Raw genomic sequence first — 144,179 nt, 5'->3', positions numbered from 1 at the left:
TTCTTCTATCATTTCAATCAAATTAGGTATTGTTGTTATAGGATTTTCAGTTATAAAAGTCAAATCATCGGCAAAAGCTTGTACTTTATATGTTTCTTTCCCTATAGTTAATCCCTGAATTTTATTATTTGTTCTTATCTTTATCAACAAAGATAAAATAAACAGTAAGGGTGAGATCGGGCAGCCCTGTCTCACACCTTTAAAAATTTCAAATTTTTCCAATTGTTTGTTATTTAGTATGATTCTTGCCGTTTGCTTCGAGTATATGGCGTCAATTACATTAACAAATTTTGTTCCGAATCTCATTTTATTTAATTGCATTTTAGTAAATGTCCAATCTACGTTGTTGAAAGCTTTTTTGCATCTAGAAACATTAATGACATTTGTCTTCCTGGGTGTTATTCATAATATTCTAATGTGTTGATAATTGTTCTGAGATTATTTTTTATTTGTCTGCCTGGTAGAAAATCATTCTGGTCTTCGTGTATCTTCTCGCCTAAAATCTTTTTAAGTCTTGCTGCATAAATAGAAGTAAATATTTTATAGTCAACATTTAATAAGGATATAGGTCTATAATTTTGTATCTTATCTTTGTCTGAACCGGATTTGTATATTAATGTTATTAGAGACTCTGACCAGGATTTAGGAATTTTACCATCCATTATAATCTCGTTTACAGTTTCTTAACATATTGTTCATTGTAACATTGCTTTCTATTTTATACCATTCTGCCGGTATGGCATCAGGCCCAGTAGCTTTATTTTATTTTTTTAAGAGTTGTTTGTAATTCCATTATTGTGATTGGACTGTCTAACCTTGTCTGTTGTTCTTCTGATAATTGAGGTAGATCTAAAGGATCTAAATATTTAAAAAATCTCATCTTCTTTTATTTCCTCTTTTTTATATAATTCTTTATAAAATTCCTGTACTATTTTTGCTTTTTCGTCAGTCTTAAATTTTATCATACTTTTGTTATCTACTAGTTTTTTAATTATTTTTGATTGTCTATGTTTTCTTAATTTATATGTAAGCCATCTTCCTGGTTTATTGGCGTGTTCAAAATATTGCTGTTTGGCTCTTTTAATTTTCTCAGCTATTTAATTTTGCTCTATAAGCTTTATTTTATGCTTAACTAGTTTTTCTTTTAATCTTGCTGTCTTTCGAATTGTGTTGTAATACTAACTCTAGTTGATTTAATTCTCTCACTAGTTGTTCATATTGTATCTTTTTTTCTTTATTTTTCTTAGCAGTATAGGAGATTGTTAAACCTCTAATGTACGCCTTAGCAGTGTCCCATAAATTTTGAAGAGAAGTTTCTGAATTTTTGTTAATTTTTTAAAAAACCTTCTAATTCTTTTTCTATCCATTCCTTATATTGTTGGTCTCTTATAATATTTCTATTCATCTGCCAGTTTAATTGTTTCTTGTAATTTTTCCAATATATCACTAAAGGGTTGTGGTCAACCCACGTATTGGTATCAATCTCAATTTCTTTAACTTGTTCTATAGTTGTTTTTGGGGCCCAAGCCATATCTATTCTTGTCCAAATTTTGTGGGGAATAGAATAGAAAGTATACTGTCTGGTTAAAGGATGTCTTTCCCTCCAAATATCATTTAATAATAACTCTGACCTCATTTTTTGAAAGGTAGTTGGCAAAATATTCTTCTTTTTCTTTTACCAGAGTGGTCTAATAATCTGTTTGAAATTGTATTAAAGTTGCCAACTATAATCATATTTTCAATATTTAATTCATTTATCTTTTGATGTAATTGTTTGTAAAATACCATTTGGTTATCATTTGGTGCATAAATAGAGACAATGACAAGAGGTTTCGGGTCTATATTTACTTGTACTATTAATATTCTACCATCCTGGTCAGCATATAATTGTTTGGAGTTTATTGAATTTTCAATATACATTGCAATGCCTCTTTTTTTTTGGTTCGCCAAACTGGTATACATGTTTCCAATTTTGGGGTTAAATAATAATTTTCTATTGGTCTTTTTAATATGAACTTCTTGTAATATCACTATCTGTGCTTTTTTGTTTTCTGAGTTTAGAAAATATTTTATTTCTTTTTCTTGGTTCATTTACATTTACAGAAAATATTTTCATATCTTCTGTTCTGTCTGGGTTCCCCCAGACCTCAACACCAACTGGAAAAAACAGCCAGACACTCTGGTAAAAGCCAAAAGTATTTTATAGCTGGAAAAAATAAACACAGAGGAAAACCTGTTCTTCCCAACAGACAGGCTATAATACTTTACATCAGAGTCCTGATGTCCAGACAATACAGCAAGCTTCTTGCTGGCACACCCACCCCAAGGTTTCAGTAGTCAAAGGCACAAACCAGGATTCCAAGACGCCAAAGTTCACAGCCAGGTCCCAAGACTCTCAAAGATAAAACTCCACAAGCCAGGAAGGGTGGGTCTGCCTTTTAGCCTTTCCCAAGAGCACCACACCCAAACCCAGCTGTTGCCTCTTTAATGCTGAAAGTACTTAGCCAATTGATCCCTTCTCTGAGTAGCTCTTCTCTGTCGCAGATCAATTGTGGCTTGTGCATTTTCCTCTAAGGAATCCAGGCTGCTTGCTGGGGAGAGCTCCCTCTGGGGGGACTCTGGCTGTCCTCCCTCTTCTTCAGCCTGGGATTCCTCCTCCTCGTCTGCCTGCACCTCCTGTTCCTCAGCCTCTCCCTCTGAGCTGGAAACCGACAGAAGATCAGCCGTTCCCTGAGGGGCCTCAGACGGAACCACAACACCTTCTAACATTTATTTGTAGTATTTCTTGGTATCTTTAGATTCGCGCTGAGGTTGTTTTCTTCTTGCACCTGAGTCTTCCCCTTTCCCCTGGCTGGTGTCGCCCGACTCATCTTCTTTCCTTGCGGATACTTCCTTTATTGGTTGCTCAAATTTGTGTATACTACTTGTTTCGTAGAATTCTCTAGCATCTTCAATGTTTTCTATTTTTACTCTTTGTGATTGCCAATATAGGGAGAGTCTTTCTGGTATAAGCCAGCGGAAGGTTATATTTAATTTTAATTAAAATCTTAGTCAGGAAATAATAATCCCTCCTGCTTTCTCGTACTCTTCTTGGAACTTGTTTCAGTATTGTAATTTCTTTTCCTTTATCTTGTAGTTTTTCATTTCTTGTCCACTTCAGAATATTGTCTCTTATAGTTTTCCTCACAAATTTAATGTGAACTTCTCTCGGTAGATTGTGTCTTCGTACATAGCTTGTTTGCACTCTGTAAAGTTGATCAATTTCTTTTATTAGTTCCAGGGGATCTACCTGGAACTGCCTATTATTTCTGCCATTTTTGCTTGGAGATCTTTGTCCTTTTCTTCTGTTATATTCTGGAATCTCAGGCCATAAGATGCACATTGTAATTCTAGGTGTGTAATTGATTCGTTGTATCCTTTGTTTGGGAAATCAAATCTATCTTCAAAGTCATTCATTCTTTTTTCAACTTTATCTATTTTGCCTTAATTCTTTATTCATTCTCTTTCAACGTCTGTTGTATTTCCGCAACTTTTTCATCAACTTCCTTCATTTTCACCTTCATTTCTCCAGTATCTACTTTCAATTCCCCTATTTCCGCTTTTAACCCTTCACCTAGTTGCTTTGCTTCGTTTTGAGATTTTAACATAAAATCTTGCATTAAATTCAATGTTTCCTGAATTGTTTGGAGTGTAGGCTGTGGTTGTGCTTTCTCTTTCTCTTTGTCCTTAGCTAACATACTTGTAGCTATACTTTGATGCACAGGCAAAGACAAAGGTGACACTTGTGAAGATGTAGAAGAGGTTAAAGTTTGTTTTTTAATTGTCTTTGTGAAAGTGGATGTACTCGACATCCTGTGTATGTCTTGAAATAATACTATATTTAAAATGGTTCTAATTCTCTCTCTTCTGCAGTATCTAATATTGCTGTTAATATAATTGATGTATTATTATGAAAAAAGTAGAAGTCCTTCCACTTCTTCTAGATTTCCCTTACGTTCTATTATAATGTCAATTAATCCAAATAAACTCCAAACCAGTTAAAAATTACAGTTTTAAGCCTAGTTTAAAAATCTAATTTAAAATGAGAAAAAACTTCTTATATAATTGTATATCAATATTTTTAAAGGAAACTTATTTCTTTATATATTACTCTTAAAAAAATCAATTATGTCACTTTAACAGAAATATAAACTTAATTATAATTATATTGTCTATAATAATAAACACATAAAATTAGTAAGAAAAAAGAAAAAAGGAAAAGAAGAAAAGGGAAAGGAAGAGAAAGGCTTTAAATTAATACTGTTGAACAAAGAAAGCTTAATTAAATTATCAATAAATGAATAAATTTTAATTCTGACTTTTCCAATAACAGCCACTTTCTTAAAAGTTAGAAATTAAAAGACACCACTTCTAGGGAAGGGGGAAGTTTAAAATTAGTAATTCATTATGTCAATTGATCTTAGTACAAAAATATCTTAGAAAAAACAACCAATATAAGAAGGAAGAAAAAGAAAAAAAAACAATAGAAGACACCAATATAATACTTATAGTTTTCAAACCAAATATATGATACAGTTTTTAAGGATAGAAGAAAAGGAAAAGGAAAATAAAAAACCCTCCTTTTAATAAACCCAATAAATTTCACAAATACTTAATTTACAGTTCTTCTTTTCTTCTCTTCTTGGTCTGTTTAAAAAGTCTTTTTTGTTGGTTGAAGATTTCGGATTTTAAAGTTCCCTTCCAAAGTCCATTTGATCTTGCTTAAGTATGATCTCAAGTATAGCCAGTTATAATCCAAATTTAATTATAATCCAATGGTAATTCCAAGGCAAATCACGAAACCAAAATATTATTATATTCCAAAGGGATTCCAAAACCAATGATGCCAAACCGAATTTCAAGTTTTATTATTCTATAATAATAAAGTCCAATAATTAAAAAAATGATTATAATCCAATTCCAAATTTAATTCCTTGTGACAGTTATAGTTCTTAATGGTTCCTTCCAGACAATGTAGAACAAATTTTTTCCTGTACTTTTGCAGAAGAAAAAGGTATATCCCAATTTCCAATACTAGCGAAAATAATCAATCAATAAGTCTCCTCTATTTTGCATTCATCTCTTTCATTCCAGAGTTTTTATTCTGTCTTTCCTTATTTTTATTTTCCAAAAAAGGCACAAAAAGACACAAAAAGTAGTCCTTCCGCGGGTAGCGTAAGAGAGAAGAACCCAAAGTCTGCAGTCAATTTAAATTTCCTTCTTTCAACATTTTTTTTAGAATTTTTAGTCTTAATTAGCTCTCATCTCCTAGAATCTTCTTCAGGGATGTGAGTTTTATATCAAATCGTTGTATTTTTGTCTTTAATTCGGTTCTTGTAAATTTAAATGTTTATTTAATAAGAAAAAAAGTTCCGGCGCAAGTTCACTATGGCCCAAGGATATGATTTTTTCTCTTACTGCTTTCTTTTTCGCCTTTTATTTTGAACAGTTTATGCTTCTAATTGTTTTCAAAATTATCAAAATAGAGCTTATACCTTAATTTCTTCTTTTCTTCTTTTCTTCTTTTTCTGCTTTGTTAAATAAGATTCAGAGTTCTGCTTCTTCTTCTGATTTTTTTCCGCTTCCCACTTGTGTGGTCGGACTGCAATGGCCGGGTCCTCGATGAGACGAGGCTCGGTTCTCCCGTCTCTAAAGCTGCGGGGTATACCCTTCCCTTCGGAGCTTCGGCATTAGCTCCTCAGGATTGGGGAAACTCCCTGTTCTAGGATCGGACCATCCGAGTCCGATCCAATCGCAAATAGTGACCTTTAGAGGGGTTAAAGGAGTCTCGGGGACAGAGCCCTGCCCCGGAGCCTCCGCTGCAGCCCCGATCCAAATGAAGTCTCAAATGTTTTTTAAAGGGTATTTTATTAATAGGTGTTAACTATTTGTAAAGGGTATTGATTTTATATGAAAATTGATATGGAAGTGATTATGAGAGATTTGAAACATTTCAGCCTATTCAATGTGAGATACTAGAATTCGGAACAGCTTAAATGGGGTCTTAGCTAAGAGTATATTTTTATAGCATTGAAAAATTGGGCAGCTATTTTTATTCAGATGTCAAAAGTGAAGTTGGTAGCATTGTATTCTATAACTTCCTGAAATTGATTTATTGTAAAACAATTTGATGTTGTTGTTATAATTTTTATTGTACTGTGATTGGAGAGAAAAAAATTAAAAAAATCTTTGCCTGAAAAAAAGTTGTAGAACAGCTGAAGAATGGTTTGAAGTAGGTTAAAAAAAAGCTTTTAGAAAGGATAGGAAGACTCAAAAAGGCTGGATTCTTTTCTGTGGAGGCAATGAATGTGAGAATCAATTCTATGCTGCTTGGGAAAACATCCTTTTTTGCTCAGTATTCGTTAAATTCTTAGAATATTGAAGTTTATACAGAATGGAAGCGGCTATGTACAGTGAAGAAGAATCAACAGCCTGTGATAACTGCCTGCATTTGCTGCAGAACTATTAAGTGGGATGTGTGGAATCTTCCAGGATGAATGAAAAAAAGATATTGCGAAGGAAAAGGGATAAAGATTTGGGTGGGGAGGAAGCCCAGTGATTTAATGCCAGTTTATTTAATTTCTTTGTCCATCTAACATCTGCATACAGCATTGAATTTCCTTTAACTAGGCTCTGGCCTGAGAGAGCTTTGAAAAATCTGGCCACACCCCAGTTGAACTGTGTTTTAGTGTAGAAATTTTATAGACATTACATTCCTGTGACTGCGCTCTTATAAATGGAGAAAAACTAAATAATCTTGATTAATTGGCATATTCCCATCTGAAAATAGATTTGCTGAATCAGTGAAGAGATGTACACAATTATGGTAACTTTTTTTTAAAAAAAATGTTTTTATTAAAGGGTTTTTTGCAAAGTAAAAGCAATACAAATTTAAAAGAAAGAAAGAAATTAGTAAAGAAATTTTTAAAAGACAAAAGAAAAAGAAAGATATAAGGAAGTGGCTTCCAATCGTTACATTTATAAATGCATTTATATTTTGTCCAATTTCTCTAAGATTACTCTCTAAGCTGTAATGGGCTGCTGCCCCCAAAGGGGGAGGGGAAGCAGTGAAGGTAGTAAGTTTATGCACTATTTATTAAACACTTAATAGTTTTTTTTATTGTCCTTCCTTCTCTAGTATCTTAGCATGGTCCTTAATTACTTTTAAAATAGGAAATAATTAAATAGTATGTTTTTAGCCATAAAATTTTAATCATTTTAATCATTACCTAGAACTAAACTTTTATGGCAATTAAACAAAATTGAGCTACTTGCCTAATCTGTTATCATACTGAATCTTGTGGGTTCAGTAAAAAACCTTAAAATGTTACTGTGCTCCTCAACAAATAATGCTGTTTATCATTTGTCCTTTTTCTGGCTATTCAAATAATGTGACTTAATCAACTGAAAAAGAGTCCAAGCACCTATTTGAAAATTTATCTTGGTCAGTAAGCCACTTCCACCCAGTCGCATGACCTTTAAGCCACCCCCTGGTCACATGATTGATACTCCCACCTGGTCACATGGCCGGCAAGCCAGTGCTACCCAGTCACATGACCATCAAGCCACACCCATAAAAAAGCCACTCCCACAGTCATTGACAGACATAGTTATTGTCCTTTTCCTAATCAAGAGTTGCCCAGTTTTTTTCCATGAGAAGATGAAAATTGTGGATTTTATTCTAGGGTTCCCTTAATTATTAGAATTTATGTGACTTAAGAATGGATCGCTTAAAAGTCCCATTTGGGAAAGGGTGTTAGTATGTCTCGGTGGAGCCCTGTGTGAAACCTTCGACATACACTCAGCAGAGTTGTTGCAGTAGTGTAGATAATGTGGGCTAGCCAGTTAAAGATTCAGACTTAGTGCTGTGGTTGGCTCTGGCCCAGCTCCTGACCCAAGGAATGTGGAGGTGGAAGCAGGGGAAACATCAACATGTCATAGGCCTGTTTTATTGCCAACAGAGTCAGAGTTTCCTCAGAAAAAGAAGGTGGGGGAGACTTGGAAGAGGGGAGCTTGGCACACAGCCCAGGAAGCCAATCTCCATTATCTTCGGTCGATTCGGATGAGGAAGTGTTAGACCCACGCATGTGCAGAATTATGCATCGAAGAGACCAATTGAAGAAATATTACAGGAGATAAGAGAGGCCACCTGTGTTTGGGTGGGGCTCCAGTAATTAGAGCTGCTGATATAAATAGCAGCGTGCTGGCTTGGCCATTGTGGAAGATTATCTGATCGTTGTTCTTCAGGACCGTGCCTTCCTGTTTCCGGACTTTGTTGATTTTTCACGACTTTGAAACCAAAGCATACATGGTATGCTTGTGTGTGTGTATGTTAGTATAGGGTTTTTTAAAAACTTTTAATATTTTAATTAATTGGATTATGTATTGGATTGTTTTTCACTTGTTGTGAGCCGCCCTGAGTCTTCGGAGAGGGGCGGCATACAAATCCAAATAATAAATAAATAATAAAGGTAAAAGGAAGAAGAAACCGCTATGGTTTAGCAATGATGTAAGGGCTATAGTCAATGAAAAAAAGGCTGCCTATAGGAGGTATAAAGAGTCTGGAAGAGAGGTGTATAAAATGAGACAGAAGGAGGCGAAACAGATAATATATGCTGCTAAAGCCTCAAAAGAGGAAGAAATAGCAAAATCTGTAAAGAAGGGGGATAAAACCTTCTTCAGATATATTAGTGATAGGAAGAAGAAAAACTGCAGCATCACAAAGCTTAGTACCGGGAATAATACATACATTGATGGGAATAAGGAGATCGCTGACCATTTCAATAGCTACTTCTGTTCAGTTTTCTCAAAAGACACCTTACAAAATAATAATAATACTATAGAGGGATGTAGCATTGCTTCCAGCTGTACGGATTCAGCTCCAGTGATCTTAGAAGCCGATGTCTTAGAAGAACTTGAAAGATTAAAGATAAATAAGGCAATGGGTCCAGATGGCATCCACCCCAGAGTTCTTAAAGAACTCAGACCTATCATTGCTACCCCCCCTGACTGATTTGTTTAACAAATCCCTGTTAACAGGAGATGTTCCTGAGGATTGGAGAATGGCCAGTGTTGTGCCTATCCACAAGAAGGGCAGTAGAGAAGAAGCTGGTAACTACAGGCCAGTTAGCTTGACATCAGTTGTAGTTAAAATGATGGAGACTCTACTCAAAAAGAGGATAAATCAGCATCTAAAAAACAATAACTTATTGGACCCAAATCAGCATGGCTTTACTGAAGGCAAATCGTGTCAGACTAATCTCATTGAGTTCTTTGACTATGTCACAAAGGTGTTGGATCAAGGTGGTGCCGTGGATATTGCCTATCTGGACTTCAGCAAAGCCTTTGATACGGTTCCACATAAAGAGCTGATAGATAAATTAGTGAAGATTGGACTTAATCCCTGGATAGTTCAGTGGATTTCAAGCTGGCTGAAGCATAGACATCAGAGAGTTATTGTTAATGGCGAGTATTCTGAGCAGAGTCAGGTTACAAGCGGTGTGCCACAAGGGTCTGTTCTGGGTCCTATTCTTTTTAATATGTTTGTGAGTGACATAGGGGAAGGTTTGGTAGGGAAGGTTTGCCTATTTGCCGATGACTCTAAAGTGTGCAATAGGGTTGATATTCCTGGAGGGGTCTGTAATATGGTAAATGATTTAGCGTTACTAGATAAATGGTCAAAGCAATGGAAACTGCAGTTTAATGTTTCCAAATGTAAAATAATGCACTTGGGGAAAAGGAATCCTAAATCTGAGTATTGCATTGGCAGTTCTGTATTAGCAAAAACTTCAGAAGAGAAGGATTTAGGGGTAGTGATTTCTGACAGTCTCAAAATGGGTGAACAGTGTGGTCGGGCGGTAGGAAAGGCAAGTAGGATGCTTGGCTGCATAGCTAGGGGTATAACAAGCAGGAAGAGGGAGATTGTGATCCCCTTATATAGAGCGCTGGTGAGACCACATTTGGAGTACTGTGTTCAGTTCTGGAGACCTCACCTACAAAAAGATATTGACAAAATTGAACGGGTCCAAAGACGGGCTACAAGAATGGTGGAAGGTCTTAAGTATAAAACGTATCAGGAAAGACTGAATGAACTCAATCTGTATAGTCTGGAGGACAGAAGGAAAAGGGGGGACATGATCGAAACATTTAAATATGTTAAAGGGTTAAATAGGGTTCAGGAGGGAAGTGTTTTTAACAGGAAAGTGAACACAAGAACAAGGGGACACAATCTGAAGTTAGTTGGGGGAAAGATCAAAGGCAACATGAGAAAATATTATTTTACTGAAAGAGTAGTAGATCCTTGGAACAAACTTCCAGCAGACGTGGTTGGGAAATCCACAGTAACTGAATTTAAACATGCCTGGGATAAACATATATCCATCCTAAGATAAAATACAGGAAATAGTAAAAGGGCAGACTAGATGGACCAAGAGGTCTTTTTCTACCGTCAGTTTTCTATGTTTCTATGTTTCTAAATAAAAATCAGAGCAAAGTGTGTGTGTTTCACTTCGTGGAAGAAGGAGGGCTGTGACGTTCCTTCACAGCTGCTAGCTAAGTACTTAATGACTGATTAAGGGGATTGTACAGACTACCAGGTTGTTTTTGGACGAGTGCTCTTTGCAATACAAAAAGGGTGTTTTGTTTCTTTTGAATTTTTGTGATAAAGAACATTGTTTTTGAACTTTCAAGTGTGTGTGTGTGTGTGAAATTTGTAGAGCCCGGCAGAACATTTAATATTAACAATATTATTTACACATATACAACAATATTAACAATAGATTACAAACCGCACACAGCTAGAATAATATAGACTCACAATCAAAGGTATCTCAAAGTAACTTCCCCCACAGGGAACAGTGCTGGCGCCCTCTTATGGCCAAACCAGTCAAAGTTCTTAAAGACACAGCCTTTACATTCATAGACTAACATTGTTAATTTACTATATGGCAACCCCAAAGTAGGTAAGTATCATGTACTAACAAATAGGTTCTCCATTAAACAAATGTTGGATAGCTCAACTGACTAGTGAATTGGTCAACTATTGTCAAAACTCTTTCCTTCCTTCTCTGCATTCCTTTCACCTTGTTGTATTTGTGTTATTTTTATATTGTGAGCTGCCCAGAGTCATTCCAGAACTGGGTAACCCTGAAGTAATAATATTTCTAAAAGCCGTGTGTGGAATTTATTTCTTCGTCTCTTATGTTTTTTTCTTTTTAGTGTTTTTCCTACAAGTGAACTTTTAAAAAGTCAAGTGTTGATTCATTGGTTGCAATTGATCAAACAACTTGTACACTAAGCTTGATATCATAAACTGAAGAGTACTTTCATGCAGGATTAGAACTCAAAAATATCCTAGTTTTTATTTTTTATTATTTTTACAAATAACTACAGGTGGCAAACATATCCAAGGCTTATTTCTCTCTTATTACAATTGCGCTGAATCAAGTATTTGAAAGAGTGAAGAGAATTGGAAATATTCCAGTGTTTGGGAACTTGGTGGTGCGGTGGGATTTTTGGGGATGTCTATGAATTTAAAATTCATTTTAAATTTAAATTAAAATTACTTTGCTAGGAAATTTCAGGCATAATTTTTACACTTTTTTTTGTTTAAGTTTAATGTTTAAGTTTAATGGACCAAAATGGACCTTATCAGGAAAGACTTAATGAACTCAATCTGTATAGCCTGGAGGACAGAAGGGAAAGGGGGGACATGATCAAAACATTTAAATATGTTAAAGGGTTAAATAAAGTTCAGGAGGGAAGGGTTTTTAATAGGAAAGTGAACACAAGAACAAGGGGGCACAATCTGAGGTTAGTTGGGGAAAAGATCAGAAGCAACGTGAGAAAATATTATTTTACTGAAAGGGTAGTAGATGCTTAGAATAAACTTCCGGCAGAAGTGGTTGTTAAATCCACAGTAATTGAATTTAAATATGCCTGGGATATTTTTCTGCCATTAATCTTCTGTTTCTATGTTTCTAAAATTCTCAGCTTCATCAGTCCATGATGATTTATTTTTCTTTCTGTAAAATCATGGAGGAGGGTCAGCTTTGAAATATAAGTTGCAGGGCAATAAAATACTAACTAGCACATCTATCCATTCAAATTCCATTAAATCTTATTTATTCCAGTGCAGGTGTTTCCTACTAGTTAGGATACTCTTTTGTAAATAGATCAAGAAAACGGAGTCGTGAATCAAGTTGTGATTCTGTTGGCGACTTTTCTCTGAAAAGTCCGTAAAACAGAATCTCCTTTTTTAAGTGCCAAGAACCAAAAGGAAAGCAGCTGTGGTAAGCAGCTAAAGGCAATACTTCTATTTTCCTTGCATACTTCTTCATCCCTTGGTTAGTGTTAGAGTTATGGTCACCGTTCCCTGTAGGCTGCGCACGTGAGCGCGCGCGCAGCCCAAAATACCGCGTCGCACCCCCTTTTCCAAGGGCGCGCAGTCCCCATTTTCCATGGGCGCGCAGTCCCGCGGGGGGGCGGGGGCGGGGAGGCGCCGGCAGCAGAAGGGAAGGGAGCCGCAGTCGCCCCTGCCTCCCCATGTTGCCTCCGGCCCCCTCGGCCTTTTGTCACTGCCCCCTGCCCGATCCGCCCCCTCTGCTCCTCCGCCGCCTCCTACCTTTGGGCGCGGCTCCTCCGCACCCGGAACGCACGCCCTGCCCATCTCAGTCCCTTTGCTGAGAGCACTTTCATCCCGGGCTCTCAGCAAGGGGGTTGCAGGAGAGGCGGGGCAGATTGCGCACGCTCCCTATCTCCATACCAGGCCACTCGGAACATTCAAAATAAGAAAAACTTTCGCCAGCGAAGGCTTTTCTTATTTTGAATGTTCCGAGTGGCCTGGTATGGAGATAGGGAGCGCGCGCAACCGCGCCCCCCCGACATTGAATATCACCAGCCTCCGCTGAGAAGAACGGAGAGAGAACGAGTGAGTGAGAGCAACAGACAGCAAGATAGAGAGAAAGTGAGAAAGAGAGAGAGAGAGAAAGGGGGAAAGAGATAGCAAGAGAGAGAACAAGAGAAAGAGTGTGAGAAAGAAAACAACAAAGAGTGAGAGAGAGAGAGAAAGCAAGAGAGGGAGAAAGTGAGAAAAAGAAAGAGACCAAGAGGGGGAAAGAGAGAGACAGAGAAAGCAAGAGAGAGAGAGAAGAGTGGAAGGAAGAGATAGAGAGAAATGATAGAAAAAAGGGGAGAAAAGAGAAATGAGAAAATGATTGAGGCAGAGAATGACAGGAGAGAGAAACAGAGAGAGAAGTGCCTTGATTTAAAGCATATGGTAAAAGCACTTAAATAATAACAGAGAAAAAAACCCCAGCCCTCACCTGTTTTTATTAATAGTTATGTTTTTGGTTTTGCTGGTTGATTTAGTTTTAATAGTAATGGATTTTGGTTTTCTTAAATTATTAATTTCTTTTAATAAAAGGGATTTTTTTCTTATTTATTTATTTATTTGTTTATTTGTTTATTTGTTTGTTTATTTATTCCGCCCAGTCCCAAAGGGATTGTCGCTCAGACACTATACTTTTCCGCCCACACCGAAAAAAAATTAGAGGGTACAGTGATCCCCCGATCATTGCGACGGTTCCGTTCCAGGACCCCTAGCAATGAGCAGGTTTTCGCGAAGTAGCGCTGCGGAAGTAAAAACACCATCTGCGCATGCGCACCCTTTTTTTCATGGCCGCGCATGTGCAGATAGTGTTTTTTACTTCCGCACCTGGGAAGACCCCTGCCCAACAGCTGAGGAGCCGCCTGCCCGCCCGCCTGCCCACCGCTTGTCCGGCCGCCACTGGTGCCGCCGCCGCTTGTCCAGCCACCGCTGGTGCCGCCGCCGCTGGTGCCGCCGCCGCTGGTGCCGCCGCCGCTGGTGCCGCCGCCGCCGCTCGTGCCGCCGCCGCTCGTGCCGCCGCTGCTGGTGCGGCCGCCACTTGTGCGGCCGCCGCTCGTGCTGCCGCCGCTTGTGCGGCCGCTGCTGGTGCGGCCGCCGCTCGTCCGGCCGCCGCTCGTGCCGCCGCTGCTGGTGCGGCCGCCGCTCGTGCCGCCGCTGCTGGTGCGGCCGCCGCTCGTGCCGCCGCTGCTGGTGCGGCCGCCGCTCGTGCCGCCGCTGCTGGTGCGGCCGCCGCTCGTGCCGCCGCTGCTGGTGCGGCCGCCGCTCGTGCCGCCGCTGCTGGTGCGGCCGCCGCTCGTCCGGCCGCCGCTCGTGCCGCCGCTGCTGGTGCGGCCGCCGCTCGTGCCGCCGCTGCTGGTGCGGCCGCCGCTCGTGCCGCCGCTGCTGGTGCGGCCGCCGCTGGTGCCACCGCCGCTCGTGCCGCCGCTGCTGGTGCGGCCGCCGCTCGTCCCGCCGCCGCTCGTCCCGCCGCCGCTTGTCCGGCTGCCGCTGGTGCCACCGCCGCTTGTGCTGCCGCTGCTGGTGCGGCTGCCGCTCGTCCGGCCGCCGCTCGTGCCGCCACTGCTGGTGCGGCTGCCGCTCATCCGGCCGCCGCTCGTGCTTTCGGAGCTCCTCCGACGTCACCCGGCTTCTGGTAGAAGCCTTCTCTCTTTTTTTTTCTTGCGGCGAGCCCGAGCCGTTCCTCTCTCGACCGCAGCCGAGCTTCCCTCGGCCCCCTTTGGCCCCGTCGCCTCCTCCCCGCCTGCTTTTCCTCGCCAAGCGCACGAAAAAAAAGAGAGAAGGCTTCTGCCAGAAGCCGGGTGACGCCGGAGGAGCTCCGAAAGCCGGAGAAGAAGAGTCTCGCAGGCAGGGAGGAGGCGACGGGGCCAAAGGGGGCCGAGGGAAGCTCGGCTGCGGTCGAGAGAGGAACGGCTCGGGCTCGCCGCAAGAAAAAAGAGAGAGAAGGCTTCTACCAGAAGCCGGGTGACGCCGGAGGAGCTCCGAAAGCCGGCTAGCGGCTTTTCCCCCGCTAGAACTCTTGAGAGGAACAGCAAAAAGGCCACTCAGGCGCGTCTCCTGAGGGGAAGCCAGCATGGCGAGCGACGGAGCAGCATGAATGGGCGGCCACAAGAGCCTGATGTTGGCGGAATTGGGGACCAGCGAGGAGCCGAAGAAACCCGCTGCCCACGGAAAGGGGAAACACGGATGTTCGGCTCCTCGCTGCTGCTGGTGCGGCCGCCGTTTGTCCGCGCGCCCGCCGCCCGCCCTTCGCCCGCCCACGCTGTTGCTCGCGCCACTCAGCTGGGAAGCGGGGCTGGGGTTTCCCCGCCGCCCACGCAAAGGGGAAACCCCGGCAAGAGGGGGAAGACCCAGGGAAGCCGCCCAGCAGCTGATCTGCCCGGCAAACTCCACCATCTACGCATGCGTGGCCATAGAAAAAAAAAGGGCGCGCATGCGCAGATGGTGTTGTTTACTTCCGGGTTGAAAAATCGCAAATTAGCCTGTTCGCAATGGTCGGGAACGCAATAACCGGGGGATCACTGTACATTGGTTATGGTTATACCTCTTTCTGCAGTGAAGCCATGCTGGGCTAACTATCTTAGGAAGCCAGAAGGTGGTATTATATAAACCATCACAATTTATGTTTAAAGACATCAAAAAATAATAATTATTATTATTATCATTATTATTATTGTTGTTGTTGTTGTTTTGTTGTTGTAGTAACTATTATTATTACTATTTTTATTACTATTATTATTATTCCCTTGATCTAGATGAGTTGTCCATATAATTTTGCAGTGGAGGAGCTGCAGGTTGCAGGATAGTTTTTTTTCTGAATCCAAATTGTTTGTTAGAGAGCAAATTATTAGTTTCTAGATGGAGACTAATTGATTTGTTTATAATTGATTCCATGACTTTGCATGGGATGCAGCATAGTGATATTGGTCTGTAGTTATCGACAAGAGAGGGGTCTACATTTTTGAAGATGGGGATGACCATTGCTTTCGACCATAGCTTATGAAGTGTGCTAGTTCTGAAGGATTTTTCAAAAATTATGCTTAGTGGTTCAGCTATGGCAGAAGAGAGCATTTTTAAGAAGTAAGCACATAGACTGTCTGGTCCGACTGATAGAGAAGGTTTAAGGTCACGTAATGCTTTTTCAACTCGGTCTTCAGTGAAGCCTACTTGGGTTAGGTCGTTGAGGGAGTTTGAGCTGCGATTGATGAAATTGGGGGATGAGCCATTGCTGTTAACAAAGACAGAGCCAAAGAAAGAGTTCAGGTTAGCTTTGGATGAATCGTTGTGGTATTCTTTGTTGTTGGGTCCTTTGAGAGGTGGGATAGGTCTAGAGCAGCGGTCCCCAAACTACGGCCCACGGGCTGGATGCGGCCCACTGAGGCAATTTATCAGGCCCGCGGGGAGCGCACAAGATTTTATCAATAGATATAAGCTCCCGAATCTCCTGTCCATTCACCGCAGTCTGCTGCTGAGCAAGGAGGCGGTACAGAGGCAAGGTACAGGCCCGCTTTCTTCCCCGCCCTTTGCCTCTGCACCGTCTCCTCCTCACCTCATCCTCCGCGGTGAATGGACGGGACATTCAGTAACCCCCCTGAATTTGCCCGAACGGAGGCAGCGGCGGCTACAAAGGACCAACAGCTGATCCTTCTCGGCGCTGCGTTGCTGCAGCTTCCGAGCTCCGCTGTTGTCCCCGGGCACTGTTACCTCTAAGCTGCGCTGAGAGAGAAAGAGAGAGAGCGCGGAGGGCGGCTTGCCAGTCCATGGCCCCCTGGATGAGCGGCCCCGCATGGCCCCAGCAGTGGAATTCACCGTCGCCTCTGCCCACGTCCGGCTCTCCAGCAAAGGGGCAGCAGCCACGTCCACCCTTTTGCCCTCCACGGCGCCCAGCGCCCGGCCCCAGGCCACCGCCACCTCCTCCTCCCAGTAGCACGCCCGACCTCTTCCTGTAGGAACGGGTGGTGGGGTGGAAGTGGTTGGACTTATCTACACGCGCGCCTGCTGACTTGGAAGAGGGCAAAGAAAAAAAATCTGTGTCTCCAAAGAGGGGGGGGAAAGAAAGAAAAAAAAGAGCTCCAACTTGGCGGAAGGCAGGAGGGGAGAACCGAGCGTGCTGCAGCAAGTTTGCTTGGCGAAAAGGCGGCTACTCCTTTCTGGGGCTTTTTTTTCTCCCCCGAGCGTGCTGCAGCAAGTTTGCTTAGCTTTCTGGGGCTTTTTTTTCTCCCCCTCCACCACCCCTTTCCGAATGTTGTTTGCCGCTTAGGAGTGACCCTCTCTCGGGCTTGTTGTGGACGCGGTGCGGATGAGGGGGAAAGCCATAAGCGCGAATTAGCAAAACCAGTTCAACCTCTTCTTCGCCACCTTACTGTTCTGTCTGGGTTCCCCCAGACCTCAACACCAACTGGAAAAAACAGCCAGACACTCTGGTAAAAGCCAAAAGTATTTTATAACTGGAAAAAATAAGCACAGAGGAAAACCTGTTCTTCCCAACAGACAGGATATAATACGGTACAGCAGGGTCCTGATGTCCAGACAATACAGCAAGCTTCTTGCTGGCACCCCCCCCCCCAAGGTTTCAATAGTCAAAGGCACAAACCAGGATTCCAAGACGCCAAAGTTCACAGTCAGGTCCCACGACTCTCAAAGATAAAACTCCACAAGCCAGGAAGGTTGGGTCTGCCTTTTAGCCTTTCCCAAGAGCACCACACCCAAACCCAGCTGTTGCCACTTTAATGCTGAAAGTATTTAGCCAATTGATTCCGTCTCTGAGTAGCTCTTCGTTGTCGCAGATCAATTATGGCTTGTGCACTTTCCTCTAAGGAATCCAGGCTGCTTGCTGGGGAGAGCTCCCCCTGGTGGGACTCTGGCTGTCCTCCCTCTTCTTCAGCCTGGGATTCCTCCTCCTCGTCTGTCTGCACCTCCTGTTCCTCAGCCTCTCCCTCTGAGCTGGAAACCGACAGAAGGTCAGCCGTTCCCGGAGGGGCCTCAGACGGAACCACAACACTTACCAACTACTGAAAAAAAAAGAAGCTTCGTTGGGATTTTGGCTCTCCGCAGAGACTTTCCAAATGTGCTTTCCTGGGCAGCTGGGCTTTTCCCCTCATCCACACCGCATCCACAACAAGCCCGAGAGAGGGTCACTCCTAAGCGGCAAACAACATTCAGACAGGGGTGGTGGAGGGGGAGAAAAAAAGCCCCAGAAAGCCAAGCAAACTTGCTGCAGCACGCTCGGTTCTTCCCTCCTGCCTTCCGCCAAGTTGGAGCTCTTTTTTTCTTTCTTTTTTCCCCCCTCCCCTCTTTGGAGGCGCAGATTTTTTTCTTTCCCCTCTTCCCAGTCAGCAGGCGCGCGTGTAGATAAGTCCAACCACTTCCACCCCACCACCCGTTCCTGCAGGAAGAGGTCGGGCGCGCTACCAGGAGGCGCAGGCGGCATGGGGCTGGGTGCTGGGCACTGTGGAGGGCGAAGGGGTGGACGTGACTGTGCCTCTTAGCTGGAGAGCCGGATGGGGGCGGAGGTGATGGCGAAGTCTGGTACTCTCCGCTCTCTCTCTCTCTCTCTCTCTCTCAGCGCAGCTTAGAAGTAACAGTGCCCGAGGACAGCAGCAGAGCTTGGAGGCTGCAGCAATGCAGCACCAAGAAGGACCGTGTGTTGGTCCTTTGAAACCGCCGCCACCTCCGTTTGGGCGAATTCAGGGGGTTAGCTGGAGAGCTGGGCGGAGGCGACGGCGAAGTCCAGTGCTGGGACCATGCAGAGCTGCTCATCCAGGGGGCCGTGGACCGGCAAGCCACCCTCCACTCTCTCTTTCTCTCTCTGTTGCCAGCGTGGTGTATGAGAGAGAGAGAGAAAAAGGAGGGGAGAGAGAAAGAAAGCAAGATAGAAAGTGAAAGAAAGCAAGAGAGAGAAAGAGGGAGAGATAGAAATAGAGGGAGAGAGAAAGAGGGAGAGGGAGGGGGAGAGAGAGGGAGAGAGGGAGAGATAGAAATAGAGGGAGAGAGAAAGAAAGCAAGAGAGAGAAAGAGGGAGAGGGAGGGAGAGGGAGGGAGAGAGAGGGAGAGATAGAAATAGAGTGAGAGAGAGAAAGAAAGCAAGAGAGAGAGGGTGAAAGGGAGAGAGAAAGAGGGAGATACAAAGAGGGAGAGAGAAAGAGGGAGTGAAAGAAAAAGAGAAGAGAGAGAAAGAAAGAGAGAGGGACAGAGAAAGAGGGAGGGATAGAGAGGAAGAGAGAAAGGGGGAGAGATGGAGAGTGAGAGAGAGAAAAGAGAAAGAGAAAAATGAGAAAATTATGGAGAGAAAATGAGGGAGAGGAAAATGAAACAAATGAGAGAAGGAAGAAAAGAGAGGGAAGAGAGGTGGAGAGGAAGGAGGGAGGGAAGGAAGGAAGGAAGGAAGGAGAAATGGAGGGAGTTTCTTGATTTAAGTTTAAATTTACTTGTTAATAAAAATGTATAAATTACTTTATTACTTAATTACTTATTTTAAATATTGTATTTGTTCCCATTTTGTTTTTTACTTTAAATAAGATGTGCAGTGTGCATAGGGATTTGTTCATAGGGGTTTTTTTATAGTCCGGCCCTCCAACAGTCTGAGGACAGTAAACTGGCCCCCTGTGTAAAAAGTTTGGGGACCCCTGGTCTAGAGTCTTTGAATCAATTGTTGACAAAGTTGTAGAAGGCTCTATTAGATTTGGTGCATTGGAGGTTTTCCTCTTGTTTGCTGTAGTAATTAAGGCACTCAGCTTTTATTCGATTGCAAATGCTTTTATATCGGTTTTTGAAGTTGGAAACTTGTCCTTTTTTGTTTTTCCTCCAGAGAGATTTTTTTCTTGTTTGTAATTTTCTTATTGATGGGGAAGTTATTTTTTTTGTTTGTGGTACATTAGAGGTACATGAAGTTTGATAATAATTTTCATTTTGAGTAGGAATGTGTTGTAGAGGTCATCAGTAGTGTAGCATTCAGAGAATAGAGTTTTCCAGTTTAATGTTGAGAGGTGGGCTTCAATGTGTTCGTAGTTCGCTTTTTTGAAATTGAATTTTGGTATTATATTATTTTGGTGGATCATAGTGTGGCTTAGGTTGAGACTGAAGTTTATCATGCTGTGGTTGCTGTTGGAAAATGGTTCTGTTATTTGTAAGCCATATATTACATTTTGCTGTTGCAGAAGATGAGATCCAGACAGTTACCAAGTCTGGTATTGTTAGTTACTAGTTGGTCGAGTCCCAGATAGGTGACGGTATTATATATAGTAGAATGGATGGTTTCCGTCAGTGTTCCCTCTAATTTTTTTTTGGGGTGGGCAGAAAAGTATAGTGTCTGAGCGGCAGTCCCTTCGGGACTGGGTGGCACAGAAATAATAAATAAATAAACAAACAAACAAACAAACAAAAACCCACCGTGTTTTGCCTCAAAGAATTTCAAAATAAAATACTGTACTGTGTGTCTATAACAGTGAGCTCATAATAGGGCAACTCTATCAATATCTGGATAGGAAGCATTTATCCATGTTTCACATATAAAAATTATATCAAACTTGGAGGGGTCAAGTAGAAGGAGGAATTCAGACATCTTGTTGATTAAACTTCTAGCATTTAATAGTTTACATTTGAGATTGGTCTTGTGTTGGGGATTGGTTTTGGGGTAGTTAGAGGAAGTAAGGGGCATGCTTTCCTATTTTTTGTTTGAGGTGGTAGGGATGTCCATTTGTTGTTGTGGGATGCAGGTGTCAGTTTGATGTTGTGAGATGGGAAGTGATTAAGATCATGGGAAGTGATAATACTGCTTTATATTTCACTGGAGAGACTACACTTGGAATACTGAATCTAATTCTAGTCACAATACGAAAAAAATATGCTGAGGCCCTAGAAAGAGTACAGAGAAGAGCAATAAAGATGATAAAGGGCTAGGAGGCTAAATCATACAATGAACGGCTAAGGCAGGGGTCGACAACTTTAAACACTCAAAGAACCCCAAAGGCCCTAACCAGAAGTCCCCCATTCAATTCTGAAGCTGCCTGGAAATCCCTTTCTCCCACCATAGTCTCCTCCTAGCATGGTGTCCCTTTTCCTCTGCTGACTGGAAGTCCAATTCCCCAACTACAGAGTTTCCTCTTAGTGTAGCTTTCTTTTTTCCTCTGCCTGTCCTAACCGAAAGCCATATCAATTGTGGAGACGACCAGCAACAGGGAGCTGCAGCAGAGGGGTGAAAGAGCTACATGCAGCTCTGACCCTGGGCTAAGGGAACTAGATATGTTTAGCCTAATGAAGAGAGGTTCAGGAAGATATGACAACAAACGTATGACTGGTCCTTGTACTTATGAGCAGTATAGCATTGCCATGGTCATATGATCAAAATTCAGGCACTGTATTCACAATGGTTAGTGTCCCAGGATCATGTAATTGTCATTTGCAACCTTCTCAGTTGGCTTCCAAAAAAGCAAAATCAATTAGGATTTGCTTTATAAATGCATGATTCACTGAGTAACTGCAGTGATTTGCTTAACAACCATGGCAAAAAAAGATCATGGAATAGGCCATGAATCACTTAACAAACTTCTTGGCAAGCAATAGACATTCTGGCCTCATTTTGGTTATAATATAATAACAGAGTTGGAGGTTTTCTAGTCCAACCCCCTTCTTAGGCAGGAAACCCTACACCATGCAAATGGTTATCCAACATCTTAAAAAGCCCAATGTTGGAGCATTCACAACTCCTAGAGGCAAACTGTTCATAGAAACATAGAAACATAGAAGATTGACGGCAGAAAAAGACCTCATGGTCCACCTATACTATTTCCTGTATTTTATGTTAGGATGAATATAGGTTTTATCCCAGGCATGTTTACATTCAGTTAATGTGGATTTACCAACCATGTCTGCTGGGAGTTTTTTCCAAGCATCTACTACTCTTTCAGTAAAATCATATTTTCTCACCTTGCTTCTGATCTTTCCCCCAACTGATCTCAGATTGTGCCCCCTTGTACTTCCTATTAAAAATGTTTCCCTCCTGAACCTTATTTAACCCTTTGACATATTGAAATGTTTTGATCCTGTGCCCCCTTTCCCTTCTGTCCTCCAAACTATACAGGTTGAGTTCATTAAGTCTTTCCTGATAAGTTTTATGCTTAAGACCTTCCACCCTTTTTGTAGCCCGTCTTTGGACTCGTTCAATTTTGTCAATAACTTTTTGTAGGTGGTCTCCAGAACTGAACACAGCATTCCAAATGTGGTCTCACCAGCGTTCTATACAGCGGGATCACAATCTCCCTCTTCCTGCTTATTACACCTCTAGCTATGCAGCCAAGCATTCTACTTGCTTTCCCCACCACCTGACCACACTGTTCACCCATTTTGAGACTGTCAGAAATCACTACCCCTAAATCCTTCTCTTCGCTAACACAGAACTGCCAATGCACTACTCAGATTGAGGATTCCTTTTGCCCAAGTGCATTATTTTACATTTGGAAACATTAAACTGCAGTTTCCATTGCTTTGACCACTTATCTAGTAAAGCTAAATCATTTGCCATATTACAGATGCCTCCAGGAATATCAACCCTATTGCACACTTTAGAGTCATCGGCAAATAGGCAAACTTCCCTACCAAACCTTCACCGATGTCACACACAATCATATTAAAAAGAATAGGACCCAGAACAGACCCTTGTGGCACACTGCTTATAACCAGTCTCTGCTCAGAATACTCTCCATTAACAGCAACCTGACATAGATCTATATTAGTCTCCCTTTCTTTTCATTATCAGCAAAAAATTTGTTACACATAAATATAAAGACACATAAAGACACATTCCTCCTCCCATAACAGAGTACTGTACGAAACTAGACTTACAATCCTGGGCCTAGAAAGCTTAGAACTAAGACACCTTAAACTTGATCTAAGCATTGCCCACAAGATTATATGCTGCAATGTCCTGCCTGTCAATGACTACTTCAATTTCAACCACAACAACACAAGAGCACAGATCCAAGCTCAATATTAACCGCTCCAAACTTGACTGTAAAAAATACGACTTTAGTAATGTCCCACTGATAAATTGTTGTCAGGAAATTTCTCCTTAGTTCTAAGTTACTTCTCTCCCTAATTAGTTTCCATCCATTGCTTCTTGTCCTACCCCCAAGTTGTCTTAAGAATAGCTTGACCCCCTCGTTTGTGGCAGCCCTTGAGATATTGAAACACTGCTATCATGTCTCCCCTAGTCCTTTTTTTCATTAGACTAGACATACCCAGTTGCTGCAGTCATTCTTCATGTTTTAGCCTCCAGTCCCCTAATCATCTTTGTTGCTCTTCTTTACACTCCAATTTCTAGTCTCCACATATTTGTGGAGACCAAAACTGTGGCTACCAAAACTGGATGCAGTATTCCATGTGTGGCCTTACCAAGACATTATTAAAGTGGTATTGATTCTATCCCTCTATTTATGCAACCTAGAACTGTGTTGGCTTTTTTGGCAGTTGCTGCACATGCTGACTCATATTTAAATGGTTGTCCATTAGGACTCCCAAGATCCCTCTCACAGTTCTATTGTTGAGCAGGTACCACATATATTGTACCTGTGCAGTTTTTCTTGCCTAAATGTAGGACCTTACTTTTTTGACCATTGAATTTCATTTTGTTAGATAGCGCCCAATGTTCAAGTATATCAATATCCTTCTGTATCTTAAGCTATAAGATCAGGACTACCCGTAGATTATTTTGGAAATGTCTTGACAACATTAAATCTAGACTAGAGCATGCTTATTTTTATCTAGGGTTGTATCCAGGAATGGGCTCCTGGGCGGACCGTGTGTGTGTGTGTGCCAGGGGGGTAGCGAAAATGGAGGAAAGGAACAGAAAGGGGAGACGTGAAGGAAGGAAATGGAAGGAGAAGAAAGGAATGGAAGAAATAAAAGGAAATAAATGGAAGAAATAAAAGAAGAAAGAACTTATGACCATAATTGAGTTCAAAATTTGGTTGCTAAGCATTCTTGCTCTTGCTTAGCAAGAGTGAGATTCACTACATTTTACTCAATCCATGACATTTCCTAGCTCTTAACAGTGATGTGCAAGTTAGGGAAGTACATCTGAAGGTATGTGTAATGTTCTAATGTACAAAGGTTACATTTTGGCAGAAAGTGGACTCTGGGTATGTTTTTCCTATCACAGAAAATGAAGTTGAATGTGCATAATTTTAGAAGAGCTGCATGTATAGTGGATAATCTATATTTTTGAGTGCCTTTGTGTAATATGTATGTATACATATGGCATATGTACATATATGATTGCAGTATATTTTGGATGTTCAGCAATACTCTTCGGAGAGGGGCGGCATACAAATCTAATTAATAAATTATTATTATTATTATTATTATTATTAGTAGTAGTAGTAATAGTAGTAAATATCTTATATCTCTTTAAGGTGAGGAGAGGCAAGGCAACCTAACGCAAACTCTTGACGTGAGTGACGTCAAGTTGGCCAACTTTAAGCCAGTCACATGACCTTTAAGCTAATTTGAAAAAAAAATGAGCGCTTGCTTGAAACACATGGAAATATAAGCCTCAGGAGGAACTGTGTAAGTATTTGATTCAGTGACATTTTTGTACATAATTTGGATTGCAAAGGTGGGAAAACTCACTTTCATGGCTAAAATCCATATCATGTATTGCCTTCACAGACATCTGCAGGAGGAGGTAAAAAAAATGTCAAGATAGCAACCATGCCATCTTGACTTTTTTTTTAACAGCCTCTTTTCAATATCTCTGCTGCTTTTACCTGATCTGGCTTTTTTTTTCAAGTATGAAAATGCAGCAGCATTAATGGATACAAGAATTCATTTTTCCTTAACTTACTTCAAAACCAAATAGTTTTACTAAAAAATGCAGCCTGTAGCAATTTGGGAAACAAGACTGTCCTGTTACAGAGCCAAGACGTTGATTTACTGCTCTCTGAGAAATCTTGGATTAAGCTGGGATGCTTCATAATAATAATAATAATTATTATTATTATTATTGTTGTTGTTGTTTATTAGAGCGGCTTATGTGACGCAAGAGGTTGTTTTCAGTGATCTAGCACAACAGTTCCTTCTGCTTAGAAATACTGAATTTAACAACTAATGAATATAAATGTATGTGAAGTTATTAATCATACCTCTTTACTGAACTGTAACTCTTAGGAAAGATTAAGAGAGCTAAAAACTCTTTGTGGAGGGAAGTACAAAAATTTAAACAAAGCCTGAAATGGAAAAATAGAGAAGCTTGTTGTATTGGTATAAAAAGACATAGATGGTGCAGTAGTTAGAAAGCACAATTGCCTTGCCAGAAGTTAGATCCTAACAGGCTCAGACTTCCATCCTGCTGAGGTCAGTAAAATGGGACCCAGATTGTTGGGGGCAATATGCTGACTGTGGAAACCCTTTAAGAGAAGGCTGTAAAGCACTATCGAGTTGTATATTAGTGCTATTGCTATATGTAAGTTTTTCAGAATTATTTGTACTTAGTATCTCAGACACCGTCCGGCATGAACATAGACTTCGTTTAAAGGTTTCTATCAGAGACAACGTGCATCTGAGGCTCACAACATAAATCATTCTCCAGGCCACAAAGAACTTTCAAGAAGATTTTGTATTATAAATATACTGTATTTTTCACAAAGCCCCTTCATTGGAAAATAAAGTTTGGTGTTGTTGGTAAGGGAAGTATGCATTTTCATATACATATGCTTTCATACAAATTCAGACTTAGTAGATAAGGCACAGTGCTTTATGTTTAAGTCACAACTGAACTTGTCTCCATGTCTTCACGGGGTAAAACTGTTCTTCCTTACAGAATAAAAGTAGCAGTACATTTAAAATTACAATCTTGAATCACAGTGAAATTTAAAAAGACAAGCCATACTTAAGACACACACAAAAAAGTCATTTTATACAACCTGCCTTCAGTGTTCTCCAGCATATGCAGACAAAGCACAACTGCAGTTCTATTCAATCCTTTTATATGTGGAGAGTTATTGGCTCATTTCTTGGAATTAGCTCAATTTATTTGTGAGGCATGAGGGGGGGAAAACACACTATACTGGGAGGAAGAATTTGTTTCTGAAGTTTTTTGGCACTTGGTAAAACCAGGCAATTTGGAGTGAATGCACAGAAAGCACAACTGTGTTTCGAAATTTTGAAGTCAATCAAATTTGGTTTATGGCCCTTAGCTCAGACATGTTTAGCCATTCAAAACCAAAGAAACAAGTAGAAGTGATATACAGGTGAAACTCAAAATAAGTATAGGTAGTCCTTGACTTACAACCATTCATTAATGTGCTTGGGTACAGCACTTTAGAAACATCCAACTTTGTTTGCAATTACCTTTTGAGGCTTTCCCTCCTTATGGAGGGTGTCAATTATGGTTGTCTGCACAACTGTCAGATCAGCAGTCTTTCCTATGTTTCTGATTGCTACTGAACCAGACTGAGACCATTTAAAGGCTCAGGGAACCTTTTTCAGGTGTTATGGCTTAATTAGCTGATTAGAGTGGGACACTTTTGAGCCTGGAATATTGCACCTTTTCATAATATTCTAATTTTCTGAGCTGATGGATTTGGGGTTTTCATGAGCTGTGTCCCATAATCATCACAATTATGACAAATCATAATTGAAACATTTTGCTTTGCATGTAATGTGTCTCTCTCACATATTAGTTTCACCTTTTAAGTTGTATTACTGAAATAAATGAACTTTTGCATGATATTCTAATTTTTTGAGTTTCACCTGTGCAATGCCTTACCACCCAAGCAAAGCACTTGTCATATGATGAAAAGTTCATATATCCATTCTGCTTCCTTCACAAGCTTGGTGTCTCTAGAGAAGACCATGGCATCTTACAGTTGTTAGAAATGAAATGTATCACTCAATAAAAATGTTTAAATGGGTATATCTGCAAAATATATTTTGTCCTTAGATAAAATATTTGTCCATAGATGAGAGTGCTTGGCACTGGAGACAGAAGTTAGAGTGAGGATATTAGTGTAAACTATCAGTGTTAATCAAGGCAATGAGAAAGGGAGAAATAATTTGGACTAAAAAAATAAAAAAGGGGATTGGTATCATTCAACCTCTGATAAGGCACACCGTCTTCGAAATTCTTGCCCACGTTCGTGGATCCATTTATTGGAGACTGTAAAAGAAAAAGAAAAGCAAGTCTTCATTAGCTCATAAAGTTTCCATCCTGCCTTCCCTTCAGAAGCTCAAGACTATTTGCACAACATTTGTTTCTCCAATTTGTCCCTACAGCAGGACTGTCAAACCTTTGGCCCGTGGGCAGAATGTGTCACGCGCTGGCCACGCTCGTGCCCAGTTTATCGAAGGGTAAAAGAAATCCTGATATGAAATGTGACATTGCTGTGACGACATGAGTTTGACGCCCCTGCTTTTCAGCAACCATCAAAAGGGTAAGTTGGGCTGAAAGACAATGACAGGCACTGAATTAGCTAATGAGATTTCATGGACAAGGGTGAAGATGAACCCATTTCTCCCCAGTTCTCAACCAAAACCATAACTGTCTCACCACACTGGCAATTCACACCTTGTTATATTTAATGATCAACCTATCTATAGAAGTGTCACATAAACTGTATCATGTAGGTACTCCTTGACTTATGACTAGTGTTGGGTGAACCGAACTTGCATAGTTCAGGTCCATGCAGAACTTTGCGGTGTTCGGCATACCAAACCCGAATCCGGACTTTTTAAAAAGTCCGTGTTCAAGTTCGGCATTGGAACGAACTCCAAGATACTCCAATCAACAGCCTTGTTGTAAGCCAAAACCATGCTGTATCCGGGCAGGAAACGCAAGGATCGGCTGTTATTGGCCATGCATCCTGCTGACCAGTGATTGGCCAGCCGGATGCATGGCTGTGATTGGTCTGGAGGGACACCTGACCCTACCTGTATAAAAGGCAGGACCATGCGGTCCATCGCCATTAAAAGAGCTCCGCGTTAGTTAGGGACAGTGCTGTTGCTGCTGCTGACAGGGAGAGATAGGTTGGGGAGATTTCTAAGGGTAGATCACCTAGGCTGCATCTAGTGGCTGTTGCCACCGAAAGGAGGCATATCTCAACTGTGCCATTGTCTTCAAAAGGTCAATCACCTAGGCATCCAAGAAAAAAAGGGGAGATTTTTTTTTAGGGCAGTTTGCCTGAATCTTGGGGTTTCTGACCCTGAAAGGGACATTTCCCAACTGTTTTATTTTGTTGCCGAGGGCAGATACCCATCCAATAGAAAAAAATGAAAATACTTTTTTCTTGCAGTTTCCCTGAATCTTGGGGTTTCTGCCACTGAAAGGGGCATATCTCATCTATGCCATTTTCTTGCTGAGGGCAGATCCACCTACCCATCCAAGAGAAAAAAAGTGAAAGACTTTTTGGGGTGCCACTTTCCCTGCATCTTAGGCTGCCACTGAAAGGGGAACCCAACTTGCATAGTACTGGTACGTGCCGAATTTTGTTGGGGAAAAAAAAGATTTTGTGGGAAAAGTTCACGTAGCAGTGATAGATCTAGGCATTCCAGAGATTAAAACGGGGTGGTGGTGGTGGTGTCAGTCATACATTGCCACTACTGATCTCTGCCCATTTAATTTTGGGTCAAACACGAGGCCACTTCCTTTCTCTGCATTTCCTTTTTCTGTCTAATCTAAAGTCATTAATGCTCTCTGTCAATTTAATTTTGGGTCAAACATGGGGCCACTTCCTTTCTCTGCATTTCCTTTTTCTGTCTAATCTAAAGCCGCTACTGATCTCCGCCAATTTAATTTTGGGTCAAACACGGGGCCACTTCCTTTCTCTGCATTTTCTTTTTCTGTCTAATGCAAGGAGTCTACTGCTATCTGGGCAGTTAATTTTGGGTCAAACACAGGGCCACTTCCTGTATCTGTGAATTTACTGTTTTTCTGTCTAATACAAGGGCTCTACTGCTGTCTGGGCATTTAATTTTTCTAGGGCCACCTGAACACCGCACCTTCTTTGTTCCCAATTTTCTTGGGCCAGTGTCACTGCAGGACTTCAACCATGAAGAAAGCCGCAAAAAAGGGCCATGGCCGTGGTGCTGGTGATGGAGCTGGTGCTGCAGGGGCAGGAAGAGGGCGTGTACCATCTGCGCCTCATACCCCTTTCTGTGGTGCAAGCAGGCGCCTGGGTTTGGGGCCTATATTGGTAGCCCCCAAAACTGCTTCCAGAGTGGTGAGGCAAGAAGAAGTCAAGGCACTTGGAGATAATATTGCACGCAGTGCTACCAATTCCATGGTATTGCCTTCTACCCACTCTTCAGAGCCCTCCTTATCATCCCTCTTCAATGCAGCAAGGCCGTCTCAGACAGAATCAGTGGAGTCTTTAATGCTCTTCGATGACACTTCTAACTGGGATGCCATGGGCCGTTCACCTGCCCCATCCCCAGTTGCAGATCTTGGGCTTCCGGATGGCCAAGAGCTTCTGCTGGAGAACGAGGAGGTGTCCAGGGCATCATCGGAGAAGACCACTATGGAGGATGATGAGACCCAAATCCTCACTCCTGCAGCTTACTGCAATGTTGAGGCTGAGAAAGAGGCTAGTGGGTGGAAGAAGATGCCGGGGTGATGACAAGGTGCTAGATCCCACGTGGACTGAAGGCTGGCACAGTTCAGAGGATGAAGAGGCTGTGGTGGTCCCACAGCCCCAGGCAGCCAGCAGAAGAGGGAGAAGGGTGCAAACCCTCAGCACTCAGTCTGCTGGTACTACTGCCCACCGTGGCCAGGGTCTGAGCACGCCACATGTGCCACAAAGAATCACACCAGCATTTTTTCAAGCAGTTTACAGATGACAAGACAAAGGTCATTTGCACGTTCTGCCACCAGTCCCTGAAGCAAGGGAGAAGTGTTAATAATCTGCATGACCAGGCACCTGAATACAAAACATGAGCTTCATTGGCAGCAATACTATTCAAATGCCTGGATCTTCCTCTTCTGCTATGGCTGCCTTTGCCCCTGCCACCGCCTCCCCAACAACAAGGCCACCTGTCTCTCCCCAAAGGGACAATGTAGGATCACCACCAACACACCTCCATCACCAGCAGCACCACCGCCACCAAGCCTATCTATACCATCCCAGGGAAGCTTTCAGCTGTCCATCCCTCAAACTTTGGAGAGAAAGCGGCCGTTCGGTCCATCTCACCATGAGCCCAGGCCCTTAATGCCAGCATTTCAAAGCTGCTGGCATTTGAAATGCTCCCCTACCACCTGGTGGAGACAGAAAGTTTCAAAAATTTTATGGAAGTGGCTGTCCCACAATACGTCGTTCCCAGCCACTACTACTTTTTATGCCAGGCCATCCCTGCCCTGCACCAACATGTAGTGGAGAAAGTTAGGGGTGCACTGCACAATGCTGTCAGTTCCTGCGTCCACATCACCCCTGACACGTGGATCAGTAAACATGACCAGGGCTAGTACATCTCTCTCACTGCCCACTGGGTGAATGTAGTGGCGGCTGGGAATGAGGTGGGAAGCAATTTAGCGCATATTCTTCCACCACCCAGGATTGCTGGACATCAGTCGGTGCCTCCTGTTGCCTCCTCCTCCTCCGCTTCCTCCTCTTCACCCTCCACATGCAGTAAGCACAGCGCAGCAACCGGTGCTAAAACTCATCTGCTTGAGCGAGAGACCACACACCGCCCAGGAGCTGTGGACCGGCATCCAGGGGCAGACAGACGACTGGTTGCTGCCGCTGCACCTGAAGGCTGGGAAGGCGGTGTGCGACAACGGGCGGAACCTTGTGGCAGCCTTGGGGTTGATGCACATCCCTTGCGTGGAGCATGTGCTCAACTTGGTGGTGCAGAAGTTCCTGGCCCATTATCCAGACATGTCGGTGCTGCTGAATAAAGTGCGCCTATCTTCCCTGCGGAGGAACTTTTGCCTTCCCACCCACCGCCTCATATGCAATTTGCCAACCAGGTGGAATTCCACGCTGCATATGCTGGAAAAGGTGTGTGAGCAACAGCAGGCAATAGAGGAGTTCCAACTTCAAAACGCCCAGGTGAGTAGAAGTGCAGACCAACAGCACTTTACCACCAATGACTGGGGCTCCATGAGGGACATTTGTGCCGTGCTGCAGTGCTTTCAGTATGCCACTGATATGGTCAGCACTGATAATGCCATCGTCAATGCTACTATCCACATCCTTTGCCTACTGGAAAAAAAACCCATTGAACTTACCTGAACGGTCTTCTCGATGCACTGCAAGGAGAGTCCAACATGGGTAGTACTTCAGCCTTATTGGAAGGGACTGAGTTAAAAATTTGCATAAATAACAGGTCCCGCCCCCATGCTGCTCTTAATGGGTCAGTCTATAATAAAAACGAAGTCATAGTATAAGTAAACCAAGAACTTTTATTGAACATTAATAAGCTCAAATAACTAAAGCATGGAACTGTGCCTCTGGACCAAAAGGCCGGGAGGGTTTGGACTCTCCTTGCAGTGCATCGAGAAGACCGTTCAGGTAAGTTCAACGGTTTTTCTCCACTGCACTGCTACAGAGAGTCCAACATGGGATATACCCAAGCTTACTCCACTAGGGCGGGAACAGGCTGGACCAGGGGCGCAGGATCTTGGCACACCCTCTGCAACACTCTGTGGCTGAATGCTGCCTCGGCCGAGGCATACGCATCCAGGTGGTAATGCTTGATGAAAGTATTGGTAGCGGCGCGACAAATGTCTTCAATCGGTGCTTGCTTCACCCATGCTTACGATGTGGCTGCACTCCTCATGGAATGGGCCGTGATGCCCTTTGGAGAAGATATAGATCCTGACTTGTACGCTGTAATGATACAAGCATTGATCCAGCGGCTAACGGTTCTAGGCGAGACTCTAGATCCCATGGATGGTGGGAAATAGGAAACAAATAGAGATTCTGTCTTTCAAAATGAACTCATATGTCTGATGTAGATCTTAAAGGCATGTCAGACATCGAGTTTGTGCCATTTCAGTTCCAATGGGTGCATCCAATGGGTGCAAAAGTCCAGTAAGGTAATTTCCTGTGCTCGATGAAATACTGTGTTGATTTTTGGCAGAAAAGTTGGGTCTAATGTTAAAACCACTCTGGCTAGGTGAAAGATGCACAAGTCCGGTCTGATTGACAGCGCTGATAGCTCTGACACTCTCTTTGCCGATGTTATGGCTACCAGAAAAGCCGTCTTGAGAGATAGTATGCGCAATGGCACCACGAATAAAGGTTCGAGAGAGGGTCTCGTGAGGGCCTGCAGTACCAGAGGTAAGCCCCATGTCGGAAAACGTACTGTCGGGGGTCGTATGTTGGCTGCTCCTTTGATGAAGTCCTTCACCCATGGGTAATGTGAGATGGACTGAGAGGAGTCCGTTTTGAGAATTGTGGCTATGGCCGCCACTTGTCTGCGCAGGGTGTTGGGTGCTAAGCCCTTATCTAAGCCTGCCTGTAGGAATGACAATAATTGGACCACCTCGGCACTGTGGGTCGAAGTTCTGTGTTCTGCAGAAGGTGCAGTATGCAGCCCACGTAGCTTGGTAAATTCTAGTTGTCGATGGTCTCCTTGCTGCCTGCATGGTGTTAATGACCCTTTCTGGCACTTGCCCCCTCCTTAATCTGTCCCCCTCAAGTGCCACACGGCAAGTTTCCACCAATGGGGGTCTGGGTGTGATATTGACCCCTGTGTTAACGATATCCGGTGGCGAGGTATGCGCCAAGGGGGAGAGATTGACAAGTCCTTCAGGTCGGCAAACCAGGGTCGCCTGGGCCAGTATGGGGCTACTAGGAGGACCTCTCCTTGTTCCAGTAGTAGTTTGCTTAACACTCTCGGTATCAGACATGCCGGTGGGAAGGCGTAGAGTAACTCTTTTGGCCATGGGCAGAGTAGTGTATTCACCTGTTCCACTTCTGGAATTGGAAAGCGGACAAAGAACCTTGGTAGTTTGTTGTTTTGGTATGTGGCAAACAAATCCACCTTCGGTTTCCCGTATCTGCGGATGATGTCTTGCAACAGATCTGTGTTTAGACTCCATTCTGCCGGGTCTATAGTTGTCCGGCTCAGCCAATCTGCCTGAATGTTCGAGATGCCTGAGATGTGCTCGGCTCTCAGAGAGGCCACATGTCCTTCTGCCCACTTGAAAAAGTTGTGGGTCACCAGCATGAGGCGGCCCGACCTCGTACCCCCCCTGGTGGTTGATATGAGCCCTTGTGGCTACGTTGTCCATTAGGATCCGGACGTGTTGTCCCTCCACTAGCGAAGCGAAGATTTGTAATGCTAGGCGGACTGCTCGGAGCTCCAGAAGGTTTATGTTGGGGGTCACTAGTTCCTCTGGGGTCCACAACCCCTGGGCTAACCCTATGGTGGAATGGGCACCCCACCCCAAGAGACTCGCATCTGTTGTTATAGTCACCTCTTGTAGTAACAGGAACGGTGATCCCTGTTGGAATGCCGAGGACCTCCACCACGTGAGTGATTGGCGCACTTGTGTCGAAAGTGGTACTGGTCTGTGGGAGTGGCTGGTTTGTCCCTTCTGGAAGGGGATCAGGAACCACTGAAGGGGTCTGGCCCAGGGAACAATGTCTATGCAAGATATAAACATGGTATCTATATTGGTACCTAGATGTGGTAAGTACTGGGTTGGTGTCTGGTGACTTTTCTGGTAATTGACCGTGAAGCCATGGAATTCCAGTGTCCTGATGGTTTCTGCCAAATCCTGCCATGCTCGGTGGGGGGTGCTGGACAGTATAATAATGTTGTCCAAATACGCCATTAGGTGCAATTGACAGGTCCTGAGGTCTGCCGTCAGAACATCCAGGAGTTTTGTGAATGTTCTTGGGGCAGAGGATAGGCCAAAGGGCATGGCCTTGTACTGGAAGTGGAATCGTAGAAATTTCCTGTGTTCCCGATGAATAGGTATGTGTAGGTATGCCTCTTTTAAATCTATAGATGTTAGCCAGTCTTTTTGACAAATCAATGCGAGGATTGTTTTGAACGAGTGCATCTTGAAGCGGCAGTACCGCACATAGATGTTTAGCTGATTGAGTATGAGGCGGCAGCAGCCTGAGGCCTTGGGGACTATGAATACTATGGAGTAGTACCCTTTGTCACGCTGTATATTGACAGCCCTTCAGAGACATTCAGTATTGAAACAGTTAAATAGTGTGTTTTATTGGATCCTCCTCTCGCATCACTTCCTTTTCCTCCTCCTTCTTCCTTCTTCTACCTCCATGAATCTCCATGATGTAACAAGCATATGTTCTCCTGTCCCTCGAGACAGTCTTTTATTTGTTTTCTCTCTGTTTTTAAATAAATATCTTGTTTAAAAAATGATTGGGGCTTCTATCCATTGACCTCCGGAGTTAAGGTCCTAACAGACTTTGATTTTCTGAGACATGGTAGCAGAGGATGGTTCAATTATTTAAGCCTAAAAATAATAATTTCTAAAGGCTTGATATGCCTGGGAAAAAGAAAAATTCTGTCTCTCAGATTTATCAATTTTTACCATGTCTGATAAAGAGCTAAGTTCTACACTTTCAAGGCTAGCAAAAGAGCAAGAGATATGCAACGCTGAAATGCAAAGAGAATCTCCTGTTCGGAGAGAAATCTCAATGGAATCAGTATTGCCTTCTACAGAGGGAGAAACTCAAGCTGGACGGCAAGAAACTGTGAGTAAAACTCCCCCTCTTTCAAGCCTTAATTTAGAAGAGGTGATTAATGTGCCAGAGGCTATTAAAATGTCAGAAATAATTCATTCTGAGCCAATTTATGCTTCGAGCCAGATAGAAGACACTTCCCTGTTCTCTTCGGAGCCCCGTAGCGAAGCAATTTCTAAGTACGACATAGAAAAAGATGGCGAGGCCATTTTGGGTGCAAAAACGAAAGTCAGACATTCCAGTAAACAGGAATCTTTAAAAGGCTCTAAAATGCTTTTAAGAAGTAATCAATCCTCTCCACCACCAAGCAGTGTGAATTCCGATGACGATATACAAACTTTAAATAATTTTGTTGCTAATCTAGAAGGAAGTTTAAAGGACAGTAAAAATTTCCTTGTTGATTTTTATAAAACAAAGGGATCAAAAGCCCTTACTGCATGTGAACAAGATTTAATAGAATTATGCTGTACTGAAATTACTGAAAAGATGAAAACGCTTAGCAGAGCTAGAAATTTACAAATGTGTTATTATGAAAAAGAATTTAAAACAGAAAAGGAAGAAATGCCCAAAAGTAATGTTGCAGTGCCATTTTAGAAGGTATTCATGACGAGGAATATATTACTGAATGTCAAGATTTTATTTCACATGCTTTGATGGGGCAAAGGGCCTTTGCAGAACACTCCTACACGGCAGACAAATCGCCCATATCAACAAGCCAGCCAAGGTTTCTAATTCAACAAACACCTTTGGAGCAAATACCACAGAGAAGCCAAAATACGCAGATACAGCAGGAGAACCAAACGTGGGTTCCAGCTCCTGAAATACAACAGCCAGTAGCAATACAAGCTGCAATCCAAAGGCAAATTCCTGTTTCATCAGCATTGAAAGGTGAGGCAAAATTAAAGAATACTGGACAAAATTATAAGGCTTGGTTACATGAATTTAAAATAAGACTACACAGTGAAGGTGTTCATCACATGGCTTTCAATCCACCAAATAAACCGTGGAATGAAGAGCAAAAAGCCTTAGACACAAGAGCAAGCACATTAATGTTAATGTCAATGGAAACAGATTTATCAGTTAGATTTTCAGATGATATCAGTGCTAATGACTTGATCACATCTTTAGATGAACTTTATAGACCAATTTCAGCAGAAGGAACATGCTTATTATTTTCTGAATTTTTCACTACCAAATTAAAGCCTGGAAACAAAATTGCTGCACATTTGTCTAAACTTTTAGCAATGCAAAAGGAATTGATTGAAAGAGGTTACAATATTGATGATATCCAAATGAACAGTGTTATTATTAGCTCTTTAAATGATGATTGGAAAGATGCCATTTCAAAGTATAACAACATACCTTTAGCTCAACGCACCACATCAAGGGTGTGCAAACTTTTAACAGAAGAAGTTAATATGCAAGGAAGACTTAAATCCAGAGCAACTGCTTCCAGAATCCCAATGAGGCGCAGTTACCAACCAAGGGTCTACGTTCCTAGATTGCCTAGATGTTATAATTGTGATCGTATCGGACAGGTGACTCCACAATGTCCTCGACGTTATCCAGTGTATGACCAGCCCAGAGGAACAGATTTTCAACGTTCTCAATATTCTGACAGGCCAGAGGAACAGATCCCAGAGGCGGCAGACGTAGAGGCTTCAGCAGCTACAGGCCAGCTCGACGAGGTTCCATAGGAGATCCACATCCTTCGATTGGTTCTTTGATCCTGAACAACGTTCCACATTCAGATCCTGAGTACAACACTTGACGTTTATGGACTTTAGACAGTGGAGCGGCTTTTCACATTACTTATCAAAGAGAACTTTTTAAAGAATTACATAAGACTGATGTAAAAGAATTATATTCAGTGTCAAATCACGTATGCAAAGTTGAAGGAGAAGGAACTGTTTACATAAAAGAATTGGACCAGATGATTCCCCATGTTCTATACATTCCAAAGGCTACAAGTAACTTACTCAGTCTGTATCATCTAAACAAAGAACTAGGCTATCAAGTTATGCATTTACAAAATGAAAGTCACATTATCAAGAATGGGATAATTGTTGCTCAAGCTATTCCAATTGGGGGTGTTTACTACTTAACGCCAAAACCCCAGGTGCAAGTTGAAGTAAGTATAGAAGTTCCAAAGAATGAAAGCACAGGCCCAGAGAGAAAACCTGTTGCTACTCCAAAAACAAAGGCTCCTAAAGCCAATGAAATTCAAAACAAATTCAAAACAAATCTGAGGTTCCGCATAATGTCACAAATGTTAAACCTGTACTAACAAACAAACTTTTTCATTCTAAGTGTGTCCACCATTGGCACATCATTTGGGCCACGCCTCCTATGGAGTTTTATCCAAGATGGCAAATTTTATTAATGGGTTTGATAGTAATAGTAATTGCAAAATTTATTTAGATTGTTCTGTCTGTAACAAATCCAAATCCAAATCAGCACCTACTGCTAAACATGCCACACGCTTGTTTACACGCATTTTTTATTTGCTCCATACCGACATTGTCGCCCCATTTCAGCCTACTAAAGGTAATTGTAAGTACTTTTTATGTACGGTTTTGTATACCTAATGAAACAAAATTCAGAGACCTTTCAGATCTTTAAAGACTTTGCAGCATACGTCTACAATCAACATGGTGTCCGCATCAGAAGAATACAAAGTGATCGTGGTGGAGAATTCATGTCCCAGCAGTTCCAAAGTTGGATGAGACGAAATGGAATCCACCACCTAACTTCAGCTCCCTACACACCAGCTCACAACGGAGTTGTAGAAAGACGACAAGGTGTTTTACAGACTATGTTTCGTTGTCTTTTAGAAGATGCTAATCTCAACAATTTCTATTGGGGTGAAGCACTAAGGTATGCCAATTACATTGTTAATCATATTTGGAGCAGTGTTATAAATCAAACTCCTTTTTACATGATGCACAGATACAAGCCTGATATCCGAAACCTCCACATTTTTGGCTCATATGCCATGGTCAACATTCCAGTGGTCCAGAGAAAGAAAGGAGGTCCAGTAGCAGAAAGACTGAGATTTATAGGTTTTGAAAGTTTACTTTCCCAGAGATGATATCAAGGGTACAGCGCAACCTGATGACCCAAATTCTCAGGCAGTTGCTCCAGATGTTGTTTCTCCAAAAGATAATATAGTCTTCACGAGTCGCAGATGATGTTCCTAGCGATGGAGTTGGAGACAGAGATGACCAAGATGAAGGTTGGACTACAGTTCTAAGACGTTCCAAGAGAACCACATAAGGAGTTCCTCCAAACAGATATCAACAGCAAGTATCACAAAAATGTTTTCCTCTTCTTTGCAACAGTTACAATTCCTCCTGAAATTTTTTCTCAAATAAGACATTTACCTGAGTCTGAGCAAGAAAAATGGTATGAGGCAATGGAAATTGAACTGGACTGTTTAAAGAAACTTAAGGTGTTTACACATGTTGAGCCTCCAACGAACAAGAATATTATTGGTACACGATGGGTCTACAGAATTAAACAAAAACCAAATGGTGAGAAAATATACAAAGCGAGATTAGTAGCACAAGGTTACTCCCAAGTTTATCCTGAAAATTACACAGATGCATTTTCACCTAGTTAAAAATGAAAGTTAAAATTGCTTTAACCACAGCTATTGCTTTGAATTTAGAAGTATCCCAATTTGATGTTAAGACTGCTTATCTGAACGCTGATTTAAATGAAGAGATCTACGTCAAAGGTGCACCGGGTTTCCAGGATCGAGAAGGAGATGTCTGGTTCCTGCAGAAGTCTTTATGGTTTGAAACAATCAGCTCTAATGTGGCATAGATGTCTTATTGACAAGCTAAATTCAATGGGCTTTATTAAGTCCGATTCTGATGAATGCGTGTTTACAAAAGGGCAAGGTAATATTTATGAAATCATACTAGTGTACGTTGATGACGTAGTGTACATTGGTCCAAACAAACACGAGTGAAGTTTTTGCAAAAGGTTTAGAGAGACACTTTACATTGAAAAGCTTAGGACACATTCATGATTACCTAGGTGTTCGGATTGAAAAAACTCAGAAGGGGTTTAGCCTCTCACAAGAAAACAAAATTGATCAACTCTTGCAAAATTGCAACATGATTGACGCACACCCATGTCACTCTCCAATGCAGATTTTTACAATTTGACACAACAGATTAGTCCTGATTTTGAAGATCAAACACTTTATCGTTCAGTCATTGGGTCACTGTTATACATTAACAGTTGGACAAGACCCGACATTTCACTTAGTGTTAATCTTTTGTCACGGTACGTTGGCAAAGCAACTAAATTTCATTGGACATGCATAAAGAGATTGCTGAGATACATGAAGCACACAAAAGACATGAAACTGTTCTTAGAACTAGAACACAACAAGTTTCCTGAGTTAGTTTGCTACGCAGACTCTGATTGGGCAGTTGACAAAGAAACACGAAAAAGTACTTCAGGTTACATAATGTTTTTAAATGGCTGTCCAATTTATTGGAAAGTTAGAAAGCGGAACTTTATCTCTTGTTCTTCTACTGAGTCAGAATATACCTGCGTTTCTGACTGTTGCAATGCTCTAACCTGTGTTCCTGCTCTTGTTGATAGTATTTGGAGTGATCCTATGAAACCAATTGTCATAATGGAGGACAATCTCTCAGTTACCTTCATATCTGAAATTGAATATGTGGGAGCGTGTTCATGGCACATCGACATAAGATATAAGAATGCCAGAGAATATGTGAAACAAGGATTCGTGAAACTACATTATGTGCCTACAACTGAATAAATTGCTGACGTGCTGAACAAATCACTACCAGCTGACCAACACGAATACCTCTGCAAAAGAATGTGCCTCATGTGAACAATGCCACTGAAGACTGTCAAAGAAGGGGTGTCACGCTGTATATTGACAGCCCTCCAGAGACATTCAGTAATGAAACAGTTAACTAGTGTGTTTTATTGGATCCTCCTCTTGCGTCACTTCCTTTTCCTCCTTCTTCTTCCTTCTTCTACCTCCATGAATCTCCATGATGTAATAAGCATATGTTCTCCTACCCCTCCAGACAGTCTTTTATTTGTTTTATCTCTGTTTTTAAATAAATATCTTGTTTAAAAAATGATTGGGGCTTCTATCCATCAACCTCCGGAGTTAAGGTCCTAACAGACTTTAATTTTCCGCGACACCCTTGGCCCTCTTGTTGAGTACGGACCTTCTCGATTGCGCCAATTTCCAGTAGATGGTAAATCTCCTGATGCAAAAGTTCTTGTTTGTGTGGATTGAAGGTCACTGGGCACTGCAGGAATCTGTCCGGAGGTAACTGGATAAAATCTATTCTGAGGCCCTAGGATAAGGTTTCCAGAGCCCAAGTGTCTGCAGAGATAGCTTCCCAAGAGGCTGTAGCCTGCCTCCGATGGGGAAGGGGTCTTTGGAGTCATTATCTTTTGCAGTATCCTCCCCTGGTGTTCCCTCTGAAGGGCTTTCTGGACTGGTTAAATTGTCGATTCCTGTCGCCAAAGTTATTCCTCTCCGAACTGTAGGAGGACTGGTGATAGGACCCCTGAGTATATGACCTGCCGGCTGGGGATGCAGTCACGGAGGTTTCCGCCCGAAAGGGCTGTCGTCTGAAATATGGGGTCGTGCGCCTGTCTTGCCGCCTATATGTTCTAGGTAAAATCTTTTTGTCTTTGTCCTCAATGAGGAACTTATCCAAAGACTTGCCGAATAACTCAGACCCTTCGAAGGGGGCTGAGGCTAGGCGCCATTTCGACTTAGCATCCACCTGCCAAGTGCGTAGCCAAAGGAGACGGTGGGAGGACAGGTTTGTAGCCAATGCGCACGAAGAAAATCTGGCTGCCGATAGTGTGGCGTCCACCAAGAATTCAGCTGCCGCTAAGAGTTTGCTAATATCTTGCCTCAAGCGGCCATCCTCTGGTCCCAATTTTGTGAGCATGTCTTGAAGCCAGAGGATTGATGCTCTGTTGAAAAATGCTGCGGCTGAAGCCACTTTTGGGGCCCATGCCGCCATATGGCAGGATTTTTTGATTAATCCCTCTGCTCTGGGGTCATCTGGTTTCAAGCCCTCTGCCATTTCCAAGGGAACCAGCGCATTGGATACCAGGCTTGCGACTGGCGCATCAATGGTAGAGAATTGCAGCAGATTTTCCATCTCTGGATCAAACGTGTAGAACTTGCGTTCCGAAGCTGTTGGTCCTAGAGCTCCCGCTGGGCGTTCTCATGGTTTCTTGACATTATCGAGGAACAACTATGGGGAGGGTATAAAGTCGGAGTCTTTTTGGGGCTCGGAGAAGATCCTTGAGGTGGGTTGAGCACCCGTTACCGGATTTGTCGGTTTGTCTGCCATGTCTGAAGCAACTACCTGTTTTGCCTTATTAAGAAGAATGCAAAACAGGGAAGGCCTGAAGAGGCCTGTAAAGGCTGGTGGTTCAGGAAGTGTTCTCTGATAAAGCATCGTCCGGCTCTGAACCCGGCTCTCTCATTCCTGAACCCTCATGAAAGGAATCATGCCCAGGAGATGGGGGTGCTGGAGCTGCCCATATATTCCTATGTGTGGAGGGTGAAGGTTGAGGCAGAGGAGGAGGAGGAGGAGGAAGAGGGGCAGCAGATGCTGCATACTGCTGAACCCCTGCAGCAATGCCATGCGAATAGGCCAAAGTAATCATGTCCTGAATGGCCGGGGACATGCGGTGCCATGTGTCTGGTGAGGATCTTAGTCCTGCTGCCATTGGTGTGAATGTAGCCAAAGGTGGCATTGGCTGGGTGGGGTAATGCCACGCTGAGGTGGGTGACACATCTACTTTTTTTTTCAATATATTTTTATTAAATTTTACTACAACAAACAAAAAAAATACTTGAAGAAAAAGTGACACATCTACTTCAGGCCTAAATGAGGCCTCTGCTGACAGGACTGGGGCCACTGATCTATCTGGAGACCAGTCTCTGTCTGTAGCTGATCCCATTCCCTCTGGGAGCCTGGGAGGGGTAGAGGTGGCCGTGGAACCCAGATTCTGACCTGTTGTAATGTTTGTCAGGCTTGGTATAACTGGTGTCTGTCTCTGGGCTGTTTCAAGTTGTCCCTCTAAGGCTTTAATGCGTTTTTCTACCTCTTTCAAAGAAGCAGATACCTGGGAGGTTTTAGATTTTGGCTTTGAGGAGTGTGTTTTCTCCTTGGCCTTAGAATTATGAGTCCCAGACGAGGGTGGGTCTGCCATCACCGAATGGGATAAATCCGCCATTAATCAAAGAGCGAGGCAAGGCTAGTATAATGAGCTGTTCGATAGCTGTGTTCCTCCGAGAATAAGGCCCAACAAAACAGCGACCGTTAGTCAAGGATTACCATTTCCTGTAACTTACAGGATATCCTGTTCTCTGACTGGGGCAGACAGCTATCAATCACACCCAATAAAATGGCGGGCAGGTGTTGCAATGATGGGGCACGCCCCCAAAATGGCTGCTCTCTGACTAAGCTTTTCTGCGTTGGCAAGCCGAGTCTGCCATTAGGGATCTCTTCCCTGTGTTGGCAATGCTTTGCTCAGGCCTGTTAATTTTCCCTTGCCTTCCTGGATTGCGGAGGTCAGAAAACAAAAGCCTCTCAGGCCGCAGCATTTTCAAGTCTCCCCTGCATCACTGATCGCAGTTTGGGCGGGAGTTTTGAATCCCGGCTTCTTCAATTGCCCAGAGCAGAGCTTCGTCCTGAGAGCCGTCCGGTATAAACCGATCACCGCATTGGTCGCAGGGTCTGGGGGTATGGCCACGCAGGCCGGGGACCCCCCTTCACGACTCCCAGTCCTTGGAGCAGTACCCACGCAGGGAAGAAGCTCCGACCAAGAATAAAGTTGCAGGCAATACTCCTCGGAGCAGGGGCCTGATTCCAACGATGGTAAGTTGTTTCGTTGCACCTGTAATGAAAAGAGAAAGAGGTATTATTAATATTATTAATGCTCTAACAAAGAAAGGGTAATTTTAATTCAGACTGAAGAAGTCCTAGGAGAGAAAACTCGTATGTCCCTTCACTGTGACTGAGTTTTTAAGACTGACCCATTAAGGGCAGCATGGGGGCGGGACCTGTTATTTATGCAAATTTTTAACTCAGTCCCTTCCAATAAGGCTACCCATGTTGGACTCTCCATAGCAGTGCAGTGGAGAACCCTTCAGGCCATGACGGAGGATGTGGCACAGCAGGAAGCAGAGGAGGAGGAAGGCCCATTTTCCCAGGTAGCAGGGAAGTGCATATGTGGCTCGCAGGGTGGGTGGCTGGGCCGACAGCAACCAGGTACTCCGCTGTCCAGCCAGCATAGAGTTTTGGGGGAGGAGGAGGAGGAGGAGGAAGACTTGCAGCAGGGCGGTCCTCCACATCAGTGGAGCGTGGGTGGATGGAGGAGCAGGAGGAAGAGGAGGAGGAGAGACCTGTTACTGACAACCACTCCTTGACTCAGGGCAGCCTGACTCACATGAGCCACTACATGCTCCAGTGCCTGCGCAATGACCCCAGGGTAGCCCGCATTGTCACCTCTGCCAGTTACTGGGTGGCCACCCTGCTGGATCCCCGTTATAAGGACAACATCACCTCCTTGATCCCAGCACTCGAGTGGGAGCGCAAAATGAGAGAGTACAAGCACGCACTGGTGGACACACTAGTGGCAGAGTTCCCACAGGAATTGGAGGGCTCAGTGGTGGCACACGGAGTAGGAAGAGGACGCAGTCGCCAACACAGCAGGGGCACTGGCAGCACCTCACAGGGGAGGGTGAACATGGCCACAATGTGGGAAAACCTATTTCATCGTCCCACACATCCCCCACTGTTCTGGTTTCTGGTAGAAGTTTAGTAATTACAAATAACTCTCGTTAAATGCATCATTTCATGAATAAAGCAATTCCGTTTATTTCTCTGCTCTCTTGTACTTCAACACATTCCAGACATCAATCGGTCCGTTATATCTCTTCTAGCCGCATTCCTCACATTCCTTTTCCTGCTTCACTTAGACAAGATTTATTTCCTAACTACATAGCTATAAAAAACAGCAGCACTGACTAAATACAATACAAAATACTTTGACTTACTTTAGCGTGGCGAAAACCCCCTCCATGTTTCTGTTCAGCAATGTTGAAACTCCACCCTTCTTCTCCACTAGCCCCCTGACGTGCCAAATACCTCACTACAATATTTAACCCATTCCTCTCCTTAATATCTTCTTCCAGACCTTTGCTCTCTACGTTTCTGAATCCTTATGAATTTAGGGTTAACCCAGCGCACGTCTGATTCTCCCTCGCTAGATCCTGAACTCATAGCCCCATCCTGTGGCTGGCCTCCCACCTGTTCTACTACCTGTAACCCCGGGCCCCCCACTACTTCATAAACACTATCTGAATCCGAGTCCTCAATATCTTCTTTTTAGAAAACTTTTATTACATATATACACATTTACAAAAATAAAATAAATGGTCAAATCATGAGTTGAAACAATGCCAAACTAACACATACTAACAAACAGACAAACAAACAAAAAATAGAATAATTCTAGTAATATAGTTAATTACTTATTTGAATACACTAAACAATAATAACAGTGACAATAAACATATAACATAATATGTAATATTTATACTTAAATTCCCTTGAGGGGGTAAGTTATAAATCATCATATGATTTTAAATTATCTTCTGGTGAAGTATATCATATCATCGGTATCTACCATCTTCTCCTTTTGGTTGTCCATATTTTTTTAAATTATTTTTATTTTCTTAACCACCTTCATTCATTCATATTTAATTTATTTAGATTCATACAAATTTTCCCTGAAAAGTTACTGTAAATAGATCTTTTGTGATTTGTCATATCAAATAAAAAGGATATAAAGTATTATTGTTGTTGTATTTCAATTTAAGTTTCTATTTCTTCTCTTAAACCAATCATAGAAGTATTTCCAAGTTTTATAATGGTCGGATTCTTCTTTATTTTTTAATTTGAGTGTTAATGCATCTGATTCTGCACAGTCTAAGATTTTTTTTAATATCAAATCATCATCGGGGGGTTTGGGTTGTTTCCATTGTTGGGCAATTGCCATCCTAGTTGCAGTCAATATATGTATTAATAAATAATATTTATTTTTGTCTATTTTTTTGGTCTATAATCCCAAGGAGGAACGCTTTGGGTCTTCTATTTATCTTAATTTGTAATATTTCTTTTATCCATTTTTGTATTTTGATCCAAAAAATTTTAATTATTGGGCAAGTCCACCAAATGTGGTAATAGGTCCCTTTTCTTTACATCTCCAACATTGTGGGTTTATTCCTTTATACATTTTTGATAGTCTTGCCGGGGGAAGGTGCCATCGGTAGTACATTTTGTATAGGTTTTCTCTAAAAGCTGTTGATCTCGTCAGCTTGTAGTTTTTGGTCCAAATTGTTTCCCATTTATCCAAACTTATACTATACCCAAAGTTTCTACCCCAGCTGTATATATTATTTTTAACAATATAATCCTCCATTTTATAATTTAACATGTATTTATAAATTTTTGAAATCATTTTCTTATCTTGACTTAAAATTATTTTATCCAATTCTGTTTCCTTTATTTGTATCTCATTTCTTTTCCCTTCTTGGTATTTTGATTTTATTAAATTATACGTCCACCAATCCATTTTTATTCCAGTTTCTTCTAATTGTTCTCTTGTTTTTAATTCCCCATTTCTTTCCAATATTTGGTAGTAATTAAGCATTTTATTTAACTCTCTCGAGTTAGGATATATTATCGCCTCCATGCTGGAGTACCATTTCGGGATTTGAGGATAGTACATTTTTTTAATTTTGGTCCAGACTGTATATAGTGAGTTCTTGATTATATGTTGCCTAAAGTAACTGTGTATTTTTTCTTTGTTATCCCAAAGGAAGGCATGCCACCCGATCCTCAAGTCATGCCCTTCTAATATCAATAATCTTTTGTTTTCTAATTTGAACCATTCCCTCAGCCAATCTATAATCGATGCATTATAATATATTTCGAAGTCAGGTAACCCAAAACCTCCCTGTCTTGCATGTATTGAATTTTAATCCTAGGTTTTTTCCCGGCCCAGACAAATTTTGTTATTATTCTCTTCAATTTTTGGAAAAAGGTTTTTTTTAACATAATTGGAATTGTTCTGAATAAGTACAGTGTTCTAGGTAAGATGGACATTTTAATTGTTGATATCCTACCAATAAGTGAAATAGGTAATTTATTCCATTTTTCCAATATCGTTTGTATTTCTTTTATTAGGACTGTATAATTGTCTTTTATTGTAGTTGCCTTTGATGATAGTTTTATTCCCAGATATTTAACTCTTTTTACGATTTGTAATTCTAATTTATCTTCTAATGTTTTCTTCTCTATATTTGTTAAGTTTTTTGTCAATATTTTAGTTTTTTGTTTATTGATTTTTAGTAATCTCTTTTAGTAAATTTTCACCTGATTCGATGGGGTCTTCTATATTAAATACTAAGTCGTCGGCAAATGCTTGGATCTTATATTCCTGCCCCTTTAAATTCAGCACTTTGATGTTTTTATTTGCTCGTATCTGTCTTAGTAAAATTTCCATAGCCAAAATGAATATTAATGGGGAAAGTGGGCACCTCTGTCTTACTCCTTTTTCAATTTTTATATTCTCTGTTAATTGTCCATTTATTATAACTCTTGCTGATTGTTTAGAATATATTGTCCTAATAGCTCTTACAAATTTTTCTTTAAATTTCATCTTAATCAATTGGTTAATAAAAAAGTTCCACTTTAAATTATCAAACGCTTTCTCCGCATCTAAAAATATTAAGGCCAAATTTTTCCCTGGGTTTGCCTCGTAATATTCTAGAATATTTATTATATTTCTCAAATTATTTTTAATATTTCTATTTGGCAGGAAACCATTTTGATCCGAATGTATTATTTCGTTAATTATCATTTTGAATCCTTCCACTAATATTGTTGTAAAAATTTTATAATCGGAATTCAGCAGTGCTATAGGTCTATATTGTTTTATTGAGTGTCTTTGTTTTGGGTCTTTTGATATTAATGTTATTAATCCCTCTTTCCATGATTCGGGCATTTCTCCTTTATTTAGTACCTCATTTAGCATTTGCAACATTAGTTTTTTAGCTGGGTCGGACATTTGTTTATAGAATTCGGCTGGTATTCCATCTAACCCCGGTGTTTTATTATTATTTTGTTTTTTGATTGCTAATTCTAGTTCTATCATCGTTATATCTTTGTCCATCCTATGTTACTCTCAGATATTTGTGGTATCTCGGTCTCGTTTAAATACAAATCTATATCTTCTTTTTTAATGTCATCTTTCCTATATAGCTGTTGAAAGTAATTTTGAATTATCTTTTTTTTCTCTTCTATGTCAATTTGTTTTTTTTCTCTTTCATCTTCTAATTGTTGGATATATTTCTTCTCGGTTTGTTTTTTAATTTTATAAGCTAGCCACCTTCCCGGCTTGTTCGCCTGTTCGAAATAGTTCTGTTTTACAGATCTTATTTTTGGGGCTATTTCCTCCTGTACCGTCAAATTTATCTTATGTTTAATTAGTTCTCTTTTTTCTTTTAATTCCACTTTTTTGGGTCTTTTATCCACTCAACTTCTATTTGTTCTAGTTCTTTTTGGTTTTCTCTCATCACTTTGTTTTTGTTTTTGGGGTTTTTTTGCTTGTATATGCTATTGCTTGTATATGCTATTGCTGTATCCCATATATTTTGTGTGGTTGTACCATTGTTCCAATTTTTTTCTAGAAATATGTCTAATTCTTTATTTATGTATTCTTTATATTTATTTTCTTGTATAATTTTTGTGTTCATTGTCCATCTATTCTTCTTAATTTGGTTCCCTTTGATTATAATACTTACTGGGTTGTGGTCTGCCCAAAAATTAGGTTCTATTTCTGCTGATGTTATCTCTTTTTGTAGCTCTATATTTACCCATATCATATCCAATCTGGACCATGAATTGTGGGGGTTTGAATAATAAGTATATTTATATTCATCTCTATGTCTTTCCCTCCATACATCTTTTAGTTTGAATTCTTCTATAATATCCTTAAATTCATCTGGTAATACTTTTTTCATCTTATTCTTTTCTTTACCCCTATAATCTTTATCATGATCTATTATTATATTAAAGTCTCCGACCACACAGATATTTCCTTTTTCAATTTTTATTATTTTTTGATACAACTTTTTGTAAAAGGTTTTTTGATCTTTGTTAGGAGCATATATCACAATTAGATTTGGGGGTTTTTTTTGTTTGATTTCGATTTCTATAGTGAGTATTCTACCCTCTTCATCGCTATCAATTTCTTTGGGATTTAACCAGCTTTTAACATATACCGCAATTCCTCTTTTTTTTTTCCTTAGCGAGGGATGTAAATAATTTCCCCAATTTTGGGTTTTCCAATACTTTTTTATCCTTTTTTTAATATGGACTTCTGAAAGGCACACAACATCTAAATTTTGCTTTATTAATTTTGCATATACTTGTCCTCTTTTTTGAGAATTCAACCCATTGATGTTCACTGAAAATAATTTAATTTCTTTGTCCATTCTATATTAACTACTTCGCTCTTTTACTACTTCTTAATTCTCTGTGATTTTCTGTCCTTTCCTCTTTCCCTTTTCTGAGTTTTTCTGTCCTCTCTTCCTCTATCTCTCCCTCCTCCTGGCTTGTTGTTTCTAATTCAGTACTGCTTTCCCCTTCTTTTTTCAAGTGTTCTGAGATAAATTTATCTGCTTGATCCAAAGTTTCTATGTTTATCTTCTTCCCCTTCCAAGTTATCATTACTCCTTCTGGGACTAACCACCTAAACTGTATTTCATTCTTTATTAATTTATTTGTAAAATAGTGGAAGTCCCTCCTTTTTCCCCTGATTCGTTTGGGTATCTGTTTCAATACAATAATGTCCTTTCCTTTATAGGATAATACTCCTCTAGTATTTCTATATATCTCGTCCCTCAGGGTTTTTTTGGTAAATCTAATGTGAACCTCTCTGGGGAGCTGGTGCCGTCATGCGTAGTTGGTTTGCACCCGGTATACCTCATCTACATGATTAATTAATTCGTTTTCATCTATTTTTAATTCCTCTGCAAAGATCTCTACTGCTGTTGCAAACAGATTTTCCCCTTTTTCTTCCGGAATATTTTGTAATCTAAGGTAGAAGGAAGCCTTTTCAAACTCTAACTGGGCAATGGCTGCTTCCAGATCTTTATTTACCCTTTTAAGTTCTTCCTCATTTTTAGTTAATCTTAGCTTATTTGCCTCCGTCGTCTCTTCAACCTGTTGTATTTTAATTTCCTGCTTAACTATTGTTTTTTTAACACCCTCTATTATGGTATTGATTTTAGCAAAGTTCTCATTTACTTCTTCAAATCTTTTTTGTGTCTCCAAATGGTTTTTTAATATGGTTTCTTGGGTTTGACTTGAAGCTTCTTGCTGTTTTATCATATATTCTTGTATTTTATCTAAAGAATTTTGCAAACTTTGTAGTGAGGGGGCCTGATCTTTATTCTCTGTTGCGGTGATATCAGAGGCTGAGGAAGATTTTTGCACTGCCGGGGATAGTAGAGTTAAATTACCTCTCTTCATTGATTTGGTAATAGTTTGATAGGTAGCCATTAGTAATTTAATAATTTAATCTTTTAACTATTGTCTACTAATCCTAATTCACCTATAACTATGTATGTTGATGAAATACCAAGTTCAAATTTATATAAATGTCCAACAATTGATTCAATATCTATACAACTTATTCAAATAGTTTGTTAGTTAATGATATATATATCCAACACAATGTCAAAAAAAGGGGGGGGGGATAATGTCTATATATTTAAAGTATACTTAATGGATAATAAACGTTAAAAAGAAAGAAGGAAGAAAAGAGAGAAAGAGAGAGAAAACACGTGAAGCAGAGAAAATAGAAAACCGGGCAACAGAAAATGTTTCAAACCAATATCAGTTTCAATACTTATATTTCTCTCAATACTTAATCTAACTTAATCTAGGTTAAATTTAATACTTAATTAATATATAATATTTAATTAATTATTTAGATAAATAAATAAATCCTTAGTCTCTTATTTTGAACAATATTACATACAATCTATTTTCCCAAAGGTAAATATCTAGATAATATGAATCAAATATAAATCAAGTAAATATCACATCAATTAATTAATTAATTATATATTGGTCCTGATTAATTCATTAAGTAATAATAATATCAATAATAATAACTTTTAAGTTCCTCTATTTATGTCCCAGTCCAATCCCTAGTACTTATATTCCAATCCAATCTTCTATATTGTTTCCCAAACACAGTCAAAATGTTGAAATTTCCAGTTGTTATTTCTTGTCTCCAATTAGTATCTCAGTTCAAATTAGTTCGAAGTAGATCCGATGATTCCACGCTATTTATTCAAAATTTAAAGTTCGAGGTACCAATGTATGTTCCTATGGGAAAGTTTACTGTATTAATCTCTGAAAAGCCTGGAACGAGTCAATGATTTTGTCTCTGCAGCACCATATATTTTCTTCTTATATCCTTTGGAGGGGATCAGGCAAGCTGGTAAACGAAAGGCAAATCCAAACAGAGGAGAATAGCGTAGGTTTAGCTAGCATCGTTTTGTAGCAACCGTTCCTGCCGTCGCTCTCTCCGCGTTTCCAGGAAGAAAGGGCTTAGTCATCCACACGTAACATCCACACGTAACACCCGCTTTAAAAAACCACCCGAAGAAATTTTAAGTCTCGCAGATTCGTTTCCTTTTACCAATGACTTTATAGTTATTATTTACTTCTCCACCACTGCACAATAAATTATATCTTTAACTGCATTCATTTGATATGTATCTTTTACTGATACGCCTTCCTTCGATCTCACACTTTCACGTTGGTCTCCGTTTCTCCGATCTCCGACCTCAATCTCAATCTCGATCTCCTGTCACCATATGCCCGATCTCTTGTCACCACACGCCCGATCTTAATCCTCCCATCATTCCTGTCGCTCGAACCTCTTAAACGCCGCTTTATTAAATTTTGAGCTTCTCTCTCTTTCAAGATCTTACTATTATTCAAAATGTACAAGAAGCCTCCGAAGTAAAAGAAAATATTCTGGTGTAGATACCGATGCTCACCGATCTCTTTCCACTTCCCTCCTCGCTGTTTACGGGGCGGCCATGTCTTCGGGCCAGCAAACGCTGGCTTCTTTTCTGTCTGGTCTTGGCGGTTTAAAAGCTTTTTCCGATGTGGGTTTGCAGCCCTCACATCGGGCAAAGCATAACCACCCCTTACGATACCCTTCTCTCCAGGATGGGCATCTGATTTTACACAAAAAGACAGAAAAAGTCGTGCTGGGAGAGCAGTGGCTCACCCTCCAGCTCCGCACCGACCAAGCCCCGCCCCGGAAGTCCTCAATATCTTCCTCATCCTCCAACTGATCAAGAGTATGTACAACACTCACCATCGTATGTGATGGCCCATAATACCAGAAGGCAGAATGGTGGACGACTCATGGTACTTAGTGATGCCTCCATTCCCTTCAATTTTGGGGTAGGTAAATTGGAAATGTGGCCAGAGCTTTCCTTCTATGTCCTGGAGGTTCTGTCCTGTCCTGCGGCAAGTGTCCTGTCCGAGCATGTGTTCAGCACTGCAGGAGGGGTCATCACTGACAAAAGGATCCACCTATCCATAGACAACGTGGACATACAGTACTTACATTCCTTAAAATGAACCAGGCGTGGATCCCACGGGACTTGGCTGTGCCACTACTCGAGTAAGTGGTTAAGAGTGTTTGCTACCACCACCTCCTCCTCCGCCGCCGCCGCCACTTCCACCTACATCACCTCCCCCCCCCCCCCGACAGCTGTAAAATTCATGCATGTATATATTTAGGTTTATTTTTATGCAAATATTTGTGTGTAGTTTGGGTTCAAATTCTGACAATGGTATAACTGCAGCTGCCCATCAATAAAATTATTTTTGGCACAGATGGTTTCTGAGAGCCTAAATGCATGTTCCTTCCTTTGAAAAAAGCTGAAATACTTTGCACCAGGCCATGGCAATGGGCGGGCGCTATGATTGAATTTGTCAGAAGCTGTAAAATTCATGTATGTATGTATATATTCAGGTTTATTTTTATGCAAATATTTGTGTGTAGTTTGGGTTCAAATTCTGACAATTGTATAACTGCAGCTGCCCATCAATAAATAAATAAAATTATTTTTGGCACAGATGGTTTCTGAGAGTCTAAATGCAAGTTCCTTCCCAGGGGGATCCCCTTGAAAAAAGCTGAAATACTTTGCACCAGGCAAATCGTGTTCAGGTTCAGGTTCAGGTTCGGGTTCGGCAAACGTACCCTAACTCCGCCGCCAAGTTCGGCCGAACCCATCGAACCCGAATTTCGATGGGTTCACCCAACACTACTTATCACCACAACTGAGCACAAAATTTCTATTCCTAACCAAGATAGTCATTAAGTTTCCCCCCATTTTATGACCTTTCTTGCCACAGCAGTTAAGTGAATTGTTGCATCTGTTAATTCAGGAATATGGTTTAAAGTGAATCTGGCTTCCCCCATTGACTCTGTTTGTCAGAAGGTTGTAAAAGATGGTGCACATGACCCTGGGATACCTCAACTATCATAAATATGAATCAGTTGCCACGTATGACCATAAGGATGCTGCAACAGTTGTAAATGTGGAAAACGGTCATGTCATAAGTCGCTTTTATTCAATGCCAGTGTAATTTCAAACATTCAGTAAATGAATAGTTGTAAGTCAAGAATTACCTGTACTTATTACTAGGAAGAGGAAAATTCAGTCAAATCCAACCCTTTATTTGCTTACCACTAATAGACAGAATCTTGCCAAACAAAAGCGCTATCCTTTTACTGTCCTAAGAGATTCTAGAACGGTGTTGGTGAACCTTTTCGGCACTGAGTGCCAAAACGGGAGTGCGCATGTGCAGATGCGCCAGAAACTAGAAGAGCAGCCGCTGTGCATGTCCCATGCATACGCCGTGAAGATGATCTCCTAGTTTCTGGCAAACAAATATACACTGACCACCTGGTGTTCCGGTTTCTGGCATGCTTGCGTACTCGAAGACCAGCTGGCTGGTATGCATGCCATGAAGATGTTCTTCCTGTTTCCGGTGCAGGCATGCACACCGTCCAGCTGGTCTTCGCACCTATATGCAGGCCAGAAACTGGAAGACCAGATGGGCAGTGCACATGTGTGTGCTAAAAACCTGAAGATCATTTTCTGTATGCACATATGCGGAGTGGGCAGCTGATCTTCCGGCTTCCAGCATTCCCGCATGCGTGAAGACTACCTGCCCAGCGTGCTGAAACCCAGAAGAGCAACAAGCAACAGCTCGTGTTGCTTGGAGAGATGGCTCTGCATGCCACTTCCAGCACGTGTGGGATAGGTTTGCCATCAGGGTTTTAGGCTCTGGCTATTCTGAACCTCTTCCTCACTCTCCCATCAACTCAGGTCTGCACTATCTCTTAATTAAGGCCTTCCTCTTGGAAAGCTCTATGATGCCAAAATTCTTCTCACTGTAGTTACAGATGCACACTGCATCACAATACTGAACTGTCAAACCATTTTTAAAGTTAGAAACAGGTTCTGGTTTTGGACAAGGGATTCCCAAGCTTCACATAGATCACTGCTAGGGCTAAGAGGGTCTTTAAGTCATTTCCCAATCCATTTCTACATAACCTGTGTCGTAAGGTGTGGATTAAACAACTTCTCTTCACTATTTGCAGTGAGAGAAAGTAAAAATAAAAACCAAAAAAATGCAAGTGTGTTTCCATATTCTTCCTACCAAAAGTTTAATAAGTCCTCCCACTTGTGACATTTCAAGAATGTTTATTTCATTTATTTATCTAGTTGGTCAAACATGTACGAGATAACAGGTATAGGAAAAACATGAAGTGGGTACAAATAAATGTGGACAGTAGGACAGCAATGGTAGGCATGCTGGTGTGCCTATGCAGATCTCTTAGGAATATGGTGAGGTCCACTACAGACAGTGTAAGGTTGAAGGTATGGGGGTTTGATGAAGTTACAATGGAGTCAGGTAGAGCATTCCAGGTACTGACCACTCTATTTCTGAAGTTGTATTTTCTGCAATCGAGTTTGGAGCGATTTATTTATTTATTAGATTCCTATGCCGCCCTTCTTGAGGGATTAAGGGCAGCATTACCTTGAGTTTGTATCTATTATGTGCTTGTGAATTATTGTGGTTGATGTTGAAGTTATAATGGACAACTAGGACATTGCAGCACATAATTTTGTGTACTATGCTTAGGTCAAACCATAGGTGGCATGGTTGTAGGTTGTTCAAGCCCAAAATTTCAAGCCTGGTGGCATAAGGTATTCTGTTGTGAGCAGAGGAGTGGCGTACTCTTCTTGTGAAATACCTCTGGACTCATTCAATTGTATTCATACATTTAAATCCATACAGGATTTAAAAGAAGACTATTAAAATCTTATCTTTCAAATTTTATACATACCCCATTTGTTACCAACTAATACCGGACATGCAGCATGCCGGGTGCTGTAGTCTCCTTCACCGCTTGGGAAAAGATTGTACCAAAATACTGCTGTCCCCTGGTAAAACACAAAGTAACAGCAACAAATTTGGGGGTTAACTTTTGAAAAATGTAATACTAAAGAGGCAGGGGTGGGCTCCTAAAGTGGAAGAGTGATGTGGGCTCGCCCCGTGACTCTGAGTGCTAGCGGAGTCCAGCACAATTACGCTACTGCAGCTGTGCAGGTAGCAGAATCGCACACAGAGATGCAGGTGCGCCCGTGTTTCGGTGCGGAAGGAAAAAACCACACTGAAACACGGGCACACCTGCATATCTGTGTGTGATTCTGCTACCTGCACAGCTGCACTCAGAGCCACGGGGGCAAGCACACATCACCGTTCCACCTTAGCAGCCCACCTCTGTAAAGAGGGAATATAGAAAGTAAATATTCTCCAAATGCCTAGCAGAATGTCCTATTTTCCTCTAAAAGTGTTACTTCCAAAGCCCTACTCTTATTTTTCTGCAAGCAAAAATGAAAAGACACTAGAACTTTTATGAGGTACATGGAGAAAATGGTCAGAGATGGTCACCTGACATGCACATCTTCAGCTTACCTTTTTTGGCCAAACACTGGCTCCAACTTCTGGGAATACAGTAGCTCCTCCTGCTGCCACATCACTCATCTGAAAAGGAGAAAAGGAGAAAAAGTGTTATCCAGTCACAATTCTCTTTGAATTCTGAAAAGAAATCCCACAGATTCCTTTAATGAATGGATGAAAAAGGTAAAATTTTGATGGCACCCAAATTATTTATGCCAATTGAAAGAAAGCAACAATTGAAGATGGCAAAAAGGCTGCAAGAACTCTTCATTTAGGAAAATAGTAAATATAGCTCAGTAACACAGAGGTACAATGGTACCTCAAGATACGAACCCCTCGTCTTATGAACAACTCGAGATACGAACCCGGGGTTCAGAAAAAATTTGCCTCTTCTTACGAACTTTTTTCGTGTTACGAACGCCAAACCCGAACTTCCGGGTTTGGCGTTCGTCTTCGGGAGATGGCTGGGAAGCCGCCCGGCTGTTTTAAAAGGTCACAGCCGGGCTGGGGGGCTTCCCAGCAAGCTCCCGAACCCCGAACTTTTGCCGAACTTCCGGGTTCGGGGTTCGGGAGGTTGCTGGGAAGCCCCCCAACCCGGCTGTCACCTTTTAAAACAGCCGCGCGGCTTCCCAGCAGTCTCCGAACGCCGAACACGGTTTGCTCTCCATGTGTCCTCAACCTTTCACGGAGGATTTTTTACCTCTCCTATTCCCAGTTTGCTCTCCATGTGTCCTCAACCTTTCACGGAGGTTTTTTAACCTCTCCTCTTCCCAGTTTGCTCTCCATGTGTCCTCAACCTTTCACGGAGGTTTTTTAACCTCTCCTCTTCCCAGTTTGCTCTCCATGTGTCCTCAACCTTTCACGGAGGATTTTAAACCTCTCCTCTTCCCAGTTTGCTCTCCATGTGTCCTCAACCTTTCACGGAGGATTTTTAACCTCTCCTCTTCCCAGTTTGCTCTCCATGTGTCCTCAACCTTTCACGGAGGGTTTTTAAACTCTCCTCTTCCCAGTTTACTCTCCATGTGTCCTCAACCTTTCACGGAGGGTTTATAAATGTTTGCTCTCCATGTGTCCTCAACTTTTCAAGGAGGCTCTTCTCTTCACCGTTTCTTCTCTATTTCTCCTCCAGCTTTCACGGAGAATGGGGAAGAGGAAAGCTAAGAAACCCTCCACGAAAGTTGGATGACACATAGAGAGCAAATAGGCAGGAGGACACCTTAAAAACCCGCTGTGAAAACTGAAGGACATATAAAGAGCAAATGGGGAAGAGGAAAGCTTCCTTCACTTCCTTCGCTGCTCTGGCTTGATGGTGGGCTGGGGTTAAAGCAGCCTTAGCCCCGTTAAAGCAGGATTGGGGCTAAAGCCGTCTCAGCAGCATGCTTTGGCTCTTAAGCCCCAGCAGAGGTTTGCGATGCTGCGATTTTGCTGAGGCTTCCCTCCTGGAAAACCCCACCTCCGGACTTCTGTTGCCAGCCAAAGCGTCTTTTTTCGCGCTTGTGGGATTCCCCTGCTGAGAGTTCCCCTGCAGCATTGCAAAATCCAGAGGTGGGGTTTCCCATGGAAGGGAACCTCAGGAGAATCCCACCAGTGTGAAAACGGGCGCTTTGGCTGGCAAAAGGGGTGAATTTTGGGCTTGCACACATTAATCGCTTTTCCACTGATTCCTATGGGAAACATTGTTTCGTCTTACGAACTTTTCACCTTACGAACCTCATCCTGGAACCAATTAAGTTCGTAAGATGAGGTATCACTGTACGTATATCCCTATCATATGAATGCTGATGGAACTATATTGTTAGGTTATGGAGAAAGGAAACATTTTTAGGATTGTGGCAGAAAACTGAAACAAACAAAAATTGCCCTGTGGATATTTACTCTGAAAAAAGAAAAACTCCATGTTGGGAAAATCAGAAGGGGAAAAAATGAGAAAATATAACCAGCAAGATCACCATGGCTTCTCAAAACTTACAGTATAACCTAATTAACATTTTGTGCTTTTGGTGATTGCCATAAAAATATTGCAGCCCTAGAAAAGGGGGAGAAAAGAATACAAAAATAATTAATCATCTGAATCAACACCATAACAAGGAAAAACTCCATCCAAAGTTACACTGGAATAAGACAAGTGGCCAATAAATTTAATAAAAAATAAAATAAAAAGTGAACACAGGTGAACTTAAGAGATATGAGAGATATAAAGAAAACCTATCAAGAGATATTTCCTCTTTTCTCAAAACTAGAACTGAGATCTTTCAGTGAAGGTGAACAAGTCTACGGAGAGGGGCGGCATACAAATCCAATAAATATAATATAAATATATAATATAATGGGAAATTTAAGATAGGATTTTAAAAATGTGCATGACTCCTTCTTATGAATATCTGCATTATCAGTGCCTGCCCTTCATGGCATCGGGCCAGAATACCTCCGGGACCGTCTTCTGCCGAACGAATCCCAGTGACCGGTTAGGTCCCACAGATTGGCCTTCTCCGGGTCCCGTCGACTAAACAATGTCGTTTGGCGGGACCCAGGGGAAGAGCCTTCTCTGTGGCAGCCCCGACTCTCTGGAACCAGCTCCCCCCAGAGATTAGAATTGCCCCCACCCTCCTTGCCTTTCGCAAGCTCCTTAAAACCCACCTCTGTCGTCAGGCATGGGGGAATTGAGATATTCCTTTCCCCCCAGGTCTATACAAGTTATGCATGGTATGTTTGTGTGTATGTTTTGTTTTTTAATAAGGGTTTTTTAATGATATTTTAATTATTGGATTTGTAATATATTGTTTCTATTGTTGCTGTGAGCCGCCCCGAGTCTGTGGAGAGGGGCGGCATACAAATCTAATAAATAATAATAATACAGTGATCCCTCGATTATCGCGAGGGTTCCGTTCCAAGACCCCCTCGCGATAATCGTTTTTTCGCGATATAGCGGTGCGGAAGTAAAAACCACCATCTGTGCATGCGCGCCCTTTTTCCCATGACCGCGCATGCGCAGATGGTGGAGCGACGACAGTTCGGAGGCTGGCAATGGTTGTTTTTCATGCCGGCCACCCCCCCCCCAGCACCTCCGGGCTCCTCGCCGCTACCCCCCGCCCGCCCGATTCGCCCCTCTCACCGGCTTTCTTGGGGCACGAGTCCTCCTTCAGCAGCGCTTGTGGCAACGGCTTCTCGGCTTTTACAATGCCCGCCTCCTTTCTTCCATCCCTCCCCTCCTTCCCTCCCTCCTTCCCTCCTTCCCTCCCTCCCTCCTTCCTTCCCTCCTTCCTTCCATCCCTCCCTCCTTCCATCCCTCCCTCCTTCCCTCCCTCCTTCCATCCCTCCTTCCTTCCCTCCCTCCCTCCTTCCCTCCCTCCTTCCCTCCTTCCTTCCATCCCTCCTTCCCTCCCTCCTTCCCTCCTTCCTTCCCTCCTTCCTTCCATCCCTCCCTCCTTCCCTCCCTCCTTCCTTCCCTCCTTCCTTCCCTCCCTCCCTCCTTCCATCCCTCCTTCCTTCCTTCCCTCCCTCCTTCCCTCCCTCATTCCTTCCTTCCTTCCCTCCTTCCTTCCCTTCTCTCCTTCCCTCCCTCCTTCCCTTCTCTCCTACCCTCCCTCCCTCCTTCCTTCCCTTCTCTCCTTCCTTTCGTAAAAAGCACTTAAAACAATGACAGAATAAAAAACCCCAGCCCTCACCTGTGTTTGAATTTCATTCACTCAGTCATTCATTCATTCTTCTGTATGCCACTCAGTCCCAACACTTTCAACCCACAAATTACCATTTCCCATCCCCTTAATGTACTGTACTGTACCTCTACTTGTACCTGTACTGTACACATTGAATAACACACTTAGTCATCCTGATAGAAATAATAACAATATTTATTTACATTTTTAAATTTTTGGGGGGGGGTTAGCATAACTAGGATAAATCGGGATCTTCTTCTATCACCATGTCTACAATGGACGCTGCAGGTGATGGTGTGACAGACCTCGTGGTTTTTGTGACAAACATAGTTATGGGCAGTTGTTGACGCATTTTCTTTTTCTTGGCTAACATGGCTCTGTATGGTGCAAAGGTGTTGTCAAGGGAGGCCTTAAATTGTATAGAGCGAGTCATGTTGGGATCCCAAAGTTCCACCATGCGTTGTACATTTGCAGCAGCTCTGTTCAGTTCTGCAAGCCGCTCAAGCGTTAGGCCAACATCTTCTTCTTCCTCAGCTTCTTCAGCTTCCTCTTCCTCATCTTCTTCACTCGCTGACCTGGTCAGCTCCTCCAGATCTCTGTCTGTCAGCGGTAGGCCATGCTCATCAAGCAAACCATTGACTTCCTCTGGTGTCATGTCAACGAAGCCTTCTCCACCCCAGTGCCTGTGCCAGCTTCACAGAGTTCTGGACTGCAGCATCTTGAATTTCTTCGGGAGCAAATTTCCTGTAATCATGCACCACTTCTGGCCACAATTTCCTCCAGCAGGCATTCATTGTCTGTGACTTCATATCCATTAAGGCATTCTGAATGTTCTTCAGACAAGATGCAATTGTGTACTGACGCCAGTAGGCCTTCAATGTGAAGTTTTCATCAGCATCCATTGCTTCCACGATGCTTCCAAGAGAATTGCGCGTGTACAGTGCCTTAAATGCGCGGATAACACCTTGATCCATCGGCTGGATAAGCGATGTGGTGTTTGGTGGCAAGAATTCGACTTGCACCCCATCATGTTCATGTGCCAGGTCATCATGGCCTCCAGCATTGTCCATTAGGAGAAGCACTTTGAAATTGAGTCCTTTGGCAGCCAAATAATCCTTTCACCTGTGGGATGAAGCACTGATGAAACCAGTCCCCGCGTGAGGGGTTTTGTAATCCATGCTTTAGGATTATGCATCCAGTACACTGGCAATGCATTCTTATTTCTGTTCTTGAGGGAAATTGGATTTCGTGACTTATAAATTAGCCCTGGCTTCATCAAAAAGCCTGCTGCATTCCCACACATGATCAAAGTCACCCGATCTTTCATGGCCTTAAAGCCAGGGGCTTTGGCTTCATCTTGCATCAAGAAAGTCCGTGAAGGCATCCTCTTCCAGAACAGGCCCTGTTTCGTCCATGTTGAACACCTGTTCTGGAAGGTAGCCCCCTTCTGCAATTAGGTCTTTAAACGTGCGCTGGACGAAGTTTTCGGCTGCACCTGTATCTGCTGAGGCAGCTTCTCCATGCAATGACACACTCTTCAGGCCATAGCGCCGTTGAAATTTCTCAAACCACCCTCTGCTTGCTGTGAATGTGGCTGGGGCTGAAGAAGCAGAAGATGTTGATGGCTGGGGGTCTTCAGAGTCATCAGCACCTTCATCTACAGAGAATGACAGGAAAGGGAGAGAGAAGTGACTTGAATGAAAGCATACAGTCCTTCCTTCCTTCCCTCCTTCCCCTCCCTCCTTCCTTCCTTCCCCCCCTTCCTTCCCTCCTTCCTTCCATACCTCCTTCCCTCCCTCCTTCCCTCCTTCCCTCCCTCCTTCCCTCCCTCCCTCCTTCCATCCCTCCTTCCCTCCCTCCTTCCTTCCTTCCCTCCTTCCTTCCCTTCTCTCCTTCCCTCCCTCCTTCCTTCCCTCCTTCCTTCCTTCCCTCCTTCCTTCCATCCCTCCCTCCCTCCTTCCCTCCCTCCTTCCTTCCCTTCTCTCCTTCCCTCCCTCCTTCCCTCCCTCCTTCCTTCCCTCCTTCCTTCCATCCTCCTTCCCTCCCTCCTTCCTTCCCTCCCTCCTTCCTTCCTCCTTCCTCTTCCTCCTTCCTTCTCCTCCTTCCTTCTCTCCTTCCTTCCCTCCTTCCTTCCCTCCTTCCTTCCTTCCCTCCTTCCCTCCTTCCTTCCCTCCTTCCTTCCCTCCCTCCCTCCTTCCCTCCCTCCTTCCCTCCCTCCTTCCTTCCCTCCCTCCCTCCTTCCTCCTTCCCTCCTTCCTTCCCTCCTTCCTTAAAAAGCACTTAAATAATAACAGAATAAAAAACCCCAGCCCTCACCTGGGTTTCCCTCATCTGCATTGCCTCCTTCTGTGTCTGCAAGACGGTTGTACAGTTGCTGCGCCTTTGTTCGTATAGTGTTCGTATCCAAAGCAATGCTCTTTTTGCGGCACTCTTGTACCCCACACGGACAAAGCAGCTTCCATCTTCATAAGGCGTTTGTTTCTAGGCGTCACCATTCTTTTTGCAGCCTTGTTGAATGTTATCAGAGAAGTTTGCCTTATCTTCTTTTCGTCTTTCCGAATGTATCGCACAGTCGATTTGTTGATCCCATAATGCCGACCAACATCTACATTAGAACGTCCCGCTTTCAGCATGTCCAAAAGTTCAATCTTCTCCTTAATTGTCAGCATCTTCCTGCTCTTTTTAGCGTCGCCGCCTCCACTCCGCATGCAACGTTTAGGAGCCATCTTCCAAGAAGTCTTCACAAGTTCCAACAGCTCCAAGAAACAGCTCCAACAAACAGCTCCAACAAACAGCTCCAAAAGTTCCAAAAGTTTCAAAGCAAAGCACGCTGAGCAAACAACACTGATTGGCCGAGATTTCTGTCCATCAGCATTGTTGGGCGAAATGTTTGCAATGACAACGCTGATTGGCTGAAATTTTGCTGTATCACCGTTGCCGGGCAAACTTTATTGCAATGGCAAAGCTGATTGGCCGACATTTCGGCCAACCAGCAATGGTAGACGTCAGTTTGGTGATGACGCGTGACGTCATCGGGCGGGAAAAACCGTGCACGCGCACGTATTTTTAATTTATTGTTTTTTTGAAAAATCGCGATATAGCGTTTCGCGAAGATCGAGATCGCGAAACTCGAGGGATCACTGTAATAATAACAACAACAACAACAACATCTTGTCCCCCAAGTTGAGATCTGCTCCCACCCTTCTGACCTTCCATAAGGATCTGAAAATCTGGCTCTGCCAATTAGTTTGGGGAGCCCAATGGGAACGTATCATGCTGGTAGTGGTTGGTGGATTAAGAGCAAACTGCCCCACTTCCCACCCCCAACTCCACGGATCTTCCTTCCTTCCCATTTTAATTTAACCTTTACTGTTGTGAAAAATATTTATTCTTTTTGGTTTTACTGGCTTTCATTGTTCTAAGTCACCCAGAGTTGCCCTCGAACTGAGCTGGGCGGTGAACAAATCTTATGATCGTCAATATTTACTAAAGGAAGAGGAAAGCTTTTGATCCTAGCTCCTTGATAGTTTTCTAGAAGCATTTTGACTTCACACCATAACAGAATAATGGCTTAATTGGCAGGACAATGGTAAAGAAAAATGTTTCCATGTAGAAAGTTCTAATCTTCAATTAAAAGCCAGAACTGAAGTACTACATTCTGGAAACTGATTTATCTGCTTGACAGACTGCAGAGAAGCACTCTCATTTAGAGGTGACCTAATTTAATGTGTGAATTATCTAACTTAGGAGATATCCATCGGCATCAGTTGATACACAGAACACTGGATGGGACAACCTATGATTTGATCAAGTACATCTATTATGTTCTTACTGGATATTTATGATGAGGGATATTTAGCTAAGGCATTGTTTTATGAGAAATTAGTTCATTCCATCCACTTAGAAAAACATAACTCATGATGTAATATAATACAGAATGTTTCTCCCAAACTGACCTTCTATGGTGCCATAACATAAATCTGAACAACACACACACACACACACACACACACACACACACACACCCCTCTGTGTTCTTCAACAATATTTCCTCTCCCACTGAGACAAATTCCTTGATTGTATTATAAGCATGGACATTCTAACATTTTATCTTATCTTACTTACGTAGAATAGCCACGTAGCAATTCTATTCCCTGTACCCAGTTCTTTAAAGGCATCAGGTTCATCTTTCTGTGTTGAAAGACATAGATGGTATTAGGAGTAAACAACAATAGCACACAGAGGAAACATTTTTAAATATAACCCTTTTTGGAATGTCTGAAAAGCAAGAAAAACTGCAGCAGGGTTTTCTTCTTGAAATTAACATTGTTTTATTCAGGTTTATCTGAATAGCCGGGTTACATAGCCAGCCCACAAAATTCTTAAGATGCAAAGCATGCTTGTGTCATTCCTCTATCTTATATACAAGGAGAAATCTGCAACACTTACTTGTTGAAAACTTCTTTTTGGAATGGGTAAGAGAGCCTATGCTCATGAAATTGATCAGCAACTTTTTTGGAAACCTACCCCAACAATGCCGAGATACGTAGTAACATCCATTACAGGTCACTGCAATGCAATGGTTCATTTTTTCTCATCCTAAAATTCCAGCCCTTTTGAGCCAGCATTTTATGAATGCCTGCAACACATCAGGGATAATCTTCTACCAGATGTTGTATCCTATTTTTTCCTATTTTACACAGATTTTGGCAAATTCATTGTGCAATTGCCTTTAATCTTATGTTGACATTTTAAAAGCCAATTCCATTGCTTTTGTGCAACTTTTTGCAACTAGTCTTTGGAGAGGGGTGTCATACAAATCCAATAAATAAATAATAAATAAACTTGCCAAATTTGTCTGCATGTACAGTGGAATTTGAAATATTACTGGTGACATAAAGTCTACTTTAAGGTACTACGATTCCAATACCACAGGCATTTATTACTGAACAAATTCTTCTCTAAAGCACATGGGATTTTCAGAAAGTCCATAAATAAACAATCATCAGTTAAACAGAGTATACGCAAATCTCTTTATGTCCAGCTTCCAATGTGCTACAGTTCCTACAAAACAAACTCTCCTACATCTAAAAATATATTTTTTTAAAATCCAAACAAGAAGGGATTGTATGCTGTCCACTAGCTGCAATTCAAGTCAACCAAACAGCTAAATTATACTTGTCAGCTTAACCATGTTCTGCCAATGCGAACAGAATGTCTTTCATCCTAGATTACAAGATAAACCTTTTCCTTGCTGGTAAGCTTAATTACTTTCAAATGCAGATGTTTAAAATAGTTTTTAAATTGCAGTGCTTCTTCCATATCATTAAGTACTGCAAATGTTTCTTCCCTATGAGCAATTTAAATCGGGAGACTTTATCTTTAAATGACTAGGAAAAACTTCACCAACAGGGACACTCTTTTCTGTGAATAAAAAAGATCTGTCTTTTCCAGGAAAGAGCTTCTTTAGAATCCCTTCTCCAGAGAAACACTTGAATGGTGGCTTTTCACAGGTAGTCCTTGACTTACGAACATTCGTTGAGTGACCATTCAAAGTTACAGCGGCAGGCACTGCACAAATTGACATAAGACTATTTTTCACCCTAGTATATAGTATTCTCACGGTCACATGATCAACATTCAGACGCTTCTATTATTGTTTTTTAACTTCTTTCATTGCATTATTATATCTCTATATCTTGGGATATTATTCCAATCTATTCTATTGGGGTGTGTCAAAGCCTCTATTGTTGAGACCCATATGATACTTTTCATATTTGTTTTTAATTTTTTTCCCAAATTTCAAATAACAAATTTATTATACTATGTCTCTGAAACTACCTATGCATTTTTTGTTTTCCATAACACGTATGAGTGCCACACCCTATCTGTAAATCATGCCCTTCCAGAGTCATGAGTCTTTTATTTCTGAGCATAATCCATTATTTAATCCATGTCATTGCTGCCGCCAAATAGTACATCTTGAATTTTAAGACCTGTAATCTCTTTATCTGCTCTTATAATTCCAGTTAATACTTCTAAAGTCAAGATAAATAACAATGGTTATAATGGACATCCTTATCTTGTTCTTTTAATAACATTAATCTTCTCCATCATTTCTCGCTGTTTTGTTTGTTGTAAATTGCTTCTATAACATGAAGAAATCTCACCCCAAAGTTCATATATTGTAGCTGTTGATTTAAAAATTGACAATTTAAATTGTCAAAGGACTTTTTTGCATCCAAGAACATCAGTGCCATTTGTTTTTCAGGATGTTGTTCATAATACTCCTTAGTATTTAAGATTATATGCATATTGTCCTTTATTTGTCTTTTCGGAAGGAATCCATTCTGATCTATATGAATAAATTCATTCAAATATCTTTTACCGTATATACTCGAGTATAAGCTGAGTTTTTCAGCCCAAAAAATGTACTGAAAAATCCAACCTTGGCTTATACTCGAGTCACTGATGGCGCTCAGGCCCCAAGTGCCGGCAGGGACACTTCAGATGTTCCCTTCGGGCATCCAGCAAGGGCGCAAATCGTTTCTCGCTGAAGGGACCTTTTTTTCCCTCACCCTGCCAGAGGAAGTGTGGGAAAAGGCAGGCAAATGGGAGAGGGAGTCCTCTTTGCCGCACATGCCGGAGCGAGTGAGCGAGATGCAGCGGCTGCATCTCCCATGGGGAGCTCGCTTGGCAGGACAAACTCACTGCTCCCCGCTCGACTCTTCGCCCTCCTCCCTGGCCCCATAGCCTTGGCTGACTTGCTCGGTTCCAGGCGCCCCGACCAGAAGCCGCCTCCTGCCTCGCTTGCTTCCCCGAGGCGGCCGCATCGTCTATTGCTGCTCTGCCCGGCCAGCTTCTGCCATGCAGCGTCTGGCTGCTTTACCTCGATGAGGAGTAACTCCGCGAAGGGCTGCTGCAGAGCTCACTACCCACCCAGCGAGCCCTCCGCCTGGAGCTTTGTATGAATAGTGCCCTTCTGATTAGAGAGACAGAGAGGGCCGGCCTCCGGGAACAGAGCGTCCTGGAGAGGCGGCTTATCTTGGCCTGAGAGGAGAGAAGAAGAAACTCCGTGGAAAGTTTGTGCGCTCTCGGCAGCCCTCTTGGGGAGCTGCCGCTTGCCTGCCTCTCTTGTCTGGAGGAGCCTCTCCGCCTCTCTTAGGTTCTAATCCCAGAATGGCTCAGTAGAGGGGTGTGTGTGAGAGGGGGGGTAGAGCTCAGGGGAATGCTAAGCGGCAGAATTGGCAACAGCAGCCGGGCTTCTCTATTTCTCTCTTCCTTAGCCCAGTCCCCGGCGAGGGATTGCGGCAGCTTGCTTTTTGGTGGGGAAAAAGGGGTCTGGCCGGTTTATTTTATTTTATTTTTAGCTAAATCTGTCTGTCTGTCTGTCTTTCTGTCTATCTATCACTCTATCAATCACTCTATCTACCATCTATCTATCTATCTATCTATCTATCTATCTATCCATCCATCTATCTATCCATCTATCCATCCATCTATCATCTATCTGTCTGTCTATCTGTCTACCTACCTATCTATGCTATCTATGCTATCTATCTATCTATCTATCTATCTATCTATCTATCTATCTATCGATCTATCTAATCTACTGATGCCTCAATTAATGTAATTTTATTGGTTTCCATTTTCATAAGTTACCAGTAGCCACTGCATTTTCTAACCTTGGCTAATATTTGAGTCAATAATTTTTCCCAGTTTTTGTGGCAAAGTAGTTGCCTCGGCTTATAATCGGGTCAGCTTTTACTCAAGTATATATGGTAAGTCTATTTGCAATTATTGATGCAAAAATTTTGTAGTCCGCATTTAATAGAGATATTGATCTATAGTTTTTCACTTTCTGTGTATCTGTCCCTTCTTTTGGTATCAAAGATATGTAGCCCTATGTCCATGTATTGAGAATGACAGCTGTAGTGTCCTAGGATCTGCCAGACTCTTTTGGTATCAAAGATATGTAGCCCTATGTCCATGTATTGAGAATGGACAGCTGTAGTGTCCTAGGATCTGCCAGACTTAGTGCTGTGGGAAACGGGGGGGGGGGGGGATTGCATGGGAGTTGTGGGGATATCTAGCCAGTAAACATTCCCTTTCTCCTGAGAGCCAAGGACATTCGGCCTGCACTTGGAATGACGTGACTGGGAGGCATCTCCAGTTGGGACGGTGCATTGATTGGACCATGTGGGTGCAGGGGAGGGATGGACATATGGGTGCTGCAGGGGAAGGAATTTGGGCTTTCTTTTGCACAGAGAAAACCTGGAAAGCTTTCAGGTTTGGGTTTTCCCCAGATGTGCCAATATGACATCTCTAATAAAATGGAGCCCTGGAGTCTTCTTGTGTTGCAGGTGTTAATTAGAACCCTGACACTAGGGTTCTGTGATCACTTTTTGTGGCCTTCTAACTAGGAAAGTCAACAAAGAAGCCAGGTTCACTTAGTAACCACATTACTAACTTAACAGCTGCAGTGATTTACTTCACTGTGTGGAGCAAGAAAAGTCATAAAATGCATCAAACTGACTTAATAACTGTCTTGTTCAGCAACAGAAAATTTGGGCTCAACTAGTCATAAGTCAAGGACTACCTCTATTATTCAGTCATCCTGGATAACAGGATATATTCCAATATTTTTTCAGACCATGAATGTACAGTATGTATTAGCTATTAATTTTTTCAGAAGTTATAGAAGCTGGGATATCTTTTGATTCATGTTTTTGCTACTGTTTCATTGCATTTATCTTCTGTTTAGCACTGATTTTACATTTCATGGGTTTCTTTCTTATAAATCACTATTTTATTGTAAGGAGCCTGTTAGTGGCTGGAATAAAAACTTCATTAAATAAATATTAAACTGAAATATACTGGCTACTATGTAGCATAGAATTGACAACACAACACTACAGAAGTTCACAGGTGCACTGCAAAAATATTAGGACAGAGATTGAAGTTATGCATGAACACAGGTTAAAACACTATTGATTTGAGAAACACATCAGAGGATTTTAAGCAACAGAGTGAATTGAAGTTTGATCTTATGTTAAGGCAAGAATTTTTAAATTTCTGTCAGACAGGTTGGTTCAAGAAAAATGTTAATTGAAAATGTTATTTTACACCAATGCTCCATAAATCACCATTTGAATTTATCCATGTTTGATTAAAAATGTTCATTAAGAAAAAATATAAACAGACATTGAAATGCAGATATACTGAATTTCAAAATAATTTTATCAGCGTAACACTTTAAACCAGGGGTACAAACTGTGAGCTTTTTAATGAGCTAAATTTGATAAAATTAATATAATTTTAAAAACCCTGACCATTGCATAGCCTCTATGCCACTGATATTATATGAAAGCTTTATCACTATTCCTAATGAGTCAGCAACCTTTTTATGTAAAGTTCTTTCTATGAAGTGACACTTTTAACTCTTTCCTTAAGAGTTCACTGCAACTATCCTCTTAACGTTCAAATGGTGATTTAGAAAGCTTTACCCAATGAATCAGATTAGACCACTCAAAAGCCCAAGTTTAATACAGATTTAAGACACTTTGGACAGCGTCCCAAAAGCCTAAAATCTGCAAACTTTTCCTTCACCCATCATTTTACTTGCCCGAGCAAAGTCATAGTGAGGCTCATATTGTCCTCCCACTCCATAATTTGCTACCTAGAGAAAAAAAACAGAAACACAACACATATGAAGAAGCACAAAGGTAACGAAAGACTTACCCTTCCAAAATCAAAATGAGGCTCGTACTGGCCTCCTACTCCGTAATTGGCTACCTGCAGTAGAAGAAGCACAAACATTCAGTGAAAGATCTAAGATGGGATCTCATACGCTTGCTTCATTTAAGGTGAAATCTGGCTAAAAGGTAGTAGAACTTACTTAATTCGACTTCTATGCCGCCCAATCCCGAAGGGCGGCTTACAACAAAATAAAAAAAATACAAATTACAATAAAAAAAGAAGTCAAATATAAATATTAAAAAGATAAACCCCAGTTAAAAAACCCACAACTCAAACTATCCAATCAACACACATGCATACAATTCAATACAATTTGGCCATGACAGAAGTTCATGGTCCCCAGGCCTGCCAGCAAAGCCAGGTCTTCGCAGCCTTTCAGAAGGCCAGTAGGATGGGACCAGTACGGACATCGAAAGGGAGTTAGTTCCATAGAGCCGGGGCGGCCACAGAGAAGACCTGTCCTGCAGCCCCGCCAGCCTGCGTTGATTATTTGACGGGACTTGGAGAAGGCCAACCCTGTGTGATCTTATTGATCTCTGGGAGGTATGCGGCAGGAGATGGTTCCGTAAATAGTCTGCCCTAAGCCAAACTTAAATCTTCACAGTCAGCCAGTCTCCCTAAAGCAGAGGTGTCAAGCTCAAGGCCCGTAGGCCACATTCAGGCTGCAATGTGGTCGGATCTGGCCTGTGGGGGAATCATGGAAAATGTATATAGCCTGCGTGGCTTCGTCCCAGTCTACCCAAGGTGAAGAGGAAACATCAGGCTAGCATGGCTTCGGCCTCGTCTACCCAATGTGAAAAGGAGACATGGAAGCAGTTTAGGGAGTGGCACCAAGCTGGCCCCACCCATCCAGTCACATACGCCCCCCCCCCCCCCCCAGAGGTCAGCCTTGATGTGGCCCTCAATGAAATTTGAGTTTGACACCCCTGCCCTAAAGGGATATACAGGTAGTCCTCAACTTACAGTCATAATTGAACCCCAAATTTCCGTTGCTAAGCCAGATAGCTGTTAAGTGAGCTTTGTCTCATTTTGCAACCTTTCTTGCCTTGATTGTTAAATGGATCACTGCACTTAAATTAGTAACACGATTGTTCAATGAATCTGGCTTTCCCCATTGATTCTGCTTGTCAGAAGGTCGCAAAAGGGAATCAACAATCCCGGGACACTGTGACAGTCATAAATACAGGCCAGTTGCCAAGCATATGAATTTTGATCCTGTGACCAGAAGGATGATACAATGGTTGTAAGTGTGAAAAGGGGACATAGATCACATGTTCAGTGCTGTTGCAACTTTGAATGGTCACTAAACGAATGGTTGTAAGTCGAGGACTATGGCAGACTTGCAAATAATACTGAATGCATTAAGTGTTATTGAACATACCTGAACATATTATTTCAGCTGCCCTCATAGATGCAGAGTTAAAAATATTGGGATGTTTAATATGGAGGATTTTATTTTTATGCTTTCAATTTCATTCAACGTAAAGTGAAAGTGTATCTACTTTGTTCATTTTATATCTGATAATTTTAAATGTTTTTAAGGTTTTATGTTGAGTCATTTGACGCAACATGAGTAATAAATAAACAAATAAATTCTGAACTGGGTTTGATTATATATTTAATAGTTGGGCATCAACTACATTCTCTATTTTAAAAATGGGGGGGTGAAATCAAAAGGAAATTTGGATACTGTATATAATGAACTTGTGCTACTTTGCCTTCTTTTTTCTCTAAGAAAAAAACAAAACAAAACTGATGAGTAACCATAGATTCTAGCAGTTTACATGTGATAATTATCATATATAGTATTTAGACAATGCAAATAAAATACAAGATTAGAGCTGTGCCACAATGAAGACAAGATCCTCAACTTACAAAAGTGGCACAGCTCTTTTCAATCCTTCTTGGGGCTATACTAGCCTGGTCAGTCACATGCTTCTTTTTTTTTAACAAACTCACCTGGAGCTCCTCAGCTGTGGAAACATCCAACCCTGTTAGATCCTGTATCCTTTTATTTATACGTGCCACTACAGGGTTTTCATATCCAGATAGCCAGGCGCTAAAAATGGAATTATAGTATTATTCATAAACAATAAGATCTGAGTATTAATTTTCATGACCAATCACAAATTAATTTTAATTGTGCAAAGTAGTCTATAAAACTTAAGCTAAATGTAATTTACAAGAAATATTTTTTAAGACCACACACTATTTCCACATGTCATCTAATTCAGAATTATTGAGTTAGAGCACATCCATGATTCATTTTTAAAAAATCTCTGCTGAGTCAAACTTCAGATAGTATAGTATCTACTATTTTATAGTCTTTTAGGGACAGTGTATTCTGTGAAGAATGTATTATTTTCTGCATAAGATTTCTGGGATAATGTAAAGTGAGGTAAATGTGAACCCAGGGTCTCTTATGTTGTATGTATCAGAATAAATACTGGATCACTGCTTCATTGTTAACTATAATGGAAAATGGTAAAAAAACATTACATAAACATGTATGTATGATTCTCGCAATGTCAGAATTTTATGAATCAAACTCATCCCCCCCCCCTTCTTTGGTGCATCATATAGGTAGTCCTCAACATATGACCAGAAATGAGCCCATAGTTTCTGTTGTTAAGTGAGGCATTGGTTACATGGACTTTGCCCATTTTACAACCTTTCTTGCCCCAGTTGTTAAGTGAATCACTGCAGTTGTTAACTTAGTGACACAGTTGTTAAGTGAATCTGGCTTCCCCATTGACTTTCACTAATCAGGAGGGGATTAACATGACTTCTAAGGGACACCGTAAGCATCATGAATGCAAATCAGAAGTCAAGAATCCAAATGTAAATCATGTGACTATGAGGATGTTGCAACAATCATAAGAGTGAATAATGGTCACTTTTTTGGGATGGTTGTAACTTCAAACGGTTACTAAAAAAAACTGTTGCAAATTGAGGACTTCATGTAATCTGGGGTGCACATTTCAAAAAAGACTAAATGACCCAAAGATACAAGAGAACCAAGATTATTTTTAAAAATCATCAATGACCACTGAAGGATTTGAGAATTCCTACACATTCTGCTGGATTGGAAAGACGAAGTTATGAATTTATTCCAGCCGATTTACTATCTTCTTTTCTACAGGAACACAGCAAATCCCTAATCAAGAGCAGCAGATCATGAACCAACAGAGATTACAGAATCTTCAAGAGTGTGGAAGAATATAGCTGAACATTTGCCATATATATACTCAGTTAATGCACTTGTTAGTATATTCCTGGCATACTGTTAGTCTTGCATATGGTTAGTGTATGAAACAAAGCAGACAAAAAAAAAGAATGCACTGTCCCAAAACAAGATGAAATTACATCAAGCATTATCAAATTATCTCCTAAAGAGGAAAATTAAGTTTACAGCAATAAAGGTGTTAAAAGTAATGACTATGTAGTACAATCCATATTTAACATGTAGCTGTGACTCCTGGTTGGTATTTCATGCTGGCAGTTCAATACCACCAAGCAACTGAACTAAAAAAAATATATCTCACACTTCTTACAGAGAACAAAATAAGATAGCTCCATCAAAAGAGTAATTCTATACTGTTGGGCTTCAACAACCTACAATTTGTCTATCCGCAGTGTATTCTTAGGAGTCAATCTGATTGATTTAGATATGATTTTCTCTTGGTACATCTGTACAAGAGCGTAATTCAATGTATGGCCCTGACACAGCAGAACACACCAATAAGTCAAGCAGAGTCAAATAAGTCTACACTTTCTAAATCACTCTGGGATTGCTTGTGCCTACTAACTAGCTTTTAGAACAGTATTTCTCATTCTTGGCAGTTTTAAGATGACTTGAGTTTGATTCTCAGAATTGCTCAGTGAGCCTTACCAGCTGGAGATTTCTTGGAGTTGAATTCCACCCATTTTAAAGCTACCAAGATTGATAAAAATTATTTTAGAAACATTTTTAGAAACGTTTTTAATTTAAAGGCCAATGTAAACAGTTACAGCAGTGGAGGAGATTGAGTAACAACAGATTCCATCTTTCCACACTCTGCTCCCCCACATGTAATTAGATTTTCATGGTTGATTTTCATTTATTTATGTTTTAATAGATAGATAGATGGATGGATGGATGGATGGATGGATGGATGGATGGATGGATGGATGGATGGATGGATGTCCGTACGGACGGATGGTAGGTGGGTAGGTAGGTAGGTAGATTTTTATGACTGTAAGATGCAGAGTTACCCTGTGGTAAGATGGGTGGCCAATAGATATTGTAAATAAATGTGTTTCCAAAGTTATTACTATTTCAAATGAACTAACATTAATCAGACATGTACATCTTTCTCTATTACTGCAATAATCAATGTTAATTTTTACTCTTTTCAAGGTTCCACAATTCTAATGAGTGTTTCTAAATCTCCAGTTGCAAGAAAGGATATTATAAAATACTTTAGTAGCGTTTTTAAAATAGTATTCTCTCCTGTGATGAAAAAATGTTTTACTTAAAGAGTAAGTAAATTTTGACAGAAAAGAAAGTGTGTTACTTAGAAGTATACATCCTTAACGGCATCTCACAGGGAGTTGGGCCAGACCAGTGCTTCTCAATTATTTTTTCAGCCCTCCCTAGGAAATAGTAAGCATTTCTTGCCCTCCCCCCCAACTCTCTACTGAGACAACTGTTTGCAATACTCAGCACATTTTCGCTGAAAAATCTCAAGCAACTTCTCAGTGTGATTGGGCTGTAATATGTTTAAGTGACACCTTAATTTATATGGCTTCATTCTGTTCATTGCCAACATTTTTAGACACAGTAAATATACCAATCTTTCCTCGTCTCACACTGTAGTAACAGTGAAGCCAAGCACTAAATGCTCTTTGTCATATTTCCTCATCTTTCGGAAGACTTATGCTTGTCTCATTATCGAAGCTCCATTCATACAAATGGAGCTTTGAGCACAAATATCCTCTCTTCTCCTTTCTTTTCATACATATTTTTCCATTGTGTCTTTTAAAGATCTGATACCTGCACTTCATATCTCCTGCTCTGTGCTGCGTGCTATTGTCTGTGTGCTATTGTTTGGTGCAAAACTACCCTACTGCCTGCGGCAACCCCCCCACATGTTCCCTGGGGTCATGTCATTGCTCCGCCCCCCCACCAGCACCACCCGTCAGGGTTAGACTGACCAAATTATTTTAGTACAGCACATGGCTTGGCTCAAAATCCTGGGCCAGTTTATACAATCTGCCTGCCGCAGACCTCAGAATGAACAGTAGTCCTGTCATTAAAAAGGACATACTGTGATATGGAAAGTGTTAACTAGTACCAGGCCATGGGCCTGCTCAACCAGGCCAAGGGAAAAATAGGCAAATGTGTGCACATGAAGCTCTCCTGCACTATCGGAGGATATTTGTGCTCAAAGCTCCATTTGTATGAATGGAGCTTCGTCTGCAAGCACCCACTGTCACACATGAAGCCCCATGGCCTCTCACACACACAACAGAAAAGAATAGAAAAGAATAGAATAGAATAATAGAGTTGAAAGGTATCTTAGAGGTCTTCTATTCCAACCTCCTGCTTAAACAGGAAACTACATAGCATTTCAGACAAATGCTTATCAAATTTCATCTAAAGGTGGATAGAGAAAAAATTTCTCTATCACACAATACTAGGATGAGGGGGGCACTCCCTAAAGCTCATAGGTAAGAAAGTGAGGACAAATCAAAGGAAATATTTCTTCACTCAGAGGGTTGTTGGTTTATGGAATTCACTTCCAGAAAAGGAAGCTGTCAGCCTTGATAGCTTCAAGGCAGATTAGACAGATTTATGGATGCCAAGTATATCGGTGGTTATTGAAACGGATGTCCATGTACCGCCTCTATGTTGGTTGAGGCAGACAGGATTCCCTTGAGTACCATTTGTTGGGGGTCAAGGGAAAGGGAGGGTTTTGCCTTCTCTTTCTGCTCAAGATCCCCATGTACTGTGTGACACAGAATGCTGGACTCGATGGGCTTTGGCCTGATAGAGAATGGCTCTTCTTTTGTTCTTTAAAACTTCCAGTGTTGGAGCATTCACAACTTCTGGCAGCAACTTGTTTCATGGATTAATTGTTCTGTTAAGAAAATTTTCTTTAGTTCTAGGTTGATTTTCTCTTTGATTGGTTTCTACCACTTCTTCTTGTCCTGCCCTCAGGTGCTTTGGAGAATAGCTTGACTTCCTCTTCTTTGTGGCAGTTTTCATTAAACTAGACATGCCCAGTTCCTGCAACTGTTCTTCATGTTTTAGCCTCCAGTTCTCTAATCATCTTTGTTGCTCTTCTCTGCACTCTTTCTAGAGTCTCAACATCTTTTTTACATTGTGACAATTTAGGTATAAGTTTCTCAATGTATGTAGTATTTCACAAAACTCCCCCCAGAGATTAGAACTGCCCCTACTCTCCCTGCCTTTCATAAACTCCTTAAAACCCACCTTTGTCGTCAGGCATGGGGGAACTGAGACATCTCCCCCGGGCATATACAATTTATGCATGGTATGTTTGTGTGTATGTTTGCTTAGTAAATGGGGTTTTTTAAATATTTTAAATTATAATTTAGATTTGTCATGAATTGTTGTATTCTGTTGTGAGCCACCCCGAGTCTGCGGAGAGGGGCGGCATACAAATCTAAATAATAAATAAATAAATAAAATGATCCAAAAAAATCACATTGAAGCCTAACAATTAAAAAAACCATCGATATAAAGCAATAGATTAAAAATAGTATAATGATAGAGTATTTTCGCAATATCAACAATTTTAAATGTCTTTTTTATTATGTACTTAATTAATTGACTACAATTAGCTTAATTATATTATTAAAATGATATTTTATAGATAAGAGAACTTATATGAATTATAACATAAAGACGGAAACACAGAGGTAAATTTAAAAAGAACGTAGAATATTAAAAATTGTATTTCTGTATTGATCTGACTATAGTTAGATTTTTCTTTTTTGTACTAGTTAGACTTCTAAGACAAGCAGAGCAATGGTAGCTCCTTTAAATGTTAAATGTTGTCTGTCTTGTTTGTTTAAAGACAAACAATAAAAAATTATTTTAAAAAAACCATGAAGCAATCAGAAAATCATGCTCCACATTCAGAGATTTATTGAAATACTTTCTTGCAAACATTCTGCAACTGTATTTTTTTAAAAGACAGCTGAGGAGAGCGTACAGAATATTTTGTGCATTCTCTATTTAAAAATAGATGCTGAACTAGGAATTTCAAGCTATCATTATCACATACGGCTTCCTCCTTGTTATGTGCTTAAGAAATCTTAAAATTAAGATAGATATTGAGACACCACGGGGAAAAGCAAACAGATGGTAAAACGTACTGTAGCCTGTCTAGTACACATACATGGATTATGTTTAAGATTCTATGTGCTAGTTTTATTAGGATCATGCAGAGTAGTAGCACACAGAATGTACCAACTTGTTTAAAAAGCACTAAAGCCTCACTGATTTCAATGAATGAGAGTAAAGGACATGCTTCAAAAACTTAATTACATCTAAAAGTATCCTTTTAAAAAACATTGCAAACTTTCAATGCCATAAGTGTTAACAATGTGTTTTAAGGCTGTGCCTACTTCTCAGGCAAAAGAGCCCCAATCCCAATGGCCAATCGCTATACCCCATAGTAGTTCAGATGTTCCCGTCACCTCTTACCTCTTAGAGACTCTGTAATGTGCTGTGGTCAGTTTCCCAGTCTGAGGGTCATGCACAGTAGCTCGGCTCAGCTACAAAAAAATAAAAATAAAAAGAGAAAGGACAAGGGCTTACTTTAGAAGCAAGCATCTGGGCCATGCCACAGGCAATTGGGAGGGTTCTGATTGGTCAAGATAGAATGTAATGCTCAGATCAGCAGCAACGCTTGAAGGATTGCAGTATCTGCTGTATTTCTCTGTCTCAATTTCATTCAATTGGTTTAATCAAATTTGGTTAGGTTGTCCTTTCACTTTTTCTTCCCCAAATGGAAAGCTCATGCAAGTCATTTGTATCTGCCAAGTTTCACAGAGAACTTTCTCAGGAACCCAGAAATTAAAGGTTCTTCATCCTTTCTACTACTTCCAATTATTCTTTCTTTGAAAAAAATATGTATTGATACGGCATGTTTAAACTTTATTTATCAAAGTTAAGGAGTTCAAACAATTGAAGACTGCTGTATTTATATGACACGCTATAAATATTTGTAAATGTTCCATTCCCACAAAGACAAAAAGTGGGATTTTAAAAAAAGCATGGCATGCATTAAATTGCAATAAATAAATGGAATAAATTAACAAAATCAAAAAAGTTTCTGAACAAAACTCAACACTTCATTTCACCTCTACAAGAATGTCTAATGCGACTATGAGAGCTGAATTTTAGCCAGAGAAATTCCCAGTAAAGGGAGACATGTTGGAATTCCATACAGGAGTGAGATCCGATTATTTTAAAAATTTAAAATTATTCAAATTGTGTATAAACATATGGGGACTTTCCATTTTCTGTAGTCAGATATGGAACAATTAATAAATAGCAGTAGTTTAAGCATTAGATTAAAAGTAGTTTAAGAGGAATTCATGAGAGCAAATAGGGTATTTTCAAACATATATATTCTCAAAAAGTGTTCTAAATGCTACTTAACAGCATATCTGGCTCCAAAAACTCCAAGCAGAAATTAGCCATAGGGTTGTTGCAATAAATAGAAATGGTACACAATCTGTAAGGGAAACAGTGGGGGAGGGGGGAGGGAAGGGGATATATGTTGTACTGTCATATAACAGACATCTTACAGTTGTACTTACAAATAGTCAATACAATGCTCTGTTTTTGTGTGTTTTTAATAAGTAAATAACTTAATAAAAATCTATTTATCCTTCCCCGCAGGGAGGCGGAACCAATGAAGATGTTCCGCCCCAGACGCCTGATGGACCCAGAGGGCTTTCAGACGGCGCTTGGGGTTATTCCAGAGGCACTCGTCCACAGTTCGGCGGAGTCCCTTGCTGAGGCCTGGAACAGGGCTGCGGCAGGGGCTCTTGACCGGATTGCGCCTTTGCGACCTCTCCACGGCGCTAGACCCCGTAGAGCCCCATGGTTCAACGAGGAGCTCCGGGTGTTGAAACGCCAAAAGAGACGTCTAGAGAAGCGATGGAGGAAGAGTAGGTCCGAATCTGATCGAACACTTGTAAGAGCTTTTATTAAGACTTACAAAGTGGCGCTCAAGGCGGCAAGATGCGCGTACCATGCCGCCTTGATTGCATCAGCGGAATCCCACCCGGCTGCTCTGTTTAGGGTGACCCGCTCCCTTCTTAATCAGGGAGGAGTTGGGGAGCCCTTGCAGAGTAGTGCCAAGGAGTTTAACACGTTTTTTGCTGATAAAGTCGCTCAGATCCGGGCCGACCTCGACTCCAATTGTAAAACAGAGTCGACTGACGATGAGTCAGTCGAGGTGACTGGGGCACGTAGTTGTCTACCTGTCTGGGAAGAGTTTGATCTGGTGACACCTGATGAAGTGGACAAGGCCATCGGAGCTGTGAGTTCTGCCACCTGCTTACTGGATCCGTGTCCCTCCTGGTTGGTCTCGGCCAGCAGGGAGGTGACACGGAGCTGGGCCCAGGAGATTACCAACGCTTCCTTGGGGAGGGGAGTTTTTCCATCACTCTATAAAGAAGCGCTTGTGCGCCCCCTCCTCAAGAAGCCCTCCCTGGACCCAGCCATACTTAACAACTATCGTCCAGTCTCCAACCTTCCCTTTATGGGGAAGGTTGTCGAGAAGGTGGTGGCACTCCAGCTCCAGCGGTCCTTGGAAGAAGCTGATTATCTAGGTCCCCAGCAGTCGGGTTTCAGGCCTGGTTACAGCACGGAAACCGCTTTGGTCGCGTTGATGGATGATCTCTGGCGGGCCTGGGACAGGGGTTTATCCTCTGTCCTGGTGCTCCTCGATCTCTCAGCGGCTTTCGATACCATCGACCATGGTATCCTTCTGTGCCGGTTGGAGGGGCTGGGGGTGGGAGGCACTGTTCTTCAGTGGTTCTCCTCCTACCTCTCTGGCTGGTCGCAGTCGGTGTTAGTGGGGGGTCAGAGGTCGGCTCCGAGGTCTCTCCCTTGTGGGGTGCCTCAGGGGTCGGTCCTCTCCCCCTTGCTATTTAACATCTACATGAAACCGCTGGGTGAGATCATCCAAGGACATGGGGTGAGGTATCATCAATATGCCGATGATACCCAGCTTTACATCTCCACCCCACGCCCAGTCAACGAAGCGGTGGAAGTGATGTGCCGGTGCCTGGAGGCTGTTGGGGCCTGGATGGGTGTCAACAGACTCAAACTCAACCCGGATAAGGCGGAGTGGCTGTGGGTTTTTCCTCCCAAGGACAATTCCATCTGTCCGTCCATTACCCTGGGGGGGGGGAATTATTGACCCCCTCAGAGAGGGTCCGCAACTTGGGCGTCCTCCTCGATCCACAGCTCACATTAGAAAACCATCTCTCAGCTGTGACGAGGGGGGCGTTTGCCCAGGTTCGCCTGGTGCACCAGTTGCGGCCCTATCTGGACCGGGATTCATTGCTCACAGTCACTCATGCCCTCATCACCTCGAGGTTCGACTACTGTAATGCTCTCTACATGGGGCTACCTTTGAATAGTGTTCGGAAACTTCAGATCGTGCAGAATGCAGCTGCGAGAGCAGTCATGGGCTTACCTAGGTACGCCCATGTTTCACCATCACTCCGCAGTCTGCATTGGCTGCTGATCAATTTCCGGTCACAATTCAAAGTGTTGGTTATGACCTTTAAAGCCCTTCATGGCATCGGACCAGAATATCTCCGAGACCGCCTCCTGCCGCACGAATCCCAGCGACCGATTAGAGTGGGCCTTCTCCGGGTCCCGTCAACTAAACAATGCCGGTTGGCGGGTCCCAGGGGAAGAGCCTTCTCTGTGGCGGCGCCGGCTCTCTGGAACCAACTCCCCCCGGAGATTAGAACTGCCCCTACTCTTCCTGCCTTCCGAAAACTCCTTAAGACTCACCTTTGCCGTCAGGTATGGGGAAACTAAACATCTCCCCTGGGCATGTTAATTTATACATGGTATGCTTGTGTGTGTGTTTGCTATTACATGGGGTTTTTCTTAAATCGTTAAATATTTTAATTAATTGGATTGTTGTGACTGTTTTTACTTGTTGTGAGCCGCCCCGAGTCTTCGGAGAGGGGCGGCATACAAGTCCAACTAATAAATAAATAAATAAATTTAAAAAAAAAGAAATGGTGCATATTTCAATATAAAGAATCAATGTGTAATCTTGTCAAGACAAACTTGGCTTTTGTATATAGGAAGCAAAAACTTGCACATTGCTAAATAAATAATTGCACATGCCCACATCATCATGAAAAATGTAATTCCAAAACAAGAAGCTAGACTTTGAGGATGAACCTTTCAAATCACAAGGCAGAAAGCAACATGAAATCTCTTTGTCAATTTACATTAAGCATCAAATATCAAAATATACTTTAAATAAGCAAAAAGGACAAAACTTCTGGCTACAAGAAGCATCTGAGAAACTCAGCAGTAACAAAATGTTAAAGTCTCTGTGAATAGCCCAAACGACCAGAAAAATTTTAAACCACCTCTTTTTTCCCCATGATCACTCTTCTACACAAATTAGTACCACAGAAGGTCTCATCACAAAGACGGAAGGTATGGCAAGTAAAGTCTTACCTTTTGCTAATTCTGTAATGTGCAGTCTCCAAGACTCCCGTTACAGGGTTTGAAATGGTGGCTCGCCTCAGCTGTGAAGCGAACCAATCAGAACAGTCGAATTACAATGTACATATTGCATCACATTTATCTGACCATTCAGAAGCCGGGGGCGGAACCCCAATTTCAGTAAGGTTCTTTTCCATTAAGGAACAAAAACCACTAACACTGAACAAGAAACGTGGAATACGAAACAAATGAAGAATGTAAAAAATGATAATATTTAAGCATAATAGTTAATTTTTTGCCAAACCAATGCTATATTTTAAGTATAGAGTTAGAAAACAATATTGGCTTCTTTTGAAGTCGCAAGTGTTATACTATCATTCTGATCTGGGAAAGTGTTAAAAGTGCACATGAACACCCTACTCATTTCTTACCTTCCTGGTGGCCCTAAAAGAAAAGTAGGAATTATTGAGAAAGTCAATTAGATTAAAGCACTTTAAGTCCTCAGAGTTGCATTGTCCAAGCCAGCAGAGGCACAAAACTGTTTACAAGTAGTCCTTGACTTATGACCACATTAAGCCAAAAACCTCTGTTGCTAAACAAGATATTTGTTGAGCGATTTTTATCCCACTTTACAACCTTTCTTGCTACAGTTGTTAACCAGTAGTGGGTTCCTACCGAAACGGTAAATGACACCACACCGCTAGCAAAAGTTGAACTGCGTGCACAGCATTGGGTGTCTTGTGGGCACATGCACACGTGTTTTTGCTTCTGCGTAGGAAGCAAAATCTTATGAGGGAATGCGTGGAAGCAAAAAAATCACTAAAATCTCTCTCCTGTGCATGTTCCCCGGTGAGATTTTTCTTCCTGTGCATTCACAGAAGCAAAAACATGCTGGGGTTTCTGCGTGCACCCACAACACACCCGAAACTGCATGTGCAGCACACCGATGACAGCGGTAAGAGCAATCCGCCCTGTTGTTAACTAATACAGTTGTTAAGTGAATATGACTTCTCCATTGACTTCCCCCTTCTGCTTGTCAGAAGATCACAAAAGGTGATTACATCACTTCAGGACACTGCAATTGTCATAAATATGAACCAGTAGCCAGGTGTCCAGACAATTGTGCAACTACTGGGATGCTGCAACAGTCGTAAGTGTGAAAAACGGTTGTAAGTCACTTTATCAGTGCCATTATAACTTCAAATGGTCACTAAACAAATGGTTGTAAGTTGAGGATTACCTGCAGCAGCCATGAACAAAGAAAGAGCAACACCAGAAGCTGATTGCTGATGAAAGGCAATTTTTGGATTTACAGTAGTTACAAAAGGTGATAGGTAGAAAAACTTTAATCTAAACTTTTCAATTAAGAACTATAAATCCAAGCTTCCTTAAACTTTGACTAAACATGAATCTCTCTTTTTTTTTAAAAAAAAATGCCTTCATACAGAATGGACCAATCGGACATAACATTCTAGTAACTTGCTGCATAATGATTTAATCCTACAGAAATAAGAGTACAGTGATCCCCCGGGTATTGCGACCCCGATCATTGCGAAATGGCTATATGGCGATTTTGCAACCCGGAAGTAAAAACACCATCTGCGCATGCGCGCCCTTTTTTCTATGGGCACGCATGCGTAGATGGCGCCGGGCAGATCAGCTGCTGGGTGGCTTCCCTAGGTCTTCCCCCTCTTGCTGGCGGGAGGGCGAGCAGCGGGCATCAGCGAGGAGTTTCCCCACCGCCCACGCAAACTCCTCGCTGCCGCCCGCCCTTCGCCCGCCCACGCCGTTCATTCTCGCCGCTTCCCAGCTGAGTCCTGAAGCGAATTCGCTTCAGGACTCAGCTGGGAAGCGGCGAGAGCGAGCGCGAGCGAACGGCTTGTCCGCCGCCCGCTCGCGCATCGCCCGCCCACGCCGTTCATTCTCGCCGCTTCCCAGCTGAGTCCTGAAGCGAATTGGCTTCAGGACTCAGCTGGGAAGCGCGAGCGAACGGCGCCAGCGAACGGCTTGTCCACCGCCTGCCTGCCCGCTAGCGAGGAGCCGAAGATTGGGGGCCGCGCGGCTGTTTTAAAACGTCGCCGCCGGCATGGGGGGCTTGCCAGCACCCCCCGGACCCCCAACCCGGGTTTGGGGGGCTGCTAGGAAGCCCCCCATGCCGGCCGCGACGTTTTAAAACAGCCGCGCGGCTTGCCAACTGAGTCCCGAAGACAAACGTCAAAGGCGAACTTCCGCGTTTGTCTTCGGGACTCATTGGGAAGCCACGCGGCTGTTTTAAAACGTCGCCGCCGGCATGGGGGGGCTTGCCAGCACCCCCCGGACCCCCAACCCGGGTTTGGGGGGCTGCTAGGAAGCCCCCCATGCCGGCGGCGACGTTTTAAAACAGCCGCGCGGCTTCCCAATGAGTCCCGAAGACAAACGCGGAAGTTCGCCTTTGACGTTTGTCTTCGGGACTCAGTTGGCAAGCCGCACGGCTGTTTTAAAACATCGCCGCCGGCATGGGGGGCTTCCTAGCAGCCCCCCAAACCCGGGTTGGGGGTCCGGGGGGTGCTGGCAAGCCCCCCATGCCGGCGGCGACGTTTTAAAACAGCCGCGCGGCCCCCAATCTTCGGCTCCTCGCTAGCGCTGCGGAAGTAAAAACACCATCTGCGCATGCGCAGATGGTGTTTTTACTTCCGCAGCGCTACTTCGCTAAAACCCGATCATTGCTAGGGGTCCTGGAACGGAACCCTCGCAATGATCGGGGGATCACTGTATATACTATTGTACTGCACAGAAAGAATCAAGTACATAATTATCCATCATTAGAATTGTAGTTGAATCTACTATTAGAATTTGTGTTGACAAAATGTAACATTTGTCAGTTTGCCTGCAGTAAAGAATTCTTAAGCTTTAATAACAATAACAACAACAACAACAACAGAGTTGGAAGGGACCTTAGAAGTCTTCTAGTCCAACCCCCTGCTTAGGCAGAAAACCCTACACTACTTCAAACAAATGCCTACATTTTATTCAACATAATCATTGGATAAGTAACAATGATTCAAAGATCAGTCCCATTTGTTAATCTATTCTGCTTGGGCCTAACCAGACAAGCAAAAGCTCCTTTGCTATTTCAGAAATAAAATGAATATGCCATTACATAACAGACAGCAAGAAGCTATTTAGCAAGGACCAAGCAAACTGCAAACAGGAACCAAGTATCAGGGTGAGGAAGGTGGCCTTGTTCAAAGAATGTGGAAAATTTAGATTCTTTACCCTTGGTTTTGAAAGCTCTTTGACTTTTGCTATTTCTTCGTCGGAGATAATATCAAGAAAGCGAACGATCCGAGGGCGATCCCACTCATCTTCTTGCTTGACAGGTCCCAGGATGTAATACGGGTTCCTATGCCCATCTGCATAACGGCAAAACAGCTTCTTTTCTTTTCTAGGAGTCTACATGTTTGAAATAAAGGGAAAGCATTAGTAACTCAACACATTATTTTTCATCCACAAATATTCTGTAACATTGGTATTGCATAAAAGGGAGAAGCCAACTGTGCTTTTTCTAAAGGCAACTGGATGGACTTTGTTTTTTCCTTCAAGAGGTTTTGTTTCTCATCCCAGAAGCTTCTTCAGTTCTGAATGAATGGTGGGGAATGGATCACATGCCTGTCTGGATCACATTCCTCCGCCTGCCTCTGGCTGCTGCACGGCCAGGTCATCTGGTCATTAGCACTCCTTCTGAGAGTAGCTGAAGCCACGTGGCCTCTCTGTCCTCAGGGTCACCTGAATAGTGCAAATAGATGTGGAACTTTCTTGGAACTGCTAAAAAGGCACCTTTAGGATAACCGTGACCTGTATGCAGTGAAGGGCTACCAAAAGTTTTGCTACCACACTGTGGGTGTGGCTTATGCATTTTCTTTCAACATCTTTCAGTACAAATTGGGTGCTCTGGGGTGAAGCTCCATTTTCACTACCCCACTGCATTCTCCCCCGTCCAGGCAGTAGCCCACCCATGCCTGTATGATTGAGAATCTCCAAAGACACACCCCATGTCCCCCCCCCCCCCCCCAAATAAGAACTGGTCTTATTTTTGGTTTTCCCCCTCCTTCAAAATAAGCATTATTTTATGTTATTTTTTTTTAATTTAAATTTATAGGCTGCCCATCTCCTGACGGACTCAGGGAGGCATACAGCAATAAAAAAATACAAAATTTAAACCCCCAATATTAAAAGCATCCATACAACTCTCATTCATTACTGCTGGCCAGAGTAGTGTGTATCTGTCAACAGCCCTAGGCCTGCTGGCAAAGCCATGTTTTTAAAGCCTTTCGGAAGGCCAGGAGGGTGGGGGCCGTGCAAATCTCTGGGGAGTTGATTCCAGAGGACGAGAGCCGCCACAGAGAAAGTCCTTCCCCAACACCCTGCTAGTCGCCATTGCTTGGCTGACAGGACCTGGAGAAGGCCGACCCTATGGGTCCTAATTAGTCGTGTGTGAGGCAGAAGATGTGTGAGGCAGAAGACAGTACTGTAAATAATCCAGTCCTAAGCCATATAGGGCTTATTTTGGGGGAAGCACAATATCAGGGGGATCTGCCCGGGAGATAGTGGGATGGATTGGGTGGGCAGTCGCAGGAGGCTCATCTTCCCATCTCTTGGCTTGTCTGTGGCCCGCGCAGTACATGTCCGGATCACATTCCTTCCTCCCGCCTCTGCATGCTGCTTGGACAAGAAGTCAACACACCTGAGCTATGCAGGCTGCGGCTGAATATCATCGCCCCCCATGTCGATGCCTCCAGTGTTGGCCATGCCACACACATACACCCACTCCTGACAACCATAACTACAGCTTATTTTTGGAATAGTACTTTGCCGTTATGTGATGTATCACAATGTATTTTCCCTTTGTAGATGGGGTGGTGATGACCTGCATGTGATTCACCCAGCCGATGAGTTTGATATCTGTTATATAAGGAGCATGCTAAAAAAATCAGGTAGGGCTTATTTTCAGGGTAGGTCTAATTTTTAGAAAAACACGGTAAAAGGGAGAACCTACCATTTTAAGACCTTCACCACGGCATAATTTTTCATACTTCTGTCTCTCGGGCAGATAATCTTTGCCAGGCTCTCTTTTCTGAATCTTCACTTTTTTTCCAGTCTGGTCATCTGTGTTGGCCACAGAGCCATTGGCTTCTTTTTCTTTAATCATGATGTATTCAAAATATTTCAAATTTCCATTTGCTCTCTGATGCTCGGGCTCTGTTGGAAAAGCAGGCAGACGACTGGTTAACCCCATGGGGAAAAGCTATTTTTAAGATATTTTTTTTGTCCTTTTGTTTGAGTTCAGTTGTTATTAAAAATCTGATGAAATTTGTATAGGTCAGCAACTAATCCGCCACAGAGAAGGTCCTTCCACGACACCCTGCTAGTCACCATTGCTTGGCTGATGGGACCTGGAGAAGGCCGACCCTGTGTGGGTCCTAATTAGTCGTGTGTTCTCACAGAGAGTTGGGCCAGACCAGTGCTTCTCAATTATTTTTTCAGCCCTCCCTAGGAAATAGTAAGCATTTCTTGCCCTCCCCCCAACTCTCTACTGAGACAACTGTTTGCAATATTCAGCACATTTTCGCTGAAAAAACTCAAGCGACTTCTCAGTGTGATTGGGCTGTAATGTGTTTAAGTGACACCTTAATTTATTTGGCTTCATTCTGTTCATTGCCAACATTTTTAGATACAGTAAATATACCAATCTTTCCTCATCTCCCACTGTAGTAACAGTGAAGCCAAGCACTAAATGCTCTTTGTCATATTTTTTATCATATAAGCTATTTTTAAGAGATTTTTTTTGTCCTTTTGTTTGAGTTCAATTGTTGTTAAAAATCTGATGAAATTTGTATGTCAGCAGCTAATCCACCACAGAGAAGGTCCTTCCCCGACACCCTGTTAGTTGCCATTGCTTGGCTGACGGGACCTGGAGAAGGCCAACCCTGTGGGTCCTAATTAGTCGTGTGTGAGGCAGAAGACATGTGAGGCAGAAGACAGTACTATAAATAATCCGGTCCTAAGCCATGTATGGCTTATTTTTGGGGAAGCACAATATCAGGGGGATCATCCCACTTATGTCAGCTGGAATGTATCTCTATTTTCATATATAAATACCCAAATCACCGAAGCAAATGGCATGTAAAGTGAAGGGGGGGGATGAATTAATGCTTCCTAAACACATTTGTAGTTACAGGGATACCCAGCAGCATTCTGTCCTTCATTCACTCCACTGCATTAATTAGTTTGAAAAGCCTGTACATCCAAGTGGGAAATGTCTGAGTTAAAGCAGTGCAAACATGCTAAATACAAGAAAGATTAACCTACCCAATTCAAGTAACCGTTTGGTGAGCATCATTGCTTTGTCCAAGTCCCCCTGCTGGTATATAGCATAACTCAAATAATCAAGAACAGAAACTTTGCTGATTGAAGAGGAAACCTCTCCCGCATCCAACTGTTTCAGAGCTTGCTCCATCCACAATTCAGTATGATAGTAGTCTGCTTCAGTATAGGCAATCTTTCCCAACTCAAAGCAATCTTCGGCAGTTAGAAATACCTTATGTTTCACTCCTAGTGGGAAAAAAGAACCAGCAACAGCTGTTAAAAACCCCTTGAAATCATGTGATTTTTTTTGTATTTATGTTTTCCCCCCTGCAGCATAGTTTAATTCTTATGCCCTCTTTGATAAAACTACAATATAAGAGTATAAGATGCACCAGAGTATAAGATGCACCTAGATTTTAGAGGAGGAAAACAAGGAAAAAGTATTCTGAACCAAATGGTGTAGTAATACTGTATATTATTTAATAAAATACCAGCATAGCAGAATACTTTTTACAAACATGTATACTTTTTACAACCAAGTACACTTTTTACATATTCAAACTTGACAGGCTTTAAGACTTGTGGACTTCAACTCCCAGAATTCCTCCTCCAGTTATGCTAGCTCAGGAATGATAGTTGAAGTCCACAAGTATTAAACTTGCCAAGTTTGAAGATCCTTGTACCCCTAATCTAGGGAGCTTCAAACTTGACAGGCTTTAAGACTAGTGGAACTACCATAATTCCTCCTCCAGTTGCGTTAGATGGGGTAATTAGAAAGCAAAAACACCCAAATTTTTGCAAAGTTTTGTTCGCAGAAAAGGGCTTAACAAAGGGTCTGGGAAGCCTGCAGAGGGCTCCTAGGCGCCGGGGGATGGAAAAAATGCCCTAGTTTTTGTGAAAAATGGGCCATTTTTTGCTTGCTTTTTCACAAAAATGGAATGGGCAAAGGATCTGGGAAGCCTGCAGAGAGCTTCTGGGTGCTGGGTGATGGCAAAAATACCTCTATTTTTGTCATATACATTCATACATACATACATACATACATACATACATACATACATACATACATACATACATGTCTTATATGTATATAAGACATATATACATATGTCTTATATCTCTCACATATGTCTTATACTCTGAAAAATACTGTAGATAGACAGTAAGAAATCTTCAAAAAACCCACCCTTTTTCAGTATTTTAAAATGACTAATACACAGAGATGGATTACATCATAGAGTGTTCTGAAAAAAAAGTGTAATATATAATGCCATTTCCATCTCAGCTTTGGTGGTTGATAGCAGCAAGACTAAGGTTAACCCCCACCCCCCGAAGATGCACAGAACAAAAAAAACTGTATCAGTTTTATAACATTGTATAACAAATACTAAAAAAAAAAATCAATGACACCTATGGTAATAACCCAAATGTATTTGTTTTCACACATTGTGATGCCCAGAGTTTTATTTAGTTATAGAATAAATTCACCCAGAGATCCTTTGATCCTACACATAAAAAGTGCCTGCATGTTACTGTCATTATTGTTTCTAAGTAAAACTGATATTTTTAATGGAGAAAGAATTATTGTATATTTTCTTTTTTTATATAATTATTCTTTTCTTCTGTTCTTTATACTTTTACTGCAGTAAAATCCCATATAAATGTGCTCTGTCCCTCTGAAACAAAACATTAAGGAAGCATTTACTGTCATTTACATACCTGGAAGATTTCCCCTTGAGATCGTGTCAGTATCTAAATTATATGTATCCTGGAGTCGCAAGAGAGCTTTTCCCGCACCAGTCTGATCTTCATCATCAGGGAAATATAGCCGTTGAATTGTCATGTTGGAAATAAACCCTAAAAATAATTTTAAAAGGGGGTTCTTGCAGTAGATAAATGACTGACTGGTCTGCTCACACACCAGCATTACAAATAAAATAATTTTAAATAATGCTAAAAACAAAAAACAGAGATATTATATGATTAGTGGTGAATTAACAATGGGCACTTAGAGTCTGCCTAATCTTATTTATTAATTTTATTTATTTATTGGATTTATATGCCGCCCCTCTCTGAAGACTCTTGCATACAGTATAACAATGATTACAGGACTGGAGACTAAAACATATGAAGAACAGTTACAGGAACTGGGCATGGCTAGTCTAGCGGAGAGAAGGACCAGGGGAGACATGATAGCAGTCTTCCAATATTTGAGGGGTTGCCACAGAGAGGAAGGGGTCAAGCTATTTTCCAAGGCACTCGAAAGCAGGCAAGGAATAATGGATGGAAACTGAAGGAGAGATAACCTATAAATAAGGAGAAATTTTCTGACAGTGAGAACAATCAACTCATGGAACAGCTTACCTTTAGAGCTTCATCACTGGAGGCTTTCAAGAAGAGATTGGACTGCCATTTGCCAGAAATGGTGTAGGGTCTCCGGCTTGGGCATGGGGTTGGACTAGATGATCTACAAGGTCCCTTCCAATTCTGTTAATCTAATCTAAAAAACTACATTAGACTGATCTGACTACAGTACTGTACATAGAAGAGATCCATTTTTCCTGGGTATTTTATCAGGTGAGATGTTACAAAGTGGTGTATTAAATACAGTGGTACCTCGGTACTCGAACGCTTTGGTTCTTGCACATTTCGGATAATGAACAAAATTTTTGGCAAAAATTTGCTTCGGTATCTGAACAAAAATTCAGATACCGAACAGCCAGAAAAAATTTTGTTCATTATCCGAAATGTTACCGCCAGGGGCTGCTACAATCCCAGCAGCTTCAGGGGGCTGAGGAGTTCTATAATTCCTCCAAGCTGCAGGAAGGGTGGGGGCTGCTGCAATCTCGGCAGCTTCGGGGGGCTCCTTTCCTCATTGCTTCTTCTTGTTACCTGTAAGCAGCTGCAAAAACTTTCTCCTTCCCGGCGGTGGCTTCCCTTCGAGTAGCAACAGCACTGGGAACGTCACGTGATGAAGGGAAGCCGCCGGAGCCATCTCAGCAGTTGCCGCCGCTCCAGCAGCTTCCCTTCATTACGTGACGTTCCCGGCGCTGTTGTTCCTCGAAGGGAAGCAGCCACCGGGAAGGAGAAAGTTTTTGCAGCTGCTTACAGGTAATAAGAGGAAGCAATGAAGAAAGGAGCCCCCCCGAAGCTGCCGGGATTGCAGCAGCCCCCACCCTTCCTGCAGCTTGGAGATCTTATTATAGAGTTCCTCAGCCCCCTGAAGCTGCTGGGATTGTAGCAGCCCCCACCCTTCCTGCAGCTTGGAGTACAGAATGTATTTATCCCATTGGAAATAAAGAAAATAGATTTAATTGGTTCCCAGCGAGTTAACAGGGGCTGGGAACCAATTAAATCCATTTCCATTATTTCCTATGGGATAAATAAATTCAGTACTCGACCAAATCGGTTCTCAACCACACTTCTGGAACGAATTGTGGTCGAGTACCGAGGTACCACTGTATTTTATTTTATTTTTTAAACAGAGGGCTGCCTGCTGGCTGGCTGAACCAATCAGCGCTTTTTATTCTCAAGCTTTGCAAAGTAGACCTTGGTGAAAACAGCTTGCTTAAATTAAGTATTTTAATTTAAGCAAGCTGTTTCCACCAATGTTCGCTTTGCAGAGCTTGAGAATAAAAAGCACTGATTGGTTCAGCCAGCCAGCAGCCCTCTATTTAAAGAGAGTTTGCCGGGCTGGCCTTTTGCTTTACTTCTAATAAAGAGCTATTAATCACACATCTGCCTCATGCCTCTTCAGTAAAAGAACTCAACAGGCCCAATTTCAGCCTGCTTTTTCTCCCCATCTTTGTCCATATTTATCCTGCTCTTCCTCCTCTCTGCTGCTTCCAAACTGATGCCTGGCTCACGATTGCTTTAGGCATGGCTAAATCAGGATCTAATACCAGATTTTTTGGAGGGCAGGAAGGGATAATATGAACGTCTGCAGCCTTCTTGTTATAAATCACCTTCTTTTTGATAATCAAAGTGATATTAGTTTGTAAGCAAAATGGGTTACAGGTGAAATGCGTACTGTACATAACTGGAATAAGGTTTAAAGTATTGTTATGGTTCGGTAGCCATTTCTTTGACTATTACTGGAATACACGGGAGCATTATAATTTTTTTAAAAAATATACTTTATTAATTTATTAAAAATGGTAAAGGGGAATGGGAATACAAAAAGAAAAATAGGAGGGGTGTGAGGCAAGAAATCCTTTTACATAATAACATATATATATATTGTTGTATATTCATTTCAACCATTTATCTATAGATATTTATATTATATTCAGTATCCGTGTTTACATAGTCTTATATCTATAAAATATAGTAGTTTTAAGAATAAAGTAGTGCTTTGATGTATGTATTAGTAAGTAGGTAATATAGTGAAGATTTTAGATGAGGTAGGAAAGGGGGGGTAGTACCTGCAAGATAGTGACAACTTAGTTTTGGTTGTTTATTAGTTTTATGGTTAAAATATGTTTGTGAGTTATATTGTTAACATATTGTCAATAGTTATCAGTTGGATTAAACTCAGACAAAGATTGTGTTTCAGTTTTAGTCAGAATTTCTGTTGTGTATATTTTTCTTTTGTTTTAACCCTGCTGTTCTGTTCGGGTCCTATGTGACCAGAAACCAAGTTTGAGTCCCCGGTAAAACATTTTCCCTGCATATCTGAAACTTGAAATTTCATGACTTTTCATCATTTCAGGGGTTCTCTCTATGAGAATTTTTTTTTGGGGGGTGGGGGGCTTAGTTTTTGCTGGGCAAAAAAACTTCCTTAATGTTATGTTCGGGTCACATACGACCCGGACTGAAAACTCTTCATTTGAAGTGCTTATGTTTGGTCAATTTGAAAACTTTTTTCACTTGGAAAGTAGTCTGAACATTTCTGCACACAATGATATGAAAATTGAAATGAAAAAAGTAAATCTTATTGGTTTATTTTGCTGATATAATGCACGCCCCCCCCCCCGTTTTTGTGATTTTTTTTCCAATTTATGGATAGTTTTGCAAAATCCATTCCATTTTACTAAAGTTGGTGTGGGATTGGTAGCTTGAACATTTCTGAATATAAGAAAAATATAAAGGAACTGAAAAAAATGATTCTTATTGGTTTTTTAACATCAGAAATAAGCCCCCCCCCCCTCGGCTGCTTGCAACCATTTTCACTTTTTATTTTTTTATGCTCCAAATCCGAAATATTCTTTAAAATCTTAGGCATTCATTTACTCAATTTAACAATGCTGATCATCAAAAAATATTTTTGGGGTGGTGGCTAATTGTTTTCTGGGCAAAAAAAAATCATCACTTCGAGTCTGTTTCTGTTCGTATGTGACAGGACCAAAAAGAATTTTTTTAGGTACTTGAATTTGATCTTTTTGAAAACTTTTTCAACTGGAAAACTAGTTTGAACATTTATGAACATAATGATATGAAAATTGAACTGGAGAAATTGAGACTTATATTTTTATTTTGATCAAAAAGCCCCTCCCCCCATCCTTTCTGAATTTCGTGTCAATTTCTATTTTTTAGGGCTACAAATCCCTAAGGAATTTTCCCCCAAAAGGTTTGATATACTAAACTGAACATTTCTGAATATAAGAAAAATATAAATGAACTGGAAAAAATGGTTCTTATTGGTTTATTTTTGCCACAAAAGGGCCACCCCCCCTCGGCCTTGCTGTGTGCCATTATTGTCACTTTTAATACATATTTGGCTAGAAATATTTGGAATATCCTTTTGAAACAATCCTGAACATAAGAAAAATAGAAATGAACTGAAAAAAATGATTCTTATTGGTTTATTTATGAATATAAAACCATATTGTCTTGTACTCGAGTATAAGCCTACTCGAGTATAAGCCTATTTGAGTATAAGCATGGGGGCCCATTTATGTGCAAAATAAACCAATATGCATCAATTTTTCCAGTTCAATTTTCATATCATTATGTTCAGAAATATTCAAGCTACAAATCCCACACCAACTTTAGTAAAATAGAATGTATTTTGCTAGCAAAACTATCCATAAAGTGAAGACTATTTCAAAAAAACAGGGGGGGGGCATGCATTTCATCAACAAAATAAACCAATATGCATCAATTTTTCCAGTTCAATTTTCATATCATTATGTTCAGAAATGTTCAAGCTACCAATCCCATACCAACTTTAGTAAAATAGAATGGATTTTGCAAGCAAAACTATCCATAAATTGAAAACAAATTCACAAAAACGGGGGGGGGCATGCAATATATCCGCAAAATAAACCAATAAGATTTACTTTTTTCATTTCAATTTTCATATCATTGTGTGCAGAAATGTTCAGACTACGTTCCAAGTGAAAAAAGTTTTCAAATTGACCAAACATAAGCACTTCAAATGAAGAGTTTTCGGTCCGGGTCGTATGTGACCCGAACATAACATTACGAAGTTTTTTCGAACAGAACATGGGACAAGTAGTTTTAATTGGTTTTTATTTTGTTGTTTTTGAGATTAGATAGCCATCTGTACCACTTCTCCCAAGCCTTGCAGAACTCAGAATCGTTTTTATTTTGTATTTCCATTGTTATTTTTGATAATTCAGCGCATTCCATGATTTTACTAATAATGGTTAAGTTTGTCGGAGTATTTTCTTTTTTCCATTGTTGTGCGTATGTTAGTCTGGCGGCTGTCAGTATTTGAATAATGAGGTATCTGTCTTCTTTGTTTATTTTCTGTCTGAAAATGCCTAAAAAGAACAGTTCTGGTTTGATTGTGATCTTTAACGATATGACTTGGTCCATTATTCTTTTAATTTCTCTCCAAAATTTTTGGGCGTACGTACAAGTCCACCACAAATGATAGTACGTTCCCTGATTCTTCTTGCATTTCCAACATAGAGATGATATGTTTGGATACATTTTAGAGAGCCTAGCTGGTGGAAGGTGCCATCTGTATATCATTTTATATAGGTTTTCCTTATAGGATACGGTGGGTGTCAATTTATAATTAATCATAAATATTTTTTCCCACTCTGTAAGTTTTATTACATATACGAAGTTTTGTGTCCATGCAATCATGGATCCTTTTACTTGCTCTTCTATAGTGTCCTGTTTTAATAGATAGCTATATAGTTTGGAGATCATTTTTATGTTAGGTCCAAATAATATTAAGTCAAGAGGGTTAGGGTTTTGAAAGCCGAGAGTATTTTTGTGTTGTTTGTATTTTTTTGTTTATTTTTGTATATGTAAACCAGTCTATAAGTATTCCATTTTCTTCTAGTTGTTGCCTAGTAAGGATATTGTCATTAGGATCTAGTAGTTTAGAATAGGTTATTATTTTTGGTGCTGAAAGAGCAGTCTGGTAGGTAAAGGATTCAATTGGGGATATCCATTTTGGAATTGCTAAATAGTGGGGGGGGGGTTTAATCTGTTGCCATGTCGATATTAGTGTATTTGTGTAATATATTAGTGTAATGATTTTTAAAGTATTTTGGTATTTTGTTTGGTTCTGTCATTAAGAATGAGTGCCATCCTGACTGCAAATTGAATCCTTCTAAAGAAAGTAGTCTTGTGTTTTGAAGGGTTATCCAGTCTTTGATTCTAGTTAAAATAGTGGCTTGATAGTAGAGGTAAAAGTTAGGGAGGCCAAAGCCTCCTTTTGACCTATGGTCTTGCAGGTTTTTTAGTTTTATTCTTGCCTTTTTTTTTTTTGTCCAAATGAATTTCCGAATTAATTTATGCAGTTGTTCAAAGAATGACTTGTTCAGTTTAATAGGAGCTACCTGGAATAAATATAAATATCTGGGGAAAATATTTGATTTTATTGCGGCAATTTTACCCATCAGTGATAATTTTAAATTTATCCATCTAGTTAGATCTTTTTGTATGTCATGTGTAAGTTTATCGTAGTTGTCTTTTTTTAAGGTGCTATTATTTGCTGAGATCGTGATGCCAAGATATTTAATTTTTTTCACTGTTTTTACTTTGAGTTCTGTTCTATTGTCATATTTTTGGTTATAATTTTGGTTTTGTCTAAATTAATTTTGAGACCAGTTATTTCCCCAAATCTATACAGTTCATTCATTACTTGTCCACCTGTCTGGGAAGAGTTTGATCTGGTGACACCTGATGAAGTGGACAGGGCCATTGGAGCTGTGAGTTCCGCCACCTGTTTACTGGATCCGTGTCCCTCCTGGTTGGTTTCGGCCAGCAGGGAGGTGACACGGAGCTGGGCCCAGGAGATTACCAATGCTTCCTTGGGGAGGGGAGTTTTTCCAACACTCTATAAAGAAGCGCTCGTGCGCCCCCTCAAGAAGCCTTCCCTGGACCCAGCCGTACTTAATAACTATCGTCCAGTCTTTTAGGTAAAAGGCTATATGTTAAGTAGAATCTGTGATGTAAATATGAAAAATAAATTACAATCACTCTTTCAGTAATATTTGTTCAAGATAGAGCCAAGGATTAATAGATAGATAAATAAGTAAAAAATTTTGAATCCTCTTGTACGGGTGGTGGGGGTGACGGGGTGTGTGTGTTGTTAGGTGACGGGCACATGCACTGTGCACTGTTATATGTTTGTTTTATGTAAACCTATAAAACCAATAAAAATTATTTTTTTAAAAAAAATAATAACTATCGTCCAGTCTCCAACCTTCCCTTTATGGGGAAGGTTGTTGAGAAGGTGGTGGCACTCCAGCTCCAGCGGTCCTTGGAAGAAGCCGATTATCTAGGTCCCCAGCAGTCGGGTTTCAGGCCCGGTTACAGCACGGAAACCGCTTTGGTCACGTTGATGGATGATCTCTGGCGGGCCCGGGACAGGGGTTTATCCTCTGTCCTGGTGCTCCTCGACCTCTCAGCGGCTTTCGATACCATCGACCATGGTATCCTTCTGCACCGGCTGGGGGGGTTGGGAGTGGGAGGCACTGTTCTCCAGTGGTTCTCCTCCTACCTCTCTGGCCGGTCGCAGTCGGTGTTAGTGGGGGGTCAGAGGTCGGCTCCGAGGTCTCTCCCTTGTGGGGTGCCTCAGGGGTCGGTCCTCTCCCCCCTGCTATTTAACATCTACATGAAACCGCTGGGTGAGATCATCCAAGGACATGGGGTGAGGTATCATCAATATGCTGATGATACCCAGCTTTACATCTCCACCCCATGCCCAGTCAACGAAGCGGTGGAAGTGATGTGCCGGTGCCTGGAGGCTGTTGGGGCCTGGATGGGTGTCAACAGACTCAAACTCAACCCGGATAAGACAGAGTGGCTGTGGGTTTTGCCTCCCAAGGACAATCCCATCTGTCCGTCCATTACCCTGGGGGGGGGAATTATTGACCCCCTCAGAGAGGGTTCGCAACTTGGGCGTCCTCCTCGATCCACAGCTCACATTAGAAAACCATCTCTCAGCTGTGGCGAGGGGGGCGTTTGCCCAGGTTCGCCTGGTGCACCAGTTGCGGCCCTATCTGGACCGGGACTCATTGCTCACAGTCACTCATGCCCTCATCACCTCGAGGTTCGACTACTGTAATGCTCTCTACATGGGGCTACCTTTGAAAAGTGTTCGGAAACTTCAGATCGTGCAGAACGCAGCTGCGAGAGCAGTCATGGGCTTACCTAGGTATGCCCATGTTTCACCATCACTCCGCAGTCTGCATTGGCTGCCGATCAATTTCCGGTCACAATTCAAAGTGTTGGTTATGACCTTTAAAGCCCGTCATGGTATTGGGCCAGAATATCTCCAAGACCGCCTCCTGCCGCACGAATCCCAGCGACCAATTAGGTCCCACAGAGTGGGCCTTCTCCGGGTCCCGTCAACTAAACAATGTCAGTTGGCGGGCCCCAGGGGAAGAGCCTTCTCTGTGGCGGCACCGGCTCTCTGGAACCAACTCCCCCCCGGAGATTAGAACTGCCCCTACTCTTCCTGCCTTCCGTAAACTCCTCAAAACCCACCTTTGTTGTCAGGCATGGGGGAATTGAATCATCTCCCCCTGGGCATGTTTAATTTATACATGGTATGCTTGTGTGCGTGTCTGTTAGTATATGGGGTTTTTTAAAGCTTTAAATATTTTAACTGTTTGGATCATTTATGATTAGTACTACTTGCTGTGAGCCGCCCCGAGTCTTCGGAGAGGGGCGGCATACAAATCCAAATAATAAATAAATAAATAAATAAATAAATAAATAAATTAAAATGTGGGCTGTTTTGAGTGGATCTTGAATTGTGAATACTATGTTGTCTGCAAAAGCTTGAAGTTTAAAGTGTTCCTTTTTTATTTTGAGTCCGTTTATTTCTTCATTGTTTCTTATGATTTTTAGTAGTGTTTCTATGGCAAGTATAAAGATTAGGGGTGCTAAGGGATATCCCTGACGTACACCTCTCATTACTGTTATTTCTTCTGTAATAGATTTGTTGAAGAGTATTTTTGCTGATTGTTGGGAATAGATAGATTTTATTAGGTTAAGAAAGTTGTCTCCAAATTTCATATGTTCTATTTGTGTTATGAAATATTCGCCGTATAGAGAATCAAAAGCTTTTTTAAGATCTATAAATATGAGAGCCATTGGTTTATCAGAGTTTTCCTTGTAATATTCTAAAGTGTTGAGTATAGTGCGGGTATTATTACTGATGTTTGTTGTTGGCAGGAATCCATTTTGGTCTGGATGGATAATGTTATTCAGGATCTTTTTAAAACGTTCTGCAATTATTGTTGAAAAATTTTTATAGTCCGTATTTAATAAAGAGATTGGTTGGTAATTTTCCAAATATTTTTTGTCTTTATTTTCTTTTGGTATGATAGTGATGTAGGCTTCGGACCATGTTTTAGGAAGCTTGCCTTGTTGTAAGGCCTCATTATATAGTTTTAGCATAAGTGGTTCTAGTATGTCCTGATGGTGTTTATAAAATTCCGAGGGGATACCTTCGGGTCCTGGGGTTTTATTGTTATGTTGTTTTGCAATGGCCAGTTTGATTTCTGTAGAAGTTATGTTCCTATTTAATTTGGTTCTTTCTTCATCCGTTATCTGTAATGTTTCATTTTGAGCTAGGTATTCCCTAATTGCAGAGTTGTCTGGTTTGTCTGAGTTATATAATTCCTGATAAAAATGTTTTATTATGTTTTTCTTTTCTTCTGTGTTCGTTTTCAACAGGCCCGAGTTATCATAAAGGGATTCTATGGTTTTTTCAGCTTTCTGTTGCGCCAATTTGAAAGCCAGCCAGCGGCTGGGTTTGTTTGCAAATTCAAAATTTAATTGTTTTAAAATTTTGAATTTGGCAGTAAGTTGTTGTTGAGTTTCTAAATTTATTTCATGTTTTATAGTTTTAATTTTAATTAGTGTTGTTGTCATCTGGGTATTGTTGTAGAGTTGTTTCTGCTTCCTTCTGTTTATTAGTGTACGCTGAGTAGGATATGTATATTCCACGTATGTAGGCTTTCATTGTATCCCAAACTATCTGTAATGTTGTGTTTCCTTCACTATTAGTCGTTATAAAGAGTGGTAGTTCGTTTTCTATCTTAGTTTTGAAATGTTTTTTATTTATAGTGGAGTAGTTCATAGTCCATCTTTGGCGTGTTATAATATCCTGGTTGTTGAGAGTTAGAAGTATGGGGTGGTGATCAGCCCAGGAGGCAGGTAAAATCCTTATTTCTTTTGTTTGGTTTATGATATAAGAATTGGACCAAGCCATATCGATGTGTGGCCAAGATTTGTGTGGGTGTGAAAAGAAGGTGTATTGTGTTTTTTCCGGATGATGCGTTCTCCATATATCCTTAAGTGCAAATTCGTATGTTAGATGATCAAATGTGGCTGGGAGAGTTTTTCTTGAACAGTGTTGTTTGCTACTCTTATGGTCTTTGTTTTTATTTTGTATCGCATTGAAGTCACCTATAATAATGAAGTTTGTTAGGTTCATTTCAAGTATTTTTTGTGTAGTTGTGTGTAGAATGCAGTTTGATTGACAGTGGCTGCATAGATTCCTATTATTATTAGATGTTCATTTCTGATCGTTATTTGACCGTCGGATTCTTCATATATAAGTTTTGGTCTGTATTGGGTTTTGACGTATATAGCTATCCCTCTTCTTTTAACTGATGCTAAGGAAGTGAAAAGTTCACCAAGACCTGGGAGCAGTAGAACTCTGGTATCTTTTTTTGCAATATGTGTTTCTTGTAGACATGTTATATGAAAGTTATGGCTTAGAAGTTTATGAAAAAAAAATTCCCTTTTTCTGTCTGAGTTTAATCCATTGATGTTAGTTGAAAATATGGTGATATCATCTCCTTGTGTTAAGATAGCTGGTTTTTTGTCATTTTTATTTTCTTGCTTCGGCTTTTGCCCTTGTAATCGGCCCTTGTCTTTCATGTTTGTTTTGTAGTTGTTGCGAGTCATCTTCTTGGGTCTGTATTGGTTCCGGTTCTTTCTTTTGAGTGATATCTTCTAGGCTTGACTCTTCCGTATTCGTTGTGTCTTTAACGTCTATTTCTTTTAGAAACTTATCTTCGAGAGGTTTTAGTAACTCTTCGTAGAATTCCTTCGCATCTTCTGGTGTACTTATTTTATATTTCTTATCAAGTAGAGTTACGAGTATTCCTTCTGGTATCAGCCATTTAAACATGATTTTATTTTTGTTTAGTTTGTTTATCAGGAATTGGTAGGGTTTACGTCTTTCTCGTACTCCTCTGGGAATCTGTCTTAGTACCATTATCTCTTTTCCTGTATGTGAAATTACGTTTTCTTTTGATGCTCTGTATATTTCGTCACTTGTACTTCTCTTTGTAAATCTTATATGTATTTCCCGCGGTAATCTATTTCTGCGTTAAAAAGAGGTAGAGACTCGGTATATTTCATCGATTTGTTCAACCACTTCTTGCTTTGTTTTTCCAGTCATTTTTGAGAGAATTTCGGACATAGTTCGGGAAAGGTCTTGGTCGTCTGCTTCCTTCATATTTCACAAGAAAAAAGGCAGACTTTTCCATTTCTAGGTTCATCACCGCCTCTTCTAGGTTTTTATTTATATATTCTGCTCTAGCTTCGGTAAATTGAAGGCGTGTTTCTGTTCGTTCATTTTTCTCTTCTATTGTTTGGATTTTTTACCATTGGTAGTTACAATTCCCTGTACCGTTTCCATTTTGTTGTCTAATTTTTCCATGCGTTCGTCTAGGTTGCCAACGTGGTCCTGCATTTTCTTGATGTCCTCTCACATTATACCCATACTTCCATACATTGATTCATGGTTACGATCAATGGATTCTTGCATCCTAGTCATCATTTCGAAGAGTGAGGTCAATGTAATGTTATGGGGTGGTTGTGAGGCTTGAGGTAGAGTTATTTTGTCTGTTGGGGTTGTTTCTGATGGGCATTGAGAAGATAGTGTTTTTTTTCCATGTTTTCGTTATTGTTGCCTGGTTTGTTGAAGACATCTTCGGATTTTTTATTCGATAGTTCACGTTGGATTTTTGAAATAGAATTCAATTTTTAGGTTAATAAAGTTATTTAGATAGATGTAGAGGGTAAGATGGTATTGGCATCTTTGAGAATGTTAATATGTTAATCAATTAATTTTGTTTAAAGGTTTAAAGGTGTTAGTAAGTTAATGAAAAATGAATTTTTAATATATAGAGTGGGGAAAAGAAATATAAAGAAGAAAGGGATAAGAGATGTATTTAGACACTGTTTTCAATCTTATCAATCAATTTTATCTATAATATATATAAAGAAACACAGTAAGTTATATTATAAAGTCAACACAATATATAATGAAAGGAAATATATATATATATATATATATATATATATATATACAATTATTTAATTAATCTGTTAATTTATTCATAATCTACTATAGATCTAGAATGTTGCAGTGCAATTATTTTAATCCCCAATTGATATTAATATTAATAAAGTAAGTTTATATAGTAGAACTCATTGCAATTCATTAGTTAAGGTTGTAGATATGAAGTAGAAGTAAAAAATAATAAGAAAGAAGATTTACAGAGGAAAGAAAGAGAAAGGGGTATATATAGTAATATATAAAGGGAGAAATAACAGCCCAATTGCCAATTAATTATATCAAGAATATTATGTATAACAGAATTTTTTCAGTTATTTAAGTATAGCCCTTCATGGCATCGGACCAGAATATCTCCGAGACTGCCTTCTGCCGCACGAATCCCAGCGACCGATTAGGTCCCACAGAGTGGGCCTTCTCCGGGTCCCGTCAACTAAACAATGTCGGTTGGCGGGCCCCAGGGGAAGAGCCTTCTCTCTGGCGGCCCCGGCCCTCTGGAACCAACTCCCCCCGGAGATTAGAACTGCCCCTACTCTCCCTGCCTTCCGTAAAGCTCTCAAACCCCACCTTTGTCGTCAGGCATGGGGGAACTGAAACACCTCCCCCGGCCACATACAATTTATGTATGGTATGTTTGTGTGTGTGCTTGTTAATATAGTGGGGTTCTTTTTAAAACTATTTAAATACTTAAATTTATTGAATTTATTTGGATTTGTACGATTGTTTATATTTTTTGTTGTGAGCCGCCCCGAGTTCGCGGAGAGGGAATAAAAATCGAATACAAATCGAAATAATAAATAAATAAATAAATAAATAAATAAATATAAAATCCGCAAAAAAAATTAGTGAGTCAAAATATATCAATATATTACTTCAAGATTGTATGTATTTAAGTCCTTTACTATGTTAATCTAAGTTATTCAAAAGTGAAGAAAAAAGCTAAGTAAATACAGTTATTATTTTAAATGTGAGTAAACTATTATTATAATTAATTTAATAAACAGTTAGTGAAGTCGTTATAAATTTTTATAGGGGTGTGTAAAATTGTTTCAAAGACAGAACAGCATGACAAGAGTATGACGGAACATTGGAGATCTTCTAGTCCAACTCTATAGTATTCTGAATAAATGTCTGCCCAGTCTTTTCTTGAAAGCCTCCAGCAATGGAACACCAACAACTATCAGAGATAAACTGTTCCACTGATTAATTGTTCTCAATGATATGAAATTTCTTCTTAATTCTATGTAGGTTGAATCTCTCTCTCATAAGCTTCCCAAAACAAAAAAAGCTTCCCCCACCCCATATCAATGTGATCCTTTTGTAGGGGTGTTTCAGTAGTTTTTAAAAAGCTTCTTTAAATTCTTTAAAAACTAGAAGCACAAGCCAAGAAAAAAAAAGAACAGACTATTCCATGGTTCTCAGAGAACAGAATGTTTTACATACCCTTGTATATTTTATATAACCTTATGAACCACCTTTCCTTTCACTGAAATTTCTGGCTTCCATCTTTAATAAATACTTATAAAGAAACACATTTTCATTAATTTGGAAAAGAAAACAAAATTTTATGAGTTTTTTTTTCTCCCTGGAGGGAGGGGAGGTTTTTAGTAACATGTTCAAAGCTTGAGCAACAAGCTCTGTGAGTTAATGGCCATAATATCAAGAGATAATTTGGATCTGGTTGTCATAACTGAGACATGGTTAGTATACATATGCTATCTTTTCATAAACAAACAATATGTTAAACAATTCAAAGATTTACAATACAATGAAAATATGGAGGACCTAATTACATCATTATTTAATGATGAGATGATGAACAGATGATATCATGTTAGTTTTTTAAAGACCGGCATCCTTTTAACTTAGTAAAGAACAGTAAATGAAACATCTCAATAACATGAAAATGTTCAACGAGAGTAATCTAGCCTGTTTTGGGTCTGAACAAGTTCACTGAAGTTAGATTCAATATCTGAGGTGAATATGCGAAGAACAGCACACAAGTGATCATCACTGAGAGAGGATCTGTATCTGGATTTGTTGAACTTTATCAGTGAGAATGTTTGTTCACATACATAGGTAGATCCAAAGAGAACTAACATCCTCTGAGCATGCTTCCATATGTTTGGAAAATTTTCCTCTTTGAGAGAAGAATAAAACTCTAGCAGTGATACTGATTTAAAAAGCTCTGCCAGTAAATTGTCAGACTGTAGATCAATGAGTTCTAACTGGACATCACTGGGTGCATTATCCACACAGCATGTAAAGGGAGAAGAAATAATGTGCATTTCACTCTCAAATGCTTTGAAGCCTTCAAATCTTCTGGAAAATTCATCCTGTAAAGCCGCAAACATGAATGAATACTTGTCAAGGTGATCAGCTGATGGTATGACTTCTTTCAGTGTTGGCATGTGAGTGAGAATTTTGACCTTCAATTGGCTAGAAAGAAACTTCAATTTTCTCATGAAAGTTGGCACCAAGCTGAACATTTCATGTGCAAAGAGGCCTTTGCTTTGGAGCTTGGTATTTATCTCATTCATTAGTGTAGTCACTTCAATGGCAAAGGCCAGATTTGCCATCCAGTGTTTATCTGAGAACTCTGGGATGTCTTTGCCTTTCATTTCACAAAAATCCTGAATCTCAGTTCTCAGGTCTCATACTGTTCTAAGCACCTTTCCAAGGCTGAGCCATCTCACAGCTGTGTGGTAGCCTATGTCACCATGTTCACTTTCTTGTTCCTCCAACAGTGCAACAAATTGTCTGTGATTCAGTGCTCTTGCCTTGATGAAATTAACTATCTTAATTACAACATCAACAACATGGCTGATTTTTAGCACCGACTTGCACAGCATTTCTTGATGAATAATGCAATGCAAAAATATCAATTTCTGTTCTGGGTTTATTTAATTCACTTTATCTTGCATCCGCTTCAAAAGTCCAACATTTTTCCCTGTCATATTTGGACAGCCATCAGTTATAACACTTACTAATTTGTTCCATTTTAGGCCCAGTTTGTCCATGGATGCATTTACTTCGGTGAACAAATCACTCCCTGCCGTGGTACCTTTCATTGATCGCAAAGCTATCAGCTCTTCAGTCATCTCAAAGTTTTTTGTTATTCTACGTACAAAGATAAGTAACTGGGCGGTGTCAAGGATATCACAGCTCTCGTCCAGAGCCGGGGGGGGGAAAATAAAATCATCAACTTTGTTTTTCAGCTAAAACTCAAAATTCCCCGCAATGTCTTCTACCTATCTTGTTACAGTTCGTCTGGAGAGGGGCACATTTGAAAACGCTTCTTTTTTCTCAGGACAAATTATTGCTGCAGAGTCCACCAAACATTATTTGACAAACTTCCCATCAGAGAATGGCTTACTGTTTCTTGCAATTTTGTAGAATATTACAAAGCTTGTCCTGACGGCTGCAGCCCTGGATGTGTGGAGCTTTGTAAAAAATCCTTGCTGCCTTTGCAGTATTGATAGCAAATCTTCAGATGCCCGTGACCACTCTTCCTATGTCAAATTCTTGTATTTCTCTGCATGTTTAGTCTCGTAATGGTGACTCAAATTGTAATCTTTAAACACAGCTATCTGCTCTCCACAAACAAACAAAAACAACTTTACCTTTGGCTTCAGTAAATAAATATTTAGAAGTCCATTCCTTGTTAAAAACTCTGCATTCTGCATCAATCTTTCTTTTTTTAACGTTAGCCGACATATTTAACAGCTAACCTTGGCTAATTCTTCCGATGGAAGTCCCGATTCTCTACCCAAGTGCCAGAAGAACAGAGCACTAGTAGCTGCTGCAGGGGACAGGGGAGGAAGCACGTGGTATCTGTGTACCACTCCTGTACTGCTCACAGTTAGGGGATTTTTTCGGCGCTGACCACTCTAAAGACCCAGACCCTGGCCCTTCCTAAACACCCAGACCCACTCTACAGACCCCTAATTGTTTGCTTTATGGCAACACGGTGCACCGCAGTCACTACGCTGGAGTGTTTGCGTGGTTTCTGTGCTCGGCCGCTCTTGGTAAGAGGCCAGTGTCTGCTCCAGTGCGAGGATGAAAGAGCTCACCGTGTCTGCCGGGACTCCTCCGATTCCTACTTTCCTCATGATTCATCAGGAAAGCAGGAACCGGAGGAGTACTGTGAGAGGTGAGCTCTTTCATCCTCGCACTGGAGCAGACCCCGACCTTCGCGGACCAGTCACAGATAGCGGGAGGGCCAGATGCAGCCCATGGGCCGCCCCTTGCCCAGGTCTGGCCTATAGGAAGTATGGAACTGAAACCCGGGCGGCTGAGGAGGAAGGATGAAGTGGATCTGACAAGGACACAGCGCTGCCTGTTTGCCTCAGCCTCCATTAGAAGCAGCGGCGGCAGCGGTGGAAGCAGCAGCCTCCTGTCCTCCCCTTGTGGGAACGAAACGTTTACAGAGGAGGAAGAGCCGAGTTGGTTTATAGAGGAGGAAGCGAGATGAACGTACCAAGGGAGAGAGGTGCCGTTAAACTTGGAGTGTAGTCCCGTAGTCCGACAGGGGCGGTCAGTAGCAGCAGCCTTATCTTAGTTTGGCGATACTGGCTTATCATGCAGTTTGCAGCAGCGGCTGGCACCAGCTGCCAAACGGCATGAAAAGCCGCCACTGGGATTAGGGGAAGGCTGCTGCCCCCGCCACCGACCGTCTCCCAAGAACATTTGGTGTATAAGACGCACCCAGTTTTTTTGCACCAGATGGCATTCTGAGTTAAAGAACTCAGATATGTGATTGCTTCCCCACCCCCGACTGATTTGTTTAACCCATCCCTTTTAACAGGAGATGTTCCTGATGATTGGAAAATGGCCAGTGTTGTGCCTATCCACAAGAAGGGCAGTAGAGAAGAAGCTAGTAATTACAGGCCAGTTAGCTTGACATCAGTTATAGTTAAATATACCTGCGCATGCAAGCTCCCTGTTCCACTGCCAGCCTGCCATGCGCCTGGGGGGGGGGAGGCTGAGGGGGGGGCCTGGGGGGGGAGGCTGAGCACTCTGCCAGCCTGCCATGCGCCTGGGGGGGGAGGCTGAGCACTCTGCCACAAACTTCAAAGAGGCTTGGCACCAGCCCATCCACGGCGGGCAGTGCCAGGGATGGTAGCAGCTCCCTCTCCTTCCCCACCACCTGTGTCTAATAGGAAAATGAACACAAGAACAAGGGGGCACAATCTGAGGTTAGTTGGGGGAAAGATTAGAAGTAACGTGAGAAAATATTATTTTACTGAAAGAGTAGTAGATGCTTAGAACAAACTTCCAGCAGATATGGTTGGTAAATCCATAATAACTGAATTTAAACATGCCTGGGATAAACATATATCCATCCTAAGATAAAATACAGGAAATAGTATAAGACTAGATGGATCATGAGGTCTTTTTCTGCCATCAATCTTCTATGTTTCAAAAGGATGCAACTCGTGTAACAACTTGCTTGCTTTGCATGGAAATTCTGGTCCTAATTGGGTTGTAAATTGAGGACTACCTGAACTTAACTGTTCTTTTTCTTTTCAATATGTGAATGCTAAGAAGCCAATGCTATTAACTGCAAAGGAATAAAATAGATTATTGACAATGACATTCATCAATAATTTGCAGTACTATTTTTGATGTAACTCCAATCTCATCACTAAGAACACCAACCACTCTACATATTTTGTTATTATGAAGAATAACAACTGAACTCAGAAAGATCTAATTGGTACACACTGCCTTGGTGTGTTTTAAATTTATTAATAGTTACATCCTCTGGTCACTTCCAGCCAGAAGTATCCATTACCCTGGCACTTTGGCAATATACAAATACAGTGATCCCCCGGTTATTGCGTCCCCGACCATTGCGAACAGGGTAATTTGCGATTTTTCAACCCGGAAGTCAAAATACCATCTACGCATGCGTGCCCTTTTTTTTCTATGGGCACGCATGCGTAGATGGCAACCGGGAGATCAGCTGCTGGGCGGCTTCCCTGGGTCTTCCCCCTCTTGCTGGCATCAGCGAGGAGTTTCCCCACCGCCCACGCAAACTCCTCGCTGCCGCTCGCCCGCCCTTCGCCTGCCCACGCCCTTCGCTCCCCCTCTTGCTGGCGGGAGGGCGAGAAGCCCTCCCCAGCACCCGCTCGCCCGCCCTTCGCCGCTCGCCCGCCCTTCGCCCTGGCGGAGAAATTCCAGCCCCCACCTGGTCCCGCCCGATCCTCCTCCCTGAGGCAGCTCGCCCTCCCATGGCCGCTTCCTCCACCCTCCATCGCAAGCCCTCGCCACCGCAGCCAACGCGCGCTGCGATCTTCAAGCCCGGCTCCTTTCGGCCCAGCATCCCGGGCCAAGCAGCTGCCTTCCGTGACTGAGCCTGGCTGGCCCGGAAGATCGTAGCGCGCGTTGGCTGCAGCGGCGAGCAAAGCCAAGCCGGCAGCAATGTCGCCGCCGCTGCAGCCAACGCGCGCTACGATCTTCCGGGCCAGCCAGGCTCAGTCACGGAAGGCAGCCGCTTGGCCCGGGATGCTGGGCCGAGAGGAGCCGGGCTTGATCCGCTGAGCCTGGCTGGCCCGGAAGATCGTAGCGCGCGTTGGCTGCAGCGGCGGCGACATTGCTGCCGGCTTGGCTTCGCTCGCTCGCCGCTGAGGAGACGAAGATTGGGGGGCGGCGCGGCGAGCGAGCGAGCGAAGCCAAGCCGGCAGCAATGTCGCTGCAGCCAACGCGCGCTACGATCTTCCGGGCCAGCCAGGCTCAGCGGATCAAGCTCGGCTCCTCTCGGCCCAGCATCCCGGGCCAAGCGGCTGCCTTCCGTGACTAAGCCTGGCTGGCCCGGAAGATCGTAGCGCGCGTTGGCTGCAGCGGCGGCGACATTGCTGCCGGCTTGGCTTCGCTCGCTCGCTCGCCGCTGAGGAGCCGAAGATTGGGGGCGGCGCGGCTCTTTTAAAACATCGCCGCCGACATGGGGGGCTTGCTAGCACCCCCCCAAACCCGGGTTGGGGGTTCGGGGGGGTGCTAGCGAGCCCCCCATGTCGGCGGCAATGTTTTAAAAGAGCCGCGCCGCCCCCCAAATCTTCGGCTCCTCGCTAGCGCTGCGGAAGTTTAAAACACCATCTGCACATGCGCAGATGGTGTTTTTACTTCCGCAGCGCTACTTCGCGAAAACCCGCTCCTTGCGGGGGGTCCTGGAACGGAACCCTCGCGACGAGCGGGGGATCACTGTAGTTGCACTGCTTAGACTGGAGGCTCTAATACCAAATTAGTTTTTACAGTTAAGCATACTTGGGACTCTTCCTAGTGAATTCACCACAAAGGCAGGAATTGAAATCTGGACTTCCTTGGCTACTCAGTGTATTTAATGACCGATTGCTTCAAAGAATTTCAAAAGCCCTACCAGCAGACATATCCTTCAAGACCAAATTCTCAAGCTCATTCCACTCAGTGTTCAGTCGTTTCATCAACTTGAATGCATTCACCGGATGTCCCAAAAATCCCTCTGGGTCTTTGGTCGCAGTATCTGTCAGCTTATCCAACCTCTCAGCCCACCTAAGCATAGAAAATAGAAGTTTAGTGAGATGGTTAAACCAATGCTACAATAACATGAACATTTACCACATTTTTCAGTCTATAAGATGCATCTTCCCACACACACACAAAGGGGGTGAAAATCTGGGTGCAGCTTATACTCGGAATGTAGCCCCACCCACCTCTCAAACAGAGGTTTCAAAGGTTGAAAAAAGCCTCTGAAACAGAGCTTCAGAAAAAAAGTGTCTGAAATGGAGCTTCAGAAGAAAAGCCTCTGAAATTGAGGTTTCAGAGGCAGGGGAAAAAAAGCAAGGCATAGAACTCACAACCAATGAACCTGTTGATAAAATTCACCTCTGGGAACAGCTGATTTGGTGTATTCTAGGAGGCCGAACCACCCACACATCAGCTTTTTTCTTATCTTCCTCCCCAAAAACTAAGGTGTATCTTATATTCCGGTGCATCTTATACACTGAAAAATACAGTACATACAAACATGCACACACACACACACACATATTTTATCATGAGGTATATATTTTTGAGTTTGCTCTTAACAAAATGAATCTTTTTTTATATTTATTTTATATTTATTATCCAACCTTTAAAATGGTGAGGTAAATTGAGCTGAGTGTGACTGACTGGTTGGAGGTTATTTAGCCCAGCAGTTTCCTAACCTTCCTGATTTCAGGGCCCAGCTTCGAAACAAATTGTTTCTTCCATGGAGTGGTAGAATAATGTCACACGTGCAACAGGCATGCACACATGAAGCTTCGTTCACTCGCCTGTCACTTATGCGATCTGATTCCTAACAGCCTGCATATGGTACTGATCTGTGGCGCAGGGGGTTGGGGACAGTGGTGAGCTGCAATTGGTTTAACAACTGGTTTGGTGATTGTGCGCTTGCACACAGTGTTCAAAATACAGCAATTTGAAGCTCAGCTGCTTTGCTTCTAAGGCAACCCCAATAAGTAGAACAGTGGAAGTGCAGAAATCAGCTGTGCCGTGTGAATCAGTTGAGCCAGAAAGAAGGAAATATAGGACAGAATAGCACAGGGGCAAGTGGGTGGGGCCAGCTGATCATCAGAACTACCAGTTCACCCAAACCAGTAGCAGTCCACCACTGGTTGGGGACCCCTGATTTAGTTGGTATTCATAGCTGGGGGGGATTTGAACTCAGTCTTCTGCTTTCTAGCCTCAAGTCTAAAACAACAGACAAAACTGGCTCCAATACATATTACATCTTATACTATATAAATCCTATCTTTTCTCCAGGAATTCAAGACGGCTTACATGAAAATCTCTATTTTATGCACTGTGAGAAAGATGTCTATGGAGATTTTCAATAACCCATGTCATGATTGTCCCAAAGGTGCTTTTTCCAAAAGACATCAGTTTTTTTTCTCTGAAAATGTTTCACTTCTCATCCAAGAACTGAACTCATGAACTGAAGAAGTTTCTTAGAAACATTTTCAAAGAGAAAACAAAGAAAATCTAGTTGCCTTTTAGAAAAAAGCTCCTCTGGGACATTGTGAGGTAGGTTGAGCTGAGGGAGACTAAATTTACCCAACTGATTATTTATTTATTTGTTTGTTTGTATTTATATCCCACTCATTCCAAAATGGACTCAGAATGGCTAACAAATACAACAATACTAAAATACAATCCAAATACACAATAAAATCAGTAATATAAAACAATATCCTAAAAAGAACATACATACACAGCAGTCAATATAATTCCAGCCCTGCTAGAAAAGTCAAGTCTTAACAGCTTTCCAGAAGATCGGTAGAGTTGGAGTCGCCACAGAGAAGTCTCTTCCCCAAGATCCCGCCAACTGACATTGCTTGGCGGATGGGACCGGGAGAAGCCCAACTCTGTGGGCCTTTACTGGATGCAATGAGGTATGAGGTCAGAGGCGATCCCATAAATAGTCTGGCCCTGAGCCATTTAGGGCTTTAAAGGTGATAACCAACACCTTGAATTGCATTTGGAGACCAACTGGCAACCAATACAGCTCACGTAAAGATGGAGTAATACAGGCATACCTTGGTATACCCATTATTGTACACACCGCTGCATTTTGCATCAGCTGAGGTCTCCGAACACTCTTCAAGGGTAGCCCCATGTAGAGCGCATTGCAATAGTCAAGACAAGAGATAATGAGGGTGTGAGTGACTGTGTGGAGTATAAAGCTCAGAGTATTATAACAATATTCTGGGTTTTTAAAAAAGACATGAAACAAATGAAGGAATGAACCTCAGGAGCACTTACTAAAATGCCATTACTCACTATAGATATTTTATTTCTGACGATTTTCAATAAACTTTTATAAAAATTGTAGAGAGAATCTTACCCTTAAAAAGTGGTAGATATAGTTTTACTCACAAAAGAACCACAAAATTAATTAGCATAAAGGGTTTTTTTAAAAAAAAAAATTGGCTGGTAGATCACTGCTAAGTCATCATCTTTTAACGACCCCATAATCCCTTGCAGGGTGGAGTCTGAGCAACTGAATGGAGCCAGCAGAATGTTTTCATGGCCGGCTGCTCTTCCTGTCGTCAATGTGGAGTTTTGCTCAGCAGATATATTTTCAATGTGCCCAGAGAGAGAAATATCTGCCTGTACCCAAGATTGAACTCGCAGCCTCCTGATTTGAGGCAAGAGTTCCATTTCTAGGCCACCACACCACTCATCACCACTAGGTAGAACACTGCTAAGTATTAGCATTCAAAGAATTACATACTGCCTTAATTGTTCCAACTTGCTTTCTTCTGCCTTGATATAGTCTTTCAGAGATATCACCAAGTCCTTTTCTGTATGAATCAAGTCTGTCATATGTCCTAAAAGACAGATCAATATATCAGTATGTTCATGAACATTGTGATGAAATTCTAACAGTTTTAGAACAGAAATTACAAAACTTTTAACATGAGAAACGGGGTGGTGGTGAGATATGGGATATTTGGGAGGGGAAGATTCTGGAGGCCCTGATAAGTTTTCCTTTCCCAGCAACCCAGCTGATTGGATGGTTTCGCTGGTTTCGCTGCATGAACAGAGACCCCTCCCTGAGGAATTTTGATGAATTTATGACAGCTCCTAGAGCACATTTCGAAGACCCCTTAGCGGGGAGGAAGGCTAGAAACAAAATAAAAACTCTGAAGCAAGGCGGAAGATCGGTGGGGGAATACACCCAACAGTTTTGGGTATTGATGTCCTACGTGAGCACGTACCCAGTGAGGATCCTCATGGAATACTACTACATGGATGGCTAACTGATGAGATCTACCAACACTGCAAAGTGAGAGCATCCCCTAAAGACCTCAATCAATGGTTTCAGCTGGCGGCGGAGGTGGAGATCAACCTTCTAAAAGGTCAGCGAGAGAAAAGTTCCTCTCCAGGGGAAGAACGAAGCCCGAGGAAAAGTGGGAGATCGGGGCCGGAGAAGCCCAGGCCAACAGCATGTTTCCGGTGCAGAAAAGAGGGCCATTGAGCAGTAGAGTGCCTGGCAAAACCTGTGCCGAGGGTGACTCCTACTGGCGGCAAGAGAATGGAGCAATGCTCCAGATGCAGGACGCCAAGGAAAGGAGGTCGTAGAGGTCACCTCCCCTAAAGGGGAAGAGCTGGGACCTCTGGTCTGCCTGCTCATTGAAGACAGCGAACCGGAGGAGTCTGTTTTGGTAATTCCCCCTCCCCAGATCTTTATACATCCCCCTCAGACTGTGGGACCCAATGGGGGGCGGGACAAGGGGTAATATGTCAGCTCTTCTGGATTCGGGCTGCACCAGGAATCTTATGTGCCTAGAGATGGCAGAGAAAATGGGCCTAAAGCTACGACCCATGAAAGACCCCATCTCTTTTACCCAGTTGGATGGGTCAATGGCTGGGGGAAAACCAGCCACGCACAAGACTGAGCCCCTAATTATGACAATGGGGTCCCATCAGGAGACTATACCATTCATTGTGGACCCCAGATGAATAATGCCATTATTTTGGGACTGCCATAGCTGAAAAAATGGAACCCCGGTGTTAACTGGCACACTGGAGCTGTGACTGTCACTTATAAAGGGGATAAGGAACTGGGAATTGTTTGGGCAGAAATGGGGTGGAGAGGTGCTTTTGCAGTGGAAAGAACCAAAGGGAAAGAATAAATCCCCAAGGAATATTGGGATCTCAAAGGGGCATTCAGTGAAAAGGAGGCAGATAAGCTACCACCCCATAGGGCCACGGACTGTAGCATTGAGATATTACCAGGGGTGAAACTGCCAAAACCAAAAATGTACTCTGGGAGAGCCGGAGGAATTGAATAGATTTATTGACAAAAAATTAGCGAGAGGGTTCATCCAGCCTGCAAGGCCACAAGTAGCAACCCCTATCCTTTTTCGGGAAACGAAGGATTTATTTTTATTTATTTATTTATTGAATTTGTATGCCGCCCCTCTCCGTAGACTCGGGGCGGTTAACAACAATGATAAAAACAGCATGTAACAATCCAATACTAAAACAACTAAAAACCCTTATTATAAAACAAAACATACACACATACCATGCATAAATTGTAATGGCCTAGGGGGAAGGAATATCTCAACTCCCCCATGCCTGGCGGTATAAGTGAGTCTTGAGTAGTTTACGAAAGACAGGGAGGGTGGGGGCAGTTCTAATCTCCAGGGGGAGTTGGTTCCAGAGGGCCGGGGCCGCCACAGAGAAGGCTCTTCCCCCGGGCCCGCCAAATGGCATTATTTAGTCGACGGGACCCGGAGAAGGCCAACTCTGTGGGACCTTATCAGTCGCTGGGATTCGTGCGGTAGCAGGCAGTTCCGGAGGTAATCTGGTCCAATGCCATGTAGGGCTTTAAAGGTAATGACCAACACTTTGAATTGTGACCGGAAACTGATCGGCAGCCAATGCAAGCCATGGAGTGTTGAAGAAACGTGGGCGAATCTTGGAAGCCCCACAATGGCTCTCGCGGCTGCGTTCTGCACGATCTGAAGTTTCCGAACACTTTTCAAAGGTAGCCCCATGTAGAGAGTGTTGCAGTAATCGAACCTCGAGTGATGAGGGCATGAGCGACTATGAGCAATGCACCCTTATTCCAGGCCTCAGCAAGAGACTCTGCCGAGCTGTGGACGAGTGAATCTGGTAAAACCCCAAGTGCCCTATGAAAGCCCTCAGGGTCCATCAGGCATCTGGGGCGGAACCTCCTAATCGGTTCTGCCTCCTTGCGGGGGGGGGGGGGGGATTGGAGCCAGGAAATCAAGCCACAGTAGAAAATGGTCTGACCATGACAAAGGAAATGCTTCTAAGCCCCTTAGTCTCAGACCATTATTCAATTGCTCCGAGAGGAATATCATGTCGGGTGTGCGTCCACCCTCATGAGTCGGACCCTGAACTACTTGAGTCAGGTCCATGGCTGTCATGGTGGCCATGAACTCCTGTGCTAATCCAGAGGAACCGCCGAGTGACGGCAGATTGAAGTCCCCCAGGACAATGAGTCCGGGGAACTTCACCGCCAACCCAGCCACCTCCTCGAGCAGCACAGGCAGGGCTGTTGACACGCAGCTGGGAGGCAGGTACGTAACAAGCCCACCTGAACCCCTAAATCCAACTTCACAAGGAGTGACTCACACCCCGCAATCTCAGGGGCAACGAGTCTATGCGGGCGGAGGTTCTCCTTGGCTACAATAGCCACTCCCCCCCTTCTCTGGGGTCGAGGCTGATGCCATATCTGAAACCCGGGTGGGCATAATTTCGAGAGGAACTCCTCTCTCTGGGCCCAGCCAGGTTTCAGTCAAACATGCCAGATCGGCCTCCTCATCCAGGATTAAATCCCGGATGAGGAGAGCTTTGTTTACTACCGATCTGGCATTGAGCAGCAGCAGCTTGAACCCAGGGCCCGGATTACACTCATCACCAGGACCCCGGGTTGAGCTCACGGAACCAGAACAAGGGATCTCTATTAAGCAGGATGGGTCGCTAAGAATGGTGGTTGACTATAGAAACTTGAACACAATTTGTATGCACAATGTGCATGCCCTACCCCTCATGAAGGACATGTTGGCTTACCTAGCAAAGGAGAAATTTTTTACAAAACTGGATCTACATGAGGCTTACTATCGGGTTTGTATCAAAGAGGGGGACGAATGGAAGACAGCTTTCAACAGTTCCTTGGGGTGTTTCCAGTTCTGGGTGCTCCCTTTTGCCTGCAAGGGGCGTCGGGGATGTTTATGCAACTAATCAATGAGGTTCTTCATAAACACCTGTATAATCTATTTGGAAGATGTACTCGTGTTCACCGAGACCATGAAAGAACACATCACCCTAGTGAGGGAGATGTTAAAGAAACTCAAGGCTGCAGAGTTGTATGCAAAGTTGTTTAAGTGTGAGTTCCACCAGAGCATTATTTGGGTTATCGCATCTCACACCAAGGGGTGGAGATGGACCCTGCTAAAGTGAGGGCTGAATTGGAATGGGAAGCCCCATGTACCAGAAAATAGCTGCAGAGTTTTCTAGGGCTCGCCAATTTCTACTAGCAGTTTATTCCAGCGTTTTCTAGATAGCTTTGCCAATCACGAACCTTCTGAAAACTAAAGGGGAAGGCAAGCCGAAACCGAGCATCCCACTGCAGTAGACTATCGAATGGCAGGCAGCTTTTGAAAAGCTAAAGAGATTGTTTGTGGGTTAGCCCATCCTCAAACATCCAGACTTGGAGCATCCATTTGTGGTCCAAGTCGACGCTAGTGATGTGGCAGTAGGAGCAGTGCTGCTGCAAGGAGACGAGGAACAAGGCCTCTGCCCCTGTGCTTACACATCTAGGAAATTCACCGAGACTGAGCGCAGGTGGGCAGTGTGGGAAAAAGGGGCCTTTGCATTGTGTTGGGTCCTGCTAAATTGGAGACATTTTCTGGAAGGAGCTAAGCAACCTCTTGAGATGTGGACTGGCCACAAAAATTTAGAGGCGTTGAAGACCCCCCGGAAACTGTCCCCAAGGAAGCTCGATGGTCACAACATTTTAGGCAGTTTAATTTCTTGTTGCAATACATTTCCAGGGGGAGGAATTTTATGGCCGACGCCCTTTCCAGGTTACCTCAATATAATAGTGCAAGGGCGGAGGTAATCCAGTCCGTTATTCCAGCCAAACAGTGGGCATGCCCCGCAATAACGAGAGAGCAAAAGTCCAAGGCGGCTGATCTAATGGAGGTCCTGAACACGAGAATAAAACAGGCTCTAAAAACAGATGACTGGTTCCTGGCTCATCAGGCAGAGTGTACTCAGCAAGATGAGCTAGCATGGATAGGGTCCAGGGTGTATGTCCCAGTCTCCTTAAGACCAGTGATATTGGAAAGGGGCCACAATTCTAAAGTGGCGGGGCATTTTGCGTTCCTGAAAACTTTACACTTATTGAGAAGGCAGTTTTGGTGGCCTCCCATGAAAAAGGACATTGAGATTTATGTGGCCAGTTGCCCCATCTGTGCTGCAGCGAAACGACCCCCTGGCCACCCACAACGACTGTTGCAAAGTGTGGCGAGACCCAGGAGACCCTGGAAGGAAATATCTATTGACTTTATTGTGGATTTGCCTGAGAGTGGGGGGGAAACAGTTATTTGGGTTGTTACTGATCTTTTTTCCAAACAGGTTCATTTTGTAGCTTGCCCGAAAATCCCCTCTTCCAGAGCATTGGCAAAGCTTTTCATATAGCATGTATACCGACTTCATGGAGTTCCCAACAGAATCATCTTGGACCGAGGGGTCCAGTTCACTTTGGGCTTTTGGAAAGAATTCTTGGGCTTCTTAGGCACAAAACAGGGGTTAAGCTCCGCCCATCACTTGCAAACTAACAGGACGTGTGAGAGGGTCAACTCGGTATTGGAGCAGTACCTCCAGTGTTATTTAAATTATCAGCAGGACAACTGGAGCGAGCTTCTGCCTTTTGCAGTGGTTGCATATAATAACTCATTACACAGTAGCACAGGATTTGCTCCATTTAAATTGGTTTATGGACAGGATTTTGTGCCTATCCATGAGTTGCCACAGGATGAGCCTAAACACCCTACTCTAAAAGAATGGGTGACTCAGTTAAAGGCGAATTGGCCTATAGCCCGAAAGGCCCTCAATGAGGCTCACAACGCCCATAAGGTGCAAGCTGACAAAAAGAGGGCTCAGGAGATAGAGTTTTCTTGTCAACAAAGTTCTTACGGACCACTCAAAAATAAAAAAAGTTGGGTCCTAAGTATGTAGGCCCCTTCCCAATCGTGCAAGTGGTGAATTCGGTAGCGATGAAACTAGACTTACCAAAACCCTGCGAAGAATTCACCTGGTGTTTCATGTCAGTCTACTCAAGCCTGAACACACATCAGATTTACGGCCTGCCCAAGCAGCCCCCCTTCCATGTTTGCTCATTGAGGGGGAACAACATTTTGAAGTCAAAGAAGTTCTTAATTCTAGGAGACACAGAGGGAAACTGCAATATCTAGCGTCTTGAAAACATTTCCCTCTATCTCATGCAGAATGTGTTGAGGAGAGGAACATGAATGCCCAGAGAGAATTCGATCGCTTTAGAGCAAAATACCCTGATAATATATAACATTGTACTTTCTTTTCTGTTCTTTTTTTTCTCTTTAAGGACTAACGTCCATGTTCTAGGATGTCTGAATGTCACCCTCACTATGTTTCATCTCTGCACATGCTTCGGTTGCCATGAGAAATGGGGTGTGGGGGATATGGGATATTTGGGAGGTGAAGATTCTGGAGGCCCTGATAAGTTTCGCTTTCCCAGCAAAGGTCACGATAATTTTCGCTTTCCTGGAAAGGAGGTGAGAAGGAAAGTCCGTTAGAAGATGCATTCCATAAGTGTGACATGGAGGTGAAGATGCATCCACCTGACAAAGATGGACAATAGGGATTGGCTATTTCCCAAAAAGGGGCTAGTGGGGGTGTTTTTGATATGAGCTAATGTTGCGTCTTTTTCTTCACTCTTTGCTTTGCTCTAGATGCTTTCAGTACTGAAAATACTGAATCCATTCAGTAAAATTCATTTTTTAAGTTCAAATTGGACTCTGAGTTTTATTTTTCTTAAATTCTGATTGAAGCAGCTGACACAATCTAAGTAAGTCAATTTGCAGTTACTTTATCACTGTTTTTTTTGGGGGGGGTTATCGTGAGCATTTTTCTCTTTGCTATGGGAGCATTAAATTAATTTTTCCCATTTTGTCAGGTAAGACGATTATTATCAGAATAAATTACAACTGAATGCAAGCTGCTAGGCAGTGATCTATTTTGCCAATCGTGTCTGGCAAATATAGCAAAAATGATTTCATACTGACCTGCTGAAATTAAATCACCCCAGATTTTGAATGCACAAACCAATTTCTGGGTAGTAATTTTATAGTACTTGGTAGTACATAACCTTCCTTCACAGTTTTGCAGCTGTTATTATCTGTTTGCTATTTGTAGTTCAAATTGTCGTATCGTGGGCAAGTCAATGAAATCAATGGATTTAGAATTTCATACAGATTAGGAAGCACGCAGCTAAAACCTTACTTTTTACTCTTTCCAGCCTCGCGTTCATTCAAGTTAATTCTAGACTTCAAAACCCGCATGTATACCTAGAAAGCAAATACTCTACTATAAAGCCACCAGCCACACATCTAATTTAACATTTGCTATCAGAATTGAAAACAGATGAATTATGTTGATTGTTTTTATAATCTTAAATGACAAGGCAACTGACATGTATATTTATTGAACTGTGATAAAGTATAGTCACACCAATTGTTCTAATGTAGATATCCAAAGTAAATGTTGACATAATGTTCTTTCCCCCCCCCCCCATAAGCAGAGTGAATGCCAGAAATGCCATGAAGCGGAATTGTGACATGTACAAACAGGAAGAAAAAAATTAAGATTATTTTTGTTATTTATTGATCATGGATTGAAATAAAATTACTTAACAGACAAAACGCTTCCTACATATATTTATAACAATCCAATTATATGCTCAGCCATTTTGCTGGATATTGCAAAGACATATATTCAACCAATTCAGAAATGCCACCAATAGAACTTAACACATATTCTTAGGTAGTTTTCCATTTATCATTAAGAAGCAGTACTAAAATATAACCAACACAATTCATGTAAATTGGTAATAGTATTTCCAATATATTCTTACTGCTTCTTGAGAGCTTAGACCTATGACATGTTATTATTTGCTGATATTTCTATATAACACTTAAATTTTGTGACTGATCACATTCTAGCCCTCAGCAGATGGATAACTAATAATCAAAGCAATTAATTTACTATATGTTTGGTGCTGTTATTGCTTAATCAGTTAGAAATGCTTAAAAACATCACTTACCAATTGAAGTGAAGAAATCTGTATGAGCATGAGAAGAAGGTAGTAGAATCCAAAGGACCAGAAAATACCACTCCCTTGAGACCATCATAGTTTCACGATCGATTTGCCGTAATACGCCTACAAATATAATTTCAATACAATTATGAAGAAAGGTTCATTTCTCAATTATCCAAATTGTTTTCTCTGTAGATTTTCATTCTGCAAAATACATATGTCACAATATTTGTCCTGGGCAATATTTCACTATTTGTCCTGGCACGACTTCTACCTCCTCCTTCAATAATTAAAGAGGAGAATATAAAGGCCCTTTTCAGAAAACTTTGGTGTTTCAGATGAATACGGATAGACCTCAACTTATGACCACCAATGAATCCAAATTTTTGTTGCTAAGCAAGACAGTTAAGTGATTTTTGCCTTATCCTACAACCTCTCTTGCCAATGTTAAATGAATCACCGTAGTTGTTAAATTGGTTGCTAAGTGTAGCTGGCTTTAGCAACTGTTAGCAAAAAAAGGTGGTTAAAATGAATCCCCACTGACTGTGTTTGTCAGAAGCGCCCAAAAGGTTATCACATGACCCCACGACTCTGAAACCATTAAAAATATATGACAGTTGCCAAACATCTGAATTTTGATCATGTGACCATGTGGATGCTACAATGACCCTAAGGGTGAAAAATGGTTATAAGTCACTTTTTTCAGTGCTGTTTTAACTTCAGTCATTAAACAAATGATTGTTAGTCAAGCATTTCTTGTAAACTAAGTTTAGATTAGATTGGATTAAAATTCTTTATTGGCCAAGTGTGATTGGACACACAAGGAATTTGTCTTTGGTGCTTATGCTCTCAGTGTACATAAAAAGAAAATACATTCATCAAGAATCATAAGGTACTAGTCATAGGGTACAAATAACAATAAAATCATACTAGGAAACAATATTAATATAAATTATAAGGATACAAGCAACAAGTTACAGTCATACAGTCATAAGTGGGAAGAAATGGGTGATAATAATGATGAGAAAAATAGTAATAATAGTAGTGCAGACTTAGTAAATAGTTTGACAGTGGTGAGGGAATTATTTGTTTAGCAGAGTGATGGCGTTCTGGAAAAAACTGTTCTTGTGTCTAGTTTTTTATTTCTTTTATTTACTGTACTTATTTATTCAATTTTTATGCCGCCCTTCTCCTTAGACTCAGGGCGGCTTACAACATGTTAGCAATAGCACTTTTTACAGAGCCAGCATATTGCCCCCACAATCTGGGTCCTCATTTTACCCACCTCGGAAGGATGGAAGGCTGAGTCAACCTTGAGCCGGTGATGAGATTTGAACCGCTGACCTACAGATCTACAGTCAGCTTCAGGGGCCTGCAGTAAAGCACTTTCTGGTGTGCAGTACTCTAGATGAAAATAAACATTTTGAACAAACTGTATATCTATAATCCAGAGTACATTCAAAGATAACAATCAGCTCCTAGATATGACATCCTATTACCTTTATATGAAACACTGCACAAGTTGCTAGATGAATCTATGAATGCTACAACTAAACATTTCTGGAGATACATGTTAGCAACACAATTTATTTCGTTATTCCTCTGTAATAGAACTGATGATATAATGCTGTTGTGGTAAAATTTAATCAACCTTGTAATCAGCTCTCTGTCAAATACTGTAGACTTGGTTTAGAAGTCTGTGTAAGGATTTGCTTTTTTTCCTCACATTGTGTACTTTCTGCAAAAGCCATTTTTCAACTAATGCTTATTCCAGTTACAGTCCTAACAAATCATGCCATGGTCATTACACACGAGTAATGTTTTATCTCCAGAGTCATTTAAGGCTCATTTAATATACGTTGCTCCCTCCTCCCCTCTCTAGCTCTCTCTCTCATAAGCCCATTATTTCAGACATTTTTCATTCTTTCAACAAAGCTCTTACAAAAGCATTGCTGAATTCTGATCCATCTACTCTGACATTTAGAAATGGTGCAATTATTAACTGTGCAAAGTCTGGAAAGCTGTCCTGTTAAAACAAGAGGTTCTCATTCTGGAATACCCGTATCCATATCCATGAGCACCTAAACAGTTTGAAATAGAAAATATAATATCCAAGATTCAGTTTACTGAGACTTTCTACTAAATCTGCACTTCTATTCTATTAGTTTTTCTCATCATTCCTATCACCCATTTCCTCCCATGTTGACTGTATGACTATAACTTGTTGCGTATATCCTAAGATTTTTATTAATATTGCTTCTTCATTGCTTATTTGACCCCTATGACAATCATTAAGTGTTGTACCACATGATTCTTGACAAATGTATATTTTATGTTATGTACGTTGAGAGCATATGCACCAAGACAAATTCCTTGTGTGTCCAATCACACTTGGCCAATAAAATTCTATTCTATCTATTCTATTTAGGTGTGAAAGCATCAGGGATCAATCAAGAAAACAATATTCCGCCCTTTAAACATATAATTCATAACTTTTTGCATTAATTGAATGCTGCCATTTGAAGAAAAAAAGAGAAAGTTAAGAAAGAATTTTAACATTATTATTTATTATTATTTATTAGATTTGTATGCTGCCCCTCTCTGAAGACTCGGGGCGGCTCACAACACAACATATCAAGAAAGAATAAGGTGCTGAAAACAATAGTTTTCAATTTATTTATTTATTTTAATTTGAAAATTGTTCCCAGCTTGGTATTATGGACTGGAAGCTACAATTGCAAACTAATATGGCACTACAGGACAAGAACTATACATCTCATTTTATTTAGCAATAACAGTAGCACTTAACATATATCTCTCCCCATAGTGCTTTACAGCACTAAGGGGAGGTATATTAATGCTGTAAAACACTATATATACAGTGAACCCTCGATCATCGCGAGGGTTCCGTTCCAGGACCCCACGCGATGATCGATTTTTAGCGAAGTAGCGGTGCGGAAGTAAAAACACCATCTGCGGTTGCGCAGATGGTGTTTTTGCTTCCACTGCCGCCCGCCCTTCGCCCGCCCACCCCGTTGCTCGCGCCCGCCCACCCCGTTGCTCACGCTGTTGCTGGGGCCGCTTCCCAGCTGGGGAGCCGAGCTAGGGAGTCCCCACCGCGCGCGCGTTGCTGGGGAAAGCGCGCGCGCTTGGGGAATCCCTAGCTCCGCTTCCCAGCTGGGGAGCGGAGCTAGGGATTCCCCAAGCGCGCGCGCTTTCCCCAGCAACGCGCGCGCGATGGGGACTCCCTAGCTCGGCTCCCCAGCTGGGGAGCGGAGCTGCGATGTCCCCAAGCGTGCGGGCACCGCCCGCCCGCCCACGCTGTTGCTGGGGCCGCTTCCCAGCTGGGGAGCCGAGCTAGGGAGTCCCCACCGCGCGCGCGTTGCTGGGGAAAGCGCGCGCGCTTGGGGAATCCCTAGTTCCGCTCCCCAGCTGGGAAGCGGAGCTAGGGATTCCCCAAGCGCGCGCGCTTTCCCCAGCAACGCGTGCGCGGTGGGGACTCCCTAGCTCGGCTCCCCAGCTGGGGAGCGGAGCTGCGATGTCCCCAAGCGTGCGGGCACCGCCCGCCCGCCCACGCTGTTGCTGGGGCCGCTTCCCAGCTGGGGAGCCGAGCTGGGGTGTCCCCGCGCGTGCCGCCCGCCCGCCCACGCCGTTGCTCGCGCCGCCGCTGGGGTCTTACGGGGGCAAGAGGGGGAAGACCCAGGGAAGCCTCTGCCCGGCGGGGAAACTCCACCATGTACGCATGCGTGGAAGGGCACGCATGCGCAGATGGTGGAGTTTACTTCCGGGTTGAAAACTCGCGAAATAGCCCTTTCGCGATCCTTGAGGACGCGAAACTCGAGGGTTCACTGTAGTGCTTTACAGCAGACGGTGGGTAAGTTATAATATCACCCAACAATCAGGGTACAAGACACAAAAAAAATATTTGCGGAATTATATAAATTTTATTGAAATTTGAAATAGAAGAATACATCGAAGAATGTATAATAAAGTAGATTAAAACTTTGGTTATAATATACAAATGGAACAATGGGCAAATATGTGAAATCATTGAAAATTTTCTTAAGCCTTAAGAAAATTTTCAATGATTTCAATGATTTCACATATTAAGACTTAAGGATATTTTTATTTTATTTTTTTTTTCAATTTTTATGTTAGAAACAACAATAAAACATGACAAAGTGTCAAAACAATAATTACACAGTTATATAATAAATCATTTTTTATTCCCAGGTCATTGGATTCATAACAAATTATATAGTTCCATATGTCCATAAGAATTCCTTTCATCAGAAATAAAGATTCATATATTTCTGCAAACATACAAAATATGCCATATACTTGAATTGTAGTCCTACCCTTTGAAGCGAACATATTATTTTTTCCTTTCCTTCATTATCTGCTCTTTAAGTTATTTGGAGTGTCCCCAAGGAACCTTTTAACCTTTCTTGAGGATATTTTTTTATAAAAGGATGTACCATTGATCTATAAATGGAAAAAATATATCCACAATGCATACAAATATTTCAAATTTATGTTGGAAAGGTGAGCATTAAAAACAAGGTAATTTTATCATGCTTACCAGACATGTAAAAAAGCTAGAAAATATCTGGTTCAATACATACCGGTACATTAATTCAGAGGATTTTAAAGATTATCCACAAAGAAACCCACAAAATATTATCGCTAGCTTTTGGGCATCAGAAAGGTTTAATATCCCTATATTACAGTGATGGCTAACCTTTTTGTCATTATATGCTGAAAGTATGTGTGCTGGCACCCATAATGCAAGATGACCCCCATGCTTCCCCTACCCCGTGCATGCACACATGAACCCCCATGGCCGTTTTGGGCCTAGTTGGCCTCCCTGCAGCCTCCTGGGACCAAAAACAGGTCACTGAAAATTAGCTGGCAGGTGGGAAGTGTGTGCATGTATGCATGATGGAGCTGATTTGGCGACAGCTCGCATGCCCGCAGAGGGTTCTGTGTCCAGCTGTGGCACGTGTGCCATAGGTTCACTATCACAGCTCCTGATCAGTGGAGAGCACATTGGCTAAGTATTCTCAGAATTTGGCCTTGTGCATTTTGACGGCACCAAGGATGTGAAGATACTTCGAAAAACTCTTATTATTCCATTCTATACACACTGTGCCTCTATCTTGCAGAGGCCACTAAAGCATGAGTTGCAAAACTGAAACTCCTATGGAGTGAATAAATGAATACAGTGATGCCTTTGTATTCAACTGCTTTAAAACTCATTGAATTTGTAAAAATGTCCTGGTACTCATTGGTTGTTTGGTACTCAACACACAAGCTAGAATTGTTAAGTTCTGACTGCCTTGTGACTTTATTTCTTATGGGGGAAAATTATTTGGTACTCAGCATGCCTCCCAGAATTAATTATGAGTACTGAGGTGCCAACTGTATCTTTTACTTATTTTGAAAAGTTTCTTTATTTATTAGGCAGATCACAGTACAATCTCCATCCAATGTAATTACCATGCCAACAAACTAGAAACTACATTTTAGTTGCTAATTAAGGGATCAGCACTTTACCACAATCTTAAATATACTTGTTAATAGTGTTTTCTATGTTGAAGAAAACCCTAAATCATGCGGAGGTTGGTGATTTAACAAGCCATTCTGAGAGATACACTACGTAATTTCAAGGGGTAATTAAAGGGGCCGGATTCTTTCTTTGATGCAGTGCTTCTCAAATAGTGGGGCGGCCTCCCTGGGGGGGGGGGAGTGATGTGGGGGGGGGGGTGACTCCAGGGAATGTGCTTTTTTTGCCATAGGGAGTAGGGCTTTTTTCACCGAAAAATAGCACACAGATGGAGATATTAAGTGCAGATAACAAACCCTTAAGTGACAACATGGAAAAAGATTTAACAGGGATGAAAAGAAAGGAGGAGAGAGATGGAGATAATGAGACAAACCTAAGTCTCCTGAAAACTAAAGATGAGAAAATATGACAAAGCGTATATAGCACTTGGCTTCACTGTGACTATGGTGCGAGACGGGGAAAGACCGGTATGTTTACTGTATCTAAAAATGTTGGCAGCAGACAGAATGAAGCCAAATAAATTAAGGCATCACATTATACCCCAATCACATTGAGAAGTCACTTGAATTTTTTTTTAGCAAAAACGTACCAAATATTGCAAACAATCATCCTGGCAGAGAGCTTGGGGGGGGGGGCAAAATGTTTACAGAAATGTAACAGAAAATAATTGAGAAGCACTGTTTTAATACAAAATGCTCCTGCACTTATCTTTTTTTTTTTCAATATTTTTTTATTAATTTTCTTAAAATTGACACACAGACTTACAAACATTCAACATAAAGTGTGGGGATGTATCTTCCCCACTTTTCTCAAAAGTATAAATGCAGATATAGAAAAAGGAATACATAGTTAAATACATAATTTGATACTACTAATACAAAAATATCTAATAAGGAAAAATTGATATTATAAAAAAGAAAAATAGTTGTAACTAATATAAAACCAAACAGTCTTATCAATTCTATGTATATAAACTAATTCTAGTATTGTTCTTAAACAGAAAAAGGAAAATTTAAACCAAAACATCTATATTTATTTTTAATTTTCTGTTGTTGTTTTTTTCTTATCTATCCATACGTAAACTTTGTTCCATGTTTCATAAAATTTCGTTTCTTCTTGATCGTTTAAGTGTCTTGTCATCATATCCATTTCCGCGCAATCTAATATATTTGTAATAACTTCCTCTTCTTTGGGGATATTTTCCCCTTTCCAATTTTGCGCGTAAATAATCCTTGCCGCTGTGAAAATATGTATAATTAAATACAAAACTTCTTTTTTTGTAATTTTGGTTAGTAATTCCTAGTAAGCAGAACTCCGGGGTAATTTCTATGTTTTGCTTTACTATCTCTTTTGTCATTTTCTCTATCATTCTCCAGTACATTTTAGCTTTGTTACATGTCCACCATTGGTGGTAGTAGGATCCTATTTCTTTCTTACATTTCCAACACAAAGGTGATGTCTTGGGAAACATTTTTGCTATTCTACTTGGTGGGAGATGCCATCTATAGAACATTTTAATTTGATTTTCTTTTAAAGAAACTGATTTTGTCATTTTCCAGTTGTGCATCCAAACTTTCTCCCATGTGTCTATATCTATTTCTTTGCCTATATTTCTACACCACAGTATCATACTGTCTTTTAAAGTTAAATCAATATTCTTGTGAGCAATCAAGTATTTGTATATTTTCCCAATTACTCTGTTTTGATTTATAGTAATTAAGTCACTTAATAAATTTTTATTTTTATTAAATATGTAAAGTATGCTGTCTTTCTGGTATCTAGATCTAATCTGTGCATAGTGCCACCAATCAATTTGTATCCCTTCCTCTTGTAATTTAATTCTAGTTTTTAATTTCATTTGATCATCTAATAAGTCTTTATATCTTATTATTCTTGCATCCTTGATAGAATTTGGATGTATTATTGCATCTAATGGGGCAACCCAATCCGGAATTGTTAAAAAGTGGTTTTTCTTTATATCTTTCCAAACATCAAATAAGTATTTTCTTAGTGTATGTCTTTTAAAATAAGAATGGTTTTTATCTTTATCATACCATACGAAGGCATGCCAGCCAAGCATAAGGTCATGTCCTTCTAATTTTAATGTTCTCTTATCCTCTAAGGTTATCCAATTTTTAATCCATGTTAAGGCGGCTGCCTGATAATATAATTTCCAATTAGGGAGGGCAAAACCTCCCCTCTCTTTTATATCTTCTAACATATTTATCTTAATACTTGCCTTTTTGCCTTGCCATAGAAATTTTCTAACCACATTTGTTAAATTTTTTAAAAAAATTGCCCCTGGATTTATTGGGATCACTTGAAATAAAAATAAAACCTTGGGTAAGATATTCATCTTAATTGTGGCAATTCTTCCCAGAAAAGATATTTTTAAGTTGTTCCATATTTCTAAATCTTTTTTAATTTCATTAATTAATTTTATATAATTATCATTTTTTAATGTTATTGTTTTGGCTGTTAACCATATTCCAGAGATACGTTCTAAATTGTTTTCTTGTACTTTATTCATGTTTTTTGTTATAAATTGTGTTTTATTTTTATTTATTTTCAGACCTGCTACCTTACCATATTGTTCTATTGTCTGGATTAGTCTTGGTGCTGTAACTATCGGATCTTCCATTATAAAGGTCAAATCATCTGCAAAAGCCTGGACTTTATATATCTCTTTTCTAACGGTTAACCCTTTTATCTTTGGATCTGCTCTTATTTTTATTAATAGTGTTTCTAAAGTCATAATGAACAGGAGGGGTGAAATGGGACATCCTTGTCAAACTCCTTTATTTATTTTAAACGCTTCCAATTGCTCATTGTTTAATATAATTTTTGTTGTTTGTTCTGAATAAATAGCATCTATTAAATTGACAAATTTAGGGCCAAATCTCATTTTATTTAGTTGCATTTTTATAAATATCCAATTAACGTTGTCAAAGGCTTTTTGAGCATCTAAAAACATTAATGATAATGTTTTATCTGGATGTTGCTCATAATATTCTAATACATTAATAATTGTTCTAAGGTTATTTTTAATCTGTCTGCCTGGCAGGAAACCATTCTGGTCTGAATGAATTTTACTATTTATAACTGTTTTCAACCTATCTGCATATATTGCAATAAATATTTTATAATCGACGTTTAATAATGATATTGGTCTATAGTTTTTAATTTTTTCCATTGCTGTATCCGGTTTGTGAATTAAAGTTATCAAAGATTCAGACCATGATTTAGGAATTTTGCCATCTAACCTGCATTCATTAAAGATTTGCAGCATATTGTTTCTTAATGTTTTATTTTCTATTTTATACCACTCTGCTGGAATGGCGTCTGGTCCTGTGGCTTTATTATTTTTTTGCTTCTTAATAATTATAAGGAGTTCTTCCAGTGTTATGGGACTCTCCATCCTCTCCTGTTGTTCTTCTGTTAACTGGGGTAATTCCAAACTTTCTAAATATTTAAATACTTCATCTTCCTCTATATTATCATTTTTATACAATTCTTTAAAAAAAATTTGTACTATATTTGCTTTTCCTTCTGTATCATATTTTATTGTTCCATCTTTATCTTCTAATTGTTTAATTAATTTAGATTGTCTCTGTTTTCTCAGTTTATATGCTAACCATCTACCTGGTTTATTAGCATGTTCAAAATATTGTTGCTTAGCTCTTTTTATTTTTTTCCAGCATTTGATTCTGTTCTTCCAATCTAATTTTATGTTTAATTAAAAAAAATTTTTTTCCAAATCCTTATTTTTCATGTTTTGTTGTGATATAAATTCTAGTTGTTTTAATTCATTCGTTAATTGTTCATATTTTCTTTTCTTTGTTGTATTTTGCTGTGTAAGATATTGTTAATCCTCTTATGTACGCTTTAGTTGCGTCCCATACGTTTTGGGGAGTAGTATCTGTATTTTTATTAATTTCAAAGAATGTTTTTAATTCCTTCTCAATCCATTCTTTGTATTCTTTCTCTTTCAGAATGTTTCTATTCATTTGCCAATTGTAATGCTTTTTACTATTTCTCATATAGACTATAACTGGGTTATGATCCGCCCATCTGTTAACATCTATTTCCACCTCTTGTATATATTCTGCTGTTATTTTAGGAGCCTACACCATATCTATTCTAGTCCAAATTTTGTGGGGGTTTGAATAGAAAGTATATTGCCTTTTTTGGGGGTGTCTTTCCCTCCAAATATCATTCAATAGTAATTCTGCTTTCATTTTCTGAAAAGTGGAGGGTAATAAATTCTTTTTTTTTTACTATTTTTTTTCTCCCCCAAGTGATCTAATTGTCTATTTGTTATTGCATTAAAATCTCCAATAATTAACATATTTTCCAAATTTAACTATAATTTTTTGATGTAGTTTTTTATAGAACGTAATTTGATCGTCATTTGGGGCATATATAGAAACAATAGCAAGAGGTCTGGGTTCAATATTAACTTGGACAATCAAAATTCTACCTTCATTATCACTAAATCATTGTTTGGAATTTATAGAACTCTCAACATACATTGCTACTCCTCTTTTCCTTTGATCTGCTAATGCAGCATACATGTTTCCAATTTTAGTATTTAGCAATAAATTGCGATTGCTTTTTTTTATATGTACTTCTTGGAGTATAACAATTTGAGCCTTTTGGTTCTTAATTTTAGAAAATATTTGTTTTCTCTTTTTTTGGTTCATTTAGTCCATTAACATTTACTGAGAAAATTTTTAAGTCTCTCGATGTGGTCATTTATTGTACTTTTTGGTTTCCCGCTGGGGTTGCTTTCTTCTGGCCCCGTGGTCCTGCTCCTCCACTTGTGCAGATGTCCCCATGGCTTCCGCTTGCATTACTTCCAGTTCTCTTGTTAACTATTCCATTTTGCTTATTCCACTATTTTCATAAAAGTCTCTTGCTTGATCCAAATTCTCCAGCTTATATCTTGTGGATTTCCATGTGAGTGACAGTCCTTGTGGAATAAGCCAGCGAAAAGTTATGTTCTCTTTGATCAAGATTTTGGTCAAAAATTGGTAATCTCTTCTATTGTCTCTGACACTTCTTGGAATTTGTTTTAGTATTTTTATTTCTTTACCTTTGTGTTGTAGTTGACCAGTTCTTGACCAGTGCAGTATGTCATCTCTCAAGGTTTTTCTTACAAATTTGATGTGAATCTCACGTGGAAGGTTGAAACGACGTATGTAGCTATTCGAAATTCTGTAAACTTCATCGATTTCTTTTATTATTTCTAGTGGGTCTATCTTGAGGATTTTCCCAATAATTTCAGCCATAGTGGCCTTTAAATCTTCATCTTTCTCTTCTATTATATTTTGAAATCGTAGCCCATATGACGCATGTTGCATTTCCAGATGTGTAATTGATTCATCATATCTTCTGTAGCGTGAATCCGCTCTGTCCTCAAGGTAGTCAATTCTTTTCTCCATTTTCTCCGTCTTTTCTTCAGCTGCTTTCATTCGATCTTCACTGTCTTTCAAAGTTTGTTTAATCTCCTTCATCTGGTCTTTCATCTCTCCTGTATCTACTTTCATTTCAGCCATCTCTGCTTTTATTTCATCTCTCTGCTGGGTTGCATCGCGTTGAGATTGAAGCATAAAGTCATTTAATGCAGTTAGTGTCTCTTGGATTGAGGCAAGTGAAGGTTGTTGTGGTTTCTCTTTCTCCTTGGTAAACATGGTTACTGATAAAGCCGGCTGTGCGGGGGAGGGATGAGGCGAGCCTTGGGGGGACGATGCAGCAGATGTTTGCTTCTTAATTGTTTTGGTATAGGTAGAAGTACTGTACTTGACATTTTGAAATTTAAAGTTAGTATTATTTTAAGTTAGCAGTATATAAAGAATCACTATAAATTCCAAACCTACACAATTAATTACCCTATGCAGACCACAGTAAAAATTCAAATACACACTAAAATTTGAAATATAGTTAAAGTACAAATACAATTAGAATTCAATATTCAAAATATGACTTGTTAAATCTTATTGCTCTAAATCCAAAATTATATTTTAAAAAAAATTGACTTGGCACAGCAGGAAAGGGGAAAACCAAAGGAGAAGGAAGAAAGAAGACAATAGAAAAGAAAAAAAAATAAAGAATAAAAGGAGGGCAATCTAGAAGAGAAGAAAAAATATAATTCAGTTAAGGAGGAGCAGGAAACCAAGGATTGTTAACAATGCATATACAAAACCCAGATGATTATAATATAATATAAGTTTAAAATTCAAAACTTAAAATTGTAAGAAGGAAGAAGCAAAAATCAATTATTTATGTTCCTCTTATAATAAAATAAAATAATTTTGTTGATTGAAGATCTAATCTGTTTTAGAAGACACTTTTAGTATAGGTTAAAAGAAGGTCCCGTTGATTTAAAGAGTAAAAGCAGTAAAGTTTAATCTTCTCAAAATTTATAGAATCTCAGTTTTCCAAACGATTGCAATTTAATTATCCAATGTTGGAATGAAGTCGATCCGTCTCTCGCAGCCTAGAGGAAAATATAAAGCCTCTCCGCTACAAATCCGACAGAACAGCCGTTAATCCAAACAAAATGATCCAACGAAGTAATCCAAATAGGGTCAATCAAATAATCCAAATGTAGAAAAATCCAAAATAGAAGAAAAGTATTTTTTATATATTTATTCAAGTTTTATGTCTAGATGGTAAGCAGTCTTGATCCTTCCGCTAGAAAAATCCGAGCCCGGACTTCATTTTCTAGTATTTTTTTGTAACCAGTTGCTTCAAAAAAGGAGAAGAATATTCAGCCAAATAATGTCATTTTATATATGTTAAAGCTTTTAGTGTCTCATTTTAAAATCGTTTAAATTCCCCTTGTTTTCAAACGTTTGACAGTTCAAGTCCAAATTCAAGACAATAAGTGAAAGTAGTGAAAGTAAGTTCCGGCTGTTGTTTTGCGCCTGGATACAATGTTTTTAGACAACTTTCTCTTTCGCCTTCTTTTAAAACTTTTTTATTCTCCACTTTCTTTTACTCAGATCTTCTTATTTAACATGAAACGTAGAAAAAAAATCTTTTTACCTTGGTTATGCTTTCTTTAGTGTATTCCTTTTTCAATAAAAGTAGCTTTAATCTCTGTTTTCACTTTTCTGATTCTCTCTTGCTTCCCGCTGGTTTGGTGGGATCGCAATGGCCGCATCCTCTTGCGAGAGGACCGGTGCTCCCTATTCCAGAGCTGCAGGACAGACCCCCTGCCTCCGGAGCCTCGGTGACGGCCCCTCGGACAGAGGGAAATCCCCTGTTCTAGGATCGAGCCATCCAGACTCGATCCGATCGCGTTGGGGCGACCTCTGGAAGGGTGGAAGGAGTCTCAAGGCAGAGCCCTGCCAAGAGACTCCGCTGCGGTCCTCGATGAAACCGGAAGACCGCTCCTGCACTTATCTATGGTTCTAGCCCATTACCCTCAAACTTTTTTCTATTTAACTTTCTATCTTAAATAGAATCTATCTGTGCATATCATATATATTCAAAGAAAGTATGTACAGTGAAACCTCGTCTTACGAACTTAATTTGTTCCATGATGAGGTTCATAAGTAGAAATGTTTGTAAGATGAAACAATGTTTCCCATAGGTATCAATGTAAAAGCAAATAATGCATGCAAACCCATTAGGAAAATCCAAACTTTGAGGCTTAAAAAAAAGCGGCGGGTGGACAAAGTGAAGGCTAACGGAGAGGAGACAGACAGCGAGGACAAGCGAGGAATGGAGGTCCTAACGAAGGCTAACGCCGCCCCAAATTGCTCCCAAATTCACCTCTCCAGACGCTTCCCACTCTCTCCCAAAATCATCCATCCAAAAGCTTCTTACGCTGCCCCAAATTGCTTCCAAAATCACGCCTTCAAATGCTTCCTATGCCACCCCAAAATTGCCTCCAAAATCACCTCTCCAAAACCTTCCTACGCCGCCCCAATCACTCCAAAAATCACCCCTCCAAAAGCTTCCTACATTGCCCCAAATCACTCCAAAAATCACCCCTCCAAAAGCTTGCTACATTGCCCCAAATCACTCTACTTCTTAAGAAGAGGCAAACAAATCTTAAACACTGGGTTTGTATCTCAAAAAGTTCGTATGAAGAGGCGTTCGTAAGACGAGGTATCACTGTATTTGCAATACAGGTAGTCCTTGAATTCACAATTAAGCCCAAAATTTATCTTGCTAAGTAAGAAAGTTGCCAAGTAAGTTTTGTCCAATTTTATGTCCTTTCTTGCCAGAGTTGTTAACTGAATAACTGCAGTTGTTAAGTGACCTGGCTTCCACCCCTGACTTTACTTATCAGAAGGTTCAATGACAATAAAGTAAACTAAGATCTCAAAAAGTAGTCACATCACCCTAGGACTCTGTAGTTGTCATAAATACATGCCAGTTGCCAAGTGTCTGAATTTTGATCACATAACTATGGGGCATTGCAACAGGTGTGAAAAACAGTCATGTCACTTTTTTCAGTGCTCTTATAACTTTGAATGGTCACTAAACGAGCCGTTGTAAGTTGAGGACTACCTGTAGTATAACTTATTTATTTTAGTATGTCTTGAACCATTTTTTTCCCTCACCTTTGGTGGCTTTCAGATGTGTGGACCAGGTCTGGGAAGTTGAAAGGCATCCTAGAAAAATTGGCCAAAGATGTCTGGATGGCCGCCAAACAAAACAATGTGGCTATTATCCATTAAATTGCCAGGAATCCATTTAGACTCAGAGGAGGTTTTACTTTTTAAAAATAACTTCACAATCACATATTTAAGCCTTTATAGATGGAGCAAGTGCTATTTGTAATATGGCATTTGGGTTAGCACTTTTTTCTGCCTTCTTCTTCCAAATAAATCAAAACCCGTTTATAAATAAAAATCCTGATAATTTATTACACTGTATAAATATACTGTCTGTGTGGATCTGAATTCCATTAGAAAACATGAAAAAAGGACAATAGTTATGAAAGCAAAATGAAACCACATCAAAAAATGGACAACCATCAAGACCTTTCAACAAGACCCCCAAGACAACAAGGGCTGGGAAGCAATCTAGCTGGAGCAGACATTGATGTCTATTTTACCTGCCTGACTGTCCTTTTTTAATTTCTTCCAATAGAACAGTGTGGGAGTGGACATAAGTGTCTAACTAACTGGCTTTGCGGATTGGTGGCAGCAGCAGAGGGAGAGGAAATGGTTCTGTGTAAGCAGTATGTGTGAGTGCCTGCCACCTACCACTTGGGTGGCCACGGACTGGTAATGGGATGCAGCCTGTGGGTTAGAGACCCTACTTCCCCGCCCCCAAGTTTTTTTATTTTTTATAAAAATGTCAAATCAATGAGTGAGCAGTGTGTCATCTGGGTGCCATTCATTCCAATACAAACAAAACTGATCAAATTAACAATGATTAGCACGTTCAATCAACTTATGAAATTCCCATTAAATACACACCTATATTGTTATCATCTATCATTCAATTATTCCACCTATTTCTCGCTATTACTTCCATTTTGTCAACTAAAAATGTAACACATTAATATTCCCTTTATTTCCATTTCTTGCTTTTAATCGTATCACCTTATATTAAAAAGCTTTTTCTTTCACTCCTGTTTAAATTGTAATTATGTCATCTGCCTACAAGAACAGAAAAGAGAGAGAGAAGAAAGAGGGAGAGATAGGGAAAGGCAGTTATAAATAGCAACCAAGAGCAGGAATCCTCTTTCCATCATCTCTTGCCTATTTTATACATTAATTGCTGTGCTTTAAAAAAAAAAAAAGAGGCGCAGAGGAAAGTCAAAGCAGCCATGTTCAGTTAGGGTCGTATGTGACCCGAAGCCAACTTTGAGTCCCTGTAAAAAAAAATTCCTGCATATCTGAAACTTGAAATTTCATGACTTTTCATCATTTCGGGGGTTCTCTCTATGAGAATTTTTTTTTGGGGGGGTGGGGGGTTTCTTTCTTGCTGAAAAACAAAAAGTCACACTTCTTCTGTTCCCGGATCACCCTGACCCGGACCGAAAACTCTTCATTTGAAGTGCTTATGTTTGGTCAATTTGAATACTTTTTTCACTTGGAAAGTAGTCCGAACATTTCTGCACACAATGATATGAAAATTGAAATGAAAACAGTAATTCTTATTGGTTTATTTTGCTGATAGAATGCGTCCCCCCCCCCCCGTTTTTGTGAAATATTTTTCAATTTATGGATAGTTTTGCTTGTAAAATGTGTTCAATTTTACTAAAGTTGGTGTGGGATTGGTAGTTTGAACATTTCTGAATATAAGAAAAATATAAATTAACTGAAAGAAATGTTTCTTATTGGTTGTTTACAATCATAAATAAGCCCCCCCCCCCCCCTTGGCTGCTTGCAAACATTTTCACTTTATATTTACGCAGGCTTCAAATCCGAAATATTTTTAATATCTTATGCATTCATTTACTCATTTTAACATTGCTGATCATCATAAAAATATTTGTGGGGGTGGGGGTGAAAAAAGTTTTCTGGGCAAAAAAAAAATCACGTTGACTCTGTTCGGGTCGTATAGACCGGGACCAAAATGATTTTTTTTAGGTACTTGAATTTGGTCTTTTTGAAAACGTTTTCCACTGGAAAACTAGTTTGAACATTTATGAACATAATGATATGAAAATTGAACTGAAAAAATTGAGGCTTATATTTTTATTTTGATCAAAAAGCCCCTCCCCCCATGTTTTCTGATTTTTTGTCAATTTATATTTTTTTAGGCTACAAATCTCTAAGGAATATTCCCCCAAAAGTTTTGTTATACTAAATTGAACAATCCTAAACATAAGAAAAATTGAAATGAACTGAAAAAAATGATTCTTATTGGTTTATTTTTGCCACAAAAGGGCCACCACCACCCCGGCCTTGCTGTGTGCCATTATTTTCACTTTTTATATATATTTGGCTAGAAATATTTGGAATATTGTAGCCAGACAACTAATTTTATGAAAGAAATCCATTTTACTAAAACCAAGTATGTAAGTTTGAAATTAACAGCATAATTTTTATATCAATTGAAATAGGGTGGGAGAGACTTTTATTTGCAAAATAAATGAATATGCATCAATTTTTCCAGTTCAATTTTCATATCATTATGTTCAGAAATGTTCAAGCTACCAATCCCACACCAACTTTAGTAAAATAGAATGCATTTTGCAGGCAAAATTATCAATAAACCTAAAAGAAATCCACAAACACAGGGGGGGGGGAAGGCAAAATAAACCAATACGGATTAATTTTTTCAGTTCAATTTTCATTCCATTGTGTGCAGAAATGTTCAAACTTGTTTCCAGGTGAAAAAAGCTTTCAAAAAGACCAAATTAAGTACCTAAAATGATCAATTTGCAGTCCGGGTCAAATAGACCCGGGAACATAAGATTAGGGAGTTTTTTTGAACTGAACAGCAGGGTTAAAAAAAGAGAAATCCTCTATCCATCATCTTTTACCCGCTTTGATACTTCTATTGCTATCCTTTTTTTTTTTCTGCTTGTCTCCCCCATTGCTCTCTTAGGTCTCCTTCTATTTCTATTTCTATGATGTCCCATCTAAGTATTCCTCCCACCTTTAGCCTCTTCCACTGCCTATTTTCTAAAAATTTTACTGAGGCCCCTGCTTCCATTTTGGACATATCTTCCAACCAGAAGTGAAATGCTACCAGTTCAGATCAGTTCATCCATGTTGATAGTAAAAGTTGCTACCATTTCAGACAAAAAGGTATATTCGACAATCACCTGTGTGACAATCAGCTGTGTCATGCGATCTAGAATAGCTAGAAAGCAGGAAATCCTGCTTTCTAGCTAATCTATATCACAAAGCACAGGTGATCCTCCCCTTGCTGTCCTACTTAACTTTGTAGACTAATGGTTTCAAAATGCTCCTTTTTCAGCACTGCATGGTACTTCCTGTGGTGCACAGGAGTGTGTAGTATGCATTCGCACACAAAGTGTGTGCGAACCAGTAGCAGACTTCAGACTATTTCACCCCTGCTTCCAACTCTCTTAGTATACAGTAGTACCCCTAGATACGAGCATAATTCGTTCCATAAGGGAGCTTGTATCTCGAGGCAACTCGTATCTGGAACAAGTTGTTTTTCCCCTCTGAGATAACCAAAAGCAAGGATTCTTGCGCCACCTAGTGGACGCTCAGCTCATATCCCGAATTTCAGCTCGGAACTAGAACAGAAATGTCTCTCCCCTCGTGGCTCGTATCTTGAAATACTCGCATGTAGAGCAGCTCGTATCTAGAGGTACTACTGTACTTCCCTCCCCCCTCCCGGTTTAATTTATCAATCATTTATTCTTTTCATTATAATCTCCTTATCTTCTTCCTTATTTCTTTTTTTGGCTCCTGGGTGTCTTGGTCTGCAATCATCATCCTTTGTATAGTACTTTCCATTTTTTTCATAAGATCCTTAAATTCTCTGTCCATAATGTCTTTTATATTTTGATAAAGTAATTCCATCTCCTGGGCAATTCTACTCAATTGTATCTAATTTTTTTAGAGATCCCTGTTATAACATCTTTATTGCTCTTCTTCTACAGTCCAAAATTGTTTCTATAGCTTTTCTTACACAGAGCACAAAGTCATTTAGAATGTGACCCAGTGTAGACAGACAGACAGACAAACAAACAAACAAAGAAACAAATCAACAAACAAACAGATAGATATGTAGGTAGGTGATTGATATATACATAGATGGAGGATAGTTAGATAGACTGATTGATAGATGATAGATAATATATAGGTAGATAAAGATTGATATATGATAGTTAGATGGACAGACGGACGGATGGATAGAGAGACTTATATGATGTACCTAAATAAATATAAATCATAGCACTCTCAAAATTGTTGCCTTTTAGATGTATTAAGGCCCCACTCTGTTCCATTGAATCATGTCCAATTCTTGGACACCACCTAGATAAATCCCTGTGCAAACCTTTGCAAGATTTTTCAGATGTGGTTTACTCTTGCCTCCTTCCTGAGAGAAAGTGATTGGCTTAAGGTCACCCAGTGGGTTTTGCGCCCAAAAGAGTATTAAAATTCAGTCTCAAGGTTTCTGGCTTTATGCCTTAACTACTACACCAAACTGTCTCTCTTGCATTAAGCCACAGTTCTCAAAATTCCTACCAAACATGACCAATCCATATACTGTAACAAGGAATTTGGGGCGTTGAAATTCCCAACATATGGGAAAGCCATATTTTGACCAAATCCTATGGATATTCTGGCTAATGTAATCACCAGGTTGATAAAGAACAATATTACATTGATTGTTGCATGACTTAGTTACATAGCATCTTCAGATTGTTTTATGCAAGAAAAATAAATCATTTATGTGCCCATTTCAGGTTCAAATAAATGTTAATGGGATTTGTGAAGAAGTCAACCAATGGTAATGTATCCATACATATTTTATGGGGCAAAAGCTCTTATCATTTTCCTATCCTATTGATAAAGCATGCAGAACTCAATAACTTAGTTACTAGTCTGCTATCAATTCAAGTACAGTATTAGGTAATACAACTTCCTCAGACACCCATTGTGAAACATTTGGAGGGAAATCAAATACTACAGAGATCCAATTATCCAAATTTACCCCTCGGGGCTAAGTAAACAAATGTACCATAATTACACATTTTTGAAAGCGTAGGTTTTTCATTGGCCTGAAAGTGCATATTATTCATACTTAGTAAGCAAATAGTAAGAAGGCAAAAACTTTCTTGCCAAAAGCTTCTAATGTGAGCAAAAGGTTAATGGAAAAATGCTACTGCCACGTCTCCCAAGTCATGTCCTGCAATGGACACTTGGCTTCAAAATTCTTTCTCAGCCAAGTCTGAAAAACTACAACCGAACAATAAGGTTAAATTACTACCTAAACTATTCTTTTTTTATGATCTCTTCCACCCATATCCCCTCCCTCTCATTCCTTCTTATATGCAAGAAGATCTATTTTCAGTATGCCACAGAGAGCAAAGATTACAGCATAGGAACTTCTGCAAAATATCAGTCAGGTGCCTTTTCTAGAAGGTGCATTTCACCTTTTTTAAAAAAGGAATCAAATTACCGTACTACACTGATTTGGCTAACCTCAAAAGCAAAGCTTTGAGATCTAGTTAAGCTGCGGGATTTTGTCAACGTGGTTACTTTTTTTTTTCTTTCTTCTCCAACCTCGCATCCATCCTGAAAGGAGGGCAATGCCAATAAATACGAAAGCATGAGAGATAATCCACTTCTTTTCCCCACTGAATCTGAAAAGATTTGGAGATTTTATCTAGGAAGGATCAGATCAAATGCCGAGGGGCATTTAATCCGTTAAAGGTTTTTTTTTCCCGGAACAGCGAAGAACTCTCTAAAAGTTATAAAACGTAAGTTTTACTTATGTTTATACAAACTACTGCTATCCTATATATATGTTGGACAAATAAATAAAAGAAATAAAAGTGCCGCCTTTGAGGAGGGGAAAGCTGAACTAAAGTTGGAAAGTACAGTATTATAAAAAAGATCCACGTCCACGTCAGCCAGATGTCTCCGTGCTTTCGAAGATAAAGGGAGAGGGAGGGAAAAAATCTCTTCTTTGCTCTCGACAAGAGTGGACAAGTCAGGGAGTGATTTCCCCAGGAAACGATCCCTCGGGGACTCACACGCTCCTCGGCTGCAGCGTTGGATCAACTCCCGGGTTCACGGAGGACGGTGGTGGCGGGAAATCTTATCTGCGGGATCCGGAGGAAACGACGGTCCTCCCCAAAATCGATCAACTATGGGTGGCACCAGATCTCCCATTCAGGGAGCTCAGCGCGCCTTTGCAGAGAGAGAGAGAGAAAGAAAGCGAAAGAGGAAGGCGCTTATCTTAATGCACGGGGACCAAGAGGAAAAAAAGACCAAGGGAGGCTTGAAACTCGACGCAGCGTCCCCGAGGGAAATTTAATGCATTCAGACGTGCACTCGTCCTCCCGCATCTAACTTGGGTTTCCCCGGAAGGGAAGCGACGGGGAACATAAGACGAGGAGTTTTTTCGCCCTGCGGAGAAAGAAGCGAAGGGAAGCCTTTGCTGCTCATCCAGGAACGGCTACAGCGGAGTCGAGCCCGCCAGCGCGGCCACCTACCTCGGGGAAGAGCCCGCCGCTCGACCTGCAGCCCCTCGCTGCCAAGCAGGCCCCTTTCGGAATGCTTCTCTCGACTGGGTCCCGCCCACCAGCCTCCCGGGGGCGGTCCTCGGAACGCGGTGAGAGGAGAGGCAGAAGCGCTACGTGAGGAGGATCACACACAGGCGGGCGAGCGGGCCTAGGGAGTGCGCAAGCGCGAGCGAGGCGTTGCTGGTTTCCCCGGCGAGACGAGTAGCGGGGTAAAAGGAGGGGTGTCATTCCCCGTAGGCGAGTTGAGAAGTGAATACTGTACTTAGAGGGGGTTAGAATTTACAGAATGGGAAGGGATTCCCCAGCCTCATCATCCAATGCCAGGTGTTCTCAAAGTTGACAATCTTGAGAAGGGTGGACTTCAACTCCCAGAATTCCCCCATCCAAAGGTACATAAGCTGGGGAATTCTGGGAGTTGAAGTCTGGCCGGCTCAAAAGTTGTCAAGTTTGTGAGACACCGGATCAGTCCTCTGCAATGTTTTTGACAAACCCATTAACCAGAGGTCCTCAAACCTGGCAACTTAAGACTTGTGGACTTCAATTCCCAGAATTCTGGGAGTTGAAGTCCACAAGTCTTAAAGTTGCCAAGTTTGAAGACCTCTGCATTAAACTATCCATGACAGCAATACTTTAAAAAAAATGTTTAAAAATACAAAGATTTTAAAAACTTTGTTTAAAGTTTTAAGGGAGATTTTGCAAAACGGATAGAAACCCAGAAAGGGGTAACAGTTTTAAAAAAAATGAAAATTGTCCAGGAAGAACGGGAAGAACTTTTTTAAAAAAGTAAAGATTTAAAGAAATTACTTCTTTTATCAGGATGAGTACAAACAATTTAAGTAATTTTAACCTTTAACATTTCAACTAAAGATCTTTTTTTCCCTATATCTCATACATTATGTTTTTCTAATATGTATAAACAATTCAATCTTAATCAACAAAAGGTCCATTAAGTGTTTCTCAATCTTGGTGGCTTAAAGATGTGTAGAATTGGCTGGTGAATTCTAGATACAAAATTGTAGAAGAAAAAAAATGTCATTAGTGGGTCATTGCATTACTTCAAGTGACTCAAGTCCACCCCATCCTGTGAATTTCATTGACCTTTATCTAGTACCACTTGCACTGACCATTAGATTCTTCTAGTCAATAATAAACTCCTCAGTGCTTTGAACTCAATGAATGTTTCTGGTTATTTGCTCCTGACAACATCCATCTTCAAGCCACCAAGGTTGTCACAGCATCTCATGATCACTTGATTACCATTTGGGTGCTTTGCAACCAACACACAATTACCACCATCATACGATCACCATTTGCATGCTTCTTAACCAGTTTCCAATAACTAAAATTAATGGAAAACGTGGAAGTGAAATTGCAAGTTTCAGTCATATGACGTCTTGCTCAATGACTATGGTAAGTCATAATGGAAGAGGAAATGATATTTTTACATGATGTCTCACGCAGGGTCTGAGCACTTAGCGATGGAGTTACTTGTCCCAATTGTAGTTGATAAGTGATAACTATTTGTACTGTAGTGGGTATCCATTTCCATGAGATGTGTGGACTAGTTCAAACATCCATCTATTACTATGTCTATGGTGCCTTTCCATGTGCAAGAATATCTGATTATTTTGCTTTAATTGTGATTTGCAATGATTATTATTTGGAATCTTTGTTTTACCCTGTTGGTGAACTTATAACAACTAGTAATTTTTTTATTTTGACACTGATCTTTAAAAAAATGCTTATCGTGTGCCATCATTTCTGTTTGATTCTATAGTCTTTTTCCTTCCCAAGTATTATTAAATGGGTTATAATAAACTAATACTGGCAATATTTTACTCTTTCTCTTTTCTGGTAATTAAAAACCCATGGGTTATTTTGCAATAGAATAGAATAGAGTAGAACAGAACAGAATTCTTTATTGGCCAAATATGATTGGACACAAAAGGAATTTGTCTTTGGTGCATATGCTCTTAGGAGTACATACAAGAAAAGATACATTAGTCAAGAATCATGAGATACAACACTTAATTATTGTCATAGGGTACCAATAAGCAATCGGGAAACAATCAATATAAATCATAATGATACAAGCAAGAAGTTACAATCATACAGTCATAAGTGGGAGGAGATAGGTGATAGGAACAATGAGAAAATAATAGTAATAGTAATGCAGCTTAGTGAATAGTTTGTCAGTGGTGAGAGGATTATTTGTTTAGCAGAGTGATGGTGTTCGGGGGGAAATTATTCTTATGACTTACTTGTCTTGGTGTGCAGTGCTCTATAGCAGGGGTCCCCAACCACCGGGCCGCGGACCAGTACCGGGCCGCGGGACATGTTGCACCGGTCCGTGGAGTCAGCAGCTGCCGGCCCTAATGCCGCCGCCCCTCCCTCCAGTGCTTCATCTCCCGCTGGGAAAGAGGCCTCGGGAGGCAGGTTCTGCCGGCCACAGGGCGATGGACGGGACAGAGGGACGGGAAGGACCGGGAGGCTCAAGCCTCTTTTGGCTTCTGCCGTGGCACGCCTTTGCGTTTTTGGCTGGGGGGGGAGGGCCGGCCAGCGCTTCACCTGCCGCAAGAGGGTTTGGGAGGCAGGTTCTGCCGGCCACAGGGTTCTGCCGGCCACAGGGTGATGGCGGGAAAGAGGGGCGGGAAGGACCAGCACCCCCATGCTTAATCCCGCCCCCAACCACACCCCTTTCCGCCCCCACCGGGCCATAGAAAAATTGCCTTGCTGAAACTGGTCCCTGGTGGAAAAAACGTTGGGGACCACTGCTCTATAGGGTCATTTTGAGGGCAGGAGTTGAAACAATTTATGTCCAGGATGCAAGGGAATCAATCCCTTGTAACATTTAGGCAATTGCATCACTTAGAATGGGTACATCTCACTTAGAATTTCTGATAGCTTTTGTTTTAATGGCCCCATGCAAAATATTTCGCTATTTAATTTGTGGGAACCAATGCAGTCCTATTTTTCAGATGTTGTTTCTTGGCATTATACTTAATCATAAAAACGTCATCAACCTTTGAGATGAAGAACAAACATTTGCAAGCTGACAGACAGAAAAAGGTGATCATGTGAGCCAATGTTCCCTCTAATTTTTTTTGGTGTGGATGAAAAAGTATAGTGGTACTAGTCCTTTCGTGACTGGGCGGCATAGATGTGTGTGTGTGTGTGTATATATGTCAAATGTTTTTTTAGCTGGAATTTTTAAAATTAAGGAAGACTAGGATGGTCCCATTTTGTCCTTGTTCTGGCCTCATCAGCTAGCCACATTAAAAAAAAGTATAAATGGATCTATCCTAGTCTCCCTTAATTTTAAAATTCCAGCTAAAAACATTTAAAATATATATATATATATATATATATTTTCTTATGTCGGATCACCCTGGTATATAAGAAAATATAGCCCCTCCCTGGTACAGAGCTGGAAGGATTCAGATCGAATAGCTCTAACTGCTAGTTCTCTGCTTTACAATGCAGAGTTCACCAGATCGAATCCCAGTAAAAGAAAGGGGTGTGGCTAGCTGATGAGGCCTAATAAGGCCGAAATGGGACCATCCTAGTCTCCCTTAATTTTAAAATTCCAGCTGAAAACATTTTAACACATATATATATATATATATATATATATATATATATATATATTTGCAAAAACACAAAGATTGGAACTCCAGCCTGATGATGGTGAATGTGATTTCACCGAAACGTCGCATAGACATGCAAAACATTACACAGGGCAAAACCCGAACTCAGAACAATCTACATATATATATATATATATATATATATATATATATATATATATATATACACACACACATATACATATACATACATACATACATACATACATACATATATATATATATATATATATATATATATATATATATGTCACATGGTGGTTTTTTTGCTGAATTTGAAAATTAAGGGAGACTAGGATAGATCTATTTCGGCCTTATTTTGGCCTCATCAGCTAGCCATACCCACTGGGACTTGAACCTGCAACCTGTGCCTTGTAAGGCAGAGAATTATTCTCTAGGCTACAGTATCCAATCCCTTCAGCTCTGCACCAGGGAAGGGTTACATATTTTTTTGTGTCGAATCACCCTGGTGTATTGAAGGAACATCACAGCTCCTTATTTGCCTCTCGGCCCAACCCAGGGCCATTTCCAAGGCAGTTAATTTTATTGATAGCTGACAATTCTATCTGTATGTGTCACATGTTTGTTTGTTTTTTTTGCTGAATTTGAAAATTAAGGGAGACTAGGATAGATCTATTTCGGCCTTATTTTGGCCTCATCAGCTAGCCATACCCACTGGGACTTGAAGTTAATAATAAAACAAAACCAAAATTCCCTATTACTCTTAAAACTAAAACAACCAGCAAAGCCAAAAACACAACTATTAATAAATCCATGCTTTAAAATCTTCATTTCCTAAATATTTTTCATAATATTATAGTAATCTAATAATACTATGAAAATCTATCTGAACACCAATGCATCAATTAATATATTTCCATATTTACTTTTCTATAATTTCATTCAATATTTCCAAGCTCAATTAATTTTCAGGCACTTAACATTTACTATTATTAACTTTCATCAATCTTCTACATTTCCAAGTATATTTTAAATTAATAATGCAAACTCATAAAATTATACAGTACATATCATAAACCCCTTATTTATCATATGTATCTTCAATGAATTTTACCTATGTAGTTCTATATAGTTCTAATATTCTAATCCAATTTTTTAAATTAATACATCCTAATATTAAACAACACTTAAATATATCTTTTATCAATATTCCATAGTCAATCCATATTTAATAATCAATCATCCCTCCTCAAATTTCTACCACTGTTCTCATTTCTGGGTACCTCTCCTGTCTCTCCCCCTTTTCTGTCTCATTTGTTTCTCATTTCTCCCTCTTCCTCCCTTTTTCTCTCATTCCTTCCGTCTCTCACTTCTCCTCTCTTTTTCCATCCCTATCTCCTCCCGCCTTGTGTGTGTTTGTGTGTGTGTGAACTTTTGAACCATTTCCAAAAATAGGTGAGGGCTGGGGGGGGTGTTTCTCTGTTATTATTTAAGTGCTTTTTATCATATGGTTTAAATTAAAAGTCACCTCTCTCTGTTTCTCTCTCTTTCTTCGCATTCTCTGCCTTAATCATTTTCTCATTTCTCTTTTTTTCTCCCCTTTTTTCTATCATTTCTCTCTCTCTCTTCCTTCCTTGCTTCCATCTCTCTTGCTTTCTTCCCCTCACTCTCTCTCTTGCTTGCTTTCTCTCTCCCCCCTCTTGCTCTCTCTCTTTTTCTCACTTTCTCTCTCCCTTTCTTTCTATCTCGCTCTGTCTGTTGCTCTCTCTCTCTCTTGTTCTCTCGTTCTCTTTTTTCTTTCTCTCTCTCTCTTGCTTTCTCTCTCTCACACTCTCTCTCTTGTTTTCTTTCTCTCTCTCTCTCTCTCTTGCTTTCCTTCTCGCATTCATTCTCTCTTGCTATCTCTCTTTCTCTCTCTCTTTCTCTCTCTTTCTCACTTTCTCTCTCCCTCTCTCGTTCTTTCTTTCTATCTCACTCTATCTGTTGCTCTTTCTC

The 144,179-nt window shown here is 41.1% G+C and overlaps 2 protein-coding genes across 6 annotated transcripts; both read right to left on the bottom strand.

The window, feature by feature from the left end:
- Positions 1 to 25,514: 25,514 nt before the first annotated feature.
- On the bottom strand, positions 25,515 to 138,644 carry P4HA1 (prolyl 4-hydroxylase subunit alpha 1). Of its 5 annotated transcripts, none has more exons than XM_070752328.1 (15): positions 138,547 to 138,644; positions 117,866 to 117,982; positions 110,255 to 110,351; positions 107,378 to 107,529; positions 87,966 to 88,103; positions 86,250 to 86,492; positions 84,937 to 85,139; positions 83,157 to 83,333; positions 79,914 to 79,984; positions 70,130 to 70,229; positions 68,037 to 68,090; positions 62,537 to 62,602; positions 54,771 to 54,839; positions 54,139 to 54,235; positions 25,515 to 27,074 (listed from the first exon to the last, which is right to left on the bottom strand). In XM_070752328.1, exons 2-15 carry the CDS (start codon positions 117,951 to 117,953, stop codon positions 27,004 to 27,006), a joined length of 1,626 nt encoding a protein of 541 aa, XP_070608429.1. In that variant the 5' UTR covers positions 117,954 to 117,982; positions 138,547 to 138,644; the 3' UTR covers positions 25,515 to 27,003. The 5 variants fall into 5 exon arrangements, with proteins under 5 accessions (XP_070608429.1, XP_070608426.1, XP_070608427.1 ...); XM_070752325.1 differs by lacking the exon at positions 68,037 to 68,090 and adding an exon at positions 68,153 to 68,206 and having other exon boundaries at positions 138,547 to 138,638; XM_070752326.1 differs by lacking the exons at positions 68,037 to 68,090; positions 79,914 to 79,984 and adding exons at positions 68,153 to 68,206; positions 75,888 to 75,958 and having other exon boundaries at positions 138,547 to 138,638.
- LOC139168311 (tigger transposable element-derived protein 1-like) lies at positions 58,763 to 61,825 on the bottom strand. The gene is made up of 3 exons (XM_070753892.1): positions 61,782 to 61,825; positions 60,728 to 60,873; positions 58,763 to 60,068 (listed from the first exon to the last, which is right to left on the bottom strand). Exons 1-3 carry the CDS (start codon positions 61,823 to 61,825, stop codon positions 59,764 to 59,766), a joined length of 495 nt encoding a protein of 164 aa, XP_070609993.1. The 3' UTR covers positions 58,763 to 59,763.
- Positions 138,645 to 144,179: the final 5,535 nt, after the last annotated feature.

Source organism: Erythrolamprus reginae, chromosome 5, assembly GCF_031021105.1.
Source record: "Erythrolamprus reginae isolate rEryReg1 chromosome 5, rEryReg1.hap1, whole genome shotgun sequence".
In the NCBI taxonomy this organism is placed as follows: domain Eukaryota; kingdom Metazoa; phylum Chordata; class Lepidosauria; order Squamata; family Dipsadidae; genus Erythrolamprus; species Erythrolamprus reginae.
The sequence above is the reverse complement of the archived record's forward strand: the minus strand, read 5'-3'. Positions and strand labels throughout refer to the sequence as shown.

Coding starts and splice junctions, on each gene's coding strand:
- LOC139168311 (XM_070753892.1), bottom strand. CDS start 61,825: ATGAAAGCCAGTAAAACCAAAAAGAATAAATATTTTTCACAACA. Junction 60,874..61,781: donor AATAAATATTTTTCACAACA/GTAAAGGTTAAA, acceptor CGCCTTATGAAG/ATGGAAGCTGCTTTGTCCGT. Junction 60,069..60,727: donor TGCAGATGAGGGAAACCCAG/GTGAGGGCTGGG, acceptor CATTCTCTGTAG/ATGAAGGTGCTGATGACTCT.
- P4HA1 (XM_070752328.1), bottom strand. CDS start 117,953: ATGATGGTCTCAAGGGAGTGGTATTTTCTGGTCCTTTGGATTCTACTA. Junction 110,352..117,865: donor AGATTTCTTCACTTCAATTG/GTAAGTGATGTT, acceptor TCTGTCTTTTAG/GACATATGACAGACTTGATT. Junction 70,230..79,913: donor CATTACAGAATTAGCAAAAG/GTAAGACTTTAC, acceptor TTCCATTTTTAG/CGCCTGGCTATCTGGATATG.